The 125,689-nt window shown below is 33.5% G+C and overlaps 5 protein-coding genes, 1 long non-coding RNA gene, 1 other non-coding gene and 1 pseudogene across 21 annotated transcripts; 5 read left to right on the top strand and 3 right to left on the bottom strand.

Moving 5' to 3' along the window:
- Positions 1-8,818: 8,818 nt before the first annotated feature.
- LOC133680950 (ACT domain-containing protein ACR10-like) lies at positions 8,819-12,545 on the top strand. Of its 5 annotated transcripts, none has more exons than XM_062104012.1 (7): positions 8,819-9,308; positions 9,587-9,805; positions 10,217-10,322; positions 10,796-11,129; positions 11,303-11,587; positions 11,849-12,016; positions 12,159-12,545. In XM_062104012.1, the coding sequence occupies exons 1-6, from the start codon at positions 9,152-9,154 to the stop codon at positions 11,987-11,989; spliced, it is 1,242 nt and encodes a 413-aa protein (XP_061959996.1). In that variant the 5' UTR covers positions 8,819-9,151; the 3' UTR covers positions 11,990-12,016; positions 12,159-12,545. The 5 variants fall into 5 exon arrangements, with proteins under 5 accessions (XP_061959996.1, XP_061959993.1, XP_061959995.1 ...); XM_062104009.1 differs by having other exon boundaries at positions 12,126-12,545; XM_062104011.1 differs by having other exon boundaries at positions 11,849-12,036.
- An 18,188-nt stretch (positions 12,546-30,733) lies between these two features.
- On the top strand, positions 30,734-30,840 carry LOC133681226 (small nucleolar RNA R71). The gene has a single exon (XR_009836470.1). It is a non-coding gene; the product is annotated as a small nucleolar RNA R71 (small nucleolar RNA).
- A 2,767-nt stretch (positions 30,841-33,607) lies between these two features.
- Positions 33,608-35,612, top strand: LOC133675259 (alpha-glucosidase-like; annotated as a pseudogene).
- A 1,427-nt stretch (positions 35,613-37,039) lies between these two features.
- LOC133688681 (alpha-glucosidase-like) lies at positions 37,040-41,009 on the top strand. Its single transcript, XM_062108260.1, has 5 exons — positions 37,040-37,441; positions 37,845-38,557; positions 38,953-39,183; positions 39,346-39,992; positions 40,080-41,009. The coding sequence occupies exons 1-5, from the start codon at positions 37,161-37,163 to the stop codon at positions 40,875-40,877; spliced, it is 2,670 nt and encodes an 889-aa protein (XP_061964244.1). The 5' UTR covers positions 37,040-37,160; the 3' UTR covers positions 40,878-41,009.
- A 293-nt stretch (positions 41,010-41,302) lies between these two features.
- Positions 41,303-50,974, bottom strand: LOC133688652 (vacuolar protein sorting-associated protein 54, chloroplastic-like). Of its 5 annotated transcripts, none has more exons than XM_062108222.1 (19): positions 49,989-50,974; positions 49,602-49,664; positions 49,429-49,508; positions 48,589-48,706; positions 48,149-48,226; positions 47,458-47,614; positions 47,209-47,297; positions 46,559-46,815; positions 45,433-45,604; positions 45,271-45,354; positions 44,752-45,176; positions 44,280-44,433; positions 43,791-43,872; positions 43,569-43,648; positions 43,161-43,322; positions 42,646-42,713; positions 42,140-42,220; positions 41,770-42,021; positions 41,303-41,555 (listed from the first exon to the last, which is right to left on the bottom strand). In XM_062108222.1, the coding sequence occupies exons 1-18, from the start codon at positions 50,739-50,741 to the stop codon at positions 41,886-41,888; spliced, it is 3,039 nt and encodes a 1,012-aa protein (XP_061964206.1). In that variant the 5' UTR covers positions 50,742-50,974; the 3' UTR covers positions 41,303-41,555; positions 41,770-41,885. The 5 variants fall into 5 exon arrangements, with proteins under 5 accessions (XP_061964206.1, XP_061964213.1, XP_061964220.1 ...); XM_062108229.1 differs by having other exon boundaries at positions 48,149-48,223; XM_062108236.1 differs by lacking the exon at positions 43,161-43,322.
- A 2,872-nt stretch (positions 50,975-53,846) lies between these two features.
- On the bottom strand, positions 53,847-59,750 carry LOC133701239 (uncharacterized). 6 transcript variants are annotated; one of them, XM_062125094.1, is made up of 11 exons: positions 59,218-59,750; positions 57,964-58,545; positions 57,522-57,706; positions 57,317-57,454; positions 57,170-57,220; positions 57,032-57,076; positions 55,675-55,761; positions 55,236-55,362; positions 55,043-55,121; positions 54,308-54,860; positions 53,847-54,172 (listed from the first exon to the last, which is right to left on the bottom strand). In XM_062125094.1, the coding sequence occupies exons 4-10, from the start codon at positions 57,416-57,418 to the stop codon at positions 54,800-54,802; spliced, it is 552 nt and encodes a 183-aa protein (XP_061981078.1). In that variant the 5' UTR covers positions 57,419-57,454; positions 57,522-57,706; positions 57,964-58,545; positions 59,218-59,750; the 3' UTR covers positions 53,847-54,172; positions 54,308-54,799. The 6 variants fall into 6 exon arrangements, with proteins under 6 accessions (XP_061981078.1, XP_061981096.1, XP_061981101.1 ...); XM_062125112.1 differs by lacking the exon at positions 59,218-59,750 and having other exon boundaries at positions 54,308-54,560; positions 54,694-54,860; positions 57,964-58,745; XM_062125117.1 differs by lacking the exon at positions 59,218-59,750 and having other exon boundaries at positions 54,308-54,858; positions 55,044-55,121; positions 57,964-58,745.
- An 8,907-nt stretch (positions 59,751-68,657) lies between these two features.
- On the top strand, positions 68,658-70,190 carry LOC133703736 (uncharacterized). The gene is made up of 2 exons (XR_009843929.1): positions 68,658-69,552; positions 69,854-70,190. It is a non-coding gene; the product is annotated as an uncharacterized LOC133703736 (long non-coding RNA).
- A 3,921-nt stretch (positions 70,191-74,111) lies between these two features.
- LOC133696741 (protein MOR1-like) lies at positions 74,112-93,487 on the bottom strand. Of its 2 annotated transcripts, none has more exons than XM_062119111.1 (54): positions 93,152-93,487; positions 92,946-93,051; positions 92,731-92,854; positions 90,664-90,743; positions 90,401-90,578; positions 90,230-90,294; positions 89,660-89,742; positions 89,487-89,572; positions 89,246-89,359; positions 88,181-88,300; positions 87,896-87,998; positions 87,301-87,437; positions 86,863-86,928; positions 86,660-86,777; positions 86,502-86,542; positions 85,800-85,871; positions 85,579-85,686; positions 85,375-85,480; positions 84,576-84,688; positions 84,385-84,472; positions 84,097-84,197; positions 83,842-83,949; positions 83,623-83,728; positions 83,457-83,536; positions 83,226-83,375; positions 83,047-83,122; positions 82,796-82,920; positions 82,596-82,706; positions 82,349-82,498; positions 82,188-82,262; positions 82,013-82,094; positions 81,795-81,910; positions 81,616-81,717; positions 81,457-81,531; positions 81,272-81,367; positions 81,081-81,182; positions 80,867-80,968; positions 80,547-80,729; positions 80,355-80,466; positions 80,094-80,170; positions 79,947-80,026; positions 79,588-79,650; positions 79,380-79,506; positions 78,550-78,672; positions 78,347-78,424; positions 77,998-78,156; positions 77,761-77,919; positions 76,250-76,347; positions 75,942-76,098; positions 75,741-75,857; positions 75,506-75,601; positions 75,272-75,343; positions 74,909-75,194; positions 74,112-74,785 (listed from the first exon to the last, which is right to left on the bottom strand). In XM_062119111.1, the coding sequence occupies exons 1-54, from the start codon at positions 93,309-93,311 to the stop codon at positions 74,514-74,516; spliced, it is 6,084 nt and encodes a 2,027-aa protein (XP_061975095.1). In that variant the 5' UTR covers positions 93,312-93,487; the 3' UTR covers positions 74,112-74,513. The 2 variants fall into 2 exon arrangements, with proteins under 2 accessions (XP_061975095.1, XP_061975029.1); XM_062119045.1 differs by having other exon boundaries at positions 74,112-74,791; positions 93,152-93,486.
- Between the last annotated feature and the right edge of the window lie 32,202 nt (positions 93,488-125,689).

Here is a 125,689-nt window from a genome sequence, read left to right as displayed (position 1 = left end):
ATTTTAAATTAACAGGTTGAAAATGAGATTATTAAAAATTATAATATTTTTATATAAAAATATATTAAAATTTGAGTTTTAGAATCCAAAATATCTCAACAATTCGTCATTATTAACATATGATGTGTTGTTCATTTTATTTTTTTAAAGAATTGAAACCAATGATATGTTGTCTATTTAAGTTAAAAAAAAGAACAATTATAGGCTTGCTCTTAAAGAAGCTTCCCGACCTTATTCTTTTGACCCTTCATTCATTTTTTATTTATTTTATTATTTTATTTTTTATATTTTTATAATAAAATTATTTTTGAGTAAAATTAGTAAAGTTATATTTAAAAAATCATTTGATTATATCATGATTTTAAAATAACATTAGAGCTTTTATGATAATATTAATTATTAAAAATTATATATGAATTTAATATGCATAATTTTTTTATAAAAAGATGTATTCTTTTAAGACAAAAAGAAAAAGAAATAACCTTGATTAGCGGAATATATTATCTCTCTTAATTTACATTGAGATTCTTACGACTAGTCATTTTAATTGCCTTCATTTTATATAATATAAAAAGCCATAATGTTGGTAAATAAAAAGAGACATTTTTTATCCAAACAAAAATGCATGAATAAGAAAGAAGTTCTTTACCACATAAATACATTTTTCTCAATATTTTAAACCATTCCCTCTCTTAAAACTATTTATTTTAATTAATATAAAAATCAATAAAAAGATATATATATATATATATATATATATATATATAAACCCATGTAGTGTATCTATAACGACTCCACGTTCTAAGAAGATGGGGAGTTTCGAAATGGACACGCAAAGGAGGGTTGCAAGTAGACAATATGGCTCCAAAACTCGACTGTTAATTTGACTATGGAGAAATCATGTGCTCAATCATCGCACTTAGAATTTGGTTCACTTGTCAACAAAAGACGATGAAGCAGCCAGACATTATTAGGGAAGGTGGCGAGCAGCAAAGGCAAAGTAGCTTTCAAAGAACTCCATGTCTCTTGCTACAGTCAAGAATATATTGAGAGTGCAAAGCAGAATTGCTTCCTTTTTAGATGCGTGTGTGAGCTGAGCAAGGAGGCTACTTGACTGAACAAGTGTGGCTTCATTTTCATGCCCTAACTACGAAGAAAAGTCAATGAAGTTTTCGAACTATTTCTCAACTCACCGAGTTCTTGTTGTGTTTCTTTCATGGATAGTATCTTTGATTTGTATTCGTCAAAGATTGTAATTCCACGTGAAGAAAAGGATGGGAGTTCTTCTTTTCTTTCCTCTTCTTCTATGGAGATCCTACATGGAGAAAGATTAATTATTATAGTCACGTATTTTTGCTAGTATTTAATTCCATGTACTAAATTATATGATATAAACAAAAAGGGTGCTTGGCTTTAAAATTGTTGTAAGATGGGATTTTTGTAAGTAAGATAAATAAAATGTATGTCTTTATGAATAAAAAACATAATATTTTAGCTATAACAAAACCATGGTTTAAAATGAAATTATATGTGAGGAGTGGTGTAAAAGATAAAATTTATTTGTTAAATCAAACCTTTTTCTCTATGATTAGAAAAAAAAAAAAGCAAAAGCTATGATAATACCAAACAATTTTTAAAACTTGTAGGGATTGACTCGATTGATCCGGTTAAAACATGTTGTTTTTATTATTATTTTTAAAATGATATTGTTTTAATTTAAAAAAAACTTATTTTGGATTAATTTATCGTTCTTATGACGTGAGACTTATCCAAGATCAAATTTAATAATTATATATACAAAAAATTTTAAAATCAGAATTATGGAGATGAACCATTAATAATGCACCAATAATAATAATAATAAAAAGACAATCATAGTAAACAAGTATTAATGAAAAGTTCAAATAAATATCCTCTGTTATTAACGAGTGCCCATGCATTTTTTATCCTCTGTTATTATTTGAATTGGTTTATAAATGGCATGGAATAAATATTCGAATAAAAGGAATTACATTAGTTAGTGATATTAAATGAATACTATTAATTATTGGTGATAATGTTTTTTAATTATCTATAGTATATTTTATTATAAAATAAGAAACTGAATTAATGAAGAGTTTTGAATGATTGTAAACAAGCTTCTTAAAGGCACTTCTAAACACAATTTTTTACTAGAGATACTATTCAATTTCCTCCTCCTCCTTTTTCTAATCTTAAAAGGTTGTTCTTGTAGTTTAGTAATTAAGTAAATGTACTCGATTCTTTAATTAGTTTTTTAAGCTCAAATCATAAAATCAATAAAAAAATAAATTTTTTATATATATAGTTCTTACCTAGATATTCTTATACCCTTTTAAAATATGAGATTAATCTTATTCATGGTTTATAACTGTCTTTTTTAATAAGTATATTTTTTAGGAATCAAACTTGTATTCTTACCCTTACAGAAATATAACAGTATCTTAACCTATAAATCAATATTTTATTGATGTGTATATATATATAAGTATTTGGATAAATACTTAATGGATGTCTATTTTCACTCACTAACTTCTTCTTTTTTCCATGGAAACTAAGAATTGTAACACATATCAACATTCAATCATAACTAGTTTGTCCATATATTATGTTATTTGACAACAAATCTTTCACCATATCCATTTTAATATTATTTTATTCTATAAAGTTTAACTTCATGGATTTATAGAGAGATAGCAACATGTTACAGTTTATTCCTATCTATCCCTGCGGTTTCAAGGGTCATGATCACCCTAAATACGCATAATTAATTATTATTGAATTGACCCCTTGTATCCAAGTTGGGAAAATACGTGGCTTCAAGGGAACCGTTTGCTTTGTTGGAGGCAGATGAGACAGGCCAGACATAGGGCAAATCAATGAAGCCCTCAGAAAACCATGGCATTGTCAGGCCCAGGGGTGTTTAAAAAAATCGAAAAATCAATTAAATTGAGAAAATCAGAAAAAAAAATAACTGAAAAAATCGAACCGTGAAAAAAAACCGATTAAAATTTTGAAAAAACCAACTGGTTCGGTTCGGTTTCGGTTTTTTAAGTCTGGAACCGGAAAACCGAACCGAACCGGAACCGAAAAAAACCGGAAAAAAACCGAGCCAAACCGAAAAAACCGAGCCGAAACCGAGCCAAACTAAAAAAACCGAGCCAAACCGGAAAAAACCGAGCAAAAAATGAGCAAAAACCGAGCTAAACTGGAAAAAACCGAGCCAAACTGGTTTGAACCGGTTTTTGCGCTAAAAAACCGAACCGAACCGAACCAAACCGAAACTGGTCGGTTTGAACCGGTTTCGGTTTGGTTTCGGGTTTTTTTTAAGAAAAAATAAATTCAGTTTGGTTATTTTTTTTGATAAAAACCGAACCTTGAACACCCCTAGTCAGACCCATGATGTGAACCTCCTTGATATGAAATTATTTTGCTGTCAATTAATGTGGTCTTGATGCCGTGAAACTTCACCATTTATGATTTGTACTGGTTTTTGTTGCTGTGATTTGAAAATAATAATAATAATCCTTAATAATTAACTTATATAAAAAAATGACTAATAATAATCCTTAGTAATTAACTTATAATAAAAAAAATTACTTATCTTGTACAAGAATGGAATGCTGTATATACAGAATTTACGTTATATAGTGTTATGATTTATAGATATAATTATATCATATATTTTTTTATATCAATTAGATAATATTATTTAGTCATTGTCCAATATGATTTGAATTCTCATTTCAGAGAATAGTTAGGAGTGGTTATACCAACACAGAGTTACCATATATATAAAAGAAATAAAAAGAGGAGGCAACGAAGGATGGAGAGAGCACTTTGTGAAGAAAAAAAACAATACGTTGCTTCTAATAAAAATGCTGAAATACTAATGTTAAAAATAAATTTTTTAAAATAAAAAAATATTATTTTTATGTATTTTCCAGCAAAAAACACTTTAAAAACAATTATTATCGTATTTTTAAATACTCATTTAAAAATAAAGCAGACTATAAAATGTGTTGCTCCTCATAAATGTTTTTCAATTTTCTTAGAATAAATTGCGTTGTTGTTTATAACAGAGGAATCTTATAGGTTGTGTTCTTCCTAACAAGGAGATTCAAAAACCATGTCCGATGAAGCTCAAAGGTGGGCAGGCACTTTATTGATCCAATTTTGACCTAACTTTTTTGAAAGATTCCCAAATCAATTAAATGCCTTGAGCTACAGGCCAACACCATTTATTCCTTTTCCTTCCCCGTGCATACTCTAAAGATTCAAGTCCTCCTCGTCCACTCAAACTTGTGCACCATTAACAATGAAATTATTGGAATCTACCAAGATTGATGACATGGTGTCCATGATCTCATTACCCTTGAACATTTTATAATGTCCACATGCTTGGCAGTTGCTATTAGGTTTTTTTTGTTATTAGGTTTTATTTTGTCGGATTAGCACAAGATTAGCACAGCATACTTAAAAATTTAAGAGAATAATATTATTTAAAAAAATTTAATGAAATAGCTTATTTTAACCTTGTTATATTTTTGAAACATGATATCTATTAAATATCATGCTTTTCAAGCTCGATAACTACATGTTACGTTTCTAAAGCACGACGTTAACTAAATATCATGCTTCACAAACGCAACATCAATTAAAATTTAAATAGATCAAACACAAACAATATACATACAAGTTAGAATAAGAAATGTTGAGAATTACTTGGACTTTCACACAGTTTGTTGATTATTATTATATGGTTCAGAACTACAAGTTAGCATATGAAATGTCATTTTGTTCTTTACCAGATGAGTTAGAAAGAATTGATTACATTGGATCTCGAGTTGAAGCAGACTCGTCTAGATTGAAATTAGGATTTAGTCGACAAATGTCTACTTGTTTACACAACGAGATGGATGCAAGAAAAGGTTATGCACATTATAGGTATGATATATGTAATAACACAGGCATAATAGAAAAGCATGTTCTAATTGGCAACATATGTGTAACAATTTATTAAGTCATGTTACGATATATTATGATATTTTTTAAGTAAATTAAACTTATATAATTTCACATCAATCACATGTACTATTACATAGAATGCCACACACTCGAGGTGATAGATTGTCTTTTTATGTTAAGCGTCCACATTTGATAGTGTATTATGATTTAATGTATTGATTATCTGTTATGATTGCGTTAATTATTGTAATGATTTTAATTTGTGTTGCAAGTATACCATAACATATATACTTCATCTATTTGGTAGTATATTATTATTCACTGACCTTATAGGAAAATATGTTTGTTAGCTTTATCTGACGCTCCTGAAAAATTTCAATGTTATCCCCACATGTAACTGTGGATTTGTTGTGTTAACATCCTTGTAGTGTTTTTGAAACTCTGAAAAATATAATTAAACTAATATATTTTTAGCATTAAGTAGTATACAATACGAGTTTTTGAAAATAATCCAGCACGTTTTATTAATATCGCAGTTATAAACAGCGATATTATTAAAATATTATATTTCTAAACCACAATATCCTTCAACTATGATATTTCACCTAAATGTTTTTATCATGTGCTATTTCAAAATTTTAATTATATTTTGGATACTAATTGCCTAATTTATCCTTGTTATTAATTGAATGCGGAATGAATAAAGTAATTTACACATTTAATTAATGCTATTATTTATTAATTAGCTTCTTTGCAAGTTGAACTTAGTTGGTAAGTAGTATAGTCCCTACCTTATTTTTTAGGATTCGTAAAGAAAAAAGTTTTGAGAAATTATTTTTTTATAAATTCATCAATCCATTATAATATGTTTCATAGTTTCCATGATAAAACTTGGAACTTGTTTGCCTTAAAAGTTAATTAAAAATATTTAATAAGATTATAAAAAGTGTTTTAAAAACGTTTTAGAAGCTAAATTTCAAATCTACAAATGATTGAATTCCTTTAATAAATATGGCATATCATAAAATAAACATGCTATCAAACATCCTTTTACCATTACAGTAAACATAATTAATAATTATTATAAGATTTCATGTTATTAACTTTTACAGGTTTGATCAGTTGATAAACTAATAAATTTAAGTTATTGTTTGTTTTTATATTTTAAAAGTATTTTAAAAAAAAATTATTTATTTTTATTTTTTTATTTGCTTCAAATTAAATTTTTTGAGTGTTTTTAGATCATTTTAATGTGCTGCTGTAAAAAATAATTTAAAATAATATTATTTTAATATATTTCTGAATGAAAAATATTTTTAAAACAATCGCAATTATTGTTTCAGACACGATATTAGAGTCTAATCTAATCTGTATTTTTTATATATATATAAAATTAATCTCATGTGTTTTGAAAAAAAACCCAATAAAAATATATTTTTTTATATTAATTCACCTTATAAGTAAGTAACATGGGTTGATGTTATTCGAGTTTAATAATTATTCTAGAATGATTTATTATTATTATTATTAAAAAACAAAAGGTAAAAATGAAAATGCTGAGGATTAGGTGAGGCCAGGGACAGGTAGAACTGAAAGAGAGGTGTGAAAGAGCTTAAAAATAATAATAAACAAATAATAATAATAAAGAATGATAAGTGACTTTTCTTTCTTGGAGGCTCCGTTAAGATAAGCACGTGAAAGGGACCCTCCACAAAATAAGACACGTGGTGGCGGCTGTCACTCACTACTCACGAGTGGTTTCACTGCGCCATCAGACGTCGACAAAATATCATATCATACGCAGACGATATACTATCTAATTTATCGCGACATATTATGTTCTCTTAAGTTCCAGCTTCTCCGTAAACGGGTATTTAAAAGGTTGGACTTTTCGAAGTAATGGACCGACCAAATTTTATTATATATACAATAACGTCCAATGATGTTGGATCTTCCACGTCAAGTTGTTCTTCAGGGTTTTTATTTTTTATTTTTTTTCCTTTTTTTTTCAGATAAGGAGGAGATAAGGGATTGATCGTAATCCAATCATGTTTTGAGAAAAAACAGAATTGAAGAATTTTATAAATTGCTGACTTTGTTACGTCAGATGGAATTTTTTTTTTTTGGTTTATTTACATGTGAAGTTGCATTTCAAAAATTAATTTTTGGTTTAGTAGAAACGATATTATTAGCTGTTGTTATTAAGAGGCATATTCGAAATATTATAAAGTTTAGGGTAGAAAATAAGAGATTGCTTTTTATCCGGGGGGGTATTTTTTTTTCATTTAAGTTCAAGGGGGTGTTTTACAATTTAACCTTTAATTTTGAATCAATAAAATAAAATGATGTGTTCCTCGTATTACTTCTATAGTTTATTTATTTATTATTATGAGATACCATAAAAGAGGCCTTCATTATTTTTCCTCCCCCAAATTATGCTGGTAGAGGAGAAAATATAAGAGGAAAGAAAACATATAAATTAATTTCATGGTATTTTATTTTGTTAAAAAAAAGGAGAGAAGAGAGAATATAAAGGAAATCTTTTTATTGCTTATCAATCTAATCTAAAGTGTGGGAGAGAAAGTGAATAGAAAATAATAAAATAATACTTTGATTTTTCTTTTTCAACTCATTTTAGATGTGTTTGTTTCTCAGAAAGTGATTTTTAAGAAATCATTTTTCAAATTTTCATGTGTTTGTTTTTTATTATAGAAGTTAATCAACAAAAAAACATTTTCCAGTCAACTAAAAACATTTTTCTATCAAAAAAAATTTGGCTTGATTTTCAGAAAAGTGTTTTTTTTATTTTGAGCGGAAAACACTTTCTAGAAGCTATTTAATTTGTAAGATTTGTAAGTTATTTTCCATAACATAATCAAATACTGGAAAATATTTTCCAATTTATTTTTCATGATATTATCAAATATCAGAAAATAATTTATTTTTTTGAAATTTATTTTTAAAAAAAATCACTTAAAAAAAATATTTTCCTACAAACAAAAGAGCATAAATAATCTTTTTTCTCTTATTTTGTTCTCACCAAAGTTAACCTTGGCATTTGGATTTCCAAGCTATCTTTTTTTTAAAGTAAGTTTTTACTGCCACAACATTTCCAATTGTACAAATATGATAATTAGATTCTGTGTTTGATTTCTTTTAATTCATATTCTGTACAGGGAGAAAAAAAATATCATCCTCTAAACTATAACTTTTTTTCCCTATTTCCTAAAACTAAACTACTGGAATTTAATTAAGGAAACACAAAAGATTTCCTTATGATTCATTGTATATATATTTTTTCAAATTTACTATTAATCTAAATTAAAAAAAGCCTAAAAATAGAAAGCATTCTCTCATTCAAGTAGCGTTTAATTAATATCTCGAGATAAAAAAAATAAAAACATGAATAATAGTAATAAATAAGACATATCTTTCTATTTTATATAAATTCATTCCAGAATTATTTAATATTTTTATTTCCATCTTTTTAACCATATTTATTTATATTATATATCATACTAACCTAACACAATCTTGAATAAAAATTTTGAACATAAACACACCTCACAAATTATTAACATATTATCTGCTCAGCAATATATTTATTTATTTTTATTTTGAAAAAAATATTAAATTGATATTTTTATGATTTTAATTTACTTATATTTAAAATAAAAAAATGTTTTAATATATTTATAAATAAAAAATGTTTTTAAAAAACACGGGTTTTAATGTAACGGACAACAAATTGTCATTCTTCTCAATCTTGGTCCACTGTCTCATCATCTCGTGTCTAATATCTCAATCAATCCATCCTCAAAATTACCAAACCTAAAAAAAAAAAAGAAAAAAAAGAAGAGAAAAACAGACAAGGAAACAGCAACAAGAAGAACAAGTGAAGCAGAAGTAAAGCAGATAGAGACACGAACACAGCAGTGTCTTCTGCCTCTCTTTCTCTCTGTTCCTTCACCTGCTCCTCGTCCTCGTCCTCCCCCTCCCCCACCACCACCACCACCACCACCTCCACCACCACCAACACCAACACCAACACCAACACCAACACCAACAACAACACCAACAACAGCAGCAGCAACAAAATCCAACTCTCAAATTCAAGAAAGAGAAGAAAGAGGAGGAAGAAAAGGGAAAGAAATAAGACCAGCAAATGGGAATTTTATATGATGACGATGTAGTGATAATTAGGCAATCCGAGAAAGAAGGAGACCCTACTGTTATCACTGTGAATTGTCCTGACAAGACTGGTCTTGGTTGTGATTTATGCCGTATCATTCTCTTCTTTGGTCTCAGCATTGTTAGAGGAGGTAAGGACCACAGGGAAAAAATTTCCGTTCTTAGAGTTTGTCTTAGTAGTACTTTTCTTCAGCTCAATATTTTCCTTTTCTTTTCCTTTTCTGCTGTTCTGTAAGCATCCCAGATGCTAAATTGAACTTCTTTTACTCTTTTTTCTTTCTTTCACACTTTTAGTCTCCAATTTTGTCAAAAACAAAGTGTGATTTTTTAGTTTTCTGGTAGGGATAAGTTTGCGTAAAAAAATAACGTGATTTTTGTTTTGATTTTGGGTGTTTTTGATGTGGTGAAGATGTGTCTACGGATGGAAAATGGTGCTACTTAGTGTTTTGGGTGGTTGGCAAATCAACAACAAGGTGGGGTTTATTGAAGAAGAGACTAGTAGAGGCATGTCCTTCATGTTCCTCAGCTTCTGGGTTGTCTTTTTACCGTTCAGAATTGCAGCCTCCAAGACCACCCGATGTTTTTCTGTTGAAGTTATCTTGTCAAGACAGAAGAGGGCTTTTACATGGTACTGACTTTTCCTTGGATTTTTTGGATTCGATTCTTCTCTATTTGATCTTCCTTGTTCAATGTTTTGATTGTCTAGTTTTCTGCTCATATATGTTTTTTGTGATGCTAAGGTGATTGCCAAGGGGTTCTGATTCGTAGTTACTTTTAATTGCCTTTTGTTCTTCACAAAGCTTAGCTTGTCACGTGTTTCCACGTTTGCGATTCATATTCTATAAATTCAACAATCATATGTAATACGAAGGAATCATGTCCCCTGTAAAAAACTATGCATATACTTGGCAATTGGCATAAAGTTGTCAGATACTAGCAGGTCCCCCTTGTGATTTTCATGTTTTATTGGAGAATTTAGAAAATTGGAATGCTTCTGGTTTTTAATTGGTTATCGAGTTCCTGAGGGTTTGCTTTGCAGATGTGACCAGTGTGCTTTGTGAGCTTGAACTCACTATAAAAAAAGTGAAGGTATCCACAACACCAGATGGGAGAGTGATCGACCTATTCTTCATTACAGACAACAGGTTTGAATTTTCGACATCTCTCCTCCAAACTACGCCATGTTTTTTTTTTGCAATTAGGACATGATGTGGATTCAACTTTTTAACAATTTTGACTGAAAAAATGTCTGGCTTTTACGGCTGATTTTGAATATAAAACAATATGTGTTGGCTGATTCTGCCATCTAGTGATACGACTTTTGAGAAAATTTGATTGTCATACCCATATTTTATACATTTTAGATTTGTAATAGTTGTGCGTTCAGAGGATTTGAGTGGGTCCAGAAGAGAAATTTTCGTAAGAGTTGCATCTTCTCCCAGTCCATGTTTTTGTTCCTACTTCTAGATCATTTTTGTTGTGTGTGTGTGTTCATAGAAAGATGTGACTAATCAAAATGGACATTTCTATAAATCCCGTTTGCATAGCCATGCAACCACTTGAACTTGTGATTATCTTCTTGTAAAAAGTAATATTTCTTACTGTCTTTCTTTATCAGGGAGCTCCTGCATACAAATAAGAGAAAGGAGGATACATGTGATCACTTAAAAGCTGTTACGGGAAATTCCATGATAAGCTGTGACATAGAAATTGTTGGCCCTGAAATTACTGCATGTTCAGCGGAATCTTCATTTCTTCCAACTGCAATCACAGAAAACATTCTCCCCTTGGAAATGCCAGATGAGCTCCCTAGTTCACTAACTTCCACCAGTGTTTCTGTCAATATGGACAACTCGCTGAGTCCAGGTCACACCCTTGTCCAAATTGTGTGCCAAGATCACAAAGGTCTTCTTTATGACATAATGAGGACTCTAAAGGATTATAATATACAGGTAGATTAATGGTATGAGATTTTAAAAATACATTAATGGACAACTCTGTCATGTTTGCTATTCCTGCAAGTCAGATGCGTCATTCTCTTTGGAGGAAACACCTTTTGCATTGTTGTTCTAATGTTTTTGCTGAATCTTTCCGGAGAGAAACTAATTACTGCTTGTATGACCAGATTTCATATGGGCGCTTTTCCATGAATCACGGAAGGGCCTGTGATATTGACTTATTTCTTGTGCAAACCGATGGGAAGAAAATAGTTGATCCTAGAAAGCAGAAAGCATTGTCCTCTCGTTTGGAGATGGAACTAGTGCGCCCTCTACGAGTAGCCACTGTTAGCCGTGGTCCTGATACTGAGCTGCTGGTGGCGAATCCTGTGGAGTTATCTGGCAAGGGCCGGCCTCTTGTTTTTCATGACATCACTCTTGCTCTGAAGATGCTTAACACATGCATTTTCTCGGTACTCATCTACTTGCTGTATAAGCTCAGATAGTCTTGGCAATTCCTGCATGATATCACTTTTGGCCTTTCCCTGTCAATAACTTGAGGCATCTTTTCTTTATTCATATGAGATGCTTTCGCCAGATTTCTGAACTTCACTATGCATTATGTCTGAAACTGTAGGAATGTGTATGTGTATATATATATGCATTCTGTAAACTAAGTGGTTATTGTTTATTGTTCTTCCAGAGGAAATGTTATATCCTGTTTGTTTTTGCAGGCCGAGATTAGAAGGCGCATGATTGGAGATCGGGAATTCGAAGTTTACAGAGTCTTACTTGATGAAGGGGAAGGCTTGGCTGTACCAAGAAGCAAAATTGAGAAACAAGTTTGGAAGATGTTAATGGGTTGGGAGCAATGAACAATTCTGGATATCCTTCCATGCATGGTGATGGTCTATTGTGCAGTGTACTTCCCCTGCTAATGACTTTTATGCACTGTAAATCATGGGCTATATCTCATTAAAAGTTTATGTTGTTGCACATCAATATTTGCAGCTCCTGTAACGCTAACTAAACGACATGAACTAGTTGGCAGGAGATAGGAAGAGTGAAGGTGACATGGTATTATACGCTTGCTTGAAATTGTCGCAGACAAAAATATGGAGCCATGCCATTATTAATCTGGCATGCATGAAGCGTTTCTGATGGTGGATGCTTGCTGTATCTCGGATTCCTCCTTCACAGCTTGCTCAGTTCAAAACCATTACCAGTACTCTTTTAGAGTCCCCTCTGTACATAAACTGTATGTAGAAAATGTAGTTTTGTAGTCTGTTGTGCCAATAGGAGGAGCAGTACAGAATCTCTCCATGTCAAACTAATAACATATCAGTTGCACAGCACATTCTTGTATATTAATCTCCTATGTATTGTTGCTTACTCTTCCATTGGCCAATGTGTGCACAAGCTCTTTTAGCAGATTTTTTTTCCTTCCAGTTTCCTCCTAGCCGAACAATGCTTTCTGCCTCTCAAAGGTGTTTGCTTATCCCTGAACAACCATCTATTGTGTTTCTACAGAAAATGCTTGTGTTAACCTTATCTCCTTGAAGGAATTTAATGGCATTATCAAAAAAGGGAAAAAGAAAGGCTTAATGGAGATTGCTTCAAGGTCATCTTTCTTTCGTTTTCTCTGTATAATATTTCCTAAGCTCTGTTCATTTGTTTCGGTCGTCTGTTTGCCCTTAATGCAGAGCTGATGCCCTGTTTTCCAAGGAATGTCCTGGTTCCTGTGTGCATCTTATTAAATAAGGTTTCCTACATGGAAAATATCGTTGTCACATCAAATAGTATATGGTTTAGATATCAAGAATTAAAAATAAAATAAAAATCTATATTCTAAATATCTAGGAATACTAAAACACAAGTTGTCAATTTGCAAGTGAAGTATTTTTTTTCCCTTTATAATGTTTATCTCAATCAAAATCAAGCAAGTCAGAGAGAGATCACAACCCCTATCTTCAAATTCCAAATTATCCAAAAAAAAGAAGAAAATTAATCCCCTTGGTAATATTACTATGCATCAAAACACAAATTACCATTAATTATACTATTATAATTACAATTTTCCCTTAAAAAAAGATAAGAAAGTAACCTTGGGATAAAATGATCTTTTCACCATGATATAATTATCTTTGGTATATTGCATGGGGTTATATTTGTCATTTCTCCTTTTTATGCATAATAAAATTACTACTTTGATCTTGGAAAAAAAAACCCTTATGCTTTTTTCTCGTGGGTGTTTTTGTCATTTTATTTTTTTCAGAATAGTTAAATTACTTTGATAGCCTTTAAGATAAAAAAAACAATAGAACTCTCTCATAAGAGTATTTTGGTCATTTTATATTGGTTTTGTTGTAGATTTTGAGGTTACTCAAGGATATTATTATAATTGGTGTATATTAAATATTATTAAAAAAAATCTATTGGCGTATGTGAGAGGCCTTTATGCTATTCAGACGACGCGTGAGGGATCGTTTGACCACCAAATACTACTTTTCAAGATGCCGTTTGGAAGATCTCAATGCCATATATATAGTGGTGTGACACGTGTATTAGAAACGCCACTGATTTGGTACTGGAAATCATTATTTTCCCCTTCTTCTTCTCTTTCTCCACCTTGAAATTTGCATAACCAATGCAAAATTTCAGAGTAATCCCTTAAATTTTTTTCTTCATATTTGACCCCTATCTTTTTATTATTTTATTATTTTTTTATACTTTAGAATAAGCTATGAAATTACAAGTGTTTTTCAATTTCACCCCCTACTATTTTTTAATCTATAAATAATCTATCAAATTACAAAAAGATTTCAATTTCACTCCCTACTATTTTTAAATATATAGATAATCTATCAAATTATTAATATTTTTCAATTTCATTCCCTGCTATTTTTTAATCTATAAATAATATATCAAATTACCAATATTTTTCAATTTCACCCCTACTATTTTTTAATCTATAAATAATTTATCAAATTATAATTTTTTTTTTCAATTTCACCTCTTATACTTCTTTTATCTTCCAAATTTGATCATCATTCTTTTAGTTGCTATTTATTTTGTTTGAGATATTTCTTAAATTTGTTTTTTTTTTTACAAATTTCATTCTCCTTGGGGTTTTTCTTGTTTTTGTTGCTTTTTTTCTTTAATATATTTTTTTATTAATTTTTTTCAATGATTTTATCCTTTAAAATTAAATTTGTTAGGAGTTAAGTTTCTTGATTAAACACAAGTTCAAGATTTCTCAAATTCTAGGTTTTAGAGATTAGATCAAGTTTTGAAAGTTCGCTCGACTTTACTTGGTTTTTTTTCCCTCTTTTTTTTATGCTGATGTGTTCTTATTTTTTATCCTTTTTTTTAGGTTTTTTATTTTATGTTTTAGGGTTTGATTCTATTGGGTTAAACTTCTATAATTTTTTTTTAATTTCACTTCCTATGATTTTTTAATTTTTTAAATTTTATCCTCATTCTTTTAATTGCTATTTATTTTATTTTGAATTATTTTTATTTTTATTTTTAATTTCATCCTCTTTAGGTTTTTTCTCTCTCAAATTTTATCATTATTTTTTTTGTGCTTTTGCAAGTTTGTTTCATTTATATTTTTAACGATTTTATTATTTAAAATTAAATTAGTTGAGATTTAAGCTTTATGATTGAAGCGAATCTAGGATTTTATGAGTTGCAAGTTTTATAGATTAGACCACATTTAGAACGTTCATGCAAATTTTCTTGTTTTTTTTTTTGAAAGCTTATGTTTTTTTTTAGTTTCTCTTTATTATTTTTCAAGATTTGCCTTCTATTAAATTAATATTAAGTTATTTGATTACCCAAATAGCCTAAGGTTTGTTCTTTTTATCTTTGTATTTTTTTTATATTGTTTAAATTACCGCTTAAACTACTTAAATATTTTTTACCCTAATAATTTTTTATATCATTTTTTTTTACTCGACCCGAAGCAAAACACTAGTGACAAATCACTATTTAAGGAAGATCTCCCCGGATACTGCATGGTTGTCTGAAGTTGATGTGAAAGATGTTAACATTTCAGGTTGTGGACATGGACGATTGTCCTTGGTTGGATGTTTTTAAATCCAAATCGTTCATATAATTCAAAGCATGACAAACGGCTAGCAATTCAGGTGATAACTTTTGTTTAAAAAATGAATTTGAAAACAAAAATTTAATTTCTAAATTAAGATGTCACGATTCAATCATATTAAACTTATTTACACCCTGTAATTTTATTTGTTTCTACATTTTAAAAGTATTTTTAAAAAATTTTTGAATTTTTTTTATTTTTTTATTTATTTCAAATTAATATGTTTTGAGTGTTTTCAAATTATTTTGATGTGCTGATATAAAAAATAATTTTTAAAAAATAAAAAAATATCATTTCAATTTTGTTGCGGCGATCATATTAATTATTATTTTTTGCCCTAATAACTATTAAGTGTGTGTTTAATATTATATTAATTTTTATAATTGCGGTTTTAAAAAATAATTTAAAAAATTATAAATTGTAGCTTATATATTAATAATAAAATATTAGAAAATTTTTTATAATATAATTTTTTTTTGAATTTATAAAAAGTTTTTTTTTAAAAACTGAAACGATAAATAAAAACTCAATACATATTCTCTTTCATTTTATTTAAAATCAAAATTAATAGAAAATCGACTTGACCATGGATGGATGAAGGGACTTCTTCGATAAAATCACAAACATTCAATTATCTAATTTGAAAAAACAATATCTTCATCCAAAATCTATCATAGGAGATTTTAATCTAATTAAACAGATAACTATGCTACAAAAATATATCTTCGGTTGGATGTCCACGTGGCATTTCAATTTTTTTTAGCTACACTTGCTGCTGCTGTGACATTTTGAATGGCCGTACATGTATTGTTTTTCACAATCGAGTGTTTGATCTTTAATTTTGTTTAAATAAGTGTTCTATCTTTAATCTAAGTGAATGCTTGCTAGTTAAATGTTGATGTGTTCGATAAGTGATAACGCAGGCTAATATTTTTGTTAAACGCGATGCAACTTTTATCCAGATTGTTATTATTTATTTTTGGATTTTCATAAAAAAAAGAAACTATAAAAAAAATATATATAAAAATATTCGAAAGAAATCTTAAAAATAATAGGAGCGAGAAAAGAATGCTGAAGTACAGAAAAAAAGTTAAAATTGGTTGAGAAGGTTCAAAAATGCAAAAGGTTAAAATTTGACATTATATTTTTAACTAGTGAGAGCCCTGTTGACAAGAAAAATTGAATTTGAGGAAGAAAAGTTCAAAATCAGATATTTATGGCCTCAATTAAATTTTATCTAAGGTTTAATTGAATTTATAGAGGGTTTGATTGCAAAAAAAAATTGATTTTTAAATCAATTTAGACTTATATTGGAAGAAATCAAAGTTCTAGGGTCAAATTATAATTTTTAAGAATTGATTTAGTCAAATCAGGGGTATAATTGCATAATTATTGAAGTTTGATGGCCAATTAGAGACTTGATTGAAACAATCAGAAACTAAGGACCAAACCGAAAAAAGTGCTAAAATCAAGGGATCCAATTACAATTTACATGGGGGGCTTGATTACAAAAATACAAAACTCCAATGACCAAAACAAAAATATACATTTTGAATAGGAAAACGGTGTCGTTTCAAAGGCATTATTCATTCTCTTCTTCAGGAGCCGTTTCAACAGACAGAGGAATTGTTTCAACAATAAAAGCCGCAAATTGTTTCAGTTATGGGGAACGTTTCACAGCTAATGCACGCCGACCATCTACACCTCTTTAAAGGGAAATCTTCACCACCATCGTCTTTACCTCTACAGAACCAGCGTTCTGTTCTTGCCATCTGCAAGAAGGAGGATGAATAGTACGAAGGTAATTTAATTACCTTTGCATTGTTCATGCACGCGTAAACTATTACACGTGCATGGATGGCTGAAGTTGGGTCACTGGCTTGGGCCAGTGACCAGGTTGGGCTGGCTAGGTCTGGCCCAGCCACACGGGCCGGGTTGGGCCCAGCCTAAAAAAAAAAATTCTTCAAATTTTTTTTTAAAAATATGTGATTTTCTGTAAATATTTTATTGTATTTTGATCAATATTGATTCTGTATTTTTATACTATAAAGATACAAATCCAGTATTAAAATACCTGCTTTTCATCAAAACATAAAAAAATATTTTGTTTTCATGCATATGACTAAGTCTCTCAAAAATAAAAGAAAAAAAATCAAATTATATTTTCATACAACAAAGAAAATTTCAAAAATATATATTAGCATGCATTTTGACTTTAATAAACAGTTTATTAAAGTTATGAGAACTACGCCAATATTTCAAAAATTTCAAAAAAATTATTTTGTTTTCTTTTAATATCTAGGGGTTACAACCTTATACGTAAGATGTATCTCGGATATTAAATTTTTTTGTTGACGTTAGAATGGTTAGATTTTACCCGATAAGATAAAGATATCCTTACCGATGAGGACTTTTCTTAAACCATAGACGGACCAACAATTAGAAAACACGACAAGATATTAGGTTTTATCAGAAAATAAAACAATGTAACTTACCTTAGGTAGGACATATTTGGGGTGCTAATACATTTTCTTTACGTAATCAGTCCCCGTACCCGATCTCTGAAACTAGTTAGAGTTTCTAGTGACCAAAATACTAGGTTGCGACTCCCATTTCATTTTCCCACTAATAAAAAACAAGAATTCCTTGTCTCCCCATATTTGCTAGATAGATAGAAGATAATACATTTTGAGAGTGAATGTTTTCGCCGCGACACCGCACACGTGCGGCACAGATGAATTCCATGCAGTATATAATGCGGATAGAAGTGAGAGTTCTCAAATATTTTATTAAAAATTTTAATAATATTTTTTTAATAAATAAATTAGATATCTTTATTTATATTAGTTTTAAAATTCTTTATGAAAAAAATTTCTAATTAAAGCTAAAATATTTTATAGAAAGAATTTTTAATTAAAATTTATCTAATCAATAAAATTCATCTAACATTAATATTTATAAATACTAATTAAAAATAAATAATTAAAATCTAAAATTAACTAGAAAAATAATTAATACTATAACTTTAAGCTTTATATTAGATGTTTCCGAGTTTCTTCATGGATTTCTTTTTAGGCTTGATCTTGTCTATCTTGTTCATAAATATAGTTGTAACAAGCTCTGCATCAATCCCCTCTACTCGTGAAAGACTCAACCTCGAGTCATCTCCAAACTCTGGATACAAAGGCTAATCATCATAGAAATGATAAATGTTTGACACATTAAAAGTTATGAAAATATTCATATTATCAGGTAAGTTGATAAGCATTGTCACTAATCTTTTTCAAGATGGTATAATGATCATATTTCTTTTATTATAACTTGTTATATGACCATACCAGAAATCTCTCTTTATAAAGGAACATCGTCACCTTATCTTCTACATTGAATCTTTAGTATGACAATGCCTATCAACAATTTTCTTGTATTTGATGTTCGTCTTCATCAACTTATGCTTCACTTCCTCCACAGTAGCTTGCACATCCATAGCCATCTTCTCAACAACCACACTAAACCCAACACCCTTCTGAACTAGCACAAGGTCTAAACATATGTTCAGGACACTGTAGATATACAATCTAAAATGATGATTTTACTTGTGGCACTGTGTCTATGATGATTTTACTTGTGGCATTGTGTCTAACATTGCTGTATGTAAATTCTGCTTGTACAATAGCATAATCCTACTATTTTGACTTGTCACAAAAAAATCTTCTTATCAAGTTTCCAAGTGCCTGATTCAATGACTCTTTTTGCCTATTTGTTTGTGCATGTGCTGTGTTACTAAAATGTAATAAAGAGTCATATAATTTCCACAACGTACACAAAAAATGATTAAGAAATTTATTGTCCCGGTCAAAAGTGATGGTCTTTGGCACCAATATAAATGAACCACCTCTCAAAATAAAAGTTGAGCAATAACAGATGCATCATTTGTCTTTTTGCAAGGAATAAAATGTGCCATCTTTAAGAACTTATCAATTATGACAAATACATAATCCATCCCTCATTGTATATGAGGTAATCCAAGTACAAAATCCATAGATAAGTCCTCCTATATGTTTTTAGGAATAAGCAAAGGCATATATGGTGTGGTTGTCCCTTGACAGTTTGACAAATATAACATTGTTTACACAAATTCATCATATCATGTTTTAAGTGAGGCCAATAATATCTGTTAATGACAACATCAATAGTTTTTTGTCACCCTAAATGACTAGCCAAACCTTCTCAATACAAATCCTGAATCACTTTCTCTCACAATGAAGACCGATGAATGTAAAGTTGATTACTTTTTATTAGAAATCCATCATAAATTTGAAAGTCATCAACGAGAAGATTCTGACACTTTTTCCATATCTCATTAAAATCCTCATCATGCTCATACAAATCTTTCAAATAATCAAATAAAGTGATCTCTTCCATTAGAGTAACCGGTAAGGCTACTCTTCTACTTAAAATATCAACAACTCTGTTATGAACTCCATCTTTCTACACAATTCTAATTGGAAACCATTGTAAGTAAGTGACCTATCTTGCATGCATGCCATTACTTATTCTACTTTGATTATGTAAAAATTACAAAACCTCATGGTCTTAATACAACACAAATTCCTTACCAACCAAATAATGCTCCTAGTTCTTAGAAAGTAGCTAATTGATTAATACTTAAAAATGTATTCTCATTAAGGCTTTATATCATCATATTGCACTTAAAGTATCATTAAATTCCCTAACTTAAGCATGTTTTATAATAACAAGTCTGATAATATAATATACCTTTAATTTATGGTAAATGCTCATTTTAAATGCAGGTTTATCCCTCAATTCAAAGGATTGATTGATGTGATTAACTATTGAAAGTGAAGAGATAAAAAGAGGACTAAACTTAAAGAAGAGATGCTGGTTCAATTCAAACTAGAACACCATTCGGTTATTGGGTTATAACTGGAGCTGTAGACCTTGGATTTAGATTTGATTTATCTTGATGGAAAGCTAAGACATAGGCCTAAAACTTTCATGAAGAGTCTAAGATTCAAATCTTCCGTTTTCAAGTTCAAATCTTAGTATTAAAAGAGATGTTAGAATCTGTCTTGCAGCCCAGACATTATTTGGTGTCCAGCTCATATCTCGAATTCTAGAAGTCCAAATGAGCTCTATTTGTTTTTTTAAAAAGATGAGACAATTGCCTACAACTTTAATGAAGACTATGTGCTCGAATTATGATATTAGCAATGATGTTTTGGCCAGCCAACAATATCAATAACCAGCCAACAATGTCAAAAACCAGCCACCATGTCAATGGTTGGCCACCAACTAAATAGTTAGTCAACCACTCAATAGTTCTGAATTTTAGCATATAAAAGGAGGTATTTTTCATGTATTTAGGCATCTTGGTTTTCAGATCAAGATCATATTCTTGCTTTCTTTCTTTGTATTTTTGTAATGTTTAAGTTTTGCTTTCATTAATCTCTTGTTTATGCTTTTCATCATAACTATGTTCTTATATAATTTATTTATGTTCTTCTTCTTCATTATGTTTAGCTAAGTTTATTATGTTAAGGTAAAAATGTTTCTCTAATGGTGTTAGAATAGATATATTATAAACTTAACATAGACTTCAATGTTTATATCTAAGAAAGTTTGTTATTAACATATCTTATCTTTTTATCTTACTAATTCTTACTACCTTGCTTGTTAAATAGTTTATCTAGATTTATGTTATATAACACTTGGTACATCAAATGCTTGATCCTTCATAGTCTTCGGCCGACATCGTTATTATGAGAGGAACTTGATTTGTTGTTAACATAAGTTAGCATTATGAATTCCTGATAATATTTAAAAGTTTGATGTTACTTAAATAAGATAATTAATATGATCATGTTAATAATTTATAACGAGCTATTAATGACAAATTATCCGATTGGAACCTCCGTTGTGTGTGGTTTCCAGTTGAGTAATAAAAAGAGTTTATATTATACTTATTTGAAATACCATTAGTGGATCCTCTTACCTTGACAACTATTTTTATTATTGTTTAATATTCAAATTAATCTTACATCTCAAAGTCGTCGTCATCATCATTTATAATTTATATAGTTCACCTCCCTGTGGTTCGATCCCGGTCTTGCCGGGTTATTTATTACTTTGACACTTCTACAATTGGGAGAAGACATCAACTCTTTGATCGTGTCACTAATCCATGAAAACTACAAACCTCACTAACTGTTTTAAAAGTTAGCCAATCTCTAATGGCTTGAACCTTCTCCTCATTAACATATATGCCTTCTACATTAACATTAAAGCTTGAAAATAATAGCTTATCACTCATAAAACTACACTTGTTTAGATTCACATATAATTTATCTTCCACCAGCACCTCAAACACCTTTCTCAAGTGTTCAACATGATCAATCTCAGATCTATAATAAATCAATATATCATCAAAATAAACAACCATAAATTTATTTATAAAAGGACGTAAGACCTTATTCATCACCCTCTTAAAAATGCTCAGTGGGTTAGATAGCTCAAAAGACATAACCAACCACTTATACAATCCCTTTTTTTTGTCTTGAAAGTTGTTTTCCACTCATCACCTGGTTGAATCTGAATTTGATAGTAACCACTTCTCCCGTCAATCTTGGTAAAGATTGATGCCCCGTGTAATTGATCAAGTATGTCATCTAACTGAGGAATCAAAAATTTATATCTCATTGTTATTTTGTTGATGACGCTACTATCGATACATATGCGCTAACTGCTATCCTTATTTGAAGTTAATAATGCTATATCTCTATAAGGAATTAGACTTTTTTGGATTTGCCCTTTTCTCAACAACTTTTCCACATTCTCCTTAAATATGTCACCCTTATTGAGACTCATTTGATAATGTAATAGTTTTGGAAGGCTAGCTCTTGACATAAAATCAATGTGATAAATGTTTCTCATTGGTGGCAATCCATCTAACAATTCATCAAGTATAATCTTCTCAAACTCTGCAAGTAAAAGCTTAATTGGTTCGGGAATGCCTACTTTTTTCTCATTTGCTTGTTCATTCATTAATGCTTTCACAACTAATACATGATTTTACCTAGTTTCTTGTACCTCTACTTGCACCTCAAGTTCTTAACTAGTTATTGTAAGGAAAGCCTTTCCCTATACTTTAGAAGCTTTAGGATTGAATTATCCCTTTAAAGGTATAAGAGTACAATTCAAACCATTTTTTCTAATCCTGTACATATTATTTCTACCCAGGTGTTTCGCATTCACATCATATTACCAAGGCCTAACAAAGATTAAACTACATGCATCCATATCTATCACATCACAATATATCTCATCCCTATACTTTTCAATGAAAAATGATGCTCTATAATTGGTTTACCCTTATCTCTTATATTGACTTAATCCTTTAATCTTGTAAGGTTCAGGATGAGGTTCTAGTGGTAGTTTCAATTTATCAACAATATGTTTACCAATAATATTTTTACAACTCCATCTATAAAAAATTAAATCAAACAAGTTCTTATTTATGGTGCAATGATGCGATGTCGCGGTCGCACAAATTAATTACTCTAGCTTAAAACACATAAGATAGTATAGAGCAAGCAAGGGGTCGATCCCACGAGGAAGTTTCAAGTCAGATTTTTATGTTGTACGCTATGTAATTGGGGGGGATTTGGTTTGTGATTATCTAAACTATGGCAGCAATTAAACTAGCAAACAAAATCAATTAAAACCGAAACTTATCAAGAAAACAAACCTTGGTCGCAAGCACACATCCACCAACAGAAATTAGAACCGATCCTTAAAACGAAAATTGCAGTTTATGTTCTGAAATTTTATCTTTTCTTAACGTTGATTAATTAACGGATCCGCCGTATAGTTAATCCTAACCAATAAACAATCAAAGTGTCCGCACTAATGATTCAATTTAATGGTAGCTTTAAGAACTAGAATATTTCATCAAGATTAACATACAAGCTGTCCGCAGCTTGTGTCACTTTGTTCTAATGTTCTCCCTAAGTTCAATAAGATAGTTCCGCCACAATTATCAAGCTTAGTTGCTTCACAAGTTCATATATCACAACTCCGGTTTTGATATTAAACTTAGCAATAGATTGTTCACAACAATAACTTAGAGTCCGCTCTAGCAATCATCAACAACAATCATAGGAAATATGCATAGGAAAACAATCATACTCATTCATAACATAAACTGAAAATAGAAGGAAGAATAAATCTCACGGTTCTTGAAATCTGAAGGTTTGTTGTGTCCTTGCAACCAAGAAAAGAGCTTAGCCTTGCATAACTATTGAACAACTACTTCTAAAGAATGAAAAGAGCATGATTTTTTGGGTTTGTAGAGGAGAGATTTTGTGTTTATTCTCTGCTGGCTTCTACCTCCTTCTGCTCTCCCTATTTTCTGCTGCCTGCTGCCTCTTCTCTCTTTCTTTTTATATGCTAAGAAACCCCAGTCTCTATTTTACAAAATAGTCCTCCCTTAAGTTGGCAGTTTACATTTAAGTACTTCAATAACTATTTTTCCTAAAAAGGAGAAATAACCTTGCATGAAATCTTCAAAATCTGACTTAGAGGAGCTAAATTGCTGATATAAAAACTTGGATGTCGGTTTAGATGCTTCGAAATGTAATTTGAACTCGTTTCTTCACGAAACCTGTTTGCTGGCAGAATTCAGTTGCCATCTTTGGAAAATCATATCTCCCTCATACGACATCGTTTCTGGCTGAAATTTGGAGCGTGGATAGGTCTTTGACTTAGAAATCCAAGAAAATGGAGTTTGCATCAATGAGACTTCTGTAGCTCCAGATATTAAATTTTGAATGGCCAAAGGTCAACACTGGCAGAATGCGAGATTTGACTTTGCAGGATGTGATTTCCATGATCTTTCTCCTTTTATTTTTCTTGCATTATATTTTCAGAAAGGTATGGATGTTAGCTTTTTAGTACCACTGGAATCCCTTCATTTTGATCTCTAGAACTCACGCTCTGCACAAAACATCGACTGAACATCAAATCTGCCAATTACCTCCAATTTACTCCTTTTTGCATCTTTCATCCAAAAATGCCTTCAAAACATAAAACAAAGAATATCAAGGCATTTTATATATAAAACATGGACAAAACATTAGGTAGATGTGGGTGAAACTATCGAATAATATGGTTACATCAAATACCCCCACACCTAGCTCTTGCTCGTCCTCGAGAAAGGATAAATAAAATCAAATTGAAAATAACTATGATCAATCTCTTAATCTCCCATCAATGTCCAAGAATATATGCATTATAAACAAGAATATAATTATGACGGATAAATAGTATAATTCTCATGAATTCATTTACATGCAAACTTCAAAACTCAATCAATCATCGGGATTTAAATGAAATCTATACCATGCAAAAGTGATAAGTCCTCTCATTGATATACACTCCAACACTCATGTGTTTAGGGTTTATGTGTTTAAATCTCTCAAATTCAATCAAAGAGTATGTTCTACCATAGACTTGCTTTTCAATCTCATCTCCATTAGCAACTTATTACAAGTACTACATGAATCAAAATGTCTTATTTTCCGGTTGTAATGGGGCTAAGGTTAAGGTGAGGTAAAAGAAAGTAAAAGAAAAGGTTCAAACTAAAGAAAGTAGAGCATTCTGAAAAATGATATTTCAAACAAGATATTCCATCAAAGCACATAAATTTTCCATCTTTAATCACCAATGCTTAACTTCTTTTGATTTCAAGCTTTTTTAACATAAAATCTTAAGAACATAAATGAATAGTTTTTTTTTCTTTTCTTTTCCTTTTCTTTTCCTTTTCTTTTTCCTTTTTTTTTTTTTAACCTTTGGCAACTTTGCCCATCTTTTCATCAAGCATCACTTCTTCTTTCTTTTCACATAATTTCCAACCATAATTCCATGAGATATCATAAGTATATGCTCTACTAATCTTTGGCCAGGGGAATAGAAAAACATATAAAAAGTTAAGGCTTGTACTTGGATAAAGCAAAGAAAAGATAAACAAGCTCAAAAGGGGCTCACTAAAGATAATATGCTTTAGGTTGGCTTTTTGGCTCAAGTGGTTAAAATTCCTAATGCCTTTATCATCTTCATGTATATATGTAATGTGAATGTAATCTCAACAAGATATGAAGCAAGTTCTAGCGATACATATCATTGAAAGAAGGCACAATCAAAGAATATAATGTTCAAGGCTCAAAAGCTTGTATTGGTATAACATTATAAAGTCAACATGACATATTCTCAAAGTCAATCCCTAAACCAATTAAACCTTAAAATTTGCATGCATACTCCTTCATTTGATTTATATCTTCATCTATCTCAATTAATTCTCATACATAATACTCATATTCTCAAAAACCAATGGGAGTTAAAAAGATCAAACACAAAATTTTTTTGTTTTTTTTTAAAGAACATTAAAGAAAACTAAAATTCTCCCAATACCCCCACACTTAAAACACAACATTGTCCTCAATGTTGAAATAAAAGCAAAGGAACATAAGAGAATGACATAAAATAAATTAAAATGCGAAAAAACAAAAGATAAGGAAAAAGAAAGCAAATCTGATTTTTTTTTGTGCTGGGTTGCCTCCCAGTAAGCGCTTTTGTTTTATGTCATTGGCTTGACATGTGGCATGCTTATTCTTTATAGATTGGTTCAGCTAACTCTATAGAAGCGGTGAGTTCTGTCATCCAACCTTCATAGAAAGGTTTCAAACGATACCCATTGACCTTGAGTACTTTGTTGGTTTCTAAACTTGTAATTTCAACTGCACCATAAGGAAAAACATTAAAAACAACAAAGGGTCCAATCCAACGAGAGCGCAATTTTCCAGGAAAAAGTTTCAAACGCGAATGATAAAGAAGGACTTTGTCTCCAACATGAAACTCCTTTCTTATAAGCATTCGGTCATGAAGATTCTTAGTCTTTTCTTTATAAATCCTTGCATTCTTGTAAGCATCATTTCGAATTTCTTCCAACTCTTGTAGTTGTAGTTTTCTTGCAATCCCAACAGCATCATAATCCATGTTACATTGTTTAATGGCCCAAAAAGCTTTGTGTTCAAGTTCCACCGGTAGATGACATGCTTTCCCATAAATCATTCTATAAGGTGACATTCCTATAGGTGATTTATAAGCAGTCCGATAGGCCCAAAATGCATCTCCAAGATGTAGACTCCAATCTCGCCGGTTAGGTTGCACTGTTTTCTCCAAAATGGACTTGATTTCTCGATTTGAAATTTCAGCTTGGCCATTCGTTTGAGGATGATATGCTGTGGAAGTTCGATGAGTCACATGATATTTGCGTAGCAATGCTTCCATGGAACGATTACAGAAATGAGTGCCACGATCGCTAATGATAGCTTTAGGGATTCCAAACCTGTCAAATATGTGAGTCCGGACAAAATCTAAAACAACCTTAGCATCATTAGTTCGTGTGGCTTTTGCCTCAATCCATTTAGACACATAATCAACAACAAGAAGAATATAAAGATTGCCAAATGAAGAAGGAAATGGACCCATAAAGTCAATACCCCAAACATAAAAAATTTCACTTACAAGAATATTCGTTAAAGGCATTTGATTCTTATAAGTGATATTACCTGTTCTTTGGCATTTTTCACATGATTTGCAGAAGTGATATGCATCTTTAAAAATAGAAACCACTTTCAAGTATCTTGTGGGCTGTTTTTTTTGCTCCAAAATATCCACCACAAGAATGAGAATGACAAAACGTGAGAATGGAATGAAATTCATCTTGTGGTACACACCTCCTAACTACTTGATCCGCACAAAATTTCCAAATGTAAGGATTGTCCCAAAAATAATATTTAGCATCAGCTCGTAACTTATCTTTTTGGGATTTAGACAAACCTGAAGGGAATTCTTTGGTGACTAAATAGTTTACCAAATCAGCATACCATGGTCTTGTAGAGGAATGTAACATATACAACTGCTCATCGGGGAATGTCTCTCTTATTGTTTCGATCTGTATATCCTCGGTCCTCAATCGGCTCAAGTGATCAGCCACATGGTTTTCAACACCTTTTTTGTCTTTGATCTCAAGATCGAATTCTTGTAAAAGCAAGATCCACCTAATCAGTCTTGGTTTGGACTCCTTCTTCTTCAAAAGATACCTGAGGGCTGCATGGTCAGTAAAAACAATGACTTTTGTACCAAGTAGATATGACCTGAATTTTTCAAGAGCAAACACCACTGCAAAAAGTTCCTTTTCAGTTGTATGGTAATTGTATTGTGCTCCATCCAACATACGAGAAGCATAGACGATAACATGCAAATTCTTCTCAATTCTTTACCCAAGCACAGCTCCTACTGCATAGTCACTCGCATCACACATTATCTTAAAAGGTTCATCCCAATTTGGTGGTTGGATGATAGGGGCAGATGTGACACGTCTCTTAAGCTCATCATGGGCATCTTTACATGTTTGATCAAACACAAAATCCATTTTTTTGGCTAATAGTTTGCACAAGGGTGCTATAATCTTCGAGAAATCTTTGATAAAGCGTCGATAGAAACCTACATGGCCTAGAAAAGAACGAACTTCCCTCACGCATGAGGGGTAAGGCAATGATGAAATAACATCTATCTTAGCTTTATCAACCTCTAATCCACGCGAAGACACAACATGCCCAAGAACTATTCCTTGTTCTACCATAAAATAACACTTTTCATAGTTCAAGACAAGGTTAATTTCAATACACCTTTTCAAGATTAAAGATAAATTTTCTAGATATTTATCAAAAGAATCACCATACACCGTGAAATCATACATAAAAACCTCGATTATTCTTTCAACATAGTCAGAAAAAATACTCATCATGCATCTTTGAAAAGTTGCAGGAGCATTACAGAGACCAAAAGGCATTCTCCTATACGCATATGTACCAAATGGACATGTAAATGTAGTCTTTTCTTGATCTTCAGGATTAATAACAATCTGATTGTATCCACTATATCCATCAAGAAAGCAATAAAAAGACTTACCTGCTAGGCGTTCAAGCATTTGATCTATGAATGGTAATGGGAAATGATCTTTGCGTGTAGAAAGATTGAGCTTTCTATAATCAACACACATTCTCCATCCACTCGAGATGCGAGTAGGAATGAGCTCATCATTTTTGTTTTTCACCAATGTGATTCCGGTCTTTTTGGGCACCACATGAATTGGCGCGACCCATTTACTGTCAGTGATGGGGTAAATGACTCCTGCATCTAACAGTTTCAAAATTTCAGCTTTCACTACCTCTATCATAGACGGGTTCAACCTCCTTTGCATTTCCCTTATTGGTTTTGCGTTGTCCTCTAATAGTATATGATGCATACACATTGAGGGACTAATGCCCTTGATGTCAGCTAAAGTCCATCCAATGACCGTCTTGTGATCACACAATAACTTCACAAGTTTTTCCTCTTGCATACTTGTCAAACCTTTTGCTATGATAACAGGAAGTGTATTGTTGTCGCCAATGAATACATACTTCAAATTATCGGGCAAAGGTTTTAATTCTAACTCAGGGGCCTGTAAAATAGATGGCAAAAGCTTTTTATGTGAGAGTACTAAATGAACAAAGACATTACCATGGGGAACAATTTGCAAAGCTTGTAAGGCCAATACTGATTCATGCACATTTTAGGGAACACACACATGCCTCTCCCTCTCTTCTATCTTGGTGAAATCATAGCTATAGCTCAAAGCTATGCTTAATCCGTCTTCGCAATCAAAATCACAAACTTGCTGCACACACTTATCAATTTGGTCATAACATGTGATAGAATAAACATTGCTATAAGGATATTTCATTGCATCATGAAAATTGAATTCAATTTTTTCATCTCCTACTTCCATAGACAAGGTATCCTTACCACAATCAATCTTTGTGTTGGCGGTTTTCAAGAATGGTCTCCCAAACAATATAGAAGTGTTAGTTGATGAATCACAAGAATCATGTTCCATATCAAGAGTATAAAAATCACATGGAATAACCAAACTATCAATCTTGACTAGGACATCTTCTATCACACCAAGTGGGTAAACAAAACTACGATCCGCAAGTTGTATTACAATGCTAGTTTTATTCAAAGGCTCAAGACTAAGAGAATCATAAACATGTTTGGGCATAACACTAATGGATGCACCTAAATCGCATAAAGCTCTTTTAAAACTAGCATTACCAATAACACATGGGATAGTAAATGCACCTGGGTCTTTTTGTTTTAAAGGCAGATTCTTTTGAACAATGACAGATACAACTTCACCCATACTACCATTTCATAACCTTTCAGTTTGAAAGCTCTCTTGGTAGTACACAACTCCTTCAAGAATTTTGCATACTTGGGAATTTGCTTGATAACATCAAGCAAAGGAATGTTCAGTTCCACTTTCTTGAAAACCTCTAAGATCTCTTTTTCTTTGTCTTCTTTCTTTGACCTAGAAGAACTCACAGGAAAGGGTGGAATTGTTTTAAAGCTGGAATTAATTGAGTGAGGAGTTACCTTGGGAGTGTTGGTCTTTATTTCAGTTTGTGGAGGAGAAGGATGTTCCTTCTTTGTACTCAATTCAGTTTTTATCTCTTCTTCTTCCTCCATCTCAATTTGTTTCAACCTTTTCTCTTCAAGTTCTTTCCCACTTCGCAGTATGATTGCACTAACATTCTCTTTTAGATTTAATGCTTGGGAGGGCAACTTTCCATTCATTTGTGCTTCCAATTTCCCTACACTTGAAGTTACTTGCCCCATTTGCTTTTTCAAGTTGTGAATATTTGACCTTGTTTCCTGTTGAAAAGACATGACATTTTGTTGCAAGGTCACAGTGTTAGAAGCCAAAGTTTTCATCATCTCACGAAGATCATCATTGGATGATGACCCCATAACATTGGAGTTTGTAAATGGAGGAGGTTGTCTTGCTTGATAATTTTGTTAGGGCTGAAATCCATGGGGATGGAACTGTCGGCCTTGATTGCCTTGTTGGGATGGGTTGTCGTAGCGTAAGTTGGGATGATCTCTCCATCCAGGATTGTACGTGTTGGAAAAGGGATCATATTTAAGTTGGGGTTGTCCGTTGAATGCTCCATCAATTGCATGAGCTTGTTCAATGTAATCTTCTTGCATTGTTGGGCAAATATCCGAAGCATGTCATTGTAAGGAGCATATGCTACAAACTTTCACCTGCTGCACATTTCCACAAGCCAAAGAACGCACAAGAGAAGTAAGATCATTAACTTTATTTTCAAGGTTAGAAATACTTACCTCATTTACTCGTTTGTTGGAGAAGTCTTCACGAGTGCCAAATTATTTTGAGTTGGCTGCCATGTTTGAGATCAATTGGCGTGCAACCTCGGGTGTCTTATCCACCAATGCGCCTCCATTTGCAGCATCAATGATACTACGGTCAGTAGGCATCAATCCTTCATAGAAATATTGAATGAGCAGTTGATTGGGTATTTGATGATGAGGACATTGAATGCAGAGTTGCTCAAATCTTTCCCAATATTCAGAGAGCGTCTCTTCATGAGATTGCCGAATCCCACATATTTCTTTCCTTATGTTGGCAACTCGAGATGCTGGGAAATACTTCTCAAGGAAAATCTTCTTCATGGCATTCCAAGTTCCAATAGATCCTGGGAGAATAGAGAAAAGCCATGCCTTTGCTGCCCCCTTCAAAGAGAAAGGGAAAGCTTTCAACTTAACTTGTTCTTCATCAACTCCATTCGGTTTCATGCCAACACAAACCATATGGAACTCCTTGAGATGAGTATGAGGATCTTCTCCTGCAAGACCATTAAATGTTGGTAACAAATGTATAAAACCAGATTTGAGCTCAAAGTTTACATTATTGTCAATGTTTATGCACAATGGTTGATTTTTCATGTTAGGAGCAACAAGCTCCTTGAGTGTTTGTTGTCGTGCAAAAGCCATGGTGTTGAGGCGAGCTTCCTTTTTTAACCTGCGTAAAGTGCTTTCTATTTCAAGATCAATCTACACTTGAATTTGATTAGTAGAACAGGTCACAGGCATAAATTGTTAAGAAAACTCAAAAGAAAGTAACCACACAAGAGATCGAAAACAATGCAAATTGTACGAAAATCCTACGGTAGAAAACTAAAATAGCCTAAAAGCACTAGAAAACAGCAGAATTTTGCCTAAATAGGGTGGGGCTAGTGATTTATCACTAGTCCTGTTCAGAACATCTTTTTCCTTCAGGAAACAAAAGACCGATACCTAATTCCACCAAAAACTCTGTTTTGAACAGTACCGCCGCCGCAAGTGAACAATACCGTCGCAAGCAAAAATTCTGTTTTTTTTTTTTTGTATCACAGCTAATAAAAATAACAGTACAAGCACAACAATCAACTAAAATTACCTTCCCGGCAACGGCGCCAAAATTTGATGCGATGTCGCGGTCGCACAAATTAATTACTTTTGCTTAAAACACACAAGATAGTATAGAGCAAGCAAGGGGTCGATCCCACGAGGAAGTTTCAAGTCAGATTTTTATGTTGTACGCTATGTAATTGGGGGGATTTGGTTTGTGATTATCTAAACTATGGCAGCAATTAAACTAGCAAACAAAATCAATTAAAACCGAAATTTATCAAGAAAACAAACCTTGGTCGCAAGCACACATCCACCAACAGAAATTAGAATCGATCCTTGAAACGAAAATTGCAGTTTATGTTCTAAAATTTTATCTTTTCTTAACGTTGATTAATTAACGGATCCGCCGTATAGCTAATCCTAACCAATAAATAATCAAAGTGTCCGCACTAATAATTCAATTTAATGGTAGCTTTAAGAACTAGAATATTTCATCAAGATTAACATACAAGCTGTCCGCAGCTTGTGTCACTTTGTTCTAATGTTCCCCCTAAGTTCAATAACGTAGTTCCGCCACAATTATCAAGCTTAGTTGCTTCACAAGTTCATATATCACAACTCCGGTTTTGATATTAAACTTAGCAATAGATTGTTCACAACAATAACTTAGAGTCCGCTCTAGCAATCATCAACAACAATCATAGGAAATATGCATAGGAAAACAATCATACTCATTCATAACATAAACTAAAAATAGAAGGAAGAATAAATCTCACGGTTCTTGAAATCCGAAGGTTTGTTGTGTCCTTGCAACCAAGAAAAGAGCTTAGCCTTACATAACTATTGAACAACTACTTCTAAAGAATGAAAAGAGCATGATTTTTTGGGTTTGTAGAGGAGAGAATTTGTGTTTATTCTCTGCTGGCTGCTGTCTCCTTCTGCTCTCCCTATTTTCTGCTGCCTGCTGCCTCTTCTCTCTTTCTTTTTATATGCTAAGAAACCCCAGTCTCTATTTTACAAAATAGTCCTTCCTTAAGTTGGCAGTTTACATTTAAGTACTTCAATAACTATTTTTTCTAAAAAGAAGAAATAGCCTTGCATGAAATCTTCAAACTCTGACTTAGAGGAGCTAAATTGCTGATATAAAAACTTGGATGTCGGTTTAGATGCTTCGAAATGTAATTTGAACTCGTTTCTTCACGAAACCTGATTGCTGGCAGAATTCATTTGTCATCTTTGAAAAATCATATCTCCCTAATATGACATCTTTGTTGGCTGAAATTTGGAGCATCGATAGGTCTTTGAATTAGGAATCCAAGAAAATTGATTTTGCATAAATTAGACTTCTGTAGCTCCAGATATTAAATTTTGAATGGCCAAAGGTCAACACTGGCAAAATGCCAAATTTGACTTTGCAGGATGTGATTTCCATGATCTTTCTCCTTTTATTTTTCTTGCATTACATTTCCAGAAAGGTATGGATGTTAGCTTTTTAGTACCACTGGAATCACTTCATTTTGATCTCTAGAACTCACGCTCTGCACAAAACATCGACTGAACGTCAAATCTGCCAATTACCTCCAATTTACTCTTTTTTGCATCTTTCATCCAAAAATGCCTTCAAAACATAAAACAAAGAATATCAAGGCATTTTATATATAAAACATGGACAAAACATTAGGTAGATGTGGGTGAAATTATCGAATAATATGGTTACATCATGCAACAAGTAAAAATAACTTGTTTTGTCACAAATCTTCAATAACTTTTGGTGGTAGCATCATTTTCTTAACCACATAGTTTTGTCTGCTATCATCATCATCATTATCATTGTCATACTTATACAAATTTTCTCGGTCACCCCCATCAAGTTCACACTACTCGCTTTCTTTGTTGGAGGGTTATCTCTAACAAAGAGAGCAAGTAGTTACCCATTATTCAAGTTAGATCTGCTATGGTTTGCTCTAAACAATCTAATTTATGCTTCTGAGTCTGCAAAATGCCCTATAGAGCCTCAACTCCTGCATCACAGAGTGAGTTGCTACCATCTCTATCCATCAAAGAGGCAAAGATACCAATTGACACAGTGTGTAGCGTATATAGAAGCTAAGGTTCTCAAGCCTTAAGGTTTTAGACCTAAGTTGTAGAGAAATTTAAAAAAAAAACTCTCTGTATTTTATTAAAAGTCTCAATAATAATCTCCCTCTCAAAATAAACTAAAAACTTTTATTTATATTAGTTTTAAAATCTTTTATGGAAAAAAAATTTCTAATTAAAACTAAAATTCTTAGAATCCATCTAACATTAGGATTCTTAAATACTAATTAAAAACAAATAATTAAAATTAAAAATTAATTAGAAAAATAATTAAAATAACAACTTCAAGTTTGATATTTGATGTTTATGAGTTTCTTCGCCAACTTCTTTTTAGGCTTGATATTATCTATTTAGTTCATTCATAAGTATATAGTTGTAACATGCTTCACGTCAGAAGTATAGCCTGGATTCAGTCTATTTTCCTGATTTGTAAATCTAGCTGACAAGAGAATTTTGGAGTAATGAGATGAAGATATTCCAAGACCCTCTTCCCTTTGATGGCGTCTGGATTGATATGAATGAGATATCAAATTTCATAACTTCCCCTCCCACCCCATTATCTAACCTTGATGATCCTCCTTGTAGGATTAACAATGCCTGTATTCAACGACCTATTAATAATAAAACTGTCCCTGCAACATCTCTAAAAACCATTTTGGTAGCGTTACTGAGTACAATGTTCATAACCTTCATGGCTACTTGGAATCTAAAGCCACCAATTGTGGTCTGAAAAAGGCAACTGGTAGAAGGCCTTTTGTACTCTCTAGATCAACTTTTGTTGGTTCTGGCAAGTACACTGCACATTGGACTGGAGATAATGCTGCAACATGGGATGATCTAGCATACAGCATTCCAACAATTTTGAATTTTGGACTGTTTGGAATTCCAATGGTTGGTGGACATTTGCGGTTTTGCTAGAGACACAAATGAAGAGCTTAACTTGTCGTCGTTGGATCCAGGTAAATCATTGGTTTTTGCGCATCTACAGATGTTATGAAGTCCTAGTCATAATTCAGACCGATGCACATTGGAACACATTGAGTTTCATGTATTTGTTGTTACATTTTTGTTTTGCTTCTCTGGATTGGATTTCGAAAGCATGACGAATTGTCTTAAGTTTTCTGCACTAGATAATTGTTCCTGAAGTTATGTTACAATGCAGCTAGGTGCTATTTACCCATTCGCAAGAGACTACTCGGATATGTACAAAAAATGGCAAGAGCTTTATCTCTGGGATTCTGTTGCCGCAACAGCTAAGAAGGTTCTCAGCCTTCATGTGAAGGTGTGATGGTATCACCTGTACTGAAATCAGGAGCTACTCCAGTAAATGCTTACTTCCCTGTAGGAAACTGGTTTGACCTCTTCAATTACTCTAGTTCAGTTGGTGTAGATTCAGGAAAATACATAGAACTAGGTTCACCTGCAGATCATATAAACATTCATGATTCCGAAGGTAACATGGCCTTGCGAGGAGAAGACATGACAACAAAAGAAGCTCAAAAAACAGCATTCCATCTCTTGGGTTCTTACTAGCCCTGGAAACAGCACAGAAGTTTTCTTGGATTATGGGGAGAGTGTGGAGATGGGAGGGGAGGGAAAGAATTGGTGCTTAGTGAAATTTTATAGTGAGATAATAGGAGACATGGCAATGGTAAGATCAAACATCATAAATGAAGAATTTGCTTTAAGTAAAAAAATGGATTGGAAGTAAAGTAACATTCATAGGGTTAGAAAAGACTAAGGGGTTCAAGTGGTATGAATTGCCGACTTGTAAAGAAACAAAGAGTGGAAATTCAGGCATAAGGGCAAGCTTCAATTGCAATGGACTATTTGATAAGCTAGAAAAGTCAGGCTTCTGTTTGTCACTTGGAGAGGAGTTCAAGTTAGAGGTGAAATTAAGCAGATAAGAATTGACAGCCAAAATTTACCAGAAAATTGGCAATAATAATAATAATAATAAAAAAGAGATTGCAAATGTTGAAATTCCAGTTGGAAAAATGATAGTACAAGTTTCTCAGGCAACAAGGTTTACCATTTGATCATGACAAAGCAAAAAGAAAAAAGAAAAAAATAAAAAGAAGAAACGAAAGTTTTAAGATAAAAATACCTCCAATCATACATACAATTGTTTTTTTGTTTTTCTTTCAAAAAAAAAAAATCTCCTTTTACATGTTAGTATATTGGTGCCTGCTATGCTTAGCGGGTTAGATGAAATATTTTTTTAACATAATTTTTTTTAAAATAATATTAATGTTTTTAAAGAAATAAGAAAGATCTGGAATATAAGTTATTTATTTGATTGGATTTAATAAGGTCGGTTGAATTAGTAATATAATTAAAAAAAATATTGAAAATAAAGCAAAAAATGCCAATAATTAATTATAAAAATTGAATATCTTGAGAGAAAAATGAAAATTTTTTTTTGTTAAAGACTCATTTTTATTCTATTATGGACACCATCTCACCCTAGAAAAAACTCACCGAAACGATTCTAAGACGATTGCAAAAAAAACTGTATTATGACACTAAAAAAGGCTATATGCGTTGTTAGAGTAATGATCTGGAAAGCAAACCAAGTAAAATATCATGAAGTGAACATCTCTTACTTATATTTAATTAATTTAATTTAATTTAATTAAAAAAATTCTTTTAAAAAAACTAATGTTAACAAAGAATGAAAGAAAAAAGACTTAGGATAATTAAGGTTATTTTTAAAATTAATAAAAAAATTTTTAGAAAGTAAATAAGAAAATTAACATAATCTAATCTTTAATTAAAAAAATATTGGAGGATGAAGTTGAAAAAAATATGAGTTAAAAAAAAAACAAAAACCAAACAACTTCAGACAAATCTCTTAAACCAATATTAATCTTCTAAACTCGCAATCTATAAAATTCTAAACTCAGGTTCAATCAATAAACTTATTTACTAACCACTTTAATATTGATGAATGAAATAAAAAATTAAAATATTTAAATTTAAAAAATTTATCAAAATAAAACAAATAATAATAAAAAGATAGAGTATCAACTTTGACATAAGAATAAAATAAAATAAAATATCAAATGATAAAATAAAAAAATAAATTTAATTAAAAAAAGGATTCAATACAAAAAAAATATTAATCAAAATAATTAATTGTAACATATAGAAAAATAAAAAAAATGAAATTGAAAGAAATATTTAGTTTTTTAAATAATTTCAAATAAAATAAATAGTTATAAAAATAATATAAACTAAATTTAAAAAATAAATAAATTGGAGGATCGTTTTGAAAATTTAAAATTCAAACGTGAAAATCAAGGAATGAAATAAATAAAGAAAAATAAGATCGCAGGCCTCGAACCAACCACAGATGAAGAACACTGGGATTTCAAATAATTACTATTTTTTTTAGAGTACATTAAAAGTATATTCCACCGATATCTAAATACCTCTGAGTTTCCACTGATCATATGACAGAAAGAATGGAGAAAGAGAGAAACAAGACTGGTAGCAGGAACCCAAAAGCAATATCTCAATCTAACAGCAATCTTCTACTTATCTTCTTCTTGTTGGTTCATTGGGTGCCATTGATTAGTGGAAAGGAAGTGAAAGAAGAAGTCGTTGGCTATGGCTACAAAGTTGGATCTGTTAACTCTGGTTTCTCAGGCAAGTCGTTGACTGCCGATCTTAGTCTTATCAAGGAATCCTCAGTTTATGGAGATGATATCCAACATCTCAGTCTTGTTGCTAGGTAAGAAGTTTAGTTACTATCTTGATTATTTTGATGTTAAGGATGATTTTTCTAACATTAATCTTATCTAACTATCAAATGCTCTTGAAAAACAGAAACCAAAAAGTCAATGGCTTTTTTAGGATGAACAATTTTGTTGTTAATTTCTTGTGACATGATTAGTTCTAATCTTATCTTTGCTTAGAATGACGGGAAAATGAATTTCTCATCATCTATTTTAATAAATTATGATAGAGGGACTGATATGAATAACTTTAAAAACTTAGAGGACTATGCCAGCAACTTACCCTCTTCAAAGAATTATGTTCCTACCATACACTTAAACAAGTAGACGGCATGGCTTGTCTTCCGACTTGCATATTTCCTGCTCTATGCTTTGACATGCTTTGCCTCCTAAACGCAGCTTTGAAACTAAGAACCGTTTGAGAGTCAGAATAACAGATTCCAAAAACCAAAGATGGGAGATCCCAGAAGACATCGTTCCCCGGGAAGGCCACTCTCCGGAAAACTACCTGCATTACTCTCCATTAAAGCATAGAGTCTTGCTAGAAAACAACCTCCTCTCTGACCCCAACTCGGACCTGCTTTTTACCCTGCACAACACCACCCCTTTCGGCTTCACCATCACCCGAAAGTCCTCTGGTGATGTTCTTTTTGACACATCGCCGGACACGTCCAATCCCGACACTTTCTTGGTCTTTAAGGACCAGTATATCCAGCTGTCTTCCAGGCTTCCTATAAAGAGGTCATCTTTATACGGTCTAGGAGAGCACACCAAGAGCACTTTCAAGTTGAAGCCTAAAGACGCATTCACCTTGTGGAATGCTGACCTGGGCAGTGCTAATATTGATGTTAATCTCTACGGTTCTCACCCCTTCTACATCGATGTAAGATCAGCATCGGCTGATGACAAAGTAAAGGCAGGGACTACTCATGGTGTTTTACTGTTTAATAGTAATGGCATGGACATAATTTATGAAGGTGATAGGATAACTTATAAGGTTATTGGTGGCATTATTGATTTGTACTTTTTCGCTGGGCCATTGCCGGATATGGTGATAGAGCAGTATACTGAGCTAATCGGCCGGCCTGCCCCAATGCCATATTGGTCATTCGGTAAGCACTGTCTCTACCTTCCTTGATTTATACTATTTTTCTTTGCAAATCTTACTGGCAACTTAACATGTTGTGGTCTGCAAAATTGCATGATAATTGAATATATCAATTCAATAATTGCCGATATGGATGGACCATATTATTTTATATATCTCAGTTTTTGTTAAACAATGTCTGTTTCATTATAACACGCATCAGTTGTCACAATTCTATGTTCTTTTGAAGATTTTCTTGTATAAACATTTCCTTGAGCAGCTATGATGATCTCTGTTCTTAAGCAGCTATGATGAGCTGTTCTTACTTGCCGGTTTCATTTAGCCATGCTCTTAGATTTGGGTAGCTTTTATTCTTGACAACTCCTTTTGTTCTTTCCTGTGTTTTGGTACAATGTGAAGGGTTTCATCAATGCCGATACGGTTACAAGAACATTTCTGATGTTGAGGGTGTGGTTGCTGGATATGCAAAAGCTGGTATACCTCTTGAAGTCATGTGGACAGATATTGATTACATGGATGCATACAAGGACTTCACATTTCATCCTACAAATTTTCCCTTGGAAAAAATGAAGAAATTTGTCAATACCCTTCACCAAAATCGTCAGAAATATGTGCTCATCTTGGATCCTGGTATGTTCCAACTTGAAGAAACAAAAGTTCTCTTAACATGAAATCCTATGACTTTTGTAATTCTTTCTAATTGGCTTTGAGAAGAAAAAACAAGAAAAGAAAAGAAAGGAAGAAAGATATAATGGTTCTGGTAAATTCTTTTGAGCCTCCAATTTTCTGCAGGCATCAGTGTGAACTCATCATATGAAACTTACATCAGAGGAATGCAGGCTGATATTTTCATTAAACGCAATGGCATTCCGTACCTGGGTGAAGTTTGGCCTGGAAAAGTCTATTTTCCTGATTTTGTAAATCCTGCTGGCCTAGAGTTTTGGGTTAATGAGATAAAAATGTTTCGAGAGCTTCTCCCTGTTGATGGTCTCTGGATTGACATGAATGAGATATCAAATTTCATCGATCCCACACCCACCCCATCTTCTACCCTGGACAACCCACCCTACATGATTAACAATGCTGGCGTTCGTCGGCCGATTAATAATAAAACTATTCCAGCAACATCTCTACACTTTGATATCATGACAGAGTACAATGTTCATAACCTCTATGGCCTCCTGGAATCAAAAGCCACCAATGCTGGTCTGATCAATTCAACTGGTAAAAGGCCATTCGTACTTTCTAGATCAACTTTTGTTGGCTCCGGAAGGTATACGGCACATTGGACTGGAGACAATGCTGCTACATGGGATGACTTGGCATACACTATACCATCAATTCTGAATTTTGGACTGTTTGGAATTCCAATGGTTGGTGCTGACATATGTGGCTTTTCAGGAAACACAACTGAGGAGCTTTGCCGGCGATGGATTCAGGTAAATGGTTTCTTGTAATTGGATGTTGCATGGGTGTTTTACCCTTTTTCTGTATTCACTTGATGTTGAATTTTTATTCCGATGCAGCTAGGTGCCTTCTACCCCTTCGCAAGAGATCATTCATCCATAGACACAACGCGTCAAGAGCTTTATCTCTGGGATTCTGTTGCAGCAACAGCCAGGAAGGTGCTTGGCCTGCGATATCAGCTGCTTCCATATTTCTACACATTAATGTATGAGGCTCACACAAAAGGGACCCCAATAGCGCGGCCTCTTTTCTTTTCATTTCCTCGAGACATCAAAACTTATGAAGTCAACTCACAGTTTCTTATCGGTAAAGGTGTAATGGTATCACCAGTATTGAAGTCAGGAGCTACTTCAGTCGATGCATATTTTCCAGCGGGAAACTGGTTTGATCTTTTTAACTACTCTAATTCAGTTTCTGTAAGTTCAGGAAAGTACATCAATCTTGCTGCACCGGCAGATCATATTAATGTTCATGTTCACGAAGGAAACATCTTGGCCTTGCAACAAGAAGCCATGACGACAAAAGAAGCTCGAAAAACAGCTTTCCATCTTTTAGTGGTTCTGAGCAGCACTGGAAACAGCACAGGGGAATCATTCTTGGATGATGGGGAGAGCGTGGACATGGGAGGGGTGGGGAAGAATTGGAGTTTGGTGAAATTTTCTGGTGGAATAGTAGGGAATAGAGTAGTAGTTGGATCAAATGTCATTAATGGAGAATTTGCTGTGAGTCAAAAATGGATTATAGAAAAAGTGACATTCTTAGGATTAGAGAAAACTAAAGGTCAGTTTGATTTACTGGAGATATCTGGGCTTTCTCAGCCTCTCGGACAAGAGTTCAACTTGGAGAAGACATTTTAGAATGCAGGAAATGATCACTGGTGTCTACTAGAAAGTGAAAAAACAATAAGAGATTGTAATTGCCAGTTTGGAGAAATGTTGACTGTACTTTTACTTAAAAATATATTAAAATAATTTTAATTTTTTTTTTAATTTTTAACATTTATACATCAAAATCGATCAAACTGCACTCAAACATAATTTCAAACTGCCCACTCAAACATAATTTCAAACTGCCCACTCACTTAGTCATCTTGAATGACTCGCAAGTTGACCAATGAAATAAAATAAGATATTTTTGCACAATGCCATTTCGTTGCTACCGAAAGAACCATAAACCATATTGACATTGTGCCTACCTGTAAGAATTTGCAAATTAAACGTAGTTGACATTTTCAGGATTATTTGTGAAGCAGTACAAGATGGCTTATGATAAGAACATGGAAGGCAGAGAAATGAAATCGAATTAATGATGCTAGAATACAATTGTCTGAAGATTAAGCAATGGAGTGCATCTGAAAATAATGGTACATGGAAGAACTTGATAACTAGAACCAGCTGTTGAATATTTCGAACAATTAAAAAATTGTAATATCTGTAAACTCCTACAAAAATTCTGCTTTAGAGACACTTCCTTCCGCAATACTTCAATGTTGATAAATAAGCTGTCCACTATTTACCAAAAGACAACCAAGACACCTGGAATAAATTCCAGTGATTAGTAACCAGAAAAACTTTTTCATGCACAAGAAGCTGATCCAGAAAATCATTCACTGCAAGTAGGAGATGGAAAATCCATGTAATCTGGTGGTTTTTCTATGTTTATAGTAACTTGATTTTCTTTTTTTCTGACGGCTGAAAAACAAAACAAGTGGTGGATGAAAGAATTTGACAACACAGAATAGAGAAGTACCTCAAATATATGCTACAACATAGGTGTATAGGTTGAGAACTGGTCCTATCATCCCATATCTTCCATAAAAATCTCGTTACTATGAGCAACCAATTTGATCCTTGAAGACGACATTTTCAGTCAGCTTCAGACCCAAATCTTTGTACGAAGAACTCATCAAGTTGTCCCCAGTTAAGGGTACCAGATTCGCTCGAGCTACCAGAAGGTAATGATCTAATGCATCCAAGGATAAGTGTAATATCCCGGTGAAGCCTGATATATGGTACACAAACAAAAACAACTTGAGCTCCAGAAAGTTAATTTCCATGCAGAAGCAAGCAAAACAGAAAAACAGTTGTGGATGCTCTTGTAAGATAATAAAAGGCAGTACCTGCCCTTTGCTTGTGGACTGCTGATCTCAAACCGTGAAAATGCTTCTGAAGTTTCTTTATGCAAGTCTATAACCACTTGCCTGAAAAAATCATTGCAATGCAGGGATAAGCGTTTCCATCAAAACCCAAGGGAAAAAACCTACTGGGTTTTTGAGATTTTGCTCTGTTTTCATGAGAATACATTTTTCATCAAGAAATATGGTTCTGGATACCATGAAAGTATTTAACGTCAATAAGTTTCTTAGAAAATAAGTTCGACTAAACACACCGGATGCATTTCATTCAAGGAAGGACAATTTCTTTGTTTAGACCTGGACAACCAAATATGCCTCAATATCCACTTCAAGCCATTTTACTGCAGGATTTTTGTCATCATTGGACTATGCATTACACAACCATGAGATCAAAGTCATACTCTACATTTTGTAGCATGGAACAGCAAAGTATATGCTGATATTGCAGCAAGCAACTGAGTATTATTCACCAAGCTAAGTTTAGAACTCACCTGAAAATCGCTTGAATATCCGCCTCATGTAAAGTTCTAGACAAGATACGTTGTAGGTAGTTAACCTCCTGCAAAAGTTGAATGGCTAATCAGGTCCAATTCTCCAAGGATAATTTTGGTTGAACAACCATAAGGAAAGAAACCACCTCCCAAATCCTAACATTATAATGATTATAACAGCTACTTGAGTTCATACATTTAGCAGGAATTTTCCAGATTAAGTTCTTAATCTAAGAAAGCAAAGACAAAGTTTATGTCATGAGTGGAATCAGATTGAGGACTGTTAACATGCTGTAGATTTTCACCAAACAACTGTATGCAATGAAAAGACATCTGCACATCAACCACAATAATATATGGCCATGTCAGCCCACTCTGAAGTTTATCTACTTGACTAAAGTGTTCAGAGCAGGCATGTTTGGCATTTCCAAATTGCCAAGATCCACAGTAAGAGGACACCACAAAAGCCTCCAGTGTATTTGGAATTTGGAACATTCCAATTTACAATTAGTTACCTTTACAATTTCTTTAGCAATCAAACTAGGCTGTGAATCAGTATCTACGGGTCTATTCCAGCTCTCGACAACTGGAGGCAATTTACGTAGATGATACAACACCCTTTCCCTCATTATCTGAACCAGCTTTGTAAGTATCTCCTCTTGATGAACCTTATAATCCTGAGTTAAAAAATAAAACCATGTGAAATTTGAAACTAAACAGCATAAAAGCCTGTTCATCCACAGACAAAACCAGCTCCAAACTACAAGAAATCCCAAAAACAAACAGGCATTGAAAGAGAAGTTCCACGCATTGTATGCATTGTCATGCATGCCATCAATCAGTAGCAAGAGAGCTCAGCAAATTAAATAGAAGTTGCACACATCACAATATTAGCATGAGAAGCAGCTTAAACAGCTACATACCTGTGCTATTCGATCAATCTCTGACAATAGTAATGCTTTCCGTGCTTCAGGTACTTTAAGGAAAAGAACTCGCCTGATTTCTTAGCCCAGACAGCAAGCACAAAGAAACTCAGAAATGTCAGAAAATGAAGAGCTAGCAAATAAGAGCGGCAAGAAAATTGTCTTAAGCAGTGCACTTAACAATTTGAAACAAGAACACTCATTAAATGTATATCAACCTACCAGGAATAATAGCATATACAAAACTGATGACTTGACTAGCAAGGGCCAAGTGCTTCGATGTAATAGATTTCAAACCTGACACCTTCAGCATTGCATAGACCAAAGTTAGTAATTAAATGAACAACTGAGCTTGCTTCAAATTGATTATAAATATAAGAGCAAAGAAAATAATTTGAAAATAAGGCAAGCAAAAAGAGAGAATAAAATGTGCATGGTATATCAGTTTGTTGGCAGGAAGAAAGATAGATAAAGAAAACATTCAGGGTGTGATGTTGGTGTTCGGAGACTCAGTGGAGCGCTTCACAGGTATCAAGGATTTGGAGGCTAAAATTGGGATAACCCACAGACCAAATATCATAAATGCATGCAAGACAAGAATGGTTCCCTTTTATGATATGTTAACCAGAAAATCTAAACCTTTTTTGGACTTTAGAATGTTAAAATACAACACTTTGGAGAAAGCAAATGTTAACGATTAGAAACTTGTACCTGCATGGCACCAGCTCCGAGAATAAGTTGACAAGTCCTTGTATTGAAGAATTTTAAGATCTCCACAACACGATGAATAACTTCTGAAGATAGCGTTGGCAAATAATTATTCATATCCATGTATTCTGACAACATCTTCAGCAATATTAAGCCACTGGGAAAGAGTAAACACAGACGGCATCAGCGATTGTTCACTTCAGAAAGTATTTTGATTGCTGAAAATTAAAAATAGTATGCAAAATGAAAATAACAAAACACAACAAGGAATTCTTAGATTATAATCTGTCAAACATACAAGAGAAAGTAAAGTGTCATCAAGCAGGGGAGTGCTAAGCCACACTGGCAATAACTATTGACATTAACTACGGATAGAAAGTCAAGATTTAAATGAAATAAAGAAAATGTTGTTAATGAACTCACAGAAAACTACATGCAAAAAAACTGATATAAAAGGTAAAAAAAGAAAACTAACCAGTTTACCATGTGATAACCAACACCTCCACAAGAAAGTGTTTGAGAAGTGGATTTCCCGCGCTCCTTTACCTTATGGTTGTTACGCTGAGCTGAAGATGTTGCAGTCATGACTTTATTACTTTCAGCTGGCTCAGTTGAGGGAGTCGATTTTTTTTGCACAGAATTTTGCAAAGACACCTCTGTAGAGTTCATTCTCACTAGTTTTTGTGCAGCATTTTGTGCTTCATTGTCAATCACAAGTGAACCATCATTGCTTGTGCCCACTTCTCCATAGCTTCTTGTCATCTCAACTTGAGTTTCATTTAGAGCCTCAGAGATCAATGGTTCAGAATAAAACAATGAAGCTACAATAGCCTGAAATTCATCAGGGACATCTACTTCCACCCATGTCTCCTGATCAAGCACTGCCTTAATTTTTGTCATCTACATCCATCAATGTAAAGGTTAGCCAGATGAGAAACTGAAAATGTCTTAAAAAACAAACTAAATAAAGGGGAAAGTGGAAAAGGAAACTAACTCGCATTTCATGTTGGAAATCAACAAAACCCTTGGCCTGTGATTGCATTGTTCCACGAATACTATACCCCAATCTTCCACCAATCTGTTTAAGTTAGCGTACAAATAGCATCACAGACATGAACAGAAAGTTTTTTTCATGATACAGAAAACTATATAGAACCTTTTCAGTGGCAGTTATAAACTCTTGGGTGATGTTGTATATGCTTAAAAATTCCACCAATCTCAGCTTAGGATGAAGAACAGCACGGACCCCGAGGAGCTTCGCCCATCTTCCATGAGCAGCATCACAAGCAGCAAAGACAGCTTCTGTGTTCTCTCTCAATACATCAGCCCTGTCAAAGATCACAATTTGTTCAGAAAACTACACCAGTTGAACCAAATTTTAATGTAAATCAGAACTGAATCAACACCATTAATTTGCAGATGCAAACTGGAAAACCCAACTGAAGGTTCAAAATCACCTTCTTTGCAGGTCTTATTTTTGCAGGAATTGTTCTGACATAAATTGGCTAGATGGGATCTGAAGCTGGTAAAAAAACCAGCCTATAAGAGAGATGAGACAGACTGGCAGTGACTACTTAACAACAAGGACAACTTAAAAAACCCTCATCACAACAGAGCTTCTGATCATGATCAGCAATTTGGAGATTACCTCCAAACATGATAGCATTCTTACCTTCTTAAAGTACACTAATATCAGATAATCTTCTTTTTTTCATAAGCACACTAAACAGGAAGTTACTTGATGCTCAGTTCAGTTCAAGTTGTGAAAGAGGGATACCAAGTAAATGCAGGCTCAATTATATTGTTCCAAAATTGACCAGGGTGAAGAAAAAACATAACTAGTCCTGTTAAAATCTCTTTGGTTTTTATTATATAGAATTTCATAACAGATTTTAAATCTTTTCTTTGCCAAGTAATTATTCTTTAACTAAAACAAAGAAGTGGATTGCACCTTTTATTATAAGTAGTAGCAATAAACAAATAGCACCAACAAAAAAAAAAACTGCAATGGAACACGGGCCCTTGAATAAAAACAACCCACAAAATTCCACAAAGATAAATAATAACTATAACAAATTTGGTCACAAGAAAAATATCATGAAAGCATTAATAAAATAAATAACCGTAGAGTTGTACAAACTTATAATCCCAGCCATTATTTCTGTTGTGTAGTGATTTCTGCTATGTCAATTTTTTTATATATAGCGTTTACTCTTACATAAAAGGTAAACATCATGCAAGTAACATTTTAAAATTATCACAACAAAGGGATCAGAGTTCACCTAAAATTTCTCGAAATATTTGAGGGGCTTGCTGCATCATTTGATTTCAGCTGAGATGATGTAAGCTTGGAAGTACTTCTCTGTTGAGAAAAGGGGAGAAGTGAACTGCCTTGGCTACCACTCTCATAAGTTGTTTCAGCAGTAGCTGCACCAACTGCAATTGCAGCAGCAACTGACTCAGTGGCATAATGTCCATCAACACTGCACATAATCCACTCAATTGCTTTTTTCACTTCAGCAGCCTGCACTAAGTGTGCCTGCATTTACTAAAATGAAAATAGATCATATTATTTGTTACTTAAATGGCATATAATGAAGAAAACTAAAGGCTTGAATCAAGCAATCAAATCATTTCTATGATAATCACGCAGTAAAAAATCAAGGTCATGACCACCGAAGCATACTAACAAATCAGCAACCTAAGTTTAGGAGTCTTGTAAACCACAAATTCTCTTGAGCAAGGCTTAATTTAGCAACTATGCCCCCATAAAAAATAAAAAATGGATTTTGGTGGCAACAATCCACCTTCATTACATTCAGGCTTCAGCTGCCCAGTATATCTGAGTTAAAGGAAAAATCAAAGCATGGCCAGTACATCAAGAAGCTTACAAAACTGTGTCTAGGAAAAATACTTGTGAATTATACATTACCTGTACGATGTTGAAAATAGCACTTAAAAGCAGCACAAAGTTTTCAGATGACAAGCTCCTTAACTTGCTCGCTAGTGATAAACCTCCACCTGAGTCACCCATAAGTGTAAGAAAAGGAGAGAAAAAGGAGCAGAAACTCATTACAAGTTGCTTATATCCAATCAACAAATCATCTTAAAGAAAATAGACAAGTACTTGCAAATTAATGAGCTCGAAAAAATTTTAAAAAATCTTGTAGTTTGTACTCACCATCTGTATCGGATGTTCGCTCTGCAGATGTTCGCTCTGACTCCAGAGATTGGGCTGAAAAGGCCGGAAGCAGCTCGGCAACTGCATTCTTAATAGTTGTTTTCATACTGGCCGTAAGAGTATCTCGGTATATTCTCAACACAGAGGGGAGCTTGGCCTGATACCAATCAATGAAACATTGAGTTCAGTGCTAGAGTAAAAAGAATCAATTGGTTTACCATAATCAGCACTGATAAGCACAAATTGCAGTCCTAATAACAAATTAGCAACTAAGAGCAGCAACATCTTACAGTGATGCTGCAGGATGGGACCTTCACCTACAGTCCCTTACCAGGATCCTACTTCAGAGTGACCATAACTGGGAAAGGATCTTATTGGAAACAAGTTCAATCAGAAATTTATCCTACCAACACTGGAAAAAATATTTGAATTCTGATATTTAAACTTATAAGCTCACATCATCCAGACTCTTATTTCAGTTAAGTCGAACTTTTCTATCAGCATGAATGACTTAAATTTTACTCATGTTGAATAATTCACATAAATTCCTATAACAAGAACTAAGATATGGCATCAAAGAGTATACATCAGCAGCAAGAGTAAAATTATACAAATATTTAAGAACAAACAACAGCAGAAGTTGTAATGAAGGCAGTTATTTTCATGAAAAAGTACTAGACACAACACTCACAGTTCTAAGCAACCCAACAATGAGAGGGAGAAGACGATCTCGAAAATTGGAGGTCTCTTCATCATCCAACTTAACCTGCTAAACATGATCCATTCCAAAGAACAGCAGATATTACTCATAGAAGTTCAATAAAGAAGACAAACAAAAATAGAAATACAAGTCATTAAAAAGTCCTTAAAAGAAAAGTTAGAAAAATCATATTATGCAAAAACACAAGCATCAGGAAGATGAGGTACAATTAATATAAGTTAAGGGAAAAACCAACAACAGCCACTCATTCCAACTTCATACGCTTGATAGTACATGCTGTATTAAATGTCTTGGATGACATGAAATTCAAAGATGCATTCTTGTGTATAAATATAGCCATACTAGAGTACCAAAAAAAGCAACATGTTCTTTGTCAAAACAAGAAAATGAATAAGTGAAATTAAGCTTACTTCTTCATCTTTTCCATTCATATACATGGAATCCCTGGTTTTTGCTTTGGATAAAAGAAGCAAATCTTTATCCCTAGCAACATGTATTGAAGCTTGCATAAATTCTGCTGAAAGAATGCTACAAAAAAAAAAAAATGTAATAAGTTACAAAAGAAAAACAAAATGGTATACATTTCCTTTTTTAATTAAATTATATGACATTTTGTATTGCATTTTACACAACAACCAATAAATTTATCACTAAGACCTACTTGAAATGATAACTGAAGAAATTGCAAATACAAATAAAAGAATAAGGCATCATCCACAAAGCACTAGGACCAACCAATCTCATTAAATGTAAGTTAAGTCAACCCATAAATAGAAGTCCAAGCAAACTAGAAAACCAAGCTTACCCAACAGCAATTGCTGTTAATTCACCTCCTCCCTCTTAACACTGCCCATCCTTTAAGGAAACCTCATCAGGAAACTCAAACTAACTCAGTCATAAGCTTTCTCAGAGTTCAACTTAAGAACCACCCCTTCTGCCTCTAGCCGTAACATTCCCCACTACCAAATATGTCCCCAAAACCATATCTACAAGTAAAATACGGATCAAGGGAACTTCCTGCATACACCTTCATCAGAAGAAATTCTAAAACTCCCCCAATATTTTTCCGCATCAAGCACACAACAGCACATCACCTCATATGGTAAAAAATTTCCCATGATCATTATCGCAACTCAAACAAAATGAAAAGTATATAGAGCTAAATAACACAACCAATGCAAATGGAAGTTCAAGTTCAAATTGGCAAATAACTAATGCGGACATATTTTTAGAAGAAAAAAAAAAGATACCTGTTTATGGAATCTATTGCAGCAGCTACATTATCCCGTAGGTGACGAAAACAATGTAGACCAGTCAGCTCATCTCCATTCTATCAAAGATAAAGAATGCACAAGATTTAGGTCAAAAGAATAAGCATTTACCACAATCAAAACTTCTAATTACACCAGAATTCAAAATATACCAGCAACTGCTGCAAATCATCAGTAACATCCAATGCTCCGGCACAATCTGCAGATGCAACAAGCTGTATACCACCAAAAAAAGAGTAAAAAAATCAACTTGCATTACAAATCATCAAGAAACCACAACCTAAACCCCAAGCGCAACACTCATATAACATAATTTTCCTAAAACGCTTATTTATGAATAAAACCATCACTCCCTCTCAAATATCCAATATAACACAATTAAACGCATGCCCAAGAAACAAGCCAAAACAAACAAAATGGCAATGCTAATTACAAATTTAAGCGCAACGGAGCCTGTGCAACTAACATAATTTAGCTGAAAACAACAACTAAGCATATGTGCTAACAAATTCCAATAAAAGGGCATGCAAAAAAATTACCAATTTAAGAGTGGAAAGAGCCTGATTAACGTACAAAATAAGGCTCAACTTATTTTGCAAAGCAACCAAATTCCCTCTACTAACATTCAACTCATGAATCTCCATCGCTGACTCAACCAAATTCTTATCCAAAACCCTAATAGTCTCCTTCAACTCCCTAATCCTCTCACACCCCTCCACAATCTTCCCATTCAAATCCTCCAACTGCCCTTGCGCCTCGAAAAACGAATTCGACCGCAACGAAATCTCCTTCACCAAATGCACCTCCACCACGTCCAAATACTGAGTCAACTTCTCCTGCAACGACAAATTCGCCACCCCATTCGTAAACGGACACGCCGCATGAAACGTGGGCCCATCTTCCAATGCAAAATCCTCTTTAAAATACAGCGACGGAACTTCCCTCAAACACGCAACAAGCGCCTCGCCTTGCCCTACAGAATCCAAATCCAAGTCCAAATTGGATTCCTGCTCGTTGTTTTTGGTGTGGTTTTTGATGTCTTCGAAACGAGAGTGGGTGTCGGAGATGGAGGACAAGTAGGGGAGGAAATCGGATCGGGAGATATCGGGTTGTGGGTGTTTGGTGATTACGGGAGTGAAATCTGGAGGAGCAACGGACCACCAGCCGATCCAGGCGGAGGGATCGGAGGAGGATTTGAAGGAGTGAGGGTTGTTGAGGACGGAAGAGAGGTTTTGGATGGTATTGGAATTGTTGGGTTGCCTTCCTGACAGGGAAGAAGGAAGAGAATACATTGCTCTGCTCTGATCTGCTCTGCTCTGTGTTTAGGATTAGGAGGATCTGAGTGTTTTATTTTACATGGGAATTGGGATTGAATTCCAGTGTTGGATCTCAGTGTTGGGAATTGGACTGCATGGAATGGGATTTGGTTGGGATCCCAAAAATAGAAGGAATTTATAGAGTGGACTGGAGGGAGAATGTGAGTGAGAGTGATTGATTGGGTCAGTCAATGTTACGGTCTGCTTGGCCAGCGATACATACAACCATAGTTCTAAAATCTTTTTATTTTTAAATTGTTTAAATTTTAAAAAATAAAATAAAAAATACATATGATACTGGATCCAAACTACAAGACATAGCCTAGAAAACACTAAGACGCTTGAGCCATGGGCACCAAGTTCACATACCTGTGCTTGGATCCAGGCATGGTGATTGAGCCAACTGGCATCATGGTTTTTGGGCTCATAACCTGGCCTGAATTCACCAACCTTCCAAGACCATCATTAAAAAGGGTTTCGGATCAATAAAGATTTATTTAAAAATACTGGTAAATCTGGGTTTATCAGTTTCAAATAATATTCTGGATTAAAAGATCCTCATGTTAGCCATGAGAATTCAAATTGTTCTCTTAATTAACTAAGCTGTGATGATATCAATATATAACATCGCAGCGGTTAATTAAGAGTTGAAAGTTTAAGAAATTGTAAGTTTCATATATTTTTTTATTAAGAATTGTATTTTTAGAACAAAATACATAGTAGAATTTTAAATCCAGAGCAACACTTACCTTTAAAGAAAGTCGGGTATGAATCCATATGATAGTGAGTTTCGGGCATGAATCCATGGTGGTTCTGCTATGCAACTTGCATTTTAGGATCTGTTTAAAAGTATAATTACGGTTATTTTTCAAACCGAAATGTATCAAAATAATATTTTTTTTATTTTAAAAAAATTATTTTTGAGATCAGAGCTTCAAAACAATTCAAAACATAAAAAAATTCATAAAAAAAACAAATTTTGAATTTTTTGGAAACGCGGGTTAGCCTGCGTTTCCAAACACTTTACGTGGATTGAAATTATGATTTAAACGGTTTTTTATGAAAGAATTAATTTTTTATGTTTTTTAATTGTTTTGATATACTGATGATAAAAATAATTTTTAAAAAATTAAAAAATATTTTCAAATAAAAAAAATATTTTAAAAAATATGTAGAAGAACATATTCAACCAGCTTCATTGCCTATGAATTCCAGCTGTGCTAATTCTTTGATATTGTCAGCTTCATCCAACATTGATCTCTCTCATTAACAACGATAATTGTTCTTCGTGACTCCCATCCTCTCACTGCTAGTTAGCTCATCTACTGACTGTCATTTGTATATTGTACACTTAGCATAGTTACAAGATGCGATCTTACGGGTTGACTTGAGGCTTAGCCCGAGTTAAGTCAATAAAAACACATGTATTGTCTCGGGTTGATCCACGATTCGGGCCTTAGACTGGGTGGTCGAATCGGTCTTATGAGTATGTATTCAATAAGCTCATCAGGATGAGCTCTCACGCCTGATGTGAGGATGGGTCCAATCCATGTGAGGTATTGTCTGCTTTAATTACGTAGACTCACAGTTTTGGAACACACAAGATGTGTCACGAGTTTGAAACTTTGACTATAAATTCAGTGCACATCTGATATGGGATTGTGATAACACCTAGCATAATTGGTTTTGATATCCTGGAACCTTTTAAATATCCGCCATTGCTGCAGGTCTGTCTTCCACAGCTACAATATCTCGAAATAGCAGAAGCTCCTCGGTCACTGGAAATATTTGGGCAGATTGTTAAGCCATGTGCACTGAAAGGAGATCATGGCCCCTTATCCTGAGGAATTGTCACTAGAAGAGTTACAGACCCTTGTCTGCTTCAGTCCTGCATCTGGTGACTAACTGTGCAACTGTTCCAATATGACTACATTGACATTGACTACTGCAGCACTTAGTGCCGAATCATATGCTTATCTCTTTCTCACCTGGTGTTTGTTTCTTGTTTTGGTCAATAACAAGATTTACCAAGCGTAGTCTTCATTTTCTTTACAGACACCTAACTGGTTGAGGAATTAAGCAATAGCTGCTCCCAACGTACTGGCACTGACGAAATGTGGACTCCAAATGATGAACAGGAAACCCTATCTAGCACAGAACAAGAAGAAGAAGAAAAGGCAATATATTCCTCATATTTATTTGATCAGTTCCAGATAAAGCAAGATATCCCTCAAGACAGTGCTCAGGAGGGGTCAGAGCACCGAGATAAGGAAACCGACAATCAGGAGAACTCAGGAGAGATTATTCAAGAAAATCATCATCATGAACCTGAGGGAATCCTTCACAAGACTCCTGAAGAATTTGTGCAAGGAACTTCTACTCTGGCTTTCACTGCCCATGTAATGCACCCAGGCAACCAAGAAGAAATGTCAAAGGAAACTGTCCCTTAGCCTGTAGTTTTGGCTGAAACAAACCTTCGCTTAAGCCATGCGACTTTATGAAGCAGAAAAGGCCTACAGAACCTCAGGTAGAGCAATGAGTGAGTTCCTCCTCACAGACGGCTTCTTAGGCCCAAATCTCTAAAGTTAAGTGAGTTGCTTAATATAAAAGCTGAGGATCTTGTGGATGCGTAAGAATTTGAGAAACTTCAGGACTTGTTGATGAAAGTCAATTCTGTTGGGACGGGTCTCACTATCAGGGCTCGAGCTGATGCTGCGGATATCGCCAATGGGGTTAAATTCTATGGCAGGCACATGCTGGACATTCGCGAGAAGAAAACTGAACTCGCAAAGCAGGTTGAGGAAAAAGAAAAGGTGAAAGCAGATTTGCAAAGGGTGTTCCTTGATGAATGTGGATTATTAGAAGTTGAGATTTCTACAACCACTTCTGAAATCTATGCTTTGGAAAAAAAATATTCAGGATCTTCGACTGCAACTGCAGAACAGAAAAGAATCCCCTTCCTCCAAGCAACAGGACTTCATTAGTTTGTCCATGGAAATCAAATTCCTTAATGAAGACAAAGCCCCTTATATGTTTATATTAGGATGAGGCCGTAGTGACAGGATTGAAGGTAAGCTTGGCGAGAGAAACAATGTCTGTCAAATTCAAAGAGCGTAACTGAACAAAAATATGAAGACTTGTTTTATCTATGCATTAGAAAATATACATCATACTGAATTCTGCAGCCATGGCCCGATGCATTTCTTTGAATTTACTAGAATTTTCACCAAATTGGTTTAGGTATTTCCACATTGGAGTAACAAATATGTATCCGCATTCTTGCTGTCTTCTTGTCCATGAACAACATTAGCCTTTTGATGCCCCGCCAAATTCTTCTAAGAGGCGCTCGATAGTCTTTCTTGATGTAACTTTGTCAATATCAAATGCCTTCATGTCAACTCTGAGACCTGCATGATCAACAACCGACACAGGGTTTTTGTGTATAAGATTTAGTGTATAAGAGTAGACCTGCATTCAATGATGAAAAAGAAATAATTGCTATTTATAATTGAATGGTCTCCATAGAATGCAGAAAAACTAACCTGGTTGATGCATAGCATTGTGTGGCAGATGGGAGGCATTTGAACTTAAGATGGAGGGCAGATTCCTCATAAGTTCCATAGTTTCAGCAGAGACCAGTATCTCCCTATAAGTTACAACGAAAATATGCATAAGCAGAAATTCAGTAAATAAATAAACAAAAATAATAAAACCAATAATTTCTTTAGAGCTTGAAGTTCTTTTCAGCATCATAATACCCTGATACATTCATGAGCAACCGAAGCTTCTCCAACTCTTGAGAATTAGCAACAAATTATAATTAGCAAGTTGTAAACAAACTACATCATATAAAGTGATGGAGGTAATGTTTATAACTAGAAGACATTGTAAGAGCTAATAATAAAAAGGACAAAGCACAAGAACAGACAGCATTTCTGCATTTGCATTAATGTGTGCTTAGTTACTCCGCTGGAAATATTTGATTTCTTCTGTTGAAGAATGCTAGTGAGCAAGAAACTGCTCTATTGATATGCCTATGGACTCATCCCAACGTTTGACACGATTAATCTTGAACTAGTTGCACCTGGCTTACCTGGTAAATTGAATGACAAAGCATAAGGAACAAACTGAGAAAATTTATTACAGCCAAGGTGAACAGTTTCACTAACTGCTACTTTCTCTAATATGTCTCAGACCAATAATGAATATTTGTTCTGGCACTGCAATGAATCAGTAGCATATTAAATGACAGATATGGAGCATAGTGAAAGTCCAGACCTCTTGTCCACTTCTTAAAATCCTTGCGCAATATGTCGACTACTTTAAGATCAGAGATATCATACATTTTGTATCTCACTGCAAAAGCAAGAGTTTAGCTCAAAGATTAGAGGAAAAGCTGCATGTACACAAGCTTTGAATTGCAGCAAACTTCGTATAAAAAATAGAAGTTTCAGACCAAAAGAGGCTCACTTATCTGGTAAAAACCATTGGATCCAAAGCGACCAGCACCATTGAGTAACAAAGTAGCCATGTACTTGTCTTTCGTTGTGCAATGAGGACTAGTAAGATTTCCAGTGTCCATTAGGATGCCAGCTAACTGATCGAAAAACAACCAGATTAAGAAGAGAAATTTGGTTCCAAGTCAAGATTGAATTGAAACGCTCGTATGTTTGTCCAAGTCATAACTTTTGTCCACCAGAAAGTAAACAAAATAAATGAAATTGAAAAGAACAGGAAACTATTGTCCAAGAAGTTGACTAAATTCAACTGATATATGTGAAGAAACCAAAAGAGAAATTTGAGAAATATATAAAGAAAATGGTATAATTAGTACATCAATATGATTGAACAGAAAAACAAAAGAAACTAGAAGGAAATGGAATTATCTGGGTTTAGGAGCAGTAGGTACCATAAGTCTGCTGAATCCTTGCCAAGCCAATAGCTCAGGTGAAGTCAAGAACAACTTTTCAGCAATAAGGGTACAGCATGAGCAGTCCTGCACAGACGCAATAGCTTATTCACACACTTGTTGAAAGTGATAACTGTTAGATGGTCTCAAGATATGTAGAAAATGATTTTCCTTGCATATTATTTGTTTACAATGTACATCTATAAATAGGAGATTTGTTTGACTGTTACATGAAGTTATAACCAACATTAAAGACTATAATTACAAAGAATCAAAACTCATCTTTAGTTACACAAACAATTTTGATTGAGAAGAGGAAATCTCTTTAACACCCTCCTTCAAACTTGGCAGGCCTGCACAAACAAGTTTGCAAGCAAAAAGAACATGACGATGCTTGTGAAGAGGCTTGGTAAGAAGTTATGTAAGTTGATCTATTAAAGGGATAAAGCAAACACAATGGCTTTCAAGTGTGATTTTCTCATGAACAAAATGATAATCAAGTTTAATATATTTAATGCGGGCATGAAACACCGGATTAAAAGCCATGTAGGTTGCACTGAGGTTATCATAATGCAAGAGAATGGGAATCTAAATTCAAGCACCAAGTTCATAAAGCAAGTAGGCTAACCAAATAGACTCTGCACTAGGAAGCATGGAAAAGGAAGCAAAACTTAAACTTAGCACTGGAACGAGCAATAGTAAGTTTAAATTATTGGGCTGAGATGGTTGTTTGACATGGTATTAGAACTTTGATGATCAAATAGTCATGAGTTTAAATCTTATCATTCTCATTTATTTGATAAAAATTAAACATAAAGTAGTGTGAGCCTGTGTAAATTTCAAGTCCAAAAGGCTTTCATTTGAGGGAGTGTGTTAGAGAATAATATAAATTATATTTTAAAACCTCACCTAACAATTTAAGCTATTGGGTTGAGATGATTCCTTAACAATAAGTAAAATTAAAGTATGAAAATGGCAGGAAACAATAGCACAAACAAAAACATTATGATCTTACTTGTCCAGATTGGAACTTAAGAAAGAAAGAGTAGTTTGGATGGCATTCTTTTTATCCAGAATGCCTTCCAATTCTATACTTCAGTGCTTAGGATTAATCTCACATATGAATTCGTGGTCGATAAAGTAGACTAATAATCAGGATTTGGAAGGCTTTCAATCTTCAAATGTGAATTGGAGTGGAAGACAAGAAGAAATATAGGAGAAACAAAGACTTGAAAGTCTACTAGAAAAGAAAACACGTTCTCATATTGCATGAAACTGACGCAGTCAGATTCGGTACTCGTCAGTCATCTCCGCAACAAAAAGCAATGCAAAAGCATAGTTTCCCGCATCATTATACCTGACCAAGAGTAACATTCTCAACCCAAGGATACACAGATTCACCCTGTAAAACAGAAAGACAGGCATGTTAGTCATTTCACTCTATGAAAACCTTTGGAAAGAAGAGAAATGTCAAGAAATAACCCCGTGAGCTCACAAAATGCGCATTTCTGCAGTTGAATACTTCAACGACCGCTTCCTTTAGTGTCTGTTCAAAAGAAGGAAGAGAAATAAATATCTTTCTTATTTACCAATGGCTGTTATAATAATAATAATAATAAAAGCTTTTCCAAAGAATCACTACCACTTGTCTTGTTTGGAGCTTGTGTCCATTCTGTAGATCTAACTTGAGACACCCAAACAGATCATTATATGAAAGATCAATCCGCTCAATGTAACCAGTCATTCAACTAAAAGCTTGATTCTGCAGTACTGGAGGATACTATTGAAGAATGGGAAAATGAGGAAACATATATTTAATTAAGCAATGTAATCGACACAAAGAATACCTCATCTACAAAGATCAAGGATGACTCATCAAAATGACATGAATCCAGCAGCCATTTTACTTCTGCATGAGAACTTAGGTCTTCCCTCTTCATATTAATGATAGGTACAGTGCAGAACTCGTCACTTTCGAGTGTTTCGTTCAAGTAGAAAGCATACATGATGATTGAAGCTAAGGATCCAACATCTATAAAGAAAAGAAAACGAAAGTTGGATTGTAATCTTAATGACATGCTCTTTACAATAGCTTAGAATTGTCTAAACCCGAGCTTCAAGCAAGTAGAAGGAAGAGATTAAGTTAACTCAAAGATCTCCGTGTATGCAGAAGAATAGTGCATAATATTAAAAGCCAATGACAAGAAAAGACAGGGCTCTGGGAGAGAAAAGGTCAAGAATTGAAGAGGTTAGTAAAGAGTGTCTTCAGAGTAGAACAAAGGAAATTACCTGAAACATCCTGGCCAAGTACAGCATGCAAGAATTTTCCCGGAACACCGCCACTCACATCGTTCTTTCTAGCTTTCAAGTATAAATTTAGCCTCATAGTGCTGTCACATGATTCCAAAATTTCAAATTGTGGGGAATATCCATTATAAAATGATGCGGCTGACGGAGGAGGCGGAATCTTCGACAGGTTCGATTTCCTTTAGTTCAGAACAAATCATTTTTCAACAATAGGTCTTGCTAGGACAGGCACACTTTGGTGTGCTTCAGTTGTTTCAAAGGTATCGGGACTGGATACTTTCACTAAATCATTTGTACCGCCTGAATCAACGCTGGAATCAAATTGAGAACTTTGGAATTCGAAAGAGGTTGATGTAGGAATCTTCCAAGCTCGAAGGGTTCAAGAATGTCTGAGACAGAATCCTTTATTGGCAAGTCCTTGGACTTTCCAGAGATATCTGAAAAAATTTTACTTCTGAAATCTCCAATATCTGATGTTGAACGAGAAATACTCCGGCTGCCACTTTCATTACCTCTTAACAGACCAGCAAAGAAGGGATGCTCTTGGCCACGAGTGTACGAATCCTGCCAGCAAAAAGAAAAGGGACAATATTGTATCATATCAAAATATGTTTGTATCCAATTACTCTCAACATTTTGGCCATCACCATCACTGTCTTAATGCCTGTTACACTCCAATAACAGTAACACCCATAGGAAATTTTCTCTATGCAAGGAGGTTTATTCAAAGAACAGAGGCAGGCTATTAAAAATAAACTGATTTCTATAAATTAGTTTAACCACTGATTTCTATAAATTAGTTTAATCAGTTAGTTGAAAATAGATCGATGAGTAAAAACAGAGCAATTGACTGGAATAAATTAAAGTAGTCGATAGATTCAAAAACAATCCATCGATTCAATTAGCATAATATAATTCATGTTCAGATTAAAAAATTTTATATTAGTTTAATTTATTAATTGTCTAGGATTTTATACCTATAAAAAACCTTTTATTCAACATTATTAAGTAACATAAAAAAAAAAAGAGAATAACTAAGAAAGTTTTAAAAGAAACACTTAATAAAAATATACATTCCTCTCAATTTTTTTTCTTATTCTTAAGTTTTTAACTTTATATTATTGTTTTTTTATCTTATACCACACTTATTTTTTCTTTCAACAAAAGCTGCTGAATTGAGAGAAGATGTGCATCAACATTCGAACAAAAAAGAACTTTGTATGACAAGGACATTACTGAGGGGGAGAGAAATCATGTTTCAGATGTTGCCTCGGCAACTTGATCTTGATCCTCTAGAAGCTAGTTCATTCACTAGCCTGGTATGCATGGACAGGCCTATTGGCTACGAAATCTTGGCGAACCTCCAAAGCTTCTGAGCAAAATGAGTGATATTCTTGAAAGAATAACTCACTAACCTTCTAGTCTAGGTTCATTTACAAAGTGTTTAATTGAAAATTAAATCAGCCTAAAAGAAGTTTCTTGAACAAGATGCTAAATTATTAAAACCTCTGAAAACTAATCTGAATTGCTAACAAATGCTCAAATGGAGAGTACTCCTACGTACATACACTTTGGTGAATGCTTTATGAAGCTGATAAATACCCTGATCAGCGTATTGCCAACCATTGAAAGGGAGGATCATATGCTTGTCAATATATTCTAAATGCTTGTTTTGAACTTCTAGTCTCTAACATTGTAGACTACTTCCTAGTTCCTACTGGCTACCTACCTCGTTTTGCGATGTAATGTATCTATGAAGAAGGCATAGTAAAAAAGTTATTCGATCAGAAGAGACATATCTTCCTCAAGAATGCGACATGATATTGAATAATAACAGTCTTAACGTTCAAAAAATGGAAAATAAAGGTGGACCAAGAAATGAGTAGAAAGGTTTTCAGCGACTAACCTGGGCCATTGCTTTGGGAGGCCTCATGATGTGGAAATGGAGACCAAAGAGGAGTAATGGAGACCAAATGTTTGAAACAGACAAACATCGCCATTACAGCAGTTCTTGCTATGTCCAAAACTGCAAAACCAAAGTCCTCTTCTTTCTTAAAATGTGCCTAGCCTATGGAATGTAGGAATATTTCTTTCTAGCCATCAAATTTGGCTAGCACATTTCTCTCTCTCTTTTTTTTTTTCTCTATTTTCATTAAAAAAAATTATCCATTTGGCCGTTTGTTATTCCAAAATATTTAAGAACTGATTTCATTGATATGAATTGATTTCCAATGTAGTTTCTATGGATTATTTTTTTAGTGTACTTCAATAATTTGTAACATACTTATAAAACTCAGTTAGTTTTCAACTTGGTTTAAGATTTAAATTATAAGTTGGATGGTCAACCTGTGTTTATTTAAAATGATATCTTTACAAGATTCTTTTAAGAAAAAAATATAATTATTTAAAAAAATAAAAAAAATCAAATTAAATTTTATTTGAATTTTAATTATGTTGACCTATTAGATTTACTTGTTAGGATTGATTGGAACAACTCCCATATTATTTGATATAAAACTCAATTAAAATTGAGTTTAAAGTCAGGGGGTTAATAGATTAATCCATCAAATTAGTTAAGTTTAACAATAATTGAATTAATGAGTTTGTGAACTTTAGTTTGGCTAGTATCCCATGTTGAATTTTACACCGTTTTCTTCTTTTTTTTATGAAAAAAAAAGATAAAATGATAAACTAATAATATGAGTCAGGATAGTGTACTTAGATACTTTTCTTTTTAAATTCACATAATTTTGATTTTCAAATTAAACTTTATATTAATTTAGAACATCAAAACTAAGCACTTCTTTTGATGATATACAAATCATTTATATTCAAAATGAATAAACAATAAAAACTACAAAATTCCTTAAAATTTAAACACAAAATGAGATAATTAAGTTAGAGAGCAAATTAACCTCAAAATCAAATACTTAAGATAAACAATGGAAGATCTATGTTGCTAAGAGTAGGGTCCATTAACCTCACTCAACTTCGAATAAAATATTATTAAAAGGTTATATAAATATAAATTTTATTATTTGTACTAAATTGACTCCATTAAATTTAAAATAAAATAAAATAATGAGGTAAGCTAGATCTGTAAAACTAAAGATGATTTGAACGAGATGTATGTCTAAAAGCAAGGAACTTAATTGGCAAAAAAAAAAAAAAGAATTTTTATATTAATAAATTACATAAACTAATACTATTAAACCCATTCTGCATTGCCCAGATATTTTCATTTTTTTAATAGAATTTTAGAGAAAATAAAAAAAAAATACTTATCGAAGCAACACATAATACTATCATTTTTTTCTTGCGTTTTTAATGTTTTCCCTCTCTTACTCATGATTTTTTCTTCTTCTTTTATAATTAACTAAATTTCCTTATTCAACTTTATTTTTTTATTACAAATTAATTATTTCAAGTTTTTAATTGTAATAAATCATAAGCTGTTACCAAAAGTTTTCGATGACACTATTGGAAAACTAATTATTTAATAAAACATTAAAATGCTAATTAAATAATAAATCATAATATGCTTTTTTTATTGGAAAGATTATTCGGTCCATACTATAGTTTAGTTATTTCTATACTTATTCTTTATGTTTTTGAAAAATATAGTTTATATTTTTAATAAATATAAAATAAATTAAACTATAGAATAGTTTTATATAAATTATTACGCGTGCAGTAGAGTCTAAGATATCATCTCACATTTCACCAACTGGGGCTTCAACAACTTTTTCCATCGAGAATACATGATATTTTCTAAGCTCATTAATTAGTAGTAGCATTTTGTTATTATTTAATTTAAAATAGAAGAGATTAAGATATGGAGAATATATTTTTTTTATTTTAAAATTATCTTAAAATACATTTATTTTGTCTCGTCTATGTTACACCAACTAAATATTTTTATATTATTTTTTTTTTATTTCTTCTATCTTAAAATGCTAATCAAACACAAACGCAATCTTTACCAAGGTTGTCAATTCCGTTCCGTTCCGTCCGGAATGGCCGAAACATTCCATACCAATTCAAAAAACGGAACAAAACGGAACAAATTTCATCTCATTTTAAATCTCGGTCCGTTCCGGATTTTTCGGCTAAATTCCGCCCGAAACGTTCCGGTTCCATTCCACATGTTCCGTTCCGCTCTTGAAAAGCCATTGAATCAAATTGAACCTTATTCAATTTAATTAATTAAACCATCCAATTATAAAAAGCTCTTTTTTATTATATTTTCTATAACAATGATATTAATAATAACATTGAAAATTATAATTACTATTTTCATTAACAATGATATTAATTTTTTAAAATTAGATTTATCACTAATATATATGGTTTATATTCATGTTGTTTTTTCATGTTTATACTTTGTACGAATTTGAGCAAAACAAGGGATGCTTTAGATTTTATTAGCCTTAATAACATTGATCTAACTTTATATTTAAAATATTTGTGTTAAAACATTTTACTTTTATAATATTTTGATATTTTGTTGAAGTTGAATTACTTTAAGTTAAAGATCTATTTAATCTTGACTATTTAGAAATATTTTAAATTTTGAAATTATATTTGTTTGGCATTGTGTTTGTATTGCATAATTTATAATTAATTTATCTTGAATTTGAATTATGTTTGTTGAATATATATATATATATATATATATATATATCTCTGTGTGTGTGTGTGTGTGAACAGTACAACCCCGAAACGGCACGCCGAAACACTCCGAAACTGAAACATTCCGTTCCAATTGAAAAAACGAAACACCTACCGAAACGGAATTGACAACCTTGATCTTTACCTCTGCGCATTACTACTAATGACTAAACATCTCATAATTAGTTTTGTTGTGTAAGATAAGATTATGCTACAAGGCAATCATGGTGTTCATGACTTGTAACTTAATCAATTCCAAGAAAGTTAACGTCTTTTGAATTTCATCTTTTGACCAGGAAATTAAGCTCTAGTTACTTGGCTTTTTGGATTAATTCTCTGTTTGCAATTCATGGCAAAACCCACAGCCGGCCCTACCTCCTAAAGCGTGCATTAAACAGGGAATTTCCCCTGTGCACTTTCTCAGTTCATCATATAGACATATCTAAACTGAAAACCCATCTCTGTCTAGCTAGCCATTTAAGTTTCTGATCAGATAATGTAAAGGTTCCATTTTTTCCGAAGCTTCAGTCGCCGGCAAAATATCAATGATCATTGCATTGTCGATGGGATGACAGGCCTTGCTTCTTAAACGATGATTGTGCCTCTTTGCATCTCAGTGACCAAATCTCAAAACTCAGCACTTCAGCTGCTGATTTTGCTTTTATCAAATTTCTTTTAATTATACTGCTAGCATAAGTCCTCGAATTTTTAATTTTGTGCAATTATATACTGATATCTTAATTTCAAATGATTAATGATTGAGCGTGATGACCCTCGAGACTCTAACCATAGCTTTAATTTGTTCATATAAAGATATAATTAACTTAGTGGCAAGGGCTACTGGGGGTTTAAATTAAATAATAAGGAAAATATTTATTCAGCTTTTTAAAATATATATATATATATAAACCCAATTAATTCTAAATATATGTGGGGAGTAGTTTTATAGTGTTTAGAGAGCAATTAATTGTATCTTATTAATTATTTTTTGAGCACATTTTAAAGAAATAGAAATATACAACTAGGATAGAGAAATTATTATTGTTTTTTTTTGGGTCATTGATTTTATATTTTATATTTTATTTTATATTGGTGTGAAAAAAGTAAAGAAAATCATGAGATTTAATAAAATTTTAATAAAACCACTGCTAAAATCACCTTCAAAACAATATATTTTCACCTTGTGCAGTCCTAAAGTACTCATTTTATGTCACTTCAAGTGCAATTATTCCATTTTCACTGTTAAAATCACCTTGAAAATTTCATATTTCCACCAATGTGAACTCCTAAATTCATTTTATGTCACTTCAAGCACAACTATCCCATTCTCTCTTCACCATCTTGTTCATATTACACTCCGCTAAACATGCGATCTACTGGTCTGCCCAGCTTCAGAAAGCAAGTATGCAGAGTTTTTTTAGCATGTTCCGACATGATCATATATATATATCCATGGACCACGAAACATTGATGAAGTACCATTCACAGAATGTTACAGATCCATGGTAACAAAAGATCAGATTTGAGCTGAGGAACATTGGGCTAAATCAAAATTCTTGCTGCATTAATGCATATGATACTGACCCACTTAAAAACAATGTTTAAAACAATGTTAATTAAGTTGTTTTCTCTCTGAAGGTCTTAATTGTATTTTGTTCTTTTCTTCTCTTTTCTTTTGACTAATGCTTGATTTGACGACAAGAAGATTATTATTTTTCTTGGCTAACCATTTCTATAGAAGTTTTTATTTTTCTTGTATACTAATTGTAGTCATTAAATTCAGATGCGACCGTTAATTAATACATGATTTTAATGCATATAATTGTCTAAATTTCCAATGCCCACAATTGTTTCTTGGGTGTTAGTGCCTCCCATGTTTTTGTTATGTCATTTCTTAGCATTCAAGGTAGAATTTCCATGCAATATTTGGGAGGGAAGCCAAGATATGGTATGATACACATTCTTGATGTGTCGAGATCAAAGTAAATTTCAAATTTGGTTGCTCATAAATCCTCCAATTTGTTCATGTGATTCTTATAACTGGATGTTAACAATTAGTGTATCCTCCAATACGTTGAGTTTTTTTTTAAAAAAATATATTTCACACTAAACAAACATGAAAAAAAATTAAAAATATATTTTTCTATATAATATTTTACACAAAATTCTGAAATTCTAACGTATAAAATGAACTCATCACTCGTATATTGATGCACTATCCAACACCTCAAGTATGTATAATATTACAACTTACAAGTGCTTGATGTGCTTAAACGAACTAAAATAATGCGTTTTATGATGTTTTTTCATATATTGAAATCATCATCTTAAAACATCAAATCATCTCGTTTTTTCAGTCCGGAAAAGTTTTTCAGAAGCATTTCGACTGCAACACCAAGCACATGCACTCTTACAATTTTCCCAACTCTTTTTACCATATCCATAACACTACAAATACCCAGAGAAGCTTTGCCAACATCATATGGACGTGGGTGACTGTATGCCACAACAAGTAAAGAAACTTTTAGACAAAGAGCGACAGCACATCATCATCGTCAAACAACACAGGAGAAAGAAGATCACTTGAATGTAGAAAGCACAGGCACAAAACCAGCGTAAATGAAGCTTATTAGCAGATAGACCGACCATCTAGAATGGGTCCTACTTAAAAGATTTCTTGTCTATCCATAGTTGATGATCAGGTGTGTTAGAGCATCACCAAGAGTGATAGAAAGAAAGATGACCAACTAGGGACCATCAAAGGGCATAGTATTTGACGAGTGAGTCACTCGGATTTGTCTCCGGTTCAAGGTTCAAGTCTACTTACTAAAAAAAACCAGCCATAAATTTGTTAGAAAATTATGATAAACAGAAAAAACGAAAAAAAAAGAAGAACCTAGCTAGGTATAAGAGGTTAAATAAATGGCAATATAGTCTACAACAGATAGTAAAAAAAAAATTGCAGTATTAAAGAGTTGTCTAATTGTAACACGAACTTGTAAGAGACAACAATTTAAGAAAGGTAGGAGTGAAGACAGAAGATCTAGAAAGTATAGATGTTGTCTCGTATATTGGGAGGTAACATGTGGTTTTTCCTTTTTTTCAACTTTATATGTGTGAGCTTCCATCATTTCCTTGGTAGATAGACAATATTAAAGTTTATTATATAAATATCAAAAAAATATTTTATTTTTTTAATATAAAATTAAAAACTTATTAATATATTTATTCTATGTTTACATGATAGATTTGTCACCACAGTAAAAAATAAAAAATAAAAAACTTCAATTGTGCCATTTCTAGAATAAAAGAACATTTTCTTTTAATAAATATACTAGTTATTTAATTTGACCGCGCTTCTTCGCAAGTTGAATAATATTTTTAGTGAAAAAAAATATACAAGCTTTTCAAATCTTTTTTTACAACAAAAATGCTAATTATAAATAAAAACTTTTTATACATACATTTAATTAAATAAATTAAAAATAATTTGTGGTAATAAATGCAAAACAAAAATGCTAACATGTCTATTTGACTTGCCCAGTTTCACATGGAATAAAAGCTTTTCTAACACAAATGAATTAATGTGCAAGAATTATTAACGTTTTTTTTACAACAAGTAAGAAAATATAACTATGAATCAAAAATTCAATGCTTATATATAATAAAAAAAATTATATACATTAATAAAAATAAATAAGATCTCAAACTTAATTTTAACGTAGTAGAAAAATAGAACAATGTTACAACCACTTTATTGAAACTCTACTTTCATAGTCTTTTTATAATAATTTTTCAAAAAAAAATTAAAAAAATATGAAAGAATGAAGATAAGAACAAAAGAATTGTATAAATAAGTCAAATGTAGAATGATAAATATTCAAATTTTAAAGAATAAAAAATAATATTTTTTTCAAGAATAATGTGAATAAAAAGAAGTAAAAAGTAAAAAAATAAAAAAAATTATAATAAATAGATCAAGTATAAAATAATAAAAATATCAATTATAAAGATAAAAACATATAAGAAAAACAAATTTGTCACTGCTATGGTCCTGCCACAGTAAAAAATAGGAAAACATTTAATGATGTCATGCCTACGTGAAAGACCATTTTTTTAGTATAATAATAATAATAATAATAATAATAATAATGAAAGACTAATTCGGGATTAATTAAGGAGTGGGGACATGTAATGTGGAAACAGTGATATGTCTACCACGTGATTGTCTTGTTCTTAAATTGACGTTTCCCCTCGAGCAGTGATATTGTAGGAATCTGAGAAAAGGTTATAGATGCCCTAATAACCGATAGTCTGATCGATACTGTTAGAATAAGCTGATACTATTTACTCTATAATTACTGGGAGTGATTAGATTATAGTAGAAGTTATTTTTTAAATTGCTTTTTTAATTAAAAATATATTAAAAAAATTTTATCATTATTACATCAAAACAATCTAAAAATATTTAAAAAAAAATCAAATTTTGATATTAAAAGACAAAAACAAGTTCAGCTTCAATACCACAGAGACACTTAAACTGGATGACCCAATCCCAAACTCATACTGGAATTTTAAAAAAATCAACTTGGATTATGCACAATATTTAATCATATGAATTAACCTATGATCCGATTAACATAGATTTACATTTTAAAAATAATTCTTTAAAATGATAATGTTTTGATTTTTTAAAAATATTAAAATTAAATCAACTCGAATTAATCAGTTTATTTCATGATTAAAATCTTAGACCGGATCATGAATTGATTGAGGTTTAATATCTGATTTACACATGCAATTAATACAATAACAAGCCATTTATTATAAATATTGAAGTGTTGATTTTGATATAAAATTGAAGTATTTTAGATAATCCATTGGAAAGTAAAAAACAAAAGATAATCATATGTATAATCAGTGACATACTTAATTTTTATAGGGGAAAATGCACAAAAATCATTTGTTTCTCAAAAAGATTATATATATCCCAATGCAAGGTACGTACTTCAAACACAGTCCAAGCTCACATGAAATTAGTTTATTTCATGCTAAACATTATGCCGCCATCCTCATTTTTTTCTTGTCTTTTACAAATTTGAATATGATTTTTATTTAATTATTATTATTATTTTTATTTCCAGGTAAAAAAGTGGTACATGGTTGATGTATACCATATCAATTACCAAGAGCATACATCATTAACAATGCATGGCCATCAGTCTTTTTTCCCCTAAAAGAATGATTTTAATAATTTGAACGTGAGGAAAGAAGTGGTGGGCACTGGGCCACTGATAGAACAAAGGCAAAACAGGGGACGGAACTGTATAGAGATCAAAATAGTGCATCGAAGGGTTTTCAGATTCAATGTCTCATTTGGTGACTTTGCTTGGCAAAAAGAATCCCAAAGTCTCCTAAAGGGATCCCGACAAGCCTGGCTCCAGAAGGGAAAAGCATTAATCACCTTTATTTGAGAGTGAAAGGGAAAGGCAAGACCTGTAGCTAGAATCAAAGCTTTTGATCAAGGCTGACCATGTATAGCTTGTAAAAGAAACTAAACATGAACACATCTATCGTAGAGAGTAGGGGGGCCCTTGCTGAGGTTCTCTTTTTTGAGGGTGACTAATCCCTATCTGGAATCTCCTGCTCATATATGTGGTAGAGCCTAGACTACACATTTTTTCTTTATTTTGATATCAAGAAATTTTACGATGATCATGGAGTAAATACCCTGAATCCACTTTGAATTCATGCAGATTGCTCAAAACAAATCTTATACTAACCTTATTTAAGTTTGAATTTGAAATAATAACATACGATATAAATACATTGATCATATATATATATATATATATATATATATATATATGTTTAACGTCACCTCAAAATTAATACAAGAATAGTAAACTCTTAGGGCATTGGGCATCATGGGTCAAATATAAAACCCTATAATGATGCATGCTTTACCCAAACCCATATGGGTGGAATTTGTTTGTTAAGCAAAAAGTGATAGAGGGAGAATTGCAAAAAAAAAAAAAGTTTCCAATGGTGGTTGGTGTGGCGGTGGAGGCCATATAGTGTACGTTAAAAAAATCTGCTTTAATTAGGATTCACTTTTGAGATATTAATTTTAAAAAAAATGCATTTGTTGATAGTGGATTTATGGCATTATACATGGGAGGCAGTTTTCTCATATGGTAACAAAATCCCACCCCCTTTTTCCTTACTATATATCTTTCTATATTCTATATATAGAAGCGTTCTACGTTCACCTCTTTAGTTTGAATTTGTCCATCTATCTCTCTCTCTCTCTCTATCTCTATATATGTGTGTGATTGTGTGCCTTGTGTTTCACCAGATTAATTCGTTCTCTTTGCAAGAAGATCAATAGAGGATTTGAGTCACTCATCAATGGAAGCAAGAAACGGAGTCGAAAGGGAAGGGAGATGCATCAAAGAAGAAGGTGACATGGGTTATGCCTGGCTCCCTGTATGCCACAAGCAAAGACCAATCTTTCGTTTTAGATTGGCTGTTGCCGGTGGCGTGCGAGGAGCCAAGCATACTCTCTCTTTCTCTATCTGTGTGTATGCGTGCGTGCGTGCGTTGATCATTCTTCTGCTAAACTTTTATGTATTACTTCGATGCTTCTACATGTCCTTCTGATATTTATTTTCCCTTGTTCATAGAGTATTTTCTCATCTTGAAAACCAGGTATGATCAATTATACAGAAAGCCTTTTATTTTGTTCGAAAAAATGAAAGCAAGAAGCACTTTTGTATCCATTGATCACCAGAATTTTGTTTATCAAAACAAATAATATATGCCCCAGATCACTGCTTATTCTTTGCATGTGCATCAGGTCTAAGAGAACTCACATGTATACTGCTTGCAAATTAAATGGTAAGTTTATTTCTTAAAAAAAATTAAATAATGTTTGGTTACTCTTTTGAGCCAGTAGATATGGAGATAATTGGGATAAAATCATGATGAATAATTTCGTGCTTTATAAGTTTATTTCTTGTGGTTGTTTTGCTTTTTAAATATGGTGTTAATTGCTTAGACAACACCAAATTATTTTACTATATATATATATATAACCCACATTGAACAAGCTCTTCGATACATAAGGGTTTTTGTTTTTCTCTTGATTTGGATCTAATTGGAAGAGCATGCATGTACTAGCAGTGTTTTTCTTTATCAGGTTTCAGCATGATCATCGCAATTAAGAGAGGAATATTGATGGTGTGGCCTCTCTTCTTGCAAGGAATATATTTCTCCCATGAACTTTAATTTGATGATTCGATTCCCACTTAGCTACCATTCTATGCAGCAGAAAAGCTTAAGGGCCATACTCTGATCAAGAACTACTTTCTCAAGGCTCGGAGAGAGCATCATTGTAATTTGCTCATGTTTTTATTCCTCCATTGTGCTTTACAGTGTAACCTTTTTTCCTCAACTACGGAAGAACATTAATATTTTTTTCCTGGGCCTGTGTACATATTTATATTTGTAGTTAAACTTTAGTTGCTCATTTGTTACATTAGAGCTCTCTCTCTCTCTCTCTCTCTGTATATATATATATATATATATATATATTCCACGGATGGGAGGGATCGATTAACATGGTATTGATGTAGGGAATGAGTTGCAAATAGATTGTAAGAGGTAAAAATTAAAAAATATATTTTTTTTTACATTGTGATGATTAATTGATCAATGTTTTTTAATTAAAAAAAATATTAAAATGATATTTTATTTTGTATATCAATCTATTAAAAATATTTAAAAAATATAAAATAGTGTCAAAGAGCACTAATTTCATTATACTTAAAACGCACTGGAAAATATTTAACTCCTACTTTTTTATGAACACGACTAATTTTCATTAAACTTAAAACGCACTGGAAAATATTTAACTTCTACTTTTTTATCAGCACGACTAATTTCCTGTCATTGTTATGAGAATATCTCATGTCTACATCATATTTGTTCATGGGTTAGGTGATGTTACGGAAACATTATGGAAGCTCATGCATGAAAACCACACACTTGTTCATGTATAAATCACTACACCATTAAATAATTTTACTACGGATTCATTCTGTTGATATAAGACATACAAATTATCAGTAAACTTTTTATCAATATTGGCCTTACCGGTGGAATCCATCCATCGAAATATTCATCATCAGTAATTTCCTATTCCGTCATTAATTCAGTTAAAAATTAAAAAAAAATCAAACACTGATAATCTTACAAACAGCGAAGCGCACCAAAATATTTTTCTCCCTTGAGAACTTTACCGATGAAATAATTTCATCTGTATTTTCAATGGTAATCACCGATAAAATGGTCGTTGGTGATTGTAGCATGAGCTGTAAATATTTCAAAATTCTCTGTAAAATACCGACGGATATATTCTGTCGGTAATAGTAACAGTAAACACCGATGGAATATATTCGTAGGTGATTGTGGCATGGGTGATAATTTTTTTGTAACTCTTAATAAAATACCGACGGCTTGGTTCTGTCTGTAATTAAGATCGTCGGTATTTATTTAAAAAACATTATTTATTAATAGTAAAAAACTAATTAACCAAATAAAATTGTATTAAATATTAAAAATATAAAAATAATGTTAAATAATATTCATCCAAAAATTCATTATAAATTTAATGTGTTTAAAAACAAAATTAAACTAGAACAATTCAAAAATAAAAATAAATTTATTTATTTGATATTTTTTTATTCGAGAATAATGAACCCAGAAAGAAATGTTGAAAAAACACTTTCAATGTTTGTTTAACCAAATATTGAGCTCATACCCACTTACAAAATGGAAAATCAATACTAGCCCCATGCATGGGCAGCTTGGATAAAAAAAATGTCATTTAAAATAAAAAAAAATATTGTCATTATAGCAATATCTTTTACATCATCAGAATAATTATAAATATTAAGTGAAAAGGTGATGTGTGTATTTATTAAAATAATTTGAGAATTAGTGTTAAGAACTGCTAAAAATGTTCTAATTGAAGGTTGAGCAGATTAAAGTGATTATATAATTAAATAATATCTCAAATATAATATAATATATTAAATCATAATAATATCTCCAACATTTTTTCCCTGCATTAAAAAAATGGATCACACTTACCCATATAAAAGAGATCTTGCCAGCTCTCCATGCATCATAATTTGTTTTATATTAAAAGATGGATGACATTTCATCTGCTATTTAAACTTTTTATATAAAAAATAATAATAATAATAACCAGAGGATCTCGAAAATCAAGGCAAGGGCTTTTTGTGCTTAAAAATTTATTTTTAATTTATTATTTATTTAAAATATTTTAGAGAACTTGATAATTTTATTTATGGTTTTAAATAGCTCTAAAATCAATTCAAAGATCTAAAATTAATCTAAATTAAAAAATCTTCTTGATCTTAGATCTATAATCTCAAACAATAGCAATGGTAAAGAACACCCCCAGTAAAACTCACTTCATCAAATAGAATTTGTTGACATAAAAATTAACTATTTTGATAATTAGAATTAGTATTGTTAATTAAGAGCTCTTTTTTTATCACCAAAATCCAGCAACACTCTTTTCTCTCTCAAACGAGGAACTAATTAAAAATAAAAAGAATAAAGTTTTGTATCAAACTTGAATTTTAGAAAACTAAAGGGACTGAAAACAATCATTTAGAAAGTAGAAGGACTAAGCTGAACTTTCTAGCACTAATTTTGAAACCACCGCCTATTTTCTCCATCTTTTTCAATATAATCCTCATTCTTTCTATTTTTCTCTTGGTTTACAAATCAATCAGAAGTAACTGTCCATCAATTTTGCAACAAAAGAACTCAATCGATGAGAAAAAATGTTTGGTAACCAAAATGAAAAAAAAATACCATTGAAATCCACAATGATTTGTGAGTATGTGAACAATATTGTTTATACGAAAACCACTATTTCTTTTAGTTTTCTCTATAATATCTACTAATATTGCATGTAATCATAAATTTATTACTGATGGACTCAACGATAGACCACAAATTACCAACGAGAGTTTAACGAATTATTTCTGATCGTGAGCTCATCAGTAAAATACATACCAACAGACTATAAATGTAAATATTATTGAAATCATGAGTATGTGAACAATATATATTTTTTTTTTACAAAACCACTAGCTCTTTTAGTTTTTTCTATAATATCCACTAATATTGCACATAATCATTTGTGGTACAATTAATTTAATTTCTTAATATAGAAATAGATGATACTATCCGTGAACACAGTTAATTTCACATTTCGAAGACTTGGTAAATGAAACGTGGGGCTCATGTATTGTTTTTTCACCCTTGAAATTTGACAATTCAATTGTGTCCTTTTCCGTGCTGGCCCGGATTCAGATTGTTTGAAAAGGAAGAAGAGCACGTAAATTCCGGTCAATATTTTCGCCCCGTGACTTGCGCACGTTGATGAAACACTGTAGGGTACCGCTGTTCTACCAACAATATCCACGCGAGAAAGAGAGAGAAAGAATTCTCTTAACCTCATCTTTGTACTTTTCTCATGCTTGGTTTTAACGGTTTATTTAGAATTTACGAGAGAAGGAGTGAAGGACGTTGTGCCATAAGACTCCCCTCCTATAGTTGGAGTCCATTCTTTGATGTAAATGAGAACTTGTGGCTTTGGTTTTGTCCCTTCTTTTATTATTATTATTTAAGCTTTTGTTTTTGCCTTGCTTTATCCTCTCTTTCATTTGTTTTTTTTAAAAAAACTTTTTAACTTATGAATTCTCACTTATTTGCAAATAAATAAATTATAAAGAGAGAAAGAGAACATATTTTAGCAGCTGCTTAGAACTGATGTGTTAGGTCATGCTATATTCTTGGGTTGATGAAGATCCATCTCTTCTTTTTTTCTCAAAAAAAAAAAAAAAAAACCTATAATGAAGGGGAACATTGAGAGATCATTCTTTCTCCAAATATGGGGTGTACGCGTGTTGATAGGAGAAAACTATTTTTACAACGTATTAGTAAATCCACGAAGCTTCGAGCTGTTAAAATTTCTTCAAGGATGCTCAAACTTTTTTCAATGTCGCCATATATCTATGCCACTGCCTACCAACTATTCTTGTTGGAAAGAAAGTAGAGTTACTACTAGTCATCAATTACCTTAATAAAGACAATCAACACGACCTCAACAAGAATTCAAATATGCAATATGATTAGAAAAGAGGGAACGTCAATTCGAATATGATTTCACCCCTTTAATACTTTACGTTAAGCATCCAAGCTTTTACCTCAGACCTTGATCATTTTGCACTTGATGGCAAAGAAATCTCCCACTCCATGAGACTCGCGCTTGGCATCCAAAATGATGTCCCCAGATTAGTGTTAAGCGAGCACATCACTGTCAGAATTTCACAGAAACCGAAATCACTAGCAAGTGATGCAAAAATTGGAATTGAATATTGACATGCAGCTTCAACATTTTCATGGTGCAATCCATAAATTGCATACAGCACATCTCCCAAAAGGGTATATGAGTGTATTAAATTAAAGAAATCAAACAAGATGCCGAAAAAGAAAAGGTCGCCTACAATATACATATGCCTGTAGCATAAAGCAACCTAGAAAGCAACAAGCCACTCCGCATCGGACTCGAGATTAGTTCTTCAAAATTCCACTACAAGGAAATCAAACTCCCTGCCGGTTGCCAATGTGCTCTGAGCTCTATATGATAATACTCTACCAGAAATAGCTCCCATTTAATTGTGATAGGACTCTCCTTCAAATCTTATAAACCAGATGATGCCGAAGAGAATCACAGGTAAACTTGTTTAGCTTATCTACAGGGGTTCAAGAGATCCACTTTTAAGTCTCTCCATCCTGGCTTGAAGACCAGACAATGCCTTCTCATCCATGGGAAGAACCCCGCTATGTAAAGGATTCTCCATACCCGTCGAGTCTGGCGCACGAAGAATCTGACTTGACAGTCCATTATTTAGGTTCTCATTCATAGACATCAATGGCCTGCTTCCTGAATCGGGATTCCCAGTAGCAGCAGCTAACTGCATACTCTTCATTCTCTCTCTAATTGCATCTAATGTCCCACTGGTTACTGCAACTACAACACAATGGGTCCATCAATAAAAACAACCAAAAATATAAAGTTCGTGTGCGTGTGTGCGTGTGTGTGCGTGAGAGAGAGAGAGAGAGAGAGAGAGGGGCTTAGTGAATTTACCTCCACCAATAAGCTTCTCATTTCTTTGGTCACCCAAAGAATTCTCTGAGACGAGACCTCTAGATAAAAAGGCACTAACTGCTCTGTTGTCTTCAGCATATGAGGGAGGAAGATGAAAGTTTGTTGTTTCGGGTTTAACATGCAATGGTTTAGCATCATTTAAGGAGTTTGTATGCACAGGGGAAAGGGGTTGCAAATCAGGGGAAGAAACATTTAAGGAGGATGGCGGGGGGGTTGAAATTGGCAAACTAGAAGGTGTCCTTCCAGCAGCAGTATTCTTCTCCATCTGCAATAAAAGCAATGTTTGTTGGCAACTTCATCTATGACACTTCCACACAATGACATGATTGAGGAATTGCATACCTGAGCTAGACCATCTCTGATGTAAGTGCGAAATGCCTCACTAGCATTTTGGAGTTGAGCAAATATATCAACCTATGATTTGGAAAAAAGAAGAGGAAAAACTGAAATGAATAAGCAGCTCACAGACCCCCAATGCCAGAGTACTAACCATAGCAAGCCCCTAATTATCTCTAGGAAACAGAAAAAAACAGTACAATCACTCTACCAATAGACACAAAAACATCAATTACTGACCTTAGGATATAACTGGGTGATGCGATAGAGCTCATATAGACCAATGGTGCAGGTTTGTTTGTCACCAATTTTCTTGAAAATGGCAGCAAGTTCTTGCTGCAGTCATGGCAAAATCAAATAGGTATTATTGAGAAACATAGGGAGGTAAAGAGAATGGATGAAAGCAAACAAAACTAGTTTGATTTAGTAAGTGCAGACAGCCAAATTGTTTGAGATGAAACTGGGAAGTTGATACCTTCAACTGAGCCTCAGCAGAATGCGCGGCAGGTGATGAATTGTTGGCTGCAGAATCACCCCAATGATTTTGGCCCACAGGAGCTGTTGAGGTCAACATTCTTGCTGCAGCTAAAGTCTACAAAAAAAAAGAAGCAGCAGGATGAGTAAATATACAACAAAGTTGAATAAATGCAGGATTGCACATTTCTTAACTTTGTACCTCAAGATTAAGATCAATGTAGGCGAGAATAATTGGCTGGGGTTTCATGTCGATAGGAACCATCGATAGGTGACCCTTTATTGCAGCTCCACGAAGCTTAACAAGTTCATGGAGAACAGTTTTCACCATACGCAAAGGCTTGTCATCTGCTCCAGCTCTGTTTATAAGTTCAGAAAACACATAGAAAGAGGGAAGTCAGATCAATTAAGAGACCAAAAGGAAAGGTAAATATAGATGCTCTGGAGATATCAAATGACACAATCTAACAAGAACCAAGCATTATCAGGTAAGGGGTCAATAAAACATACCTTCTCCTGATTTCTTCCATCCCCAATTCTTGTAGGTAAATATGGATGCTCTGAAGGATGCGGTCAAGATCAACATCATATATAGTAGTTTGAAGAACCTGAGTAACAAAAATCAATCTATGACATATTCAACAATAATAAACAATGGTTAACAAGCTAAACAGTCGAAAACACAATCATGCTGGTACAAGTGAAGTCACAGATGCTAAAAATAGTGTTCAGGAAATTGCAACTGGAAGAGGATAGGGTAGATATCACCCTTGCCAGCTCGATAGATGGTAAATAACATTCCAAAATAGGGTGCTACACTGTTTCAGTCTACCATAAATAAAAATAATGGGCTAAAAAAATCAATCAACTCCATAAGGGGACAAATGACGGTTCTGAATGGCACCAAACAAATCAATTCACCCCTTCGTTCCAATTACTTAATTGAAATCCTTTCTTGCAAATTTCTCCAGTTTTGGACAGCATGACTGAAGTGATAACATGTTAGACTCAGTGGTTGCCATTTTGGTATCAAATTTATTTCACAAATCTCTTTTTAACATGTTAATGGTGTTCACACTTGGCCAACTGGGTCTCACCCACTACCTCCCAAACTACTCGCACATACCATGAGCATGACTGGATTTGGGAAAAGGAAAGAAAAAACAAGAGTGGGAAGGGGAAATTGCTGATTTAAAAACGACTGAACTAATATTTGTAGCTGGAAAATATTCCATTCATTCTTTCCCTTTCTATCCCTTACGAAGTTTGTTCCATTTTGGCAATTATACTTCTGGCTCAAATTTCACCAATTAAGCACCTCAAAAATTGTAGTTACATCCCCCAATAGAAAAACAAAAGCAAGAATATGGTATTACTATTCAACCATTCGCTGACAGAATTAATACCAATTGAAAGGTAAACTGTCTACAACTACTAAAGTAGATGATACTAGTTTATGTTATTGCCCAAAACATATTTCATTTTCTCAGCATCCAACAGAAAATCAGTAAAACCAAACTTAAATCAGCTGATTTTAGCTCCCATGTAATTTATAATCGAGCTTCCACAAGGCCAAACCAGAAACAACTTTTCAGATAAGTTTTTCAGAAATCACATGCAGGATGTGCGAGAGTTGGATTCACCCCATGTCTAACTTCTATTGCCATGTGAGCAAATGTTTTCGAAATAAATTCCATGTCAGAAACGATTGTGGCTGGATCTAACAGAAGCAATGAGAAGCTACAAGAACCCCAGAATGTCTTTGAAATGTGAGCAGTTTCCAAATGATGACAAGCTAGGTCAGCACTATTATAGTTACGGTGGCAAAGTCGCACTCATCCAATCTAATAACTTAATGTTCAAGACTGCCTTTACATCATTTTGACCAAACAGACAGTGCATTACTAGACCTTTTCAAATGCACTCATAATTTTGAAAAATCTATTTGATAAATAGTATTCGGGTTCTAAATGAAGTCAGCAGGAAGATGGCATCAAGCACTGAAATATCAAATATATTACCTTTGTGAGTTTGATAAGGCATTTTACAACAAGGTCAGAAAACTTCTGATTCCTGATAGCAAAGGTCTCAGCTGATGCAGGTGAAGGCCACCTTGTGGGATCCAGTGGTCGCAACAGATTAATCAGCACAACAAAGGATGAAGTTCGATCTGCATTATCCTGTACATATGATGGTAAGTTAACAAAAATTGACTTCTTCAAGCCAAAAAGTGGGCACATCATCGGGTAAATGTTCACCAGAATCTTAAGCATCAGCACATTCAATGCCTTTAGGAGCTGGCTGCCATCATCCATATGTGGGACCCTTTCATCCAAAAGCCAAAGTAGAAGCTCCGTTATCAGACTGTCAAGAGTACTCTCTTTGACAGCATAAGCAAGAATTTTATTTTGAAAAGTCTGCAGAAAAGTACACGTAGTTAAAATTTTATCAAGAAATAGATCTTGATGATGGATGGGGTTGTGGAGAGGGAGGAAAGGGATCATTCTGAGGCAGCATGGCTCTCCCTTTCTTCCACCATCCAGACCACCATACACTCAGAAATAAAGAGTACAGGTTATGTAGAGGGATGTTCCTGACAAAAATTACCTGCATGAGTGTATTAAGTACATATTTACAAGCCCGTGATGAGGCTCCAGTCAAACTGAAGTCAAAAGTCCTCGATACCTGATCAATATAAAAAACAAGGAAACAAGTGAGTTTTGGCCGACCAAGCTGGTATTAAAACAAGCTAGTTCACATCTAATTGTGATGAAAAAGATATCAGACAACTTTCATGAAACAATAGTCACCTTGTTTGCCAAGCATGAAACAAGTTTATCTGCATCTTTCACAAGTTCATCCATAGCACTGCCTTCTGCATCGTTTGTGGCCTGTGCCAACTCATGGCAAACAACTTTCATACCTTCAACTGACTGCAAGTAGAAAATACTTATTATATAGTTCAGGACCTCATCTAACAATAGAACAATCATGCAAAACAATTGCACATTGGAAAAAATAATAAAGAACCTATGTTATGAATAGAATTAAAACATAACATTTTAATTCCCATGGCAAGTGAAGAGAACACGCATGAGTTGGAGATGGACATGCATAAGACAGTTGGACACATCATTCAACATGACAGTACTCTTAACCTAGAAAAAAGTAATTTAAATAGCAACAACTTTGCAAAACCAAATATGACCAATATATGGAAGTTAGGGAGTGAGACTTTGTCAGACCTGAAAGAGTAAGTGTTCAGGCAGAACCAGTTATCTAAGAAGCATATGCAACAACGCAAATTCAAGCCATTAAAAAAAAAAAAAACAAAGAGCTGGCTATAAGATAAAATTATGCAACTCATGCAAACAAAAGAACTCAAGAAACAAAGGATAAAACAGTGAATTATAGATTCACAATTGAACATAATCTGTGTGGATCTTGTTGTATTAAGTACTGAATCCTGAGATTCATATATCTAGGCTAATTGTTCTTTCCTGCCAAATTTGGTTTTCTAGCAAGACAACCTTGGCCGCACATTCCCCACAAAAATCACATATACTCCAGGACAATGCTTGAAACTTGAAACAATGCACTCTAGTGACTAGAAAGGATCGAAATGAAATCAGCAGAAAACCTGCTCCGGGGAACCAAAAGAAATGATGTCCAGAGCTTCATTCCAGTCTGCAGGGCCATTGGCACTCACGAGTGCACGGGGCATCATATGTCCCTCCATATGAAGCTCCTGAGTCCCATAGTTTTTCCTGCAAAATGACAATTGATACTTAAGGAGAGAACTTATAAATTCAAAATGCCATTAATGAAAAAAAATAAAATGATGATACCTAGCTATAATAGGACCAGAGACTGATTGTGAAAGTTCCCCGCTCTGTTCTGCTATATCAGACCTGAGTACAAATAAGGAATTTAAGGTCAGAAGATATAACCAAATTCAAAATATAAGCAAGTCAGCAGCTTCTGAGCCAAGAGTCATAATTTTCAACTTCCGATTTACATACACTTGGCATGGAAAACTGGATAGATGTTATATCAATACCAGTAGCAGAAAGAAGTTCAATAAAAGAAAGGTCAAATAAACAATTTTTTCACAGTAATAATCTTAAATAGGTCACATTCATAAATCATAATACTAACAAAATAGAACTCCAATTGAAATGCAATGCAAGTATCATAAGATACACACCCATTTTCCCTAACAGAGCGCCTTAAAGCAGCTCTAGCATCACCAGGGCGACCTTCCTTCCTTTTTTCCATCTCTCGTACCTACCAAAAAAATCATGATGAGTGCACTGAAAGTGGAAAAAGGATCAAAGCACCAATATACACTCACCTTCCACTTAAATCTATCATCTATCATGCTTTTCTGAGCATCTGTCAGCTTCCCAAGAAATCTCCAAATGTCCTCACCTGTTGAAGTAAGAGAGCAACAATTAATACATGAAGTGAGAAAGTAAGAATGATATTACTGTTACTTGAGAACATAATATGCATCTGTGCCCAGCCAATGGAGATTCCTAACACTAAACTTTCAATATTAGCAATCCTACTGTAACAATAATGTGACTGGTTATTTCATGGTATCAGCACGTACCAAGAATCTTGTAACCTGTAGCCAGTGTATTTAACGCAGCTTTTCTAGTTTCACCATCACGCTCTGCTGTCAAGCTTGCAACAATTTGCAAGGATTTTAACTGTCCACTTATCTATAGAGCAACAAAATACAGGGATAAGTGAGCAAAAAAAAAAGTGAATACCAATGACAGCATAAAATATCTAATTATACCTCAGCCCCATGATGATCAATCAAGAACCCAACTAGATCTGCACACTCAATTCGAGTACGGTTGTTTTTAGAGCGCAAACCCTCCAGAATGTAAGGGAAAGATTTTGCTGCTGAATATGCTTGCACAATTTGTTTGGTAAGCTCACGCATTTTTTCTCGCACTTTCTCAATGTTATGCCCCAACTGCATTTCAAATATATTATGTTAAAACTATTAAAAGTATTTTCCCATCAGAGAACAGAATCATGGCATCCAAGAAAAAAATAATGAATATTTTCCCAGATGCTCGAAAATTCATGCTACTGAGGTCTTAGTAGAACCTTTTCAATCAAGCATGGAAGAAATATAGCTGCTTCAGATTCACTCAATGTGTAGGCCTCATCCCGGAGCCGGTCAAAAAGATCAGGGAGAAATTCTAGCACCTGTCCATTTCAGGTCAAACTTCATGTGATTGCATCTCATGACGCATCATACTCAAAACATAAGTGTGACACTACAATGACAAAAAGGGAAAGGGGGGGGGGGGACCTATACCTTCAATAGGCAAGTTGTGTTAGATTTACAAAACTGCAAAACAAACCACCTCAAAAGAATGTCCAAAACTTCAATTATTTCCTTTCCAATGGATGGAAGGGCCTGGAAAAAAAAAACATGTAAGTTTCAATTTGATAACACTGTGCCATGCTCAAGAGTAATCTCCAATAGTCAAGAAAATAGCCAAAAACCTTATGTAACATCTCTAGCCCGTCGACTTGTTTCTTAAAATCCGGACTTAGAAGTCGCCTGTTCAAATCCTCTCTGAAGTATTTCATCATGTCACTCTACAATTTGGGAATATGGAAAGAGAAATCTCAAAACGCTGGAAAAGAAATCCAATATAGCTTACAAGCAGCACTGTATAAAACCAGACCTCAAGATCTTGAACCTGTTCCATCCGTGGCTCTTCAAACTTAAACCTCCGTACTACCATTCTCTCCCTATCCTCCTGTGAATAGGCAAGTGCATATGGAAAATGTTTAATCAATGCTATTTACATCTAATGAAAAAATCAATGTGTCATATCAACTACCTTGTTTGAGTCCTTGACATTCAATAATGCTTGTGACTGAACAGCTCTGTCCTGAAAAGACATAGTTGGCTCTGGCTTTGACCCTTTCATTGGTATGACTCTCTTATAAAGCCAAGACCATAAATAATCAATCTCCACATTGAATTTCAAAAAATATAAATGAAATAGGAGAAACATACCGCAGATATAGATCTATTTGCATGTTTTGAGATGCCATTGGAAGCAGCTTTTCCAACCTTTACACTTGTTTTGGATGATGGCCCCATTGAAAGTGTTTTTGTAGATTCAAACGATTCTGATAAGCCATGACAAATTTCAATATGCAATCTCAAAATATGAGGCATGTGCATGCATGCAGAGACACAAAAGAAGTCATGTAAGTTACCACAGGACAGACCTTGAAAACCACCTGCAGGTCTCACTCGTTCAAGAACAAGAGCCAACGCTGGCCCTTGAATATCTTTCAGATTCTTCTCAATCTAAGAAAGAGGGTACACATATTAGGAAGTTTGGTGATCAATCAATACAGGTGAATGAGGAAAAAAACACCAGAATAATAATAAAGCGCTCACCATTTCTTGTCCACACACTCTCAAAATCTCGGAGATGCATGCTTCAGCTGCTTTTCGAACATCTGATGATTTATCCTAACAAAAATCCCAGAGGAAATGTCAAGAATGCAGAAGGTGAGTCATGAAATGTCTTTTTTCAAGAAAACTAAACTAGAACCTACCGTCATAGCAGAGCTGGCTGGTTTCAGCAAATGTATGGCATCAGAAAACTCACTTGATCCAGAAAGTTGCTTTGACAGCCAATCAAAAAGATCCTTGCGGCCTTCAGCACCAAGCTTAGTTTCTATCAGAGCTGCTGTGATGTAAGGAACCTAGAAACAAAGAAATGTCATTATACCAAACAACAAGAAACCAAAATACCCCAAAATTAAAATAAGACATGTTATCAGTAAATGCATGAAAAATTACCATTTTATCAAGATGAACAGCAGCAACCCAAGAATCTAAAGTATTCAGAGTGCATTCCCTCATATGTTTCTTATTATCCCCAAGACATTTCAAAATATCTGACAGAACACCCTGCAAAACCCAGCCAACAGTAAACTTGAGCTTTTTTCAGGACAGCAAATGTATATGTAAAGAAACACGCTCATCTAGAGCAGACCAACCTTGCTTGACTTTTCAACAGCCGGTCCCATAGCAGAAGCAACACCACCAATGGTAGTCAAAGCTGTCATGATTAAATTTTTATTGCTGTCATAGAGACGCCCTCTAAGGGCACCAAATAATTCACCTGGCAGCCAAATAAGATATTAATGATCAACACATTGCTAGTTGTAACAGAAAGGTTATTATGACACTATGCATGTCTTAATACAGCTTTCTAACTATTCAAGTCCATTTTAACTTGAATGCATACCAGTTCCAGTTGGTTGAATGCGTTTATTAGCCTCCTCTAAAATTTTATTGACAGCTTCAATCGACTCCAGTCGAACCTGCAACATGGATTTAAGAGTCAAGATGATAACAATAACTGAGGGTTTCACAAAGGTTATCATAACATTAAGTGAGTTTGCTTCATCAATGTTGACAGCATACCTTCCAATCAGGACTTTCCAAACTCTTGATCAGAGTAGGTGTTATCTTTCCACTAATGTCTTCACGTGGCAGGCTATCCAGCCCACCACCAGAAACAGAAGAGGTGGATTCTGATGTCCTGACTGTTTTCTTTGGAGCGGCGGAAGCACCCTGGAGACGTGTAAAAGGATCAAGTAAACCATATAAAACAAACATTTTGAGAAAGGAATTTGATCTTCAGCTTCCCATTACCTCAAATGGATTTTTATCATACTCAGCATCAAGTGCACTCAGCAGTGCAGGTTTGACATCAGCAAGAAACCCTTTAATATCTGCAAACAGAGAGAGAGAAAAAAGAAAATACATATCAAGGATTCATGGCATGTGGAAAATTAATAATAATAAGATAATCACACACCTGGACCAACAAACTTATGTAAAGCACCCAAAAGTTTTATAGTTGCATTTCTGCTTGCGGCTACACTCGACTGTAGCCCAGTATCTTTACAGAAATCAATTAAATCCTGCAAGATATGTCGCATTTCTCCTTAAAAACTGCAACTAAAGGATGAGAAAAGGAATAGAAAGATAATCTTCAGTATGAGGAAGAGTTATTGGGAGGAGGAGACAGAAGAACCTTAAGCTTCAAATGTGACACACCAAAGTCATCAATTGCCGAAACCATCCAGATTATTCCCTCACTAAGAACCTTTGGATTCTTGTGCTCTTTCATAATTTTGTAAAGCTGAAAAAGACGAAATTCCACAGATTATTCAGCAACAAAAAAGAAAATGGTGATAGTGCTCTCTAAATCTGGTTCAGTCTTTGCATTATACTAGACCAAAAGTAAAGCAAATTGTTAAAGCAAGCACCTAACTGTAAGTATACTTACTCGGTCAAAAACAAATCCTGGACCCACTGCTTCAGAGAAAGTGGTAAGGCACTTCATGGCATGAGCTCTGGTTTTAATATCCGCTACCCGTTCACTTATACCTGTGAATAGGTATGAAAAAAAACTTTGTAATTTATCCAATCCATTCACTAACAAGGTTAAAAAGGAAAAATCAACTTAGCACAGAATTGGGAGGGTTCGCATTTATAGAAAAAATACAAGCAATCTTTCACAAAATATAGCTCTAGCTTCAAACAAAAGAATAGACAAATAGCACTTAATACCCACCTAAAAGGCAGAGCACTACACATTTCTTCGGAAATTTTGATGCAGTTGAAGCTAGGTAAGTAATGACTTCAATGACCTGTTGCTGAACCTGCACTTTTGATTGTATTTCTTAGTATTATAACCATTACAGAATTGAGCTCGAAATCAATCTGTTCATACAAAAATGTAAAACATCAAAAACATTTAAATACCTGAACATTTTTTTCATTCCATCCAGGAATAGCACAGAGTAAACGAATCAAAATCTCCACAGATTGATCAAGATTCTGTAACCCCTCCACTTGTAGTTTAAATGAGGATATTGCTGCAGCAATTTAAATGAAAAAAACAAGAAAAATTAACCAATTAAATGCAGCTTATGTAACATGGTATAAAAAATAAATAATAGACTCCCGTGCACCAACATATAAATTAGCACAGTTAAGTGGACCAAGAACACATCTCTTTGTAAAGAACAGCATTCTAATCAACCACCCAATTAAAGAAAATTTATACAAACACAAATATATATCCACTCATAAAGTTACAATCAAAACAATTTTACAAGAAACAGCCAAAGAAAATGTTGAATACATGTCAGGAAAAAAAAATCTATATCCAAGCAATTTACCCACAACCAACATAGCATGAGGTAAATTCTACTGAAACAATACAGTAGCATAAAAAATGTCACCATATTCACCATCTTTATGTTAGAAGAAAACCTGTTCACAGTGAAGCACCCTAAAGCATAATCAAATGTCACAAGCAGCTTGCAACTAAAGATTTCTTAAATCAAATTAATAGATTTTTGTAGTCCTGTTTCAAATTTTTACTTCTATAGTAAAAGAAAACAATGAGCATTTAAAACCTATGATAGACAAAAACAATCAACCTTCAGTTTTTGAAATTGAGAGTAAGCAATGGCATCGGAGTAGCAGAAACAACAGCTTCGTAAGCCTTCAGTTTTTAATCTATGCATGAAACAAGCAAAAGGTTCTTATAACATACCTTCCAACCGCTCTTTCCACACTGCGCTCTTCAGTTGGGAAACAGTATCTGCTTGAATGAGAGAACCTAATCTGGTTTCAATTTCTTCAAGACTCATCTCTGCTGGCTGCAAATATCAAACAGAGAGCAAATCATGTATCAAAAACTATGAGTACAACTGACAATCGACAAAGAAAGCTTTTAAAAACAAAGGCATTCGCCTACCTCAACATCCTCAGGTGGTTCAATTGCTCTTGAAGATTCTGCCCGCCCAGCACCATCTCCTTTCTTGCTAACCCCTGATTTAGTCGGCGCTGCCTTTTTGTTAGCAGCCTGACAAAAAGAACAATAGCACAATCAGGAACCATCATAGTGATAATGTCCCTTTAAGCAAAATTTAATGTGAATCATAAGAAAAGGAAAAGAAAAAAGTAAAAGAAATTCACAGCTGCTGGTGCAGGCCTCTTCCCAGAAAGCATGCTTGCCGCCGACTTTTTAACAAATGAGCCTTCTGATGTCTGCAAAAGAATTTACACAAAAAACTTTCTTAAGATCATGATTTGAATGAAACTGAAGAGGCCAACCCTTAGAGAAATATCGAAGTGAGGTGCATAGAAAACACACTCAGGGAATTGAGACTAACATACAAAAGAAATTAAGAAATAAACTACTAGAAATATAGAAGAAAGGTGGATAAGTCAGCTTTTTTTATAATAAAGAAACCGTTGAAACGAAAACAATTTACCAAGGAACATTAGAAATCAGCCGTAAATAACAATATTATTAAAAAACTCAATACATGTTTTCCTTTCATCTTTCAATTAAGAGCAGCTGGATCATGCTGACTGAATTTAGTGACCTAGAAACAAGGACCATAGTCAAAACATAAGGCCCTTCCCCTAAAGGAAATTATATGACTAACCACAGCTGGAGATTTCAAAATAAATGTCACTCTTCCATGGTGCACATTGCGCATATCTACCTCTTAAAACAGCTTTTTCTAGAAGTCTAATCAACAAAGTTTCTAATGGTACAAACAAGACAATTCTTGTTATAATGTAATTAATGACTCTGTTGCAAATGATAAAGACAATCTAATAACAAAATCAAGAATCATAAAGTTTCAAAAAATAAAAGTCACAGCCCACCTCTACCGATGACATGCTTCCACGAACAGCTTGGACTGGACCTGGCCATGGCACAACAAGCATGATCAACTAAATTAAATACAAAAATAAATATATTTAAAGATTTAATAACCCTAAATTAATTGTTGGGATAGCATCATGGAAAAAGGTGTGCGCACCTGAGGATGCCACAGCAGGCACACCATCTCCTGAACCTGCTATCATTTCAGACAGCTTCTTTCTTCTCACATCATCAAGTTTCTCCAGTGATCGCTCCAAAGGCCTCATGCCAACCGACTAAGCAAGAATTTGAGAGTTACAATAGCAGTAGCTAAAAGTGAAGCAATAAATTTTCAATATTTTTCTTGAATGGAAATACTACCTTAGCTACTGCTGCTAACACTGAAAAGGCAGAATCCCTCACATCAGGAGTCCCATCATTGAGGCACTGCAAAATACAATCACTTAATTCAAAACTAAAAAAAAAAAAAAAGGAAAAGTGGAAGCAGATAAGCAAAATCTGTGCATTCCAACAGCTGCATATCTTATAGCTCCATGCATCATAACAAAAAAAATTAATAGATGATGATCCATGAATAGTCCAAACCATAGGCCAGTTCCAATTCACAATGTAAAGATTGATTTTCTAATTCTCCTTCAAAATCTTATAAGAGACCAAAGAGAAAAGCTCCGTTATCTGAAATAAACACCAGCTATTGAATATGAAATGCAATGTGTTGAAAATGAAATGGACACTAGCAACAAGCATGCAAAAGAATTTGATTATACGCATTACTGTAAGAGCAATGGATGCACTAACCTCCATACAGATAGGGACATAATCCTTGTGCACCTTCAGAATAACAGCCTTGTTACTTGTTTCAATACAAAATGTCACCCAGTTTAAAGTTAATGAGCGCACTAGAGGAACTTTATTTTTCACTGCTGTTTTGACATCTGCAGTAAAAGAAATCATTCAGAACCAAAACCACGTAACCCCATAAACCATGAGCCAATAGTGGCAAACAATTTACCCTATATGCCTAAAAAATGAAAACCAGGGCATTATAGATGACAAGAAAAAACTATATGGGAAAAGAAACGCTAATTATGAAAAGAATCCGCAAAAGAAAAATAGATCGAAAATGCATGATTTTCTCCTTGAGAAGCCTAATTATGTTGTAGCTATGCTCACATCAGTTATGAAATGTATTAAAAACAATGATGACAAACTTGTGGTGCCAATCCAAAACAAGCAGATATATAAAACAAACAGAAATATAAAGGATTAAATGACAAAGAGCAGGGATTGGTTAAACCAAATACAAAAAACTAAAAGTACAATCTCTAAGGCTCAAACAACTTAACAGAGTTTATCAGAATATGAAAGTATTTGGAATGAATGGCGAACTTGCCTTCAATGATATCAGCAAGATTTAAGCATCCAGCTGTATGCATCGCTTGCAGAGTTTGAGCAAGTGCCTCGGTGAGTGTAGGTTTTTTCTCTTTCAATTTTTCCTATTAAAAGAAACCATAGAAACAGCACTGTTGTCAGAGTTAGACAGGTAGTATTAAAAATTAAAAACTCATTTATCACACAAGACAAACGTGTGGACCAGTTCAACACACTCAGGTAGCCAAGGTTTGAAAAGCATTATTGTGTGAGCATGTGTCATCATCAAAGTGTATATGGCTCTTACAAGCAATACAGGTAATAAGAACCGAGAGCTCCCAGAAAAATGGGTTCTTAGACCACGTGCAAGGTTGCCAATAGCTTGTATGGCTTCAACTGCAACAGCGATGTTCACATCTGTAATAAGCTGCAGGCAAAATCACAGTGAAGCATAGATCACAGAAACTTCAAGAAGGATAAGAAAGCATCATAATAAAAGTCACCATGGACACAATAAACCAGCAGCATAAATAATACAGAAAAGCATTTGTATTCCTACAAGTTGAAAGCTCTATACCAGGTTCAAGTTGCCATATTGAAATTCAATGGTATTCGATGGCTATACACAAATGCATTATACATAGTGAAGCTCTTTTAATTGGGGGGAAAAGGGAAAGAATTATACTTCCGGTGGTAAAATAGATCACAGATACAACAAGGATAAGAAAGCATCATAGTAAGTCACCCTGGACACAATAAATCAGCAACACAAATAATAAACAAAAGCATTTGAAATCCTACAGGTTCAAAGCTCGATACCAGGTTCAAGTTGCCATATTGAAATTCAATAGTATTCGATGGCTATGCAGGAAATGCATACCACAATCTCTATATAAAATATCTTAGAATCAGATCATCGTGGTTGGACAACAATCATGAACTTTTATCAGTATGACAACACTCAATCTTAAAAAAGAGAGAAAAGCACGAGTATAAGGTTTTCAACAGCCAAATTATGGAACCTCATAATAACCTTGCATGTAAGGCTAATGACAAGTATTTGACTTGGCACCAAATTTCAAAAATAATTTTCCTAATTATATTTGGGTTATGTAGGTTCTCATCTCTTCCACAAATTGACCAAACAAATGCCCTTCACCAGAATCAAAGTCAACTAATTGTCACCCAAATAAATTTGTTTTTTTTTTAACAAAAATAACCTCATTTATCAGAAAAGGAGATAAAGAAAGCAAAAACAAAAAAAAATGGAAAGGAACACAGAAATTCTAGCAAAAAATATAGTAACAATTAAAAGGGAGATGATTATAGGTAATTTAAAATGGTTGTTCCAACTGTAAGGAAAAAAAATTACCTTCTTCAAAGTCCGACAAACTTCAGAGAAATCACCAGGTGCTATCCTCTTTGTGGATGCAAGCTTCGTCAGCTCTGCAACAGCCTCCTTTCTTTCTGACCATTTGGTGGCTTTCTAAGAGGTGGACACAAGATGTTAAAAAATAGTAACAAACAAAACTTGAATATTTAGAAGATGATAATAAGAAGTTAGATAAATCCAGAACACTAAAAACATGAAATAAAGAAGCACGAGCACTGACCACTCCATCCCAAAATCCAGCCTTCTCCAAAGGACCCAAAATATCAACCGGGTCTACAAGGTCATACTCATCTATTTCTTGAGGAGCTGACAGTCGTACACATACCAGTAATGGCATATTAGTCAATTGAGAATGAATGGTTAAAATACTATGGGAGAAGTTAAATCACATACCTTCAGCAGCAACTTCTTCAGATGGACCAGAACCCACAACTTCTGATACCCCTTCTGGCTCTGGCTCCTTGTCTTGCTCAGATCTGATCACATAAAGCATGTTAACTCTACATTCCAACCAAAGCATAACAGAATGGACTTCCAACAGATAAATATCCTACTTTTTAAACTAATTGATAAAGGAAGGGAAACTGTGCATTGCCTAGCAGCGGATCTAGAATAACAAACTTGCAAAGGTTTATAAATAAAACAACACCAACACCAACCCAAGCTATTGATAATGATAAGTAACAAATTAATCATTGAGAAAAAGGAGACAGATTTAACAATTGTAACATTACAACCTTAAAGTTATAATTTCAAACCAATCATGTACATCAATAAACATTACAACAAGCTTCAAACCAATGTTGTAAATTACAATAAAGAAACTTAAAACATATGATCAATTCAAAGCATGGTAATGTTGGAAGAATGCAAGCTCAAAGCCTAAGGAAACATCTCAGGAGAACTACAGTACCTCTAGTAAAATGCATGAAAGAGTAGAAAAAGGCTCTTGTCTAGATTTACCTAATCTTGCGGGATGGCTTAGCTGTCCCTTTAACATTAACAAGCTCAGCCTCCAATTCTTTTTTCTTCAAGCAGGAACATGGGGGAACAAAGGGAAAAAATGTCCATTATAATGTATAGGTAAAATGACAGTGACAATGTCATGCAAATTAATGAATAAATTTGTTGTACCATGGTATCTCGCATCTTCTCAAAGAGAATTGATTTCACAGGATCTTTTCCGATCCACCGACAAAGCTCAAGAGTTAGTCCTTTAGATGATGCACGGACATTTTGATCCTGGTGGTCAAACAATTCTGGAAGCATCTTTAAAATCCTCTTTGGGGGGACAACTTTGGCTCCAAAATCACTGTTAGCAAACAGAACAAACAACAGGGACACTTAGACAAATAAAAGAATCAGTACTTTGCAACAAAGAAATATTGCTTGCAAACCTTAAGGCTTGAAACATAACGTCTATAGCGGGCACCACAGCTTTGGCAACTTTGTTCTTAATTGCTTTCTCCATTGCATCCTGCAATCACCAAACAATTAACTATCTTCAGAAAAAAAATAATCAGGTTTATTCATGCTAGAATTTCTTAGCCTTTGGTGAGCAAAAGGCCTCCACAACAAGCAACAGCTAGAAACTAAGCTAAACAAACATCGATGGCAAATTTTATGGAATGCAAGAAGGAAGGAAGGAAAAGAACATAGAAGACAGTGGAAAACAAAAGAGAGAGAAGACAGAGACAGAAAACTGCTGATTGTTACAAAATCCTGAAGCAAAACAAAAGAAAGGCTACAAGCGCTGATTCACATTCCAAAATACCAGAGTGTACAGGACAGTCAGATACACTCAATATCAGGGATTTTAATATACAGTAAAAGAGACTGTCCAACTTTGTGCCACTTTCCAAGAGTAATCAAGTCTATTCAAAGAATCTTAAAGCCTACCTAATTGTGCAAGTTCTACAAATTCTAACTACTACTATGAGATTACAAAGCTTGCAGTTGATTTTTCCCAACCAGAGCACGATCATACAGTCAACAAGAAAGTTTCTTAATTTCAATAAATTAAGGCTCACTGATGTACCACACAGCCTTTGTGGGACATAAATTCAATTTTTTCCTACTATATGGAGATTCAAATACTAGAGAGCAGAGGCAAGTTGCGATTTTAAATTATTACTTAAGAAAGTTTCATCGATAAAACTAATAATTAAAAGATCAGGTAGCACAAGAAAGTTCATGTAGTACAGACCCAATTTACCATCTAAGAACTTCAATTTTCATTTCTGTTTTTTGAGTACATGAGCATATACAACTAAAGGTAAGATGAGATGAATATTGATGCAAGTAGAAATGTAAATCACCTCATGTAAATGATCCTAAAGGACAGAGCATGCCTAAATTAGAAAAAGGTGAACCACTTAATAAAAGGCACCACTCCTTGACAAGCCACATCACCAACCTCCAAAATTTTGAGGTGCTACAGTAGACAAAGGTCAGTGTTGTCAAAGGAAGCCCAACTAGAAATGGAAGAGGAAAGGTGAGCCTGAAACAGCTCCGTTATACCCTCTAAGTGATGCACTGCATTGATCATTTTTTGCTCTTTTTCTCAATTATGTCCATATGATGTACTAGAGTAGATTGCATAGCTAACTTCCGTTGTGCCTTTAGACAATTCTTAAAGTGGATGAGAGCACTACATAGAGAGAGTTGTAGAAGCACAACTTTTTCCCACAGTGGGCATCCTAGAATAAAAATCATCTCTTCTGTTATTTCAGAACACCAACAACAAGCCCTCAGTGACCATCTAGTTGGGTTTGGCTCTGTGAAGTGTGGCAGTACAAATTTGAGGTATGACTTTGCTAGCTCCCACATTTGCTATGAATAACCATAAAAATACAAGCTCACACCATTTAGTCAGCCTCTACATAATCAGCAAGCCTATCCTGTTATGCTTAGGGCGCCTTGGATATTTAGGCACAGTCATTTCTAATTTATTTACCAACTAAATTTAAATCCAGCACCTAATTTACAACACTAGATTGGCATGGTTAATTTTGCAAAAAATCCACTTAGTAATGCTAATAAAAATGAAGACTTTTAGCTGAAAATCTCCAGAGCATCATAAACCTAGGAACAAATAGGAAACCAACTGAAGAGTGGTGATAACTATTACACTGATATGTGAAATGGACACGAAGCTACCATCAATCCTACAACTAATTACGAATCAAATACCAACATTACACACTGGAATGTCAACAAAACAGTAAAAACAGTAAAATAGCAATAAAAAACAACTACCATTTTAGTACAGGCATTTAAAAAAATATATCAAAATTTGTTCAATTTCGGTAAACATTATAACAATTCATTCATTCATTATCAACAAACAATTAAACAAGAGAAACATTCCAACACTTTTACCATAGCAAAAAAATTAAAAAAAAAAAATCAACCAAGACTAACACGCATTCTCACTCTTTACCAAAAACCATAAAATCACTCACCAAAAAAACATCCACAGCTTCCAACTCCACCCACAGCATAAACGCTGCCTGCGCTTTCTCCACAGTCTTTGGCCTACCAGTAAGACACTTAGCCACAATCGCATCACACACTTCTTTCGCATACCTACACACCACCACCACCACAACAACAACAACAAATTAAAACCCACAAAAAAAAAAACGAATGCAAAAAAGATAAAAACAAATTCCATCACCTTCCAGCATCCGCATCGGCAGCACGTAAAAACGCAATCAAAGCATCGAGCGCTTTCTCCTGTACAGGCGCATTTGAATCCGCAACCGTTTTCCTAAACAACGGAGCTAACAAAAAACCGCAACAAAATGAATCCACATTTGCGACACAAATAACAGATCTGAAACCTAAAAATTGTATAAAAAAATATTAGAAACCCTAACTAACCGAATTCACGAAGTCTGGAGTCTTTAGGATCTGAAATGGAATCACAAAGAGAAGCCAAATCGATATTGGCTTCGTTTCTAACTTTCCAGTTCTTGTGTAACAACCGATCTTCCCATGCCAATTTCTTCGCTTCCTTTAACAACTTCTCTTCTTCCGACATTTTCTTTCTTTTAGATCTCTCGCAATTTCACTGCGGCGATTTCTCTGAATATTTTTCTTCTATTTTTTTAAGTTCCTCTCGCCGGCGAGAGAGGCTGGAGGAGAAATGACAAAATCAGGGTATGGATTAGAGAGGGGGAGAGTACGATATGTTTTTTTATTTATTTATTTAATGTTGCTAAATCAAAAATCATGAGAGTGAGAGGGCTATTTTGAGATGTACGTTTTTGAATTTGGAGAGGTTTTTCGACGCGCGGTGTGGGGAGTTGAATGCACGTGTTGAGGGAAGGGGATTGGGGCGGTGACGGTTGTTTGGGAAGAGGGGATGGTGGGGTAAAAAAGGGAAGTGATTTTGGGCAAATTGTTAAAATGGAAAGAACGTTAATGGTTTTGAAATAAATTTATTAAGGTGTGTTTTTATGGTTTCTTATTTTAATTTTTTTTCTTTTTTAAAAAAAGACATTGATTGATGGAGAAAATGTGTTATTAATAATAAGAGTAGAATTATAAATTTTTAAAGGGATATCCTTGTAAAATACTTATCCTAACAAAACAAAATTAAAATGTTTTTGTTTATAAAATGTACCATACGATATATCTTAAGTTTGTTTATTATTATGTTTCTAAAATATTTAAAAAAATTAAAAAAATTTATTTTTTTATTTTAAATTAATATTTTTTATGTTTTTAGAATATTTTAATGTGTTGGTGTTAAAAATAATTTTTTTAAAAAAATTATTTTAAAGTATTTCTAAACGAAAAACACTTTAAAAAATAATTAATTTATGCTTTTTACGGGTGAGTCACATGGTTTATCTCTTAAATTAACACTTAGATTTTAAAACTTTAAAGATGGCATGCACTCCTAACATCTTAGCTAGAAAAAGAGATAATAAATAGCATTTTTCTTCAAAACTCACATCAAAAGCAAAGAGACCATGAGAAGGAGGGATCCCCACATTTTTCAATCTATCTTTGTTTTTATTTGTTCAATTGCATCTCCTAATCTTAAATATAATAGACAATTTCTATGATTGTTTGAAGGCATTATAATTATAGTAAATTTAAGTTATAAATTATTAAATATTTTTATTCATTTATTATATCATAGTAAATTATTTTATTATTTAATAACTTAACGAACTATATTATTCACTACATTATTGTACCACTATAACTCAAAAAGTGCATTGTTTCCTCAAATAAAAAATAAATATTATTTATTTTGTAAGAAGGTAAGTGATTATGATTGACTTAATCCACGGTAAAAATTTGTATTTTTTTTTTGTAAATTAGCTAATTGCTTTATAATTATGATAGTTATTTATAATTAGGGATAGTCTTGACAAAAAAGATTTTTTTATTACTTTAAAGAAGGAAAAAATATTATTTAAATAGTAAAAAAAATCATACTTGAGTAACTAATCTCATTGCATTGCAAACACTATCTTATCTTTTCTTTTTTCTTTTTTTGAGTAACTAATCTCATTCCCACGGTAAAAGTTTTTTTTTTATGTAACTTTCCTTACTAGACAATCAACCAAGTCATTAGCCGCTGTAAGGATGCGAGAGAAGGTGATGACTACAAAGAATTAGAAGAATATAATTGAAGTGTGATGAGGTTCGAAGAAATTCTCTTTCGTCAAGGCTTTTCTAAAGCATCGCAGTGTTTTTAAAGATTAAAAAAATAGTTTTAAATTAATTTTTTTAGTGTTTTTTTTTTTGATATTTTGATGAGTTTATATCAAAAAAATTAAAAAATATTATTTTAATATATTTTTTAAAAAAAATTACTTTAAAAAATAATTTCTACCCCTTCTTCAATCAGCTTTAAAACTAATAATTATATTGAAACATTAAAAATCAAATATTGGACTTAAAAATTATTAAAAATCATAAGCATCTACAAAATAAGTCTTTTAAAAGACACAAACGAACTGATCTTACAATGATGATCATGACCTTTTTAATTTCAAGCACCTCCACCTTGTTTTGACTCATTGATTATTTTAGGAATTAGAAAAGAGCATAAGAACTTAGCCTAATGGTCTTTGAATGCGCCACTAATTCTTGAAATTCCTAGCTTTTTATAGATGATTCATATATATTACACTTCTTGTAGTAGCTAGTTGGCTTCTAGGTGGGTTAGGCCAGAGCTTTCTTCCATCCTAGTTTTGCAAAAGATCATTCTTGGTGTATATAAAATGATCATTCTCGATTAGCTATCTTGTGAAGAATCAAAGGAAAAAGATCATCCCATTCAGGGCAACATCACTTTTAGTACATTGTTGTTCTTTGGTAGCCACATCATCCAAAACATGTTCTATTCCCTTCGCACAAGCTAGTAGGAGGCATATACATAGCCACTATTTTAGCTATAGAAATTCATAAAAGGTGTAAATCTTGCAATTATTTGGATAATGGTATCCAATTTGTCAAGCAACACAAATGCTTCTACTTTAGAGGTGAAGCAAATCCTTCTCACATATAAGAGTGCATAGGAGAGATACCAGGAAGTAAAACCAAGACAATAATTGTAATGCAAGATTTTATAGTGAAGTTTCTTTTACTTTTATGGATCCAAATTAACTTGTTCATCATATCACAACAAGACCCATATATGGGTAGTATTACAACAAATACTAAAAGAGCTCAGTGTATGATTGTTCACTCTTTCACTGTTCACCTGGACACAGATTGCTGTAGATTAAAGTTGTGTAATGACGGAATTGTCCTTGCCAAAGAAACTTACTAAACATGCAGTTAGGGGTAGGATTGTCTCTTTCATGAGATACATTTGACATTGAAAGAATGATTAAAGATAACATGGTTTGTTCAGGTTTTTTGGGATACAGTATAGATACTAATTTGACCTTTAAAACACAAAATTTTAACATTTGGGTTGAGGGCTTCTTTTGTCTTTTCACAAAAAAAATTAACAGTGAAGATACAACCATGCTCATGAAAGGAGAAATATGCATGTGTTAAGGGGCTTCTCCGTTTTTTTCTTTTATTGAAATAGTTCATATACGAAATTACCCTTGGGTTTCAACAAAAACAAAGCTGCATGTATAGGTGTTTTTATCGCACGTCACACGCGCGACGTCGGTCGGTGATTTTTGCTTGTTTGCTTAATTCGTTGAGAGTCGCCACCTAGTATTTCATTGAGGGTTATTAGGAAACCCGGATGTACTAGTCTTGTCAGAGATTCACGGATAAGGAACTAGTTGTGGTTAAGGAAGGTATTAGCACCCCTAACGCACCCTACATGAGGTAAGCTGCTTTGTGGCTTTGATGTCATAAAGAAGTTTTAAAAATTTTATTCTTTCATCGAATATTAGAAATACGACTTACATGTAAGTTCATAATCCTTAACCGTGAGCAAATCAAAATATTAAATTCTTCTTTATTCTTTGTAATTTTATCATAAAAAAACATCCATAAAAAATACAAACAACACATTCATTTTCACTATATTTTCCTTTTTTTCTTTTTTTTACATCCACGCTACAAATTATAAAAATTCAAAACTAAACAAAAATTACATTAAACAATTTAAAAATTACAAAATAGCCCCTAAAACTCTAGGAATTGCAGGGAAGGCCTTCTGGAACTACAGAAATAGTGGCAGCGCGTCTCCACCAGGCGCCACCGCTAGATAACCGGGGAAATAGAGGAGTCTGGCTTGCTTTCTTCTTCTCTTCCCTTCCCTGCTGACGGTGAGGATCCCCATCATCTGGAAATCCAAGAAAATGCACAAATGGCAGTTGGTTTTAATTTTTTTTTTTAGATATGCTTCTCTCCCTTCTCCTTCTTCGGATCTACTTCACTACAGGTCAGTTTATATGGGTTTCGTCTTTTTCTCTTTTCCAGGTGGGCAGTGGTTTAACCAAGGAACTGCTGGAGGTGGGATTTCTTTCGCATCTTTGCTGCTGCTACTGGTTGGCAAGATCTTGAGAGAGGGAACGTTGGAGGCGGTTGTTCATAGTGAGACTGAGAGAAGACTGGGAAGAAGACAGCGGGGGCTGCCACTGTGTTCGACCTAAGGAAGAAAGGAGCCGTTATGGGGCTGGTCTCCTGTGCCAGTGAGCGGTGGCTCTGGTGGAGAAGAAGATGGGGCGGCTGTGGTTTGGAGATGAGAGGCCATGAGCGGGGAAGATGAAGGGGGACGGTTGAGAGAGGGAAGAAAGTTTGTGCTCTCTGGATTTATTTTTTTTTGCCCGAAAAAGAGGGGGGCAGCTGATTCTGATTTTGTTTTCTTGGGTGAGGGGCAGTGAGCGGCGACTTCCTTTAGAGAGAGAAAAGGGTTATGGTTTTTAGAGTTTTTTGTGGTTTAGGGTTTTTTTTTATCCCCCTTAATTGTGCAAAATTGCCCCCTCTTTTTGTGTGTATTGAAGGCTATTATTTATAGGCAAAATATTGTTTGATCCCCAAACTTGGTCCCTCAACTTCTTTCTTTTTTTGTAAATTAGATTTTTTTTATTTTTTTGGATTTTTTTTATCAACATTGACTCGAATGAGGAAAATCATTGATTTTAAAAATAACACGGTTGAATGCGTTCCAAAGATCTTTGAAAATTTAAATTCTTTTGAAACAATGCTGAAAATGCTAAAAACGATGCAAATATATTAAAAAGGCATTGCGGCGAATATTCCACTTCAATCTAAATGTATCTATCTGACAAATATGGGAAGACAAGAAATTCTTGTCTTTTATTGATGGAAAATGGAATGAGAGTCGCCACCTAATATTCTGGTTACTAGGAACCCTAACTGGTCTCAGAGATCGGGTACAGGAACTGATTGCTTAATGGGAAGGTTATAAGCACCCCAAATACGTCTTACCTAAGGTAAGCTGCATTGTTTGATTGTCTGATAAAAAGCTAATATGTTATTATAGATCAAGATATCTAATATTATATCATGGGTAATTTACCAGGTCATATTTAATAAATTTCCTTGCTAAAATAAATTTGTAATAGAAAAACACATAAAATTTGTAATAGAAATCTACACACACATAAAATTTATTGAACAATAATTAAAAAAAAAACAATGCAAGGCTGCAAATATAAAAAAATCTTATAAAAAAATCAATATTAAAAAAAATTAATGTATATAAAACTAAGAAAAAACCAAAGATGAATCATACCTACCTAAACATAAACCAAAACTTTATTTGAAAAAAATATACACGTATAATGCATTATTTTTTAAAAAACTTAAAAATAAAAAAAAAACCAGGTAAGGCACTTGCGAGCCTGGTAAACTAGGCATTTGGGTCTAGCAAACATGTTTGACACACTTTAACATGGGTTTAGCAAACATGCCAGACCCACATTACTTTACTAGACTCACGGTACTTTGGACTTCACTGACTGCCAGGTCCACACATTTTGGACTTAGCTGGTGCCAAGTACAAGCGCCTTGGATCTGGCAAACAAGCTCAACTCACGTTTACTTGGGCCTGTCAATCATATCTAACCAATGTTTACTTGAGTTTGGCAAGCATGTCAGTCTCACATTGTTTTGGACTTGGCTAACCACCATGTCCACGCATTTTGGACTTGGTTGACGCCACATCCAAGCGTCTTGGGTCTAGCAGAGATGCTATAGCCATTTCTTATTTTGTCCTTATTCCTTTTATGGAAGTTTTGTTTTTTTATTCAATTTTGTCATTCAAAATTTACCCTTCAAATCAAATTTATGATTTTTTTTCAGTAGTAATAATATTGTTTTTCAAATTTATTATTATTAATATAATAATAACAATAACAAGTAAATATGCCCGATCCACATTTACTTGAGTCTGGCAAATATATTAGACCCACTTTACTTTGGACTTGGCTGACCACCACGTCCACACACTCTGGACTTGGTGTCTTAGGTCTGGCAAACGGGCATGACCCATATTTACTTAAGTCTAGCAACATGCCACACCCATGTTACTTAGGTTTGGCAAACATGTTAGACCTACCTTATTTTGGACTTTGCTAACTGCTAGGTCCACGTATTTTGGACCTAGTCAGCGCCAAGTCTAGGTGCCTTGAGTCTGACAAATATACTTCACCTACGTTTACTTGTGTCTGGTAAACATGTCAGACCCATTTTACTTTGGATTTGGCTGGCCGTCAGGTCCAAACGTCTTGGGTTTGATAAATATGTATGTGACCCGTGTTTTTTTACAATGGGCAACACAATTTTCTAGAAGGAGAGAGGAAAGGAGGGAAGTACCCCCGACCGAAGCTCCTTTATGAGTTGCCTCCATACATGTGCCTCGCCACTATGCCTGAGGTGGCAAGGTGCAGTGAACGCCACCCTGTAAAGCAGCACTCGTTTATGTTTTGAAGCTGTATGCGCCACTCGAATGGTGCGAACGATGCCCACTCGCTGGCGCGTGCTCAACTCGCATCAACTATTTCTGAATATAAATAATAATTTATATACATACATGTTGTAACCCATTTTTGGGTCTCGCACAAAAAATAAAAATAACAAAATAATAATAATAATAATAAAATAATAAATAAATATATAAATATATAGCAGGAAGAAATTAGAAAAATAATAGGAGGCTTGAGCTTTCAGACAATGGTCAGAAAAATTGATTAAAGAGGTTCCAAAATACAAATATTGAAATTTTGACAATATATCCTTGAATGATAAGAGCCCTGTTGGAAAAGAAAATTCAATTTGAGGAGAAAATTCCAAAATTAGATGTTTATAGACTCAATTGGATTTTATTGAAGGTTTAATTGAATTTATAGAGGGTTTGATGGCAAGAAAAATTGATTTTAAGTCAATTTAGGCTTTAATTGGAAGAAATTAAAGTTAAAGGGTCAAATTATAATTTTAAAGAGTTGATTTGGTCAAATCAGGGGCTTAATTGCATGAATATTGAACTTTGGTGGCCAATTAGAGACTTCATGGCATAAATACAAAACCAAGGACCTAACTGGAAAAGGCGCGTAAATATAGAGACTGAAATTGATTGAATCAGGGACCAAATTGAAGAAATTTAAAGTTTATTAATCAATTAAGGGTCAAAATGCACAAATTCAAAACCAAGGACTAAAGTGAAAAAGGTGGCCAACTATAGGGGCGGCGATTGAAGTTGGTAGGGATGCAATTGAATTGATTCTTAAAATCTAAATTACATTTAAGGACATAAATGAACAAATGATAAATTAAGGACTGATTTGAAAGTTGACGTGTTGGCGCTATATTTAAATGAAACGACGCGTTTTGTCCAAAACGACACCATTTCATGTTTTTTTTTTAAAGAATAGAACGGTGTCGTTTCGGGACCCAAAGCGATGTTGGGTCCTGCAACCGGGAGGGCCCAAAGCTATTTTCGGTCTTGCAGCCGACGGGACCCAAAGCGATTTTGGGTCTTGTGCCCCGCTGACTCAAATCTCTTAAAGCTATTTTGGGTTCTACTCGCAGCAAGACCCAACTCTAATGGTTCCTGTTGGGGGCAGAACCCAACACATAATTTATTTATGTATTTAATAATATATATAATTCAAAGCTATTTTGAAACACAAAAACAAATATGCTTTAATAAGAAAATCAACCTGAAGTGAAAAGTTTTTTATCATCACCCAACTTTTGTATAATATAAAAAAAGTCACATCAAATTATTTTCTCTTTACAATATGAAAAAAAATAAGAGAAGAAAAAAAACTTTAAAGAGGAAAAAAAATAAAGTTGGAATTATCTTAAAATATTTTTCTAAAAATATATTGAGATAATATTTTTATTTCTTTATATAATCACATCAAAATAATATAAAAACATCTTAATTTGAATTAAAAAAATATTAATTTAAAGTAAAGAAAAAAATAAAAAATTTATTGAAAACTCCATCAACTTTAATAGGACAATATTAGAGAAAAAAATTAAAAATTTTCAAATTTTTTTCAAAGAATTTTTAAAATTTAAAAACAAACATGCTTTAATAAGAAAATTCAACACAATCTCAAAGGAAAAAACATTTATGATCACCTAACTTTTGTACAATATAAAAATTTTTCCATCAATTTATTTTCTCTTTATTGTATGGAAAAAATCACGTGAAAGAAAAGAAAAAAAATTGAAAGCATTAGGTCTTGAATTTTTATAAAACAAAAACAAACATGCTTAATAAGAAAATTCAACCTAATCTGAAACGAAAAAAATACTTATCATCACCTAATTTTTGTACAATATTAAAAAAGTGCCCTCAATTTATTTTCTCTTGACTGTATAAAAATAAATTTAAATCAAAGAAAAAAACAAAAATCCCAGATCCAATATCCTTAGGAATGGCTGCACAGCCAGACCCAAGGATATTGGGCTTCGTTGCCAACCAGACCTAAGAAGGTTCCAATAACATTGGGTCCTACTGCCCAATAGTGTGATGCTGAAGACCCCCTCGCCTGGGTTTGCACTCAGTGCGGCTCTGCTGCCCCTTAGCGCGCGATGTTGCAGACTTGCTTGCTTGGGTCTGTACCGCGCACGGGTCTACAGCCTTAGGCGCGTGGTCCTGCAGACCCACTCGCTTGGGTTTGTAACTAGGCACACGGGTCTGGCCCTAGCGCCCAAGGCATGGCAACCCAGTGCCCGATGTCAGCAGCCTAGGTCCTGCAGCCTCACCATGCCCCACCAAAACTTGCACTGACCGTTTTCTCCCTAACCATCCTTTCAATGCCATTTCATCCCAATAAAAAGAAACCTCATCCTCTCTCTGCAATCCTTGCAACTCTCTGCTGTAAGGGCTGCTCTGCCATTATACTATTTCAATCCACAAGACTTTGTATCTTGGTAAACAGTAGCAAGGGCACTAATCCCTTTGAGTATGTTGTATAATTTATGTTTTGAATATATGTTTTTTATATATATAATTTCATCCTTCAATATTTGATTTATTAGAGATTGAATTTCATGATTTTTTGTGATATGCTATGTGATTATTTTAGTTTCATAACCCAAGTCATAGATTTGGCGGGTCAACTAGATTGACTCGAGTTTTTTTTAATTGATATATTTTTTTTTCAGTTTCATCCTTTAACATCTTCAACATTGGGTTTCATTAGGAATTAGACCTTGACATTTCTTTCATTTTGTTTTCTATGAGGTTATCCCGATCTTCTGACCTAGGTCACAAGTTTTGAGAGTTAACCCGGGTAAACTTAAGTTATTTTATTGTGTTTTTTAATTTAATTTCATCATTTAACAATGAGTTTATTGTGCATAATTTATTCAATATGCTTTCTATGGGGCTATATCAATCTTCTGACCTCGATCGCGAGCTTGCCAAGATAACCTAGAATGACTCGAGTTGTTTTCTTGGTTTATTTTATATGAGTTTATCCTACTATCATGACTCAGATCATGAGTTTGGTGGGTTAACCCGAGTGGACTCAAGTTGTTGTTTGTATCCTTTTTTAGATTTATTTTTTTTAAATTTATTCCTCCAACATTGAGTTGATTGGGAATTATGCTTCATAATTTATTTCAATTTACTTTTTATGGGGTTATCCTAGTCTTATAACCTAAGTCGTGGATTTGGAAAGCTGACTTGTATTTTTTTGTCTATTTCTTAATTTTTTTTCAATTCCATCATTTAATAGCAAGTGGATTGAGAATTAAACTTTATATTTTGTTTTAATTTGCTTTACATGGGGTTAGCATGGTCTTATGATCGGGTCATGGATTTGAAAGGTTAACTTGGATCAATCCAATATGTGGTCGTCTCAATGTTTTTTTAAAGGATATTGTCTTGAATCTTTTTAGTCAAACTACGTTTTCGCACAGTTGTTTAAGTTATTTTTGAGCTTCTTAAGTTGATTGGATTACATTGCACCAACTTCCATTCAATTTAGTTTTTTTTACTACAAAATATTAGCTATGCATGACTTTTTTGTATATTTAAAAAAATAATAATCTAGCCTTCAATATAGCTTAAAACAACTATCTAGTGATATACCAGAAGTTAGCAAGATACACGAAGTTGTACAAGAAAAGCATTCAAATCATGTTATTGAAGGCTAAAATCATTTCAGAAATTATGATGATAGTCATGAAAGAATTGGAAATAGTGTCATTTTTTCTCTTTCAAATTAATTATTACCACATGTATTCCCTTTTAATTCGGTTTAGTATAACATTCTACAATATCAAATATTAAAATTAGAAATAATAATTCCATTTTCATTTAAAAGACTTTTCATATTAAAAAACATTCATCTATGAGCCAGAAACCAAAAGAAAAAAAAATGGTGCAGCCAAACCAAGCACAAGTCTGAAGATGTGGGCAAAAGCGTAATTTCAATTCATGGGCGCGTGGGATTGGGTTTGTTCTGGACAGTGTTGTTGAGCAGTGTTACTTGTAGGGACCTGAAATGTGGGTCCCAGACACAAGCACTGCGGGAGCGGGTTATTATAAATACAAGTGATGATGGGTGATTCTCTACGATACATTTCACAGGGACTGCATTGCTGAACATTCTTGGACCCGTTGGATAGGATATGATTCGATGTATTTAATGGCTGTGATCAGCAGTTGGTGATCCGATGGTTGATCTTGAAGTTCATTTAACCGTGCCTTGATCAAGGTTTTGATGTATTAAACACTTCTTAAAACCTTCGTTGGCTTAGCCGGCACTTCTTGTGGCATTTTCAAAATTGTTTTGTCGTTGAAAGAGAGCGTTGCTCTTTATTTGAAAAATAAAAAAATAAAATTTGTTGGGACTAACATATCAAAAGAGAAGCCAATAGTAACAAAGCAAGAGGGAGTTTGTTGAAAAGAAAAGAAAAAATTAGGGACTTGGAATGAGTAAATTATGACATATATATAAATATTTATTTTCGTTTATAATTATGAATTTGCTACCTTGAATAGATCAACTCAACTCCTTTAATTTGATGTCAAAATCTTTAGGCAATTTGTCTATATCATGAGAAATTTCTTTGGTGTAAACTAGTTAAAAGAATTCATGTATTTTAAAAATAACCTAAGTTTATTAATCTTTTTAATTAAATAAATGATTTAAGATTTACTTATCATTTACTAACAAAACATCAATTTTTTTTAAAAAAATCTTGTTTTTGTTAAATGTGCACTAAATAACTAATATCTTTCTATTAACTACATACGCGTTCGTATACATTATTTTAAAAAATAATTTATTTAGAAATATATCAAAATATTTTTTTTAGATTTTAAATAAATATTAAATATAATTGTATTTAAATTCCATTAGAACTTGAAAAAATCAAAATAAAATCATCATCTGTTAATCACCATAAAAATTTATAATGAGTAATTGCAAACTTTTAACTTAAATCTTAGAAAACATTAGAAAAGACATTAATTTAATGTTTTTTTTTAAATAAATTTACTTTTAAAGCACATTCAAATGCACTTATAAACACAATATCAAATAGATACACATATGTCAAGATATAAATTGTTTTTAAAAATATTACCATGTAACAAAAAATAAGAGTACATTCTAAAAACATGTTGCACACCGAATTAATTAAAATTAATTATTTTTTACATGATTATTTTTTTAATTTCTTTAATTATATCATTTTTTTTAATACAAAAGAGTTATCTTAACCCAAAAATATCTTGTAAGGCTGCGTTTGTTTTTCATCAGCTTTTGTGTTTGCGGTGAAACAAACACAGCAAGATGTTTGGTAACAAACTAAATTATGTTTTGTATCATGGGGTCCACTAAAAAATTGAGTTTAAAATGAAGTTTTTGTGCAACAGTTTTTACATACTTTTTTAACTGAGTTTCGTGAAATCCTGTTTGTTTTTGCGTTTCAAAAACGCTTTTAAAAAAAATTAAATTAATTTTTTTTATTGCTTCAAATTAATATATTTTTGGTGTTTTCAAATCATTTTGATGTGCTGATATTAAAAATAATTTTTTAAAAATAAAAAAAATATTATTTTAATGTATTTTCAAGTACAAAACACTTTGAAAAGCAACCGCAACCACACTTCTACCAAACATTTTATACATGTTTTTTGCTATACATAAACTTCGACCATAATTTTTATCAAACACGTATCTAAACCCAACTAGTTACAGCTAACCATACCTTTTTAGAACTTACTTTTTTAAAATCATAAAAATTACCTAAAAAACAAACACATTCTAATACAAACTAATAAAGTTTTGATGAAGTGGCATTTATAAATTAAGTATGAATGTTGATAGCAATGGGGGGTTATGTCGTGTTTACTTATAGTAATTATCAAAGAATTATTTTAAAATATTTCGGGACTATTTAGAAACGTGGTTAATGTTAATTTTAAAAATATTAATACTTCTTCTCTTTGAATTTTTTCATTTAGCCTTTTTTAAATCGCCTTTTTAATTATTTTGTTTTTTTAAATATTTTGTAAGTATTTAATTTTTAGAGAGATTTTTCTAATTTATCTTTATTTTTAAGAATAAAAATATTTATTTTTGGATAATATTTTTAATGAGTGCAACTTTGCAAGATATATATTTTTATTTAATTTAATACAATCAATTTTATGTATGTTTATTTCTGCAATCATTTGATTAAACAAAAAATTAATTTTAATAATCAGAGTCATTAAACACAATCAGGTAAATAAACCATATTACGAGATTAAATATCTTAATCTACATCTCCCTTGATTTTTCCAGATTTGTATTTAGTTATCGTTAATGTCTTTTTTATTTATTTATTGAAAAAGATAGTTTTTAATTTATTTAATTAGATGTGTATATAATTTTTTTAATTTACACTTGATTTTTTTATGTAAAAAAATATATCAAAAAATTTTATATGTTTAATTTTTTTTGTTGATAAAAAAAATACCCGGTCCTTAGCAAAGAGTGAGTAAAATAGCCATTAATTATAACCACCACTAATAGAACTCTCTTTTCCCTCACTTAAAAAGACCCTAAAACCTACCTTTTTGTTTTGTAAGCAACAGTAAAATAACTAGCAATTAATTTTTCTGTAAATATATTACTATTTTTGTTTAAACCCAATAGAAACAATGGAAACAGAAATAATTATAATTAACAATTAATACATCAACAATTACGATAATATAATTAAATTACCAAACAATTTATATGTATATAAATAGTTAAACGATCAAAATTATTTCACTTCCATAATACAGGGGCAGACGTCTAATTAATTCGTGTTCTTTTAATTTTCTTATTTCCTCTGTATTTTATTGTACATGCAGCAGTAATGGCCAATTAAGCCATTGGCCTGCATGCACCCAAAAAAAAAAAAAAACAAAAAAAATTGAAATGAGAATGTCTCTTTAGCTTACTTCATAAGTAGACCAAATTTAAAGCAACGAATGTCTTTTTTCTTTTCTTTTCTTTTCTTTTCTTTTCTTTTCTTTATGGGCAAATCATATTCCTTGAGTGGGATACATATAGGGACAATCATATAGCTCGAGTTTCATCCTTGGAAGTGGCAGAGAGTGTTCTTCATTTAATTAATTGTTGTCTTCTTTTCAGCTCCTTTCGTTCTTTTCCCCTAATCATCATTCTCAAAAAAAAAAAAAAAAAAAAAAAAACCTTGAGAGATCATAGTTATAGCAACACTACATACATTATATTTCCGTGATCGTGAATCTTCCGTTCGTTCCTGTCTCTACTACAAGGTGTGTATTTCTACTCATTCTTGTGTTATTTGTTATTGTCTTTATATTATATTATATTATTATTTGTTCATACATGTTTGCAATTATGATCCAGGAAGAAAGAAAGTGAAGTATTAAGGATTTTATATTTGTGGTTGCAATCGATTGATAGAGAGGTTGTGGGTGTCTAAGTGATCGTGATCTTCCTTTCGTTCCTGTCTCTATTACAAGGTGTATATTTCTATTAATTCTTGTGTTATTTTTTTTTATATATTATTATGTGTTCATGAAGAAAGAAAGTGAAATATTTGTTCAATTTAATCTCTATTTTCTCCTACCAGACTCAATCAATTTCTGTATGCAAGTTTTTATCGAAGTCTATCTCGTTCTAGGGTTAAATAATTGTAAATACAGATCGAATACTTATTATTAAAAAGATTGTGGTGTTTTAATTTATTAGTCAATTAGAAAAATAATTAGTTTTAAAATCTTCTTAATAATACATATATAAAATTAAATTAAGACTATAATCTTGATATCTAACATTTTGAACTTTTACCTTAAATTTGATACGGATGTAAAAGCTACAAATTCACAAGAATAAAATTTCTTTGTGTTTGGTGGATTAAAGTTGGGTAATGGTCTAAATAACAGTACTCTTGTAAAAGTTGGATTTATCAGTGCATGGCTAGCTTTCACCACCGTAATTTGATCTTGACACCATCGTTTCTTCTTCTTCTTCTTTTTCTTTTTTATTATATCACTTATGGTTTTTTTATTTATTAGAAAGCTCAAAAATCCACGAACTTCATAGTAATAACAGCCCTTCCGATTACTTAATAACTGATGAAATTAGAGTCATTTTAATCAAATCATCTTCAATAGATAAAAGCTATAATGTAATTTTTTGCTAGGCTAAGCGTATTTGTATATTCATAGTTCCAGTTAAATTCTAAATACTATAAATCTACAAGGATTTGTATGATGTTAAGAGAAATATTCCCATTTAGCCAACACTAAGATAATTTTTTGCGCTATGCTGTGAGTCGAATCAACTTTTTTTAAAGCAAAAAAATAATAATATCTAGGTGTACTTAACATGTTTTCTAGCGGAAAAAAACTGTGGGGGTTAGAGTGATTTAGTTGACTTTATAGATCCAAAGACAATACAAACGAGTGGTAAAATAATAGTTTGACTAAAAAAATAATGAAGATATTTTTTAAAAAAAATATTAAGATGACAATATATTGGATTGACTTGAATTTACTCGAATCAACTCATGTTAACCTATCAAGTCCCCAACCTAAATTATAAGACCCTAATAACCCTATAGAAGACAAATAAGAAAAAATATTAACCCAAATTTCTAGTCAACTCAATATTATAGGATGAAATTGAAAAAAAATTTAAAAAACACAAAAAACACATGTCTTGAGTCAACCCAATTTAACCGATCAAAATCGTGACTCGAGTCATGAGGCCGAGATAACCTCAAATAAAGCAAAATAAAATAAATTACCAAGCCTCATTCTTGATCAATCCAATATTGAAGGTTGAAATTAATTAAAAAAAACATTCAATTGAAAAAGAATAAAAAAAAACCCTAAGGCAACTGGGCTAACCCGCGACCAGAATCATAAGACTGCGATAAACCCATAGAAAGTAAATAAAAAAATTATGAAGCTCAATTTTCAATCAACTCCATGTTGAAGGAATGAATTGAAAAAAAATCAATTAAAAAAACTCGTGACTCGAGTCATGAAACCATGATAATCCCATAGAAAAAAATAAATGAATATTAAGCCTAATTCCCAATCAGCCTAATATTGAAGGATGAAGTTCAACAAAAAAAAAATTTAACTAAAAAGAATAAAAAAATAACTTAAATCAACTTATACTAACCTACCAAATCCGGATAATGAGACTAGAATAACTCAATAAAAAGTAAATTGAAACAAATTATGAAATCCAATATCTATTAAACTCAACATTTGAGGATGAAATTGAAAAACAAAAGTTTGAACTAAGAAAAAACTTGAGGATTAAATTGAAAAAGGTCAAAGCATCTCACTATTCATTGCTATAGTGAAATGCCAAAACCTCATGTTGTTACTCATTTTCGGACACCACGTGCTAGAGACGGTGTATCCCTTTTTTAAACAGAGTATAGGAGTTTAGCTCATATTCGCCAGAAGATTGACAAAAGCACAGAAAGAAATATTTTGTGTTTTGAAACCTTGTTTGAGCTGTTTTCTGCTCTTTTTATCCTTCCCCTTTACTACCAAAATCATCAGGTTTTCTTAGGTTGATCAGGAGTCTTCATAATGCTAAATTCGTTCTTTTTTATCTGGTCTTTAAGGTTGAATAAATCCTTCAGAATTTGCACTAAAAAAATAGTTCTGCTGCTGTCGTAATTTTTTGGTTCCAACTTAGGCTCCGATTCTGACTCAGTTTCGTACGATATCTAACCATCCTAGGTATATTCTGTCACTCATGACATGTTGAAAAATTGACCTACACCTTTATTAGGTCCTAGGGATCATTGTTCTTAGGGCAGATTCTCAATCAGATTTGGATGCTTAGCATTGTCAGATCAAGAACCTTTTTGACCAACTAGATTACTGCCAGATTCTATTCTCTAAAACGATTTTATCTCACTTCGACTCCTTCATCAAAGTTGTAGTCCTAGACGCGTAGATGATTTTGGCTTTTGAATCGCTTGATTTCGATATCAGAAGCTCAAGATATTCCTGTTTGAATATCTAACGTGAAGGCAGAGAATTCTGCCGCGAGAAGGATATTGACCCGAGTCTGCACTAAAAAAATTCTATTTTTGGCTTAGTTTTTGTGATTTTTGTTCGTAGTTCATACTCTCAGTCATATCAGGATTCTCGGCATTCATCAGTTTTTGAGTCAGACCCGGAAATCCCTTTTGACCAACTAGATTACTGCCAGTTTCTGTTCTATAAAATGATTTTATCTCACCTCGACTCCTTCATCAAAGTTGTAGTCCTAGACACGTAGATAAATTTAGGCTTTTGAATCGCTTGATTTCGATATCAGAAGCTCAAGATATTCCCATTTGAATATCTAGTGTGAAAGCAGGGATTCCTGACCGCGAGAAGGATTTTTGCCCAAGTTCGCGGGACTGATTCGAAGGATTTTTTTTTGGACCAAGGACTGAATCAAAATGTGCTAAATTGAGGGATTGAATTGAAGAAGGACATTGAAAGCTGGAGAGGGGGGTTGGATCATCATAAATGATAGGATTTTTACCACACCGAATAAGGGAAATAGGACCTTGCAGCTGCACCCTCCAGCTGATTCTTTCTTTTTTTTCTCTGCTGTTTTCCTTTTGTCATCACGCCTGATTTTTGGAGCTGAAGACCACGTTTTTGTTGCCTCATTTCAAAGGGAGTAGCTGGCCCTATGGAAGGAAAGAAAAGAGCCACACCATCCTCTAAAACTGGAAAGAAATCAGACGTAAAGCACCAACACAAAATCAGAATATTGCAGTTTCCTTTTTTGCGTTTTTTTACTGCAAATCAGTAGGGATTTGCGTCCTAGGATTAAGGCATTGAATCCTTTCTAAATAGAGACATATTTAGGCTATATACAAGCCCTTCTAATGACCTAACAGAGAGGGCAAAAAGGAGAGCAGAAAAATAGAGAGGGAGAGCAGAAAAATAAGAGAAAAAACGGAGAGAAAAGAGCAGCGAAAGAAACAGCCAAAGACAGACAAGAAAAATGTAAGAGAGGCAGAGTAAAAAACGCAGCAAATAGAGGGAGATTTCTTTCTTGCGTTCTGGTGTTATTGTGAGGAAAGAGGAGAGAAAGAATACAAGACGGAGAGGGAGCTTTGCTGCTAAAACCTTGACAACAACGTTTGCTTGGTTTTATTTCATCTTCTGCAGAAAAGAACACAGTGAGACCTGCAGGTAAGTCTTAACTTTCCCCTCCTTTGCTGCCCTTAAATCTTTTGTACCTGTTTTGTTTTTGTTTTTCACATTAGTTTTCAATTTTAGACTGTACAATGCCCACTTGCTTTGTGTTGTTCCTGCTGTAGTTTTGACTTTTGGATGGGTGACTATGTTAAGATTTGGCTAGCCTCTGGTGTTCCCTTTTTTATCTCCTTTCTTTCGCTGGTTCAGAATTAAGGAACCGGGGAAGGGGGCTGTTGTTTTCTTCATCAGCAGCTCCCTTTTCTGTTTGTGTCCTTCCAATTTTTTTATTGAAAGAGCCGGCCAGGTCTTGCTTTGGTTTCTAGTCCATGATATATATGTGTTATAAAGGCATGCCGTCCCAAGCTCTTCTTTTTTTTGGTATGAAACTAGCATGACAGTTTTTTCTCCCGGTTTGTTAAAAAGAAAATAGGTCATGAGTCATGGTCACATGCAGTAGGATTTTGATTTAAAAATTTCAGTTTCAAAACTTTGGCTCCCTCATGCATATGGGCTTAGTCCTTTCCAGTGTACAGAATTTTACGCTGATTTGGCTTTGAACGATTTTTGTTACGAATTGTTTCAAGTTTCTTGTAATATGAATGATGGCTTGCTACTTTCCATTTTGGTGTTTATGTCTAATTGTGATGTTTGCGTTTTGACAAAAAATATAAAAAAAATATTTTCTTGTGTGTTGCATACGGCCAATACCCTTACATGTTTTAGAACGTTTTTTATGTACAAAAATATTGGAAGTTTTAAAAATGTGTTTTCGCATGGATTTCTTAAACACCAAAAAAATTGTTTTCTTGCATTTCTGGATTTTACAACATGTTTGTAAAACTCCAAAGGGTATTGGCCAATATTCCAAAAAATACAAAAATCTTATTTTGGGGGGAATTCATCTATTATTCACCGCTAATGTTTGGATAAAGAAATCCTTAAAGGACGAATATTCAAAATATTATTGGGAGTAATAAATCCGCACACATCCTTGAAAGAAGCCTTGATTATAATCGAGGACATTTCAATTTTTTACTCCACAGTTTACGAGCCGTGAGAGTATAAAACACTAAGACAAAAAAAATAGGTTTTTAAAGCACCCTAGATTTCTAAATTTTTGTCCCTCCTCCTTGCGATTTACGAGTCGCAAACTCTTGAAAAACTAATGGGAAAATGAGCTTTTAAAGCACATGGAACTTCCTTGGATTTCTATCCTAATAATTTTAGTTTGAATCAAAACCTAGAAAACTGATGGGATTAGAAAACACCAACACCATAGCAATTATAAGACAAACCAAACACCAAGCAGCTTACCTTAGGTAGGGCGTACTAGGGGTGCTAATACCTTTCCTTTACGCAACCAGTCCCTTGCCTTAGAATCTCTGAAAGACCAGTTAGGTTTCCTAGTGACCATAATACTAGGTGGCGACTCCCTTTATCCACAATCAAAACAAAAGACCCCGAAACCAACCGAGGATCGCCGCTCCGCCGCGAGGGTGCGACACCTCATATTATATGTTAATTATTTGATTGTATGGTTAGTCTATGAGAAATAAAATTCTTATAAATTCCCTAGTTAATGCAAAATAGAGTGTAGACTTTTTAACAATATATAAAATATTACACAAGAATCCTGACCATGAAATAAAAATTAATCCAAACATTTTTAATGAATTATTCTAAAACACAACAATTTATCTCTCCCTGTCTATCTCTCTATTTGTCTATCTATCTACAAATCTAGATAGAATAATTGTTTATCATGTCTTGTATAGTGCACTTTTATCCAGGATGAAGTTATTCTACTCAAGTTGCAACTTATTATTATTATTATTATAAATTTCATGTTTGATTTGAAAGGTTGATTTCTTTTTGCTATAAATTTCATGTTTATATATGTTGATATAAGAAAAAAAAATGAAAGTAGATCAAATTTGAAATACAGGATCCCTTTTAGTTCGAATATTTTTAGCTTTGGCCTTCTTTGGCAAATCAAATTTGAAGTATGGAATTGGTTTTAGCTTTTATGGATATATCATAAGGATAGTCATACGTAAGTTACTATTAGATGCTAGCTCCAGTTTGATCCTTGCAAGTGAGAGAGAGGGTCCTTAATTCAATTAATTATTTACTCCTTCGAAGACTTTTCTTTTTATTCTATACTAAAAAACTATTTTTTTTTGGGAGAGAATTTCATAGAATATAATTCAGTGAAAGATAAACATGTATGGTTAAATAGTTACTTAGAGTTACAAACATTAGATTAAAGTCATACATTCAAATTTACGGATTAATATTATATTTCAAGTTTTAGGAGATAAATCTCTTAATTTACAAATAATTACATGGTCAAAAGCAAAAGATAACTAAACCAATATCATTTCTAACGAGATCCTGATAGACCTAAAAATAGAAATTAACATGTACACATAAATATAAAAAGGCAGTAACAAACAATAACAATGACATGTAATAATCTCCATGGAATTTCTTTTGATACATAAAATTAGGCATAAACCTCTTTTACAACATACATTTTCCATCTGTTACCAATATCCATCAAATATCATATCCCATTTGTCGAGAATAATTTCATCTTGGAAATCTCAACACAACTCAATGATTTTTGAACACCATCTCCTTATAAATCAATTCTTATTTGATACCAAGATATTCATCTCTTGGTATCATTAGCTTATGTCATTCTTTTGGAATAACTAATCAATATTTCCCCTCTCATTTCCTGGGAGGTAATTGTCGATACTAATAAATCTCATTAGTATCATTAGTCTTCCAATACTGGGTTATACTAATCAATTACATTCATGTGCCTATATCAATACAACTGATTGATATCATTAACTATTCCTTCCCCAGAATAGTTCATCAAATTTTATTCATATCTAGTTTACCATCAAAGTTGCCGATGTCAAGAACCCTTGACATCATTAGCTTTCTTACCTACAGTAGCTAATCACACTAGAAATGATTGCCGATACCAATGTGATCCATTGATATCATTAACTATTATTGACCTGGAATAGTTAATCAATTTATCCTTTTCACTTAACCAGGAGTAACCATGCCGATATTAGTAATCTTTACTAACATCATTAGTCACCCAGTTGCTCGGGATCGACTAATCAATTAAAAAAATGTCGGCACCGATGAAACCCCATCGATATCATTAGCTATCCAAACCTGGATAGTCAATCAATGTTATCTGAAATGCCGGTACCAATGGAACCCCATTGATATCATTATCTATCCAAATCTGGATAGCTAATCAATGTCATTTGAAATGACGGTGCCAATGAAACTCCATTGATACCATTAGCTATCCAAAATCAAATAGCTAATCAATGTCATCTGAATCTTTCATTCGTACCGACCCCATTCGTTTTTCTTATTAACATCTTATGAATTGTAACCATGGTTGTCAAGTATCATTCGCACATATTCTTAGTTATCGACACTATAATCACTAAACATCATTCACAACCTTGGTCACCCTCATCATAGTGCCAAGTATCAATTTATACCCTTAGCCACCCTTATCATGGTGCTAAGTATCATTGTAATGTATCCTTAGCCACCGACACTATAGTGACCAATTATCTATAATTTCTTCTTAAATCTCCAAGTCATTATGTATACCCAATTCATACTGAGGTATGTAAGCTAATTACGTCTATTCTAAAGTTATCATGGCTAATTCCATACCTATCAATGTAAGGTAATTGTATCCATCCTAATAATATTATTATTAATTTGATGCATAACAATGCAAGCAAGGTACTCATATTCGTTCAAACATTATCCTAACTATTGGAGGTATATCATTGTATGCAAGGTACTCTTATTCATTCCAATAATATCATTACAAGTTTGATACATATTAATGTACGTAAAGTACTCATATCCATTTTAATTATATTATAACTAGTCGATACACATCAAAGCACGCAAGGTACTCATATTCATTCCAATATTATTGAAACTATAAAACAATAAATTTTAAAATTTATCAATAAGTTTACACAATTTAAAAACACAAGGTGCGATGCACCTACCTAGAGTATGTGCACGTGTTGCCACTCCATGCAATTATCTAGTCCTCACAGCTTCCCCTATACCACTAGGGATTTAGTTTTTATCAACAATACAACCAATATCACAACTTCATTTAATTCTAATTCAACTAGTATTCTCAAACTAATCACAAGGAATTTCCTTAGAATCTCATACTCTTACCCATTTTCATGTTCATATTCATTCTTATAATTTTGTTATTAAAATCATCACTTAACAATAATTCCAAGCAAAGATTAAAAATTGTCTAATTCCAATCAATTTAGCTTAACCAACCCAGAACACTATCTAGTGTTTTAAGCATAACAAAAGCTGTAAAACTCAGTTTTGGGCATGGTTTGTCTCTATGTAAGGCTAAAACATAGAAATACAACTTTTAGGAAGAAATCAACTCCAAATTATTTTGTTTTAAGGCTCAAAATCAACAATGATAATAGCCTCTCTTTCATAGCTAAAATTTTAGACAACGAGGATTTTCATCCCTTGGAAATCCTTTTCAACTTCCAACTTATTTTCATGCATATGCAACATTATCCAAGATCATTTGGCATCATTAAATCATAAATTTAAACCAATTCTAAAACAAAACATTCAAACAATTTTCATACCTCTACAATATAGCAAGATTAGGCCAAAATAAGAAAACTCAACCCTTTGGAATTTCTCTTTTTTTTTACACATACTATATATGTTATTATCCTTGTTTAGCATTATTAATACAACAAAACAATGAACCATTCATTTTCTTTCACTTTCTCCTTGTGCAATTAAATATTTGCAACAAACCTTAACAATGAATATTCTTACATCATTATCACAACAATAATTTCACCCTACTAGTTGGAATCCATGATAATTTTTATTAACTAGTCAATTTGTCAAAAATATACTTATAACTAGCCTTAAATATGTTTTATTTTCCAAATTTCTTTCATTTCAATTTTTTCATGTTCCACCCCATTCATATCCACACAACCAACAAGTTAGCATTTTATTCAATCAACATGTTTATATAGTAATGTTCCTTCCCATTCTTACACCATAATCATTCTTCCTCTCATATAAAAAATACACAATTAATCTATAACAATATTAATAACAAGAACATATTTTACCATTACATCTTTCATAAACCCTAACACCAACATAATTCTAATTTCATCAAAACATGTATTTAATCAAGTTTCCTAAATTTTACCAAAACTAGCAATAGATTCAAAAGGCAATAAGTCATCCACCTTAGATTTGTTTTTCAAACCTAACAGTCAGAATATAGAGCTTAGAGTCGTGCATAATATATCTCAAAATCAGAATGCTCCAACGATTAAATCTCCCTAGATCTGAATAAAACCAAGTTAACCTGAACATTGACGAGCTACTGTTCAACATGAACAACACCTTACCAGAGAGTGTTTTCTGATCTCCACCATCCATAATAAAGGAAACATCTAGGCGCATCACATATCCAAAAATAAACATGATTTAATTGTGGAAGAGAGAGAAATCAGTTGGCGACCAAAACTGCTCTGTAGGTGTATTTCCTTTTGTTTTCCATGAAATTTCTGATGATGATTTTTGTCAAATGGATTGTGTGCTTTTCGATCCCTTTGGCCAGTTAGTATAAGCATGTGCGAAGAGCAATATATAGAAAACGCAGCACGATCCAACAGTGAATGCAAGAGATATGGCCACTGGAGCATTATTGTTTTTTTTTGGATTAACTCCAAATTCTACACTTCTATCTTTAGCTGAATTTTCTCTATTGTCTCTCATTTCATTTTTTTTGTCTGGACTAGTGGGCTCTTTGCTGTTTTAAAGGTATATTTTCCATTCATTACAATTTTATCCCTTATTTATGCCTTTATGTATTTTATTTTATTTTTCAGGTAAACTATTCGGTTTGTTTTCTGCTTAAATCACTAGTCTTTACCAAACTCTGATTGGGATGAGATCTTTAACCAAGGTAGAAAAATATATTAATAGATTTCATGCAAAATTGCATCCTAATCTGACAATTGGATTGAGAGCTCTTGCTTTCTAATGTAAAATTGGTCAGTTTATGACTTTTCGTCAACAATCCAACTTTTCTTGTTCAATCTTCACATAAAATCATATCAATTATCCTTCTAAACCCTTAAGGTCATTTTATTATTTTGGAATATATTCATTTTAAAATTTCCACCTTTATTTATTTATCAGGCTTATTACTGTTTCAAAGTAATGTCACTAATTTTTAATCGGTGCTTGCACCTTCAGTCTTGCCCTTTTCATTGTACTGTCCTTTATTATAATTTATTATTTATTACCTCACTTATTCTTTAGAAACATATCATTTTCCTCATTGTTTTATCCATCAAAACGCATTACTAGTTTCTTTGTCCTTATGAATTCTAAACCAAATTTCATTTTATGGAGGTCATCCCCTTCATTATATATCATATTTATATATTATTTCTTATCTTGGTTTCCATCACTCATCGAGATCATACCGCTTTCAGTATTACATTTACATGGAAGTTTACACATTCACATATTTAAATTATAAAGTTTCAGGGTTTCACACATATTTTTTATTAGTCCCAGTTCAGGAGTACAATAGCCACTTGATGAATCCACACCAAGGCTTTTACACCACTTGAAATCCCTCTTCAAGATTTTTCTCGCTTGAAGATATACCCTCTTCAAGATTTTACTTTGGTGATATTCCCTCACCAATACCAAGAGTTTTTACCTAACTCTCATAGTTTTACAAATATGGTTTTGTTTACAACAAACTCTTTCAATAGAGTGGATGGTACAAATGAAGTTCTAGTATCTCTATAACTCACTAAGTAGCACTTATTGGATTTAAAAGTGTTTAAGTGTAGTGAGAATGAAAATGTGTACTCTTTGTGCTACAATATAATGGTTTAAAAGCACTAGTTAGAGTATGATTGAAGATTGATAATTTTGTTGTTATTTTGATATTGGAGTAGATTTTTTTATTATATATGTTTGGAATCCCTTACTAATTTTGCAATTAGACAACCTATATAGATGTTTATAAGAAAAACTAGCCATTGGAACCCTAGTAATGAGTAAAACGGTCGACCAGTTCATATTGGTCAAGCCAATATCGATCAACCGATTGCCAATATCGATCAACAGATTCCTACAGAATTTCTAAGTGTTTATCATTGATGAACAAACGCTCGTCTGGTTCATGCAGAATTCCATATTCAACAATTTTAATTTAGGTTAATTCTTAGAACCATCTATCTTAAATCATCTGATATATCAATCATTTAATGTATGTTGAGTGATGTGTGAGAGTTCATTTTAATTGTACCTTCAAGTAAGATATAAAGATTTACAAATTAAGAACTAAAATGAATACTTAAACTAAGTTTTCACTTTGCTTCCTTCTTGGACTTTTTGATTGATTTTTCATGAAATCATTCATGCTTATTGATGTGTTCTTCATATGAAATATGTTTAAAGCTTATTTTCAACCAAGCATATTATTAGTCCATTTTTTTTTGTTATCATCAAAATATATAAAAATATGAATGTGTAACTCTAAAGGTCAATAACATCACCACTATTTAGAGTAAAAATATATCTAGACTAGGATTTGTTATCATCAATATCTAATTTAAATCTAGCATTCAAATATCCATAAACTACCAGTTCATCTCCTTTATAGACCATAAAGAAATTCTTAGTTCTTTTTAACTACTTGATAATATTTTTAACTATTTTTAGTGATCCTCACTTGGATTAGATTGATATTTACTCGTTATGATCAAAATATAAGATAAATTTGATCTTGTACATAACATTTCATATATGATGGATCTTATAGTTGAAGCATAGAGAATCCTTTCCATCTTCTCTCTTAATTTATGTTTTAGGGTATATATCATTGGAGAGACCAATCCTATGTGAAATAGGTAAGTATCCTCATTTAAATTCTTTCATGCTAAATCATTTCAACATTTTGTGTGTGTGTATGTGTGTGTGAATTGGGATAACCAAACAATCTTTTATATCTCTATAGATCTTTATTCATAATATATAGATTGTTTCACTCATATCCTTCATAAAAAAATTCTTGGTGAACCAAATCTTTTCTTGTTGGAGTAAAGATATATCATTTCCTATTAAAAATATGTGATCTACATATAACACTAGAAAAATTATTCAACTTCAACTAAACTTTTTATAAACGTAAAGGATGTCGCACCCTCCCGAGAGCTCGACGTCGCGGCGACCCAATCCTTCGTAGCGGGGATTGATATTGGGGTCTTTCTGTTTTGAAAAAGGGAGTCGCCACCTAGTATTATGGTCACTAGGAAACCTAACTGGTCTTTCAGAGATTCTAAGGCAAGGGACTGGTTGCGTAAAGGGAAGGTATTAGCACCCCTAGTACGCCCTACCTAAGGTAAGCTGCTTGGTGTTTGATTTGCCTTATAAATGTTATGGTGTTGATGTTCGCTAATCCCATCACTTTCCTAAGATAAGTCGGCTCTGATGAACGAAATCTAGGGTGCTTTAAAACCTATTTTTTTTGTCTTAGTATTTTATACTTTCACAACTGGTAAACCGTGGAGTAAAAAAAAATTGAAATGTCCTCGATTATAATCAAGGCTTCTTTCAAGGATATGTGCGGATTTATTATTCCTAGAAAATTATTTTGGATATTTACCACTCCGGGTTTCTTTATCCAAATATTAACAGTGAATAATAACAAATTATCCCCAATAATATTTTGGATATTCGTCCTTTAAGGATTTCTTTATCCAAACATTAGTGGTGAATAATAACAAATTATCCCCAATAATATTTTGGATATTCGTCCTTTAAGGATTTCTTTATCCAAACATTTGTGGTGAATAATAGATGAATTCCCCCAAAATAAGATTTTTATATTTTTTGGAATATTGGCCAATACCCTTTGGAGTTTTACAAACATGTTGTAAAATCCAGAAATGCAAGAAAAATGATTTTTGTTGTGTTTAAGAAATCCATGCGAAAACACATTTTTGAGACTTCAAATATTTGTTTTTTAGATAAAAGACGTAAAAACAATGTTAGGGTATTGGCCGTATGCATGAAAACAAAACATTTTTTATTTTTTTGATATCTTGACGAAAACCGGGTATTTTCATACCGAATTTGTATTTTTACAATATAAAAATACAAACTATATTGATCCAAAATACAATAAACATAATTTCAGAACATCACATATTTTTTGAAATAAATTTCGAAGAAGATTTCATTTTTTTTATTTTTTTTATTTTTTCGGGTTGGGCCCCGCCCGGCCCATGTGACTGGGCTGGACCTAGCCAACCTGCATAGCTGGGCTGGGCCTAGCAAGCCCAGCCTGGTCACTGGCCCATGCCAATGACCAGTCCCTCCAGTCCGCACCTGCACGTGTAATATTTACGCGTGCATGAACAGTGCAAAGGTAATTAAATCACCTTCGCACTGTTCATCACCTTCCTTTGCATTACAGTGCATGACACAAAAAAACGGGATAACAGAGTGTTGCAACAGTGATGGTTTTCTTATGATTTTCTTTTCATTTCTGCATATTAACACAACATTATAAGAAGAAAGCAGCAGGCATACCTGGTTTTTGCGAAGACGGCGAAGATGGTGGTGCTGTAATATCTCTTCACCGTGTCCTCTGCTTCTGTTCGGTCAGCTCCTCTTCTGCTTCCTTACGTTCTCCTTTTCTGTATTCCCCTCTCCGTGGTTCTTGGTGTGGCTGCTGGAATCTTCCTCCTGGGGTTGCTGCTACTGCTCTTCTCCTGGTGTTGCTGCTGCTGCGGGGATGGAGGACTGCTGTTGCTTCGGTTGCTGCTGGGCGTCGCTGGAGGAAGGAGCTGCTACTGGTTGCTGCTGGGCGTCGCTGGAAGAAGGAGCTGCTACTGGTTGGAAAACGTTGATGGTCTGGAGGAGGAGGAGACGCTGCTGAGAGGAAGAAGAAAACCGGCTGGGAGAGAGGAGATAAGGAAATGGGGGTAGCGGTTTTTTTGGAGGAAAATGGAGTGGGAGCAAAATGGCTGCTCTGGTTTGGCTTTGCAGGAGAGGGGGGCTGTCCCTCGTTGCTGGTCGCTGAGGGGAAGAAGAAAATCAAGAGCCCAGGGGGAGGGGGTTGGAGTTGGCGGCCAGCGTTGGAAGTAAAGGAAGAAATCTGCAGAAATTGGGCGAAAATGCTGGTTTTTTGGCTTACTTTGGAACCGATTTTCTCGTCCCCCAGGTCTTCAACAGAGATTCTATTTATAGGTGGTGTAAGAGGGTCATATTGTCTATATTGGGGAAAATTTTCAGCCCTTGATTCGACTCGAGGAATCCAAACCGTTGGTTCAAAGTGTGCACCTCGAGCTGCCAAATTTGGCAGCTCAAGGCTGTGAACTGCCCGAGGTGGCCACTTTGAGCCACTCAACGGAGCCGTTTATAAATTTGTCGACCCGACCGGACCATTCTCCGGGATAAAGGGGTTTCAGGTGGACATGTTGGCGCATGTTTTGTCGGATTTGAAGGCCAGACGAGCCGGAAAATGAGCCTGGAACGCAGCCACTCGGGCAGCTTTTTGAGGAAGAAAGTGAACAGTAACAGGCGACGTGTCACCTGGTTTCCCTGCGCCGTTTTCAAATCAGTCCTCCAGTTTTCAATTTCTTTAATTTGGCCCCGGATCAAATCCAATACAGCCCCTCTGATTTATGCGCCTTTTCCAAATTGGTCCCTAGTTTCGGATTTTCTCAATTAAGTCCCTAATTGGCCATTAAACTTCAATATTTATGTAATTAAGCCCCTGATTGGACCTAATAAATTCCTAAAAATTATAATATGGCCCCAGAACTTTAATTTCTTCTAATTAAAGCCCAAATTGACTTAAAAATCAATTTTTCTTGCAATCAAATCCTCTATAAATTGAAAAATAAAAATCCAATTAAGTCCATAAACATCCAAATTTGGGCTTTTCTCCTCAAAATTCAAATTTTCCTTCTCAACAGGGCTCTCATCCTTCAAGAATATACTGTCAAAAATCAAATCTTTGTATTTTTAACCTCCTTGACCAATTTTCCGACCATTTTCTGAGCGCTTCTACCTCCTGTTATTTTTCTAACCTCCTTTGGCTTTTTATTTTTATTTTTTTGTGGGGACCCAAAAATGGGTTACAACAGATGCCCCCTCTTTATAATGCTTACGGAGCAAGGGTTTTGCGCAGTAAGTTTTATAAAGATAAACCCAAAACGGAACTCCCGAAACTGATCTGGTCGAAGTTTGATTGATCTGAAACTTGTCTTTTACAGCAATCCTCCTCAGCCCCCAAAAACTATGATCAAAATTTAGTCATCTTGAGATCCTTTCTGGCCATCTCCTTTGAATTCTCACTTCAGTTTGATCAACATGGAATTCCATCCGAGATCCCTTCTAGCGGTCTCTAAAAAGTCATATTTGTAGTTTGTCCAAACTGAAATCCCATCTGGCGATTTCTCTTGGCCAAAGCTAAAATCGGTATTACGGTTGGGTTAACCTGAGATCCCTTCTGGTGACCTCCTTAGCCAAAACCTATATTTGTAGCTTACTCACTTTGGAATCCCATCTGGTGATTCAAAACTAAACTCTGTGGGGTTGGGTTAACCTGAGATCCCATCTAGCGATCTCCTTTAACCACAACCAAAACAACAAAATATGTGTGGCCTCATTATGATGGGTGACCTACCCGAGTGGAGAAGGGGAAGAGTGGTCTCATTCTTATGGGTGACCTACCCAAAGGGGAAGAATGGCCTCATTATTATGGGTGACCTACCCAAGTAAAAAAAAATGGAGAATGGTCTCGTTCTAATGGGTGACCTACCCAGAAAAAAAATGATGGTCTCATTGTGATGGGTGACCTACCCGAGTGGAAAAGGAAAGAGTGGTCTCATTCTTATGGGTGACCTACCCAGGGGGAAGAATGGCCTCATTATTATGGGTGACCTACCCAAGTAAAAAAAAATGGAGAATGGTCTCATTCTAATGGGTGACCTACCCAGAAACAAAATGATGGTCTCATTGTGATGGGTGACCTACCCAAGTGGAAAAGGAAAGAGTGGTCTCATTCTTATGGGTGACCTACCCAGGGGGAAGAATGGCCTCATTATTATGGGTGACCTACCCAAGTAAAAAAAAAATGGAGAATGGTCTCATTCTAATGGGTGACCTACCCAGAAACAAAATGATGGTCTCATTGTGATGGGTGACCTACCCAAGTGGAAAAGGAAAGAGTGGTCTCATTCTTATGGGTGACCTACCCAGGGGGAAGAATGGCCTCATTATTGTGGGTGACCTACCCAAGTAAAAAAAAAAAAAAAAATGGAGAATGGTCTCATTCTAATGGGTGACCTACCCAGAAAAAATGGTCTCATTGTGATGGGTGACCTACCCAAGTGGAAAAGGAAAGAGTGGTCTCATTCTTATGGGTGACCTACCCAGGGGGAAGAATGGCCTCATTATTATGGGTGACCTACCCAAGTAAAAAAAAAAAATGGAGAATGGTCTCATTCTAATGGGTGACCTACCCAGAAAAAATGGTCTCATTGTGATGGGTGACCTACCCAAGTGGAAAAGGAAAGAGTGGTCTCATTCTTATGGGTGACCTACCCAGGGGGAAGAATGGCCTCATTATTATGGGTGACCTACCCAAGTAAAAAAAAAATGGAGAATGGTCTCATTCTAATGGGTGACCTACCCAGAAAAAATGGTCTCATTGTGATGGGTGACCTACCCAAGTGGAAAAGGGGAAAAAATGTGAAGTGGTTGCGTTATAATGGGTGACCTACCCAGGTGGAAGATAGAAAAAAATGTGAAGTGGTCGTGTTATAATGGGTGACCTACCCAGGTGGAAGATAGAAAAAAAAAAAATGTGAAGTGGTCGCGTTATAATGGGTGACCTACCCAAATGGAAGATGGTGGTCTCATTGTGATGGGTGACCTACCCAGAAACAAAATGATGGTCTCATTGTGATGGGTGACCTCCCCAGAAAAATGTTGGTCTCATTGTAATGGGTGACCTACCCAAAGATAAAAGAAAAGAGCGGTCTCATTGTAATGGGTGACCTACCCAAGATAAAGAAAAGAATGGTCTCATTGTAATGGGTGACCTACCCAGGTGGAAGAATGGTCTCATTGTAATGGGTGACCCACCCAGATAAAAAAACATGGAGAATTGGTCGCATTGTAATGGGTGACCTACCCAGAAAAATGTTGACAATGGCTCAAAGGCGCACTTGAAAGGAGATAGGGTTAGAAAACACACTACCTAAGAAGTGAGGGCTCAAAGGCGCGCTCAAAAGGAGGTAGGGTTAGAAAACACACTACCTAAATGGTGGTGGCTCATAGGCACACTCAGAATGAGGTAGGGTTAGAAAACGCACTACCTAAGAAGTGGTGATGAAACACCGATCTGACACATGTTGAAAGCAATGCATTATGGTCAATATGCATGTATGTTTTTGTTACTTATCTTGGAAACATAGGTCCCCCTTTCATCATAAACTTCTTCGAGCTCTTGTTTCAACCTTTTCTCATGAACCGAAATATACCATATCCTCTTAATGAAGAGATCTCTGGTTTCTTATGGGGCCCTTTTCTTGCTTCATTGAGTATTGTGCTATATTATTATTTCAAAAGGAAAAGCTCAAAAGATTTCGTTTTGTTCATGAAAACTGAAACTTTCAATGCAATTAGCAATTCCCCTAAAAGATGTTTTTTAGAAGTTTTTCTGATGATACCCCTTTGGGCTTTGGTTCGCTATGGACCCCTATGTGTACTTCGTACACTTCTTGCCCCCAGTGTAGTGTGCATAAATATGCCAAGTTTTAGTTTTGATTTGGTTCCCTCCAATTGATGGAGTCGTTTCCTTAGTCATGTGTAAGAAAAGATTTCAAATGCTATGAGATCATGCTATGTTTTATGAAAAAAGGTTCTTTACAAAGAGAATTCATGGCCGAACTTTATTATTGACCGGGGATCATAGTTTTTCTTTATAGAGTCATCATTCACAAGTTTAACTAGATCTTCTCCATCCATCCTAAAAAAAAAGAAGCTCCTCTCGAGAATGTTTTCTTTAACACGTAAGGGCCTTCCTTGTTTGGCACCCTTTTACTTTGACCCTCTCCTGGTAAAGGCTATATTCAGTACAAAATCTCTTTTGGAATCCTCGAGGTCGGAACTTCTTATCATATGATTAGCCCATCTTTGATGATGACAGATTGCAACTAATCTCTTTTCACTGATCATATTCAACTATTCATATCTAACTTTTACCCATTCCACCTCTTCTAAACTTAGAGTCCAAAACTCTTAATGAGGGGTTTTCCACTTCTAAAGGCATTATCGCCTCCATTTCCCCATCATATTCAACTATTCTGTCAGATGATTTCTTATGCAAAGTTTCCCCATCAAGATTGAAATCCATTGCTAACCTTCTCAAAGTCTTCTTGTTGATTTTGGATGCCCCCATGGGATATGTCTGGTTTTTGGATGAAATTCTTGATATCATAGTACCAAGGGTTTCCATCTATTTCCCTCTCAACTAAGCAACAATGAGCTGGGTTATTTCTGATATCAATGTGTACCCATTGTACCCTATGCCCAAAGTCTATTCTAGACATAGAAGTTAATGTGATCAAAGCATCTGCAAAATGTTTTCCTTCCATTCC

This window comes from Populus nigra, chromosome 1 (assembly GCF_951802175.1).
Source record: "Populus nigra chromosome 1, ddPopNigr1.1, whole genome shotgun sequence".
NCBI lineage: Eukaryota > Viridiplantae > Streptophyta > Magnoliopsida > Malpighiales > Salicaceae > Populus > Populus nigra.
The sequence above is the reverse complement of the archived record's forward strand: the minus strand, read 5'-3'. Positions and strand labels throughout refer to the sequence as shown.

What these genes read in the sequence shown, in the direction of transcription:
- LOC133701239 (XM_062125094.1), bottom strand. Translation starts at nt 57,418, where the DNA reads ATGACTGGTTACATTGAGCGGATTGATCTTTCATATAATGATCTGTTT. An exon ending in AGCTCCAAACAAGACAAGTG is followed by an intron (nt 57,221 to 57,316) that starts GTAGTGATTCTT and finishes TCTTTTGAACAG; the next exon opens with ACACTAAAGGAAGCGGTCGT. An exon ending in AAGGATTCAGCAGACTTATG is followed by an intron (nt 55,363 to 55,674) that starts GTACCTACTGCT and finishes TTTTTCGATCAG; the next exon opens with TTAGCTGGCATCCTAATGGA.
- LOC133688652 (XM_062108222.1), bottom strand. Translation starts at nt 50,741, where the DNA reads ATGTATTCTCTTCCTTCTTCCCTGTCAGGAAGGCAACCCAACAATTCC. An exon ending in CTCTTTCCACTCTTAAATTG is followed by an intron (nt 49,665 to 49,988) that starts GTAATTTTTTTG and finishes GGTGGTATACAG; the next exon opens with CTTGTTGCATCTGCAGATTG. An exon ending in ATGATTTGCAGCAGTTGCTG is followed by an intron (nt 49,509 to 49,601) that starts GTATATTTTGAA and finishes TATCTTTGATAG; the next exon opens with AATGGAGATGAGCTGACTGG.
- LOC133680950 (XM_062104012.1), top strand. Translation starts at nt 9,152, where the DNA reads ATGGGAATTTTATATGATGACGATGTAGTGATAATTAGGCAATCCGAG. An exon ending in TCTCAGCATTGTTAGAGGAG is followed by an intron (nt 9,309 to 9,586) that starts GTAAGGACCACA and finishes GATGTGGTGAAG; the next exon opens with ATGTGTCTACGGATGGAAAA. An exon ending in TTAACACATGCATTTTCTCG is followed by an intron (nt 11,588 to 11,848) that starts GTACTCATCTAC and finishes TTGTTTTTGCAG; the next exon opens with GCCGAGATTAGAAGGCGCAT.
- LOC133696741 (XM_062119045.1), bottom strand. Translation starts at nt 93,311, where the DNA reads ATGTCGGAAGAAGAGAAGTTGTTAAAGGAAGCGAAGAAATTGGCATGG. An exon ending in ATGATAGATTTAAGTGGAAG is followed by an intron (nt 80,027 to 80,093) that starts GTGAGTGTATAT and finishes TTTTTTTGGTAG; the next exon opens with GTACGAGAGATGGAAAAAAG. An exon ending in TGCTGATGCTTAAGATTCTG is followed by an intron (nt 77,920 to 77,997) that starts GTGAACATTTAC and finishes TCATATGTACAG; the next exon opens with GATAATGCAGATCGAACTTC.
- LOC133688681 (XM_062108260.1), top strand. Translation starts at nt 37,161, where the DNA reads ATGACAGAAAGAATGGAGAAAGAGAGAAACAAGACTGGTAGCAGGAAC. An exon ending in CATCTCAGTCTTGTTGCTAG is followed by an intron (nt 37,442 to 37,844) that starts GTAAGAAGTTTA and finishes TCCTAAACGCAG; the next exon opens with CTTTGAAACTAAGAACCGTT. An exon ending in TGTGCTCATCTTGGATCCTG is followed by an intron (nt 39,184 to 39,345) that starts GTATGTTCCAAC and finishes AATTTTCTGCAG; the next exon opens with GCATCAGTGTGAACTCATCA.